The sequence below is a fragment of the Macrosteles quadrilineatus genome, unplaced genomic scaffold (assembly GCF_028750875.1).
Source record: "Macrosteles quadrilineatus isolate MER2022 unplaced genomic scaffold, UCM_ALF_1.0 Scaffold_9__3_contigs__length_116548681, whole genome shotgun sequence".
Classification (NCBI taxonomy): domain Eukaryota; kingdom Metazoa; phylum Arthropoda; class Insecta; order Hemiptera; family Cicadellidae; genus Macrosteles; species Macrosteles quadrilineatus.
In genome coordinates this window covers 89,142,902-89,287,080 of record NW_026542602.1, presented here as the reverse complement: position 1 = coordinate 89,287,080, position 144,179 = coordinate 89,142,902, and the positions used below count along the sequence as shown (strand labels likewise).

The following is a 144,179-nucleotide window of genomic DNA, read 5'->3' as shown; positions in this document are numbered from 1 at the left end:
GTATTTCAATGTATTGGGCCTATTATTGATTTATTTTTGTTTTAATATCTTCAAGTCTATGTAAAAAATATTATATCTGCAAATTATTGCTTGATCTCGTATATTGTGATGAAAGAGTAAAATATACATAGATAATCAGTACAGTAGAGAGAAACGTTTATTTGACATCAACGCAGTCTGAGTTTCGGACATCAAACAAACATCAAAACATGCTGCATATTTTACAACGGGTTAAAAGGTTTGCAGTATTTTAATGTCAATGCTCATATGAAAATCAGCTACTGAGGTATATTTGAACAGTTCAAAGTCGCAGTTCTAATTTTTGGTATTAATTATTGCCCAGAAAAAGTGTACAGAAAAAAATTATATAACACAATTTCTGTATTGAAAAAAGTAATAGCCTAGAATCAGAGAATAATCAAACTAAACTGTAATTCGAGATCACAACTCAATGGGTTGTTAATTAAACCTGAAATAGTTTACTTTATATTTAAAATAACACTTTTATTAGTATTTTACGTTTTGGGAATACATTATTGTGCACAGTGGCGTTGCTTGGTTAAATTCCAGGGGGGGGAGAAGCCTCAAATTTCCCAACTGCTTAACATAGATTTCCCAACTATTTTTTTTTTTAGAAATCAATTACCGTCGTACTGACTATTTTTAAAAATCTACAAATTATTATAATACCCTGCAGTAATATTCAATTCAGTATTTATAAACTTGCATTAACAAAACATAGCTAATTTACATACCATACAAAATTACTCAATTTCTAAAACTTCTACCAATTCATAATGAAATTTTATGACTTAAAAAGCTTGAACAAGTAATGTTTCAAATCCAAAAAACTTTACAAACCATTGTGGTAGCAGACGTAGCAGTGTAAAATTTTAGGGATATAAAATAGGCCTCAGAGTAGGTATACAAATTAGTATAGAAAAAAAATTCATTACAAAATAATGAAATTAAAATACTTTTAGAAGTTAAGATCAACATTATAACTTTCATAAAACTTACAACTAGGGTAGGCCTAAACAAGTTTGTAATGATGAAATATTAATATCAGTGTTGTGAATAACATTATTCTAGTCTAGAAAAGAATAAACCTAAAATAATACTCGTATAAAATAAAAATGTTCAACTTGGTTGATAATAAACTTATACATACAATAAAAATGTTAACATTCATCTTCATCAAACTAGAACTTAGACAAAAATCAAACTTAAGAGTGAAAGTCAAACATCAAATTTTAGGTTATGTTTTGTCCACGTAGATCTGTTTAAGAGTGATTAGTTGATTCATTTTTGTAAATCCTTAATAAGAATGATAAATAACTTGTGTCGATTTTTTTAAATATATTCAGAGAATAAAACTCCATTTAGGTTATTAAAAAATAAGAGTTTTAGAGGTAATACCGACACACAAACCCTATCTTTAATGTTATTTTAATCTGCTTATTACCAAGTATTCCGGTCAGTTAGCCTGCTCCAAATACCACAAAAAAAGGTATAAAATATATTTCATGTGACTGACGTGAACAATATTTTTGAATTTCTTGTAAACACTAACAAACAACATAAGTTTAATAGTTTTGAACAGAAGAGCTACATTGCTTGCACTTTCAAAATTCAAACTCGCAGACGAATCATTCAGAATCATCAACACAGGACAGGATCAAGGTAGCCAACATATGTCCAATAAGGAACAAAATTTCTCGTAAACAAAATTCCAACAAGCTATACCGCTAATTGATTATTGATTTCGGAATTTTCAAGAGTAAACATGACAACCGCATTGAAAGAGTTAAATTAAGGCGTGTTTCGCTTTTGGTTTAGCCTTGTTTAATCAAAGTTTAATGAAATCAAAGAACCGTCAAGTTTATTTGCCCAAGTCAAAGAAATTTTTATCTTCGATGGATTTTTGCAAATATATTTAAATTTTGTTTACTTTAAAAATATATTTTTCTTGTATCTGACTTCCCAACTGTCCCAACTCGTGGCAAGGAAATTCCCAACTTTTCTCTTTCCCAGATTCTAGGGGGGGGAGGCTCCCCCCCCTACCCCCCCCAAGACGACGCCCCTGATTGTGCAAATAAAAGATATTCGCTCTGAGAGGTAGCGTTAGATAATCTACCAGAGTAATGTAGTATTTTATTTTAAACACATGCTTTAAAATTTGTTATTAGTATTTTAGTTCAAAACGTTGATACTCAAAGAAGAGTGTATAATAATAAATAAATACATTTTCAAACTAGAGTAACACCCTACACACTAATTGAAAAACATAAAAATCAGTTCAGTGTTACGTAAAATATGAGAAGTTTGGTTCGGTTCGCAAATTGATTTCCCAAGTTCAGTTTATTGGTATCCCTCTCGCCCCATACGTAATGTCCGGCAGGGAGCTACTACTACCCTTGGTAAAGTTTATGGCCTCACAGGGGTAGGCCCAATTAGTACAGGGGTGGTAAATAGTGACGTATATATTACTTTCCATATAATATGTAAACATACAGTTTTATCACTGAAAGAATATTACTGTATTCGCGATTCAATTTTGTAAGTGTGTCATAAAATAATTTGGGTACAAAGAGGAAGAAGGGACACCCTTATTATTCATGTTGAGTAGGCTTCTAATCTGTGATTAATAATTGTTAACAACTTTCCTGAAGGGAAGTAACTATTGCCGTTGTCCTGGTAAGACCTAGGAAAGGGATGGGATTTGTCTATTGGTTGAAGTTATTATAAGCCAAAAACACAGATCCATCAAAATATTTTATACATTTTTGTATCTTTCTATAAGTGGTATCTTTTTGAAAACCCTACAGACAGTTTGACTAGGTAAGAAAAAATTAAATTAAAAGGGTTTTGTTTAATCTCATATCCTGTTTTTGGTACCTACGAATGTTAAATGTTTGCGGATAGTATACATGTTAAAAAATATGTTCTAAACTTTTTTGTACACCGTTTCTGGGAACTAAGAGCCATTATTAATTAAGAGATTTATCGAGTAGGCCTACACCGGACACAACGGCATACTGATCCAAAAGGCATTGATCCAAATTTCATTGATGCAAAAGGCATAACTTCGAAGGCCACTACTGCGAAAATGTGTTATAGTCATGCCCTTCGGACAAAATGCTTGTATTTCTAAGTGCAATTGCTGGGCTGATGTGTCTTTTAAGTTAAGCGAATAAGCTACTATAGATAGCATCAAATAGCTGAAACCTCACTTATTTGGTAAATTGTAACTATTGGTTGTACAAGTCATTTGATAACTCAATCTACATCGTGTTCGGAGTACTGCAATATTGCACACTTTGGTACATAAACATTCAAAATATTCGGAATCCTACACAAATATACCAGCGATGGAAACTGTGGGTGAGGGATTAATAAAATTCCACCAAGCATAAATCAGGTTAGCGTATATTAAACGGGGAGCTCCAATAGTCGTAAATTGGTGGGGGTCGGAAATAAAAATGTCACCTACACTTGCCCTTGTTGACTCTATATTACCCCTTCCAGCACACGCCGACCCTTCAGAACCGGAGGTTGAATATATCGCCGATTATAATATTTGTTCACGCAATTACGTCAGAATAAAAATTGTATGGAAAGTATAATTTAAATATGATATTAAAATTACGGTGGCTAATATATCGTTTTCGGATGGCTCAAAAAGTTGTTAGATTGTACTCTTTGGAAAATTCATTTATACTGGCTTTCGTTATTGTACGTAATATAGTTAGGTAATTTGTAAATTTTGGAATTCAATGGCATTCTAAACGAATGATTAATAAAACTCCAAATTCTTAGAAAGATTTAGATGTAGTTAAAGTTAAATTTGAGCAATATCGCAAACCCACTTAAATATAAAATCCTTATATATAATACGTGAAGGCGATTTCTACGAAACACTACTCCTGCGTTAATAATGGACGGACTTTTACAAACAATGTGTCAAAATTAAATATTTTTGTGTATACGCCCCCTTTCACCAATTCCTGTAATACAAGTCCTCGGGCTTTGCCCCACAGATCATACAAATCCCAATGTACTCGTATTTCTTATGAAGAAAAGATTTTGTTCATTTAACAGACGAATAATTTGTATTAATTACAGATGTTCATAGTAAACACATATGATACAAACAAAAGCTTTCGTTTTCAGAGTGAGCTCGTTTTCAATTTCGATAACTGGAGTGGAGTGAGCGTTAGTTTTCAGAGCGAGTTCGTTTTCAGTTTTGATAACTACTGTAGTGGAGTGATTGATTACATTATTTTTGAGTCGACTCTTTTAAGTAGGCCTAATCGGAAATTATGACTGTTATTCGTTTTGAAATAACGCCTGGAATACTTTGCAATTGCTCGAAATCGAGCAACAGGTGCACTAGTATTTTTTATTCTTTGTTGTAATTGTCATTAGCTAGTTGTTAGTTATAGATTGTGGGTGTTTTCGTTTTTTTAGGGATCGGGTACTTGTTACTCTCTAATGTCAATTATTTATTTGGATAGTGCCATTAATTAAATATGCCAATAACAAATTACTTCATTGTTCATAATGAGCCAAACATGGGATCGAACCATCAAAATTCCAAAGGTTATCATTATAAAATACATTTTTTAACCTAACAGACTTCTTTAATATAATAATAAACATAGAATTTTGTTTATTCTCATATATGTACACTTGATAGCAAATGAAACATTTCACATGCTATTAAATTTGTCCATTAATAAAATAACTTTAAATCCAGTCAAGCAAAATTCCAATTTCAAGCCAACACGACCTGCTTTGATTTGGAATTGCCAAAACCCTCCTTGATTGTTTTTTAAAGATGGGGTGCTGGAAATTTCCTTTTAAGAACCAATCCCATTTCTTTACACGTACCGCTCCCCAATGAGGGTTTGGGAGATAAGGACAGGATTATCTGCTTCTTTGGAAAGCCTTTATGAGCTTCTCTTTGCATTGAATTCCTTGCAAAAAAGAGACCAGATAAGATAAACAAACAACAATAAAATCATTGCAGATTCAAGTAGAGGGAAAATATTCATTATGTACTAACGATAAAACAGTATAACGTTAAAGTTACACAAGTTTGACTATAAATGTGTTGAAGTTAAATGAATAAAATATAATATACAACGCATACTTACCGGGGTATCGTATTTTTGAGGGAAGGATTAGAAAAGCGATGAATAAATTATATGACAGCTTTGCTATTGACAATCAATTGGTTCGTTAGCCAGGACCAATTATTAAATGGCTCAATGATTAAGGATAGTTGGGTCCAGTTTCAATCTATACAAATGTTTGACTTTTCAAAATTGATCGAACGACTATCATATTGCTAGGCGAGTACTATTACCACAGCTAGTAGTCTGTGATCATAGTTAATAGTTTGACGAGCCTTATCTTTATTTCCGAACAAGGATATGGTGCATTTGTTTGTGGACTACTGATGGGACGGGTTTAAAACTGGGACGGGTGGCGTCGTCCTGTAATCCAGCTACTAGGAGGTTACGAAATGTGGATATTTATAGCCATACACTGTGGATGCGACACTCCCTGGTGTGGATTAACGTCCGCACGAGTGAGTACTACCATGTACTACGACTATCCGCAGTACTATCCTGAAAATTAGACCAATTCGTATATACCAAGGCAAAAATGGTGGTTCGGATTCCACTATAAACTGTAGGTCCCTTAGTTGCCGTTAGCTGTATGGGCTATTAATTAACAGCTGTGTCTAAGGAATAAGTCGGCGTTAGTCACTAACAAGACTACAAGATCGCGCCACTCATCCTACACTCATCTCCATTCATACTTGGCTTAAAATACCTACTTTGTATGGTCGCAATTTCATTGAAAAGTATTAAAGACTATGAGTCGAGTACACGACGGGATTTAAGCCTCTTATCCATGGCAGGATGTCTGCACTCTAGGAAAATCCATGGGGGTCTACAGAATCTGATAGACAAGAAGGCATGACTAATTACGAGAGAAGCTTAAGTTGATGAGATGTAGTATTGTAGAACAAGACAGGATGCTGTGCTAGAGATGCCTAGTGTTAAGCTGAAGCTAGATAGAAAACGACTTGAGTATTTTGGCCAAAATAATTAATACTGCTTGTCAGAGAGCATGGGCAATCGGCAAGAGATAATAATTTTTTAAATGTATAAATAAGTTATCATTGTCAAAAGAAAGTTAGAGCTACTGATGTATTTTTTTTAAATTTTTACGGTAGTTATCTGTTTTTATGGCACTTTTTATTTGAGAAACTATGTATATAGGACATGAGTTGTTTTGCAAATCAACTTTATTGTTGAAACCCGTTTAAATAAAGACATTTATTTATATAATTTAAAGGAGTATACAAATTTATAATTGTGAATGGTTTTAGATTAAAAAAGCTAGCAAGCACTATTTCTACTGAGCTACCCGTTTATTGTATTATCAATTGAGGATTTTTTGCCACTTAAGTAATTTACCTTGCTACCTTCAAGCTAAAATTAAGCAGTTTATATTTGAAGAGCCTCTTTTAGGTAACATGTGTGGGCCATGAAGGCTGACAATTAGGCCCGAAGTACTTTCATCATCATATTGAAACTCCTGATCGTTTTAAATGGAATTAAACACGTTAACATACAAAACACCTAAGCTCAAATGTTTTCATTGGTTGAACTAAATATTACCTCATAATAGACTCATAAAATATTTTTCGCTAAACTAGTAATACGCTTATTCTGCGCGTAACGGGATGAGTGAACATGAGCGCAGCAATGAAAGAATCCACCCACACCTAGCCTACTTACCGGTGTCACTGGTAAACACAATGTTATTTGTATGGGCAAATCAACCAAATCTTAGTCAACAACAATCCTAACTTCTCGTCCATTAATTAACCAAAGTCATTGGTAATACAAGTAATGGATTTCCAACAGTTATCGATTGGAGGTAAATCCATCGTTCCTGTACAAAACGTCTTTTGATTAAATGAAGCCTATTTCCATATTTGTTATGAGACCTATCATAAACAAAACTAAGCCAAACTGAACTAATCCAACTTAACCTAATTGCCAAAGCACGGTGTAAGGAATCTCCTAAAAAATATCGTATGGCTTACAATGATGATTTAAAACAACGATATCGTAATTATATCATCTAAAAATGATTAAAAGTCCAATATATGTTTAATGAATCTAAATGCCATAAACGGTTCCCACACTCCGCATTGCTTGCCTTTACCACTTCCATCGCCACTACCTACGTCATGGACCTCGTTCCCTCCCTTCCCTCAGCATTTTATATTGAATGTACATTTAACTACCACAAACTCTTCCCACATTCAGAACTTCTCACCTTTGCCAAATCCTTCCCTACTTCCTATGACGTGGACCTGTTTTCCTCCCTTCCCATATCCTTTTGGTATATTGCAAATGCATTAATCTAACTGCCGCCAACGGCTCCCACACTCCGCACTGCTCGCCTTGACTACTTCCTTAACTACTTCCCACGTCGTGGACCTGTTTCCCACCATTTCCATAGCATTTTAGTATTGCAACTGTTTCATTGCAGATACATAAATCTCACTGTCACCAAAGGGTTCCCACACTCCGCACTTCTCGCCTTGACTACTTCCTTCACCACTTCCTACGTCGTGGACCTGTTTCCCTCCCTTCCTTTATTATTGCAATTTATTAGTGCATTTTATTATTGCAGATACATTAATCTAACTGTCACAAAGGGTTCCCACACTCCAGACTGCTCGCCTTGTCTACTTCCTTTACCACTTCCTACGTCGGGGACCTGTTTCCCTACCTTCCCATAGCATTTTAGAATTGCAGTTACATTAATCTAACTGTTGCAAAGGGTTCCCACACTTCGGACTGCTCGCATTGACTACTTCCTTCACCACTTCCGACGTCGGGGACCTGTTTCCCTCCCTTCCCATAGCATTTTAGAATTGCAGTTACATTAATCTAACTGTTACAAAGGGTTCCCACACTCCGGACTGCTCGCCTTTACTACTTCCTTCACCACTTCCGACGTCGGGGACCTGTTTCCCTCCCTTCCCATAGCATTTTAGAATTGCAGTTACATTAATCTAACTGTTGCAAAGGGTTCCCACACTCCGGACTGCTCGCCTTTACTACTTCCTTCACCACTTCCGACGTCGGGGACCTGTTTCCCTCCCTTCCCATAGCATTTTAGAATTGCAGTTACATTAATCTAACTGTTACAAAGGGTTCCCACACTCTTGACTGTTCACATTGACTACTTCCTTTACCACTTCCTACGTCGTGGACCTGTTTTCCTCCCTTCTCATAGCATTTTATTATTGCAGATACATTAATCTAAGCGTCACAAAGGATTCCCATACTCCGGACTCCTCGCCTTGACTACTTCCTTCACCACTTCCTACGTCCTGGACCTGTTTCCCTCCCTTCCCATAGCATTTTAGAATTACAGTTACATTAATCTAACTGTAACAAAGGGTTTCTACACTCCGGAATGCTCGCCTCAACTACTTCCAGCACCACTTCCTACGTCGTGGACATGTTTCCCTCCCTTCCCATAGCATTTTATAATTGCAGATACATTGATCTAACTGTCACAAAGGTTCCCCACACTCCGGACTGCTCACCTTGACTACTTCCTTTACTACTTCCTTCGTCGTGGACCTGTTTCTCTCCCTTCCTTTAGCATTTTATTATTGTAGATACATTAATCTAACTGTCACAAAGGGTTCCCACGCTCCGGAATGCTTGCCTTGACTACTTCCTACATCGTAGACCTGTTTCCCTCTCTTTCCATAGCATTTAAGTATTACAGATATATTAATCTAACTGTCACAAAGGGTTTCTACACTCCGGACTCCTCGCCTTGACTACTTCCTTCACCACTTCCTACGTCCTGGACCTGTTTCCCTCCCTTCCCATAGCATTTTAGAATTGCAGATACATTAATCTAACTGTCACAAAGGGTCGCCCCACTCCGGACTGCTCGCCTTGACTACTTCCTTCACTACTTCCTACGTCGTAGACCTGTTTCCCTCTCTTTCCATAGCATTTAAGTATTAGAGATATATTAATTTAACAGTCACAAAGGATTTCCACACTCCGCACTGCTCATCTTTCCGCTTCCTTTACCACTCTCTACGTCGTGGACCTGTTTCCCCCCCCCTCGCATAGCATTTTAGTATTACTAACATCTTTGAATATTTAATATTCAGTGCCAACATTAAATTGAATAATGGAAAAAGCTGCTTTGTTCTAAATATATACATAGGCCTATATATATTTTTTTAATTTAAAGGTGAATTTTAATACTGAACATAAACGGTATATAACTGCCGACTAATATTGTAAAGTTCAATTTATTATTCAGAAAGTTGTGAAATTGTACTTAAATAACATTATTCTGAAAGCTGTGAAATTATAATGATATATATTCATAGACGCCAAACTGTTTACTCCATGAATGAAAGAGCTTAGAGTAAATGTCGTTCTCTCTGTCTTAAGTAGACAACAAAATTGTTGGTCGCAAAACGTAAACAAATAAAAAGAAGAAGAAGGTAGCTCCTAATGTTATTCTTATGGGACAAATTCAAAAATGTTTTTTAAGGGTTTTATAATTACTACTGAGCGGAATCGTCTAGAATTTTAATGAGGTCTTCCCACTGGTGTCATAATTATTTGTGCAAAATTTGAACGCTATAAGTGCGACGGTTCTTGAGTTTTTGGTGCGAACACACACACAGATAGACAGACAGACAAGCGGACAACTTTTCTCCGACTCCGCTATACACGATACATAGATTCGTTCACTTCGTTCACTCATCTATTACCTCACCCTGCTACCTTTAAAAAGGAATTAAACAGTTTGTTTGAAGAGCCTCTTTAACCCATCTTAAACCAACATTTGGGAGCTATGAAGCCAGACAATTAGGCCCTAATTACTTCCACCATTACCAAGACACAGCTTGAAGTTAGTTGCACTATAAGGTTATAATAATCTCAAAGCATTAATGTTAATCAATCTATTGTATAGTCAAGTATTTTAAGCAATTGGTTGTATTATTTTCAGCACAGGCGAAATATTTGTTTCATAGAATAGAACCTATACAAATATAAAAACCCTAGGCTAACCACCTGGAATTTTATATTGCAAATAGGTGGTAAATGGCGAATTTATAAATTATCATGTTCTATATTTTATGGTGGTTGCCCGTGTTTTTAAAGATTTTTTCTTGAAAAATTAAACATCTATAACAACATGCATGAATACAATACGATTTTTCTCTGAAAAATCCTTTTTCAGGTACTTAAGTGATTTAAAATTGTTATTGTTACGAAAATCTAATGGAGAATAAGTAAACTGTTGTTTTTTGATTGTTTATGGAAAAGTTGTTATCAAATGGGAAAGTCTTTTAATTCTATAATAAGCTGTTAAATTTAACTAAAACCCATACTTTATTACCTTCCTTGTAGCGGAAACCCTAAGGCCTACTCGTAAAACCTAATGTTATTAAGATTTGTGTGTTTCCTGTTAGCGAATTTCCTATAGGGAATAAGCTATTACCGTAGGTCTCATGGTAAGACCTGGATCCGGGACAGATTTATTTTTATTTTTATTTATTTATTTATTTATTCGAACGTGTTCGCGAACCAGCATGATCCGACCATGGGAACGAGGGTTTATGGGGGTAAGAATGGGGGTTTTCCATTTCTGACCCTAAAAACAAAACGTAGCAGCAAACCTAAGCACTCGTTAAATCGAATGTTATTTAAATTGGGAATAAATATGTCTTATTTATGGAAATATTTGAGTAAAAATGTAGTTGAAATTCGCTTAGTCTGCAGGTTTGCTGTGGCGGGGGTATTTAGTCATGATATGGTTTAATTTGTTTGAAATAACTTAATATCTTAATAATAATGTTTGCTGATCCATAAGGATGATAAATCTATATAAGTCGACATATTTGACATATTTGGTGTGACAGAGACTTGGCTACACCCTGACACTCCCTCAGACAATTACAACATACCAGGCTACAGACTGCTACGCTGTGATCGCAACCTATCTGGTCACCTTCCTGACGAAGCCGATGAAATCGGTGGAGGGGTGGCCTTGTACATAAAGGACAGTATTATGTACGAACTTCACAATTTTTCTGATCATCAGCCTTCTGGTATTGAAACCCTTTCAATTGTTCTGAGAATGAAAAATCAGAGGCTGGGTTTGTGTGTATTTTACAGGCCACCTAATATTAGGTACACCTGCCTTGCTTCGATGTTTCACTCCTTGTTTGTTGACCTTGCGGTTGTAGTCGACTCTGTGATCTGTGTTGGTGACACTAACGTTGACTTAATGACAAAAACGAGTAGTGATTCCAAATATTTAAGCCGACTCTTGTGTGAAAATAATGCAGTACAATTGATAAAAGAGCCAACAAGGGTGACAGCAACTTCAGCCACCTTGATAGACCACATCATAGTGGACAGGTCAGCTGAAGTCAAGAGGACCGGCATTATCGATGCACCTTCCATTAAAGATCACAGAGGGAAGTCAATTACGGACCACAAGCTAATATACTGCGACTTGTTTTTATCTAATAAGAGGAAAAAGCCAAAGATGGTTAGATATAGAGATTTTTCTAATTTTAACGTTGACAAAGCAGTAAAAGAAATGTCTGAGATTGACTGGAATCAGATTAAAGAAATAACAGGAGTAAATAACATTGAGTCAGCCTTAACCAGTCATATTAAGAAAATATATGATAAAACAGCGCCGATAGTATGTAAAAGGGTAACAAAGAAAATGGCCCCTTGGAGAAATTATGAAATAAAGAAACTGACGAAGGAAAAAAATCAACTTAGAAACAGATATTGGAAATCGAGAAATGAATCTGATTGGAGTGATTACAAAGAGCTGAGAAACAGATTAAACTTAATGGTCTGGCGAGCAAAAAAAGAATTCTTTACAAATAAGCTTTCAACAACAAACAACAGTAAGAATTTTTGGAAATGTATTAAGCAGTGTGATATACATGGAAACAATAGGGTAGATGTCACTGATGGTTTTAATGTTAACGAAGTAAATAAATATTTTACAGATATGGGTTCTGGGACTCAGGTGGATGAGGAGACAAAGAGATTTTTTACGCTTAATAGGCAAGATGATACAATACAAGAATTCAGATTTAGTGCTGTCACTGAAGAAACTGTCAAAGCAGTAATGAATAATATTAAGTCTAAAGCAGTAGGCTGTGATGAAATCTCTATTGATATGGTTAGAGCTGTGAGTCCGTTTGCCATTGAAGCAATAACATATCTAGTGAATGAGTCATTAATTAATGGAGTATTCCCTCAAGCGTGGAAAAAAAGCATCGTCAGACCAGTTCCTAAAACGGTGTCTGTAGCTAGAATGGAAGACCTGAGGCCAATATCTCTAGTCCCGGCAATATCAAAAATCTTGGAGAAGATAGTTACTAATCAGCTAACGGATTTTATTAATGAGAATCATATATTACCTAAATTGCAGTCAGGGTTCAGAAAGAACCATAGCACCTGTACTGCGTTGACAAATCTCTTTAGTGATATGATCGATGCTAAAGATAAAGGTAGATACAGTTCACTGGTTATGCTTGACTACTCTAAGGCATTCGACTCAATGGATCATGACATGCTGATTGCTAAAATGCACTATTTTGGATTTAGCTATGAAATCACTACCTGGATTCGATCGTATCTCATCGACCGACTGCAGGTTACTAGACTTGGAAACGAGACATCAGAACCCCTCGTCAAACAACGGGGTGTTCCTCAAGGCAGCTGCTTGGGCCCTGTTCTCTACACACTTTACACAGCTGACTTCCCTAGCTGTGTAAAAAACTCTACGGCACATTTGTATGCAGACGATTCTCAGTTGCACTTGTCTTTTGAGCCTGTTTTCATGAAAGAAGCAATTGACAAACTCAACGCTGACCTGAAGCGTATCTCCAAGTGGTCATTTGCCAATGGGCTCAAACTGAACCCCGATAAGTGCACTGTCTTACATACAGCGCCTCTGGACCAAGTGCAGACCTTGAGAGATGCTGGAGTGTCTGTCTGTCTCGACGGCCGGAGTCTGGTAGTGTGTGAGAAGGCAAAGACTCTTGGCGTCGTGATTGACAGATGCCTGAATTTCTCCGATCATGTCACCTTTGTTTCCCAGCGAGCCTTAGGGAGACTAAGAGGTTTGTATAGGTTCAGAGGCTTGTTGCCTGAGGCTGCAAAACTTCAGCTCGTGCAGTCACTAATACTGTCAGTATTTTACTACTGCTTCCCTGCATATGGCAATAGCATTTCTCGGGAAGACATGTATCGGTTGCAACGTCTGCAAAACTCCACAATCCGGTTCATTTTCTGTTTGAACAAATTTGATCATGTCTCTCCCTTTCGAGAAGTAGCTAGTCTGCTTCCCGTTGAAGCCATGTGCAGGTTGTTGACGTGCTGCATGACCCACCGAGTGTTGTCACTTTGTGAGCCCGACTATTTACGCGAGAGGCTTTCTCTTCGCGATGAGGTTTCCCAGCGAAGGACACGTCATGGTGGGAGGCTTCACCTCCCAAGAGTTTCTCTAGAGCTTGGGAGGAAGAGCTTCTCATATTTTGGTCCCTCGTTGTACAATGGTCTACCCGACGGCCTGAAGGTTGTTGCATCTAGCAAAACATTTAAAGAAAAACTTAAAGATATCTTTTTAAAAAAGTTGTAATTATTGTCTAAGTGTATAACGACCACATTGATATGTTGAATTGTTTTGTAAAAAATTTCAAATTGTTATGTATAATTGATTGTTGAATAAGATGTTTAGCATAGTGACGAAAGTTGTTCTGAAAAGCTGGTGTACCAGAGAAACGCTGAATAAAGACATTTTTATTTATTTTATTTTTTATAAGTTAATGAGTTTATATGTAGTCGAGTCAATATAGGCACATGAGATAGAACAAATTCCAACAAATGGTTTTTCGACGGTTTTTGGTAGTAATAGGTGTAGAAAGTACCAGGAAAAAAGTCTACCAAAATCGGACAACCGGAAGTCGGGTTTTTTCAAGATGGCCGCCGTGAGGCCCTCAAATCGACTAGATGACTGCAAATTCGTCGATTCATAGTTCCAGGATTAGCCGATTTCCACGAAAATTGGCAAACACATGTAGAACTATATTTCCAACCTTAAATATGAAAACTAGGCAGACAAAGTCACCCAAAGATGAATTTTCAGGGTATTATGTGCTAAAAAATTAGATTTTTTACCTCAAATATATGTTTTTCTAATATTTTGTACAAAGTTTGTTATAATTTCAAATTTATTTTTTCACCATTAGATTCAACACAAAAAACCTAACAATTAAGTATATTGAATCTTTGTTCTGCTTCAATTTGTTACAGAGATATTGAAAGTAATAACTTTAGTATGTTTTCTTGCCGAGATAACTCAATGTTAATCTTATGGAGAATAAGCATAAATATTAATATTATTTTTCATGAAACCTATATAGATAAGACTTTTTGTTCTGCTTCATATTATCTGTTTTAATATTTTTTTTACTAAAAATTCCTTTTTTGGCAGTTACCATTGCAGCAAACCTACGTATTCGGTTCCTTAGTCTTAATCATAAAGAGAATAAGCAAAAATCAATCAAAATTAGTCCGAGAAATATAGAATATTACCAAAAATGCAAGAAAACGTTTTATGTTGAAGTGTTGGGTATGCAGAGTAACATAGTAAAAATTGCAAAAAATCGGTCTCCTGGAAAACCCCTAGAATCAAGATTTAATATGACGGATTTTCTCAACATGGGAAAAAAAAATCCACATGCATTTTCATTAATATTGACTTTAGACCATCACCGATATTTATTGGTTGGTCATTTCTTCATTTCGATAGGGAACGTGTTTTCGGCCGTCATTTTGGATCCCCCTTTTCGGGATAAATATTATTTTTAATGTAATGTTAGTGCCATTTCAATAGGGAACGTGTTTTTGGCCGTCATCTTGGATCGGCCATATTGGATATAAATAATTTTTTTAATGTAATGGCAATGTTGTGACACATTATTTTAAACTAGATTTTCACGCCCATTCCATTGCCAAAATGAGTTTTTAAATATCTTTTTTCGTTTTAAAGATATATTAAAACGAAAATTCTCTTGCATACATTTCTTAAGGACATTTCGTATTTTTAACATTTTTTAAGATTATTTTTTCTTATATCTCCAGTACATATTAACGCTGGCAGTTCGTTCTAGCCTTAAACATTAAGTGATGTAAGGGCTTTCATTTGAGCTATTGATCATTAAAATATGACGAGTTAGAGACTAGTTACCAACCCCAACAAAATATTAAATTTCACTTTTTAGAAATACATTTTTATTAAAATACTTATATCTCGGGTTCTTAATACGCCACCAAGTTCTTTCTGGTTTCATATTACTCAGTAAATGTTTGGGTTAATTTTTTTTTTCGAGATTTGTCTTTAGTTTAAGACATATACCCCCAAATCGAAAAATAACTCCCAACGCTCTTTATAATCTTAAAAGATTCATCAAAGTATTGACTTTTACTGTAGTTATGGATTATTTATTGGGAGTTATTAGAATTGGGGATACATGTACTTAACTAAAGACAAATTTCAAATGCAAATAATTTAATATTAAATTAAGGTGCATGACTCATTGTTTATTAATTAGTCAGATATTATTTAGTGACTAATAAAATAAAAAACCTAATTCTCTACTGAGTAATTTGAGACCAGAAAGAACTTGGTGACGTATTAAGAACCCGAGATATAAATCATTTAATAAAAACTGATTTATAAAAAGTTAAATTTTATATTTTGTTGGGATTGGTAGCTCGTCTCTAACTCGTCCAATTTTAATGATCAATAGCTCAAATGAAAGCTGAAAGCCCTTACATCATTAATTATTTAAGAATGAACTACTAACTGAAGATAAGGAAAATAATCTTTAAAAAATTTCAAAGTACAAAACGTTCAAAACAAAAAAAAAGTATTTAAAAACGGATTTCGGCAATGGAATATGCGTAAAAATCTAGTATATATAGTAGTAATATGTCACAACACTGTCGTTACAACAACAAAAAATTATATCCAATAAGGTGGATCCAAAATGGCGGCCAAAATACGTTTGCAATCGAAATGAAGTACTGACCACCCAATAAATATCGATGTTGGTCCCAAGTCAATATTTAGAAAATTGTGCATAGAAAATGCTTATGGTATCTTTTTTTCTAAATTTGTCCAATGTTGGGAAAATCCGACTCTGCACACCCAAAACTACAACATAAAACCATAAAACGTTTTCTTGTATTGTTTTTAAGGTTATATTCTATACTTCTCGGACTAATAAGAAATTGATTTTTGCTTATTCTCTTTATGATTAAAACTGAGGAACCGAATACGTAGGTTTGCTGCAATGGTAACTGTCAAAAAAGGAATTTTTAGTAAAAAAATATTAAAACAGATAATATGAAGCAGAACAAAAAGTCTTATCTATATAGGTTTCATGAAAAATAATATTAATATTTATGCTAATTCTCCATAAGATTAACATTGAGTTATCTCGGCAAGAAAACATACTAAAGTTATTACTTTCAATATCTCTGTAACAAATTGAAGCAGAACAAAGATTCAATATACTTAATTGTTAGGTTTTTTGTGTTGAATCTAATGGTGCAAAAAAAAAATTTGAAATTATAACAAACTTTGTACAAAATATTAGAAAAACATATATTTGAGGTAAAAAAATCTAATTTTTTAGCACATAATACCCTGAAAATTCATCTTTGGGTGACTTTGTCTGCCTAGTTTTCATATTTAAGGTTGGAAATATAGTTCTACATGTGTTTGCCAATTTTCGTGGAAATCGGCTAATCCTGGAACTATGAATCGACGAATTTGCAGTCATCTTGTCGATTTGAGGGCCTCACGGCGGCCATCTTGGAAAATCCCGACTTCCGGTTGCCCGATTTTGGTAGACTTTTTTCCTGGTACTTTCTACACCTATTACTACCAAAAACCGTCAAAAAACCATTTGTTGGAATTTGTTCTATCTTAGAGGCTTTTTTGGGCTAAATTGACTCGTCTAATGGCAAAGCCCATAACCACGCTGTAGTCTAAGGGGTGTAGTCGAAACGGGAGTCCCAAGAGTTATCAAAGTTTGACAATAGAGTCAAAGTCTGGTGCTTACCAGAGGGATCAAGTGTGGAAGTCATTGTTGAAACTCGCAAACTTGCAGCTCACTCTTAACTGAGCCTTATTTCACTGGAAACAATGCAACAATGTTAACAATGGAACAACGCAACAATGGAAATCATAGCGGCTGTAAGGATTTATTAAGCAGGAACCAAATGGATTGAACAATATACTACAAGATGATAAAATATCAAAATATAAGTCCCATTGCAGCAAACATGCAATCTAGGCAGATGAGTTAAACATTCATTTTTAGTTTCTTAAAACGAAAGACCAGTACAATAAGATCTGGCAAAAGGCTAAAAAAACCCAATGTCAAGAAGTGAGTGAGAGTCGAAAGACAATTTTTAATTGTTGCATTAAACTTTATTAACGGCGTAACATGGCTTCCATATTGTAAAGCTCTTATATGAACTAGCCAATGTTATCTAACTTGTATCATTTGCAATAATTTAGTGATTTTTTAATTAGTGACTCCTCTTATTGATATTAACTCCATCTTATTCATTTTCATCCATGTGATAAAAAATGATTACTTTAACCTCGATCATGTCTTCAGATCAGCTATTTTAAAAGTATGATAAAAGGCATATTTTAATTGCATTTCACTACACTTTAATAAATAATAATTTTGCCGGGTCTTTGCTGACTTTTCTCTGTTAATTAGGCACGCTCTAAAGCAAAGACAGCAAAGCCCGTATGTCCCGACCACAGACTACAACCCTTGACTATACAACCCTCATGCTGTATACGGCTTTGTGATGTCAAACTAGTTAACGTATGTAAGCTGGAGAAAAAATGTTAAAGACTATACACATTTTTGGTACAGACCTATATGATTATAGCTTATAGATAATAAGCAAATTGAATAAGAAAGGGCAGTTTGATTAGACTATAACATGTTTAACGACTTACAGCGCAATTGCAACAATTTGCATATTGAAAGGTAATAATATGTGGAGCATACAACAGATTTCTTAAGACTAATTTGGATTAATATGACAATTTAGCTGAAAGGAAATATTTCAAATATTAAATTTAAATTTAATATTATTGTTGTTTTTACCTTATCCTACTATACATAGTATGGAAAAATGTATTGTTTGGGTCTTTTTCAGAAGAAGGCCACCACTATTTAAACTGTGGAAAAGCCACAGCTTAGGTTAGGTGATTGTTTAGTTTTATGATTGTTTCTGTTTGTAAATTTAAGAAAATCTGTGAGTAAAGCTATAAACTAACCTAACCTAACATAACCCAACCTAAATGGTGGTTATTCCACAGTATAAAAAGTAGAGGCCCTCTTCTGAAAAAACCCTATTGTTTTTGTCAAAATTTTCGAGTTTAAGTTTTTGGGGTAAATATCCATTTTTGAAGTGGCTGGTGTGTGGATGTGTATAGAGCTACTTGTCCGATTTTATGATATTTTGTATGTAGGTACTAATCTAGGTATTAACAGGCGTAATTTTGGTTTTGATATGTTTACCTTTAACTGTGATGATTGTTACGAAACCCATCAAATAACAGAAAATTGACCATTTTCACAAAAATAGATCCAACGATAGTTCGCCATGTCATAGTCCTTTTAATATGAACAAAATAGCACAAGCCCAACACTGTGTAAATAACGGTTTAAAATTTATTAAATTTTAATTTTTCTATAAAACTCATACTTACCTCTCTCCGTTTTACCCACGACAACTTAATATAAAACCAATGAGAGAAAGTATGTGCCATTTTACATATATTATTTCATCCCAGCATTTGATTTAGAATAATCAAACTTCTATCAGTACATCGTTTAAAGGACAATATTTCAACACTCTCTAATCGCACCCAGTTCACTCAGAATAAAAAATACAAATCAATATTGCTTTTTTTTGTTTGCTGCAAAACTACCTCCTACTACCTTAGTATTGTACGGCATTGTACGATCAGCATGTGGGATCAGCAATACCTGGTTGCAGAATTTGTCGAATATTGTACACTCACCATGCGTCGACAGAATTGTTGGATTTCGCATCGACAAAGGGCGGATTATAGCCATGTTGAATCAGTATTGTTGGTTGGTATATAGCTGAAGATCAAAACTTAATATCACGTAAAAAACTTAGCTTTAACAATTAAAAACTGTTCTAAGCGACATAATTATAGATGTAGCGTGGTAAGTTTGTGCAATCGGTGCTAGTTATTTTTATCGTAGGTAATTCTTCAACAGATAGTTCTCGTTTGTTTTGACACATAACTTGTTATAGTTTTCTACATAAGTAAACTCTAAGCTTTAGGTAGGGTAGGAATCACCTGGTTGCATCATCGCATTGTTAAAAATATGCGATCGGACGGATTTGAACTCGGGCCTCGAAGATAGAAGTTCTGAGCTCCAACCAGGAGACCAGCGGCCCAACAACATTACAAGAAAAACATACTTGTTACAGAAAAGAAATTTTTTGATAGATATTTATAAACTTGAAACCTTGGATAAAATAAATAAGAAAATGCAACATTTAAGATTAGCAATTATTTAAATTGGGAAATTTTAATAGGGAAGATACACATACATAGGTACATTATTTATTTAAGTAGCTACGTGAATTGAAACATATGAAAATAAATTAAAAACTACTCGAGAATGTATGAAGAGAAAACCCACAGCTTCTGTATTCCATTTCCACATTCGAGAGAAGCCAGCTGAGGTAATCCCTTGATAGAAGGACTCAGGATACTATTTATTGTTCTCCTTTTATTGTTCTGCAGGAAAGCTTTGTTCTCCCCAGTTAATGTGTCTGCTTTATCTGTGGTGGTCACTGTTTTGTACAGTGCTTAATTAGGGTTATAAGTTGTTTGAACTTATAAATATACAAAAATGAACAATACTAATGAATGGGAATTCTAAATACAAATGTTATATATGTAAAAGTGCACATAAAAAAACACTGCAAGACCTTTTAAACAACGGAACTACCAATTGATAATATTTTTGTCACATTCGGGTCATTTTAGAGAATGCCTTGTAATAGTTGTTGTAATAGTATGTTGTACATCAAAAGAAACAACGCTAAAATAAAAACTGGAATAACAGTTGAATTTTAAAATAAAAACACACTTCAAGCAAACTATTTATTAACATATTTTAGGCTGTATATTACAATTTAGGTTTTAATTACGATGGACAAACAAACTTTTAGCAAAGTATTTAAATCCCAAATAAACTTGCGAAGGTAAAACAGCAAATAATTCAAAATAAAAATTCTGTGAAGGACTCCACGGATAGGTCAATTCAATCAAGAAGGGTAGATTGTCCTAAGGTGACAGGATTGTTTCTTCAGCGATCGGAATCAGGTCCAAATTAAATATTTCCCCGACGCCCAGGGGAGAGAGTGGTAAAGCGAAGATAGGGGAGGGTTAAGCTGCATAGGGATATTTTCTCTCTATCTCAGAACTGTCCTTGCACCTTACTTCGGCTTGCCGGAGAAAGTCTTGACATCGTCTTAAAAAGTCATTGTTGACTAATAAAAAGCTTGATGTCAACATTGACCAGAAGCAAAATCAATGCATCTAAGTTAAATTAGAATTCAATTTGACATTTTTAGATACAAATAAAGATTTGTATCCTAATATTTAACCTATATAGTCTGTGTTAGTGGTAAAAATTTGTGGTTAAATGTCAAGTAAAAGCTTCACTACACGTATTGACTTTACATTTTTCCTATTTTTGGTCAAGCTTCAGTGAACTCTTTATAATATTTCTCTGTACAAGCAATATATTTTCAATACATTGATGCTATAAATAACATGTAAATTTCTGTCAATACAATATGGGCCTTTCTCTTAGTTTACAGTACTGTAAGCCACGCAATAGTTATAGATTGTTTTATTTTGCTAATAAGTCTAAGACTGCTACATAAACGGAAACGAATATTGATATAATCTCCACTTTTAAGGATTAAGAATCTAGCAATTACATTTAAGACAAAAATTACCGTTCTTTGACGCTTTGAAGACAGTTATATGGAGTACTTCTCACGCCCTCTCGTCAGCTGTACGTCCATTTTATTGTTTTTCTCCCCTTTTATCGCCTAAAAGTGTAACTCTTACACCATAGACCACCTAAGTGTGTGACGGAATACTCATTTTGTTTAGGTTTATACTGCAGGTAGTAACTGACACTGTTGAAGAGGTTGGCGACCTCTTTTAACCTTTTACTTTCCAGTCTTCGTGTACTTCAAAGGCCTGCGCGTTGAACGTATCAAGCGAAACAAGGGGTAAGGTACAGGAATTAACTCTTCTAATATATTTTAAGAGACAATATCGTTATGTGAACCCATTATACCTTGGTTTCACAGATTCGCGTTACCGATTCACTATTGATAAAGTGTCATAATGTTGTATATTACCAACAAAAGGTCTGTACAGTGAGTAGTGAGATAAAAATGTGATGTTAACATGCTTGGTATGTAAACGCAAGAAATAATTTATCTGGCGTCAAATAATTGTTTACCACGGCACATATTAATAATGGAGGGCTCCGTTAAAAAAACATATCTTAAACGAGATCCTAAATAGGTTATTAACAACCTAGTTTATCGGTGGACCAAATCATAGAAGGGGTTGCCTAAATATTTTCGTTCAACGTTTTACAACCGCATAAATACTCCCTTAATTTTTGTTTTAAATTTTTTAAGACTGAACTAAATACAGCAGGAACATGGTAGGATTCAACAAATAAGATAATTTCATTAATAGCTATCCTTTACAATGATTTAAGTGAATAAATAATACGTCGTAAGTGAATTTCGCAAAAGCGTATAATATTTCAAAATAAATCAATAAATCCGGCAGTAGGACGAATAGACACCGATTTATTCTTGGTTACGTTTCAAACCTTGTTACAATAAAGAATACATGATTTGGTATATAGTTGAGTATACGCATGCATTTATTGTATCGCAATTGTTATGTGACAAATAAATACCCCTGCTGCAGCAAACCTGCAGACTAAGCGAATTTCCATTTGACTGATTGGATTTACACTGAAATGTCTACTTAAAAATATAACATTTATTCTTGATTTAAATAGAATTAGTTTAACAAGTACTTAGGTTTGCTGCAACAGGGAGGGTAAAAAAGTTGTTTTTAATGTAAAATGTTAAAGGTACTGTGGTTTAGTAAGAAATTAATGTATTTTCCAAATTAGATCAAAATATGTTCACAAACAAGCAAACTACAACAGTTTACTTATTCTCCATAAGAATAACATGGGAATTTTAAATTTACAATTTTTTGGAATTTTCTCCGTAACCATTAGGCGCATAATAACGCTTCAATATACTAAATTATTTGTTTTCTTAAGCTCTACAAAATGGTTTGGAAAGAAATTGCTAAATTTTATGTTTTTTGGATCAAAAATGGGAAAAACCTATTTTTACCCCATAAAACCCCCCGTAAACCCCTGTTCCCATGGTCCGATCATGCTGGATCGCGAACTCGTTCGAATAAACGTACGTTTACACGTTTGTACCAAATTTCATCAAAATCGGATCATTTTTGCTCAAGTTATTGTGCTGACGGACGGACACACACACACACACATACACGCCATCCCTATACTTGTGTGGACATGGGTTTTTAACCAAACTATGTGGACATCAAGGCACACGGCTGAAAAAAATATCCTAGGTTCTTTCTAACCTCAAACTGAAGATGAATAAAAGAACACTCCTTGTTTATTGGTCAAAATGTAGTAAAAAAAATCATGAAAATTGTGTGGACGTCCCCACAGTTAATGCAGGAGTCGGTCATGTCCCCACAGGTATTGCAAAAGCTAGTACACATGTCCACACAGATAATGCAAATGTTGACACAATCGAGTGTTTTTTCGCTTGAAGGTGTTAATGTCCACACAGTTTGGGAATTTCACTGATTGCATTTTGACAGTATATTTAGGTTATGGCTCCACTCTTCTTTATAAACAAATCGTTGTATATTAGTCACATCCGAAATGCTATGTAGCATATGAAATAACAATATTCATGTATTAATTCATTGTAAAAAATTTAATAAGTAAGAAATACAGTTTCTCGTCAGATTAAAATATCAGGCCAAAACACCAGCAATGTCTTCATAAAGATATTGCTTTAGAACTATCGATATTTTTCAGTGATACAATCGATTTGGTTCCATATTACTAATATAATTTAATATTATATATTAATATTGTATAATTTGATATGAATATTTTATAGTATTAATTTCATATTAATATTTTACAATATTGATTTATTAATTAATATTAATTGAATATTTTATAAAGCCTATTAATAATATATAAATTAAATACTTTGCTGTATTTGGTTTTGACTTAATCTATGACACCAACTGACTTTGTCTCTGAACAGAAAGCCCTTTCAGATGAGGTACTCAATTCAGTTTCAAATTTGACTATAGCTTGACTATGTTGAACTGTAGCTCTAGTTAGCGCCTATAATCGGCGATAGTGTAAATGTATTAATGCTGGTAGGAAAAAGATGATTCTGTAAAGTAATCAGCGACCGATAGTACAAAGAAATATTATCATAGAATCACGTCTCCCCCTTTATATATGATACATTACCTGTACTTGTAGTCAGTTAGCGTCCATAATCAACGGCAGTACAAAAGGTTTTATGAGAAGAAATAAAGCATATTCACGTATTAAAATTACTGACGGACGTAAGGAAAATGTATATATTTTAATTATAATGACTATACTGTCGGTACGGCACTTAAATTGCAACCTACAGTCAACCCAGCATTCGGTCATCTAGATGGTGGCGTTTTGTTGGGGTAGCATCTTGACGACAACCGCTTACGATTAGAGGAAAGTTAAACATTTTGTCTTCTCAATTTTGTAATTGTAATTCACTTTATTATTGAATTATTTCTATTTTTTTCAAATGAATTATGTCCGTACGAATGAATTTTAGGAAAACGGAATCTATCGGGAAAATGCAGCCGTTCGGTTCTAAAGAAACTGTTAGGATGATGTAATGTCGAAACGCTTTGTCAACCAGGGCCAACCCTAGGGTTGTTAGCACCCGGGAAAATTTAGTCGCGGTGCCCCCCCCCCCCAGTACTAGTCGCATTCGCATATGTAAGCTTCATACCACATTACGTTTACATTTTGATTACACCTATAGTGTTACAAATTATTGTTAACTACTGCCTCATTTTTCAGATTCGTATTTATTGACGCCATAATCTGATAACCTTTACAATTCATGCAAACCTACAATACCACAAACAAAATTTGCTGCGGCGCCCGGGTCAACTAGCCCCGGTGCCCCCCCCCCCCCTTCGGACGGCCCTGTGTCAAGCTGTGGTTCATAATTATTGTTGATTAAGCTCTTTTTTATGTCACAGGTGAGACAACAACGTTAGATACATTAAACCTTATAAATGTTAATTTAACAAGATTCACTGCCCATAAGGATTCAATTTTCATTAAATTTATTATATTTCTATTCTAGAATGTTTTATTCCACCTTCCCAATATTTATGTCGTGATATTATGTCGTGGCCCCTATTTCCACTATTTCCCTATTTCCACTATTGATCACCAGATTTTAGCGTGTGTAAATTTCTTTTGTGATGCGTTCTCAAACTTAGCATCTACACTCACAAACCCCGTACTTAAGGACGCAGTTAACCAGAAAGTAAAGACAATTAATGATGGCCATTTAATTAATGATGGGTTTTGTAATGGAAGAATGTAATAAGACAGGGATAAAAACTGTACTGACTAATTTTGTCACAACTGAAATTTAACTTAGTGCATTTAATCAATCATCTTAGTACGACCAGACAAAGACCTAAAACTCGTTCAGTCTCGGGGGTTCGTGCAAACTATCCTGTTGCGTTGTGCGGTTGTTTAGAATCTACTAGAAATGTTTGATGTTGATAAGTTTATCGAAAATGTTCACGGCCAGCTATCACTGTGGGACATACAGGCAATAATATTCTGATAGCATAGAATAGCATTCCTAAAATGCGTGTTTATTTTTGTTATCTGAGGCCTCATGATCTGAAGAAGCTCATCGAATGACTGGACTGGCATACGATAGTATAAAAAAAAAACGTTGTCTCATGTTTCCTGATGTTTTGTAAAACGTACGAAATAATAAATAAATAAAAATGTCTTTATTAGCAAGCGCTCCTCAGTACAAACTGTTTTACAGGATGACTCTTGTCAATTAACTAATCCTAACTTAAAACTAAAGACAAAACAAAATACTGATCCCCCTATTTACAAGATTTTAGCTATTTACAAAAATACATTTACGAAAACGTTCACGACAAAAAGGATGAATCCAATGACTTCTGTTATTTGTTCTTAGTAAACCACTTGCTTCCATTACACACACACAAGTTTTATTAATAATATATAAGGATTACCTCATCCAACCACAGTTGCTGGTATGACGACTAGTTTCGTTCCTTAGAACTTCGTCAAGTAATTATGCAACCATAATCAATGTATTAACATTGTGGTATGTCAAAAGATTCTTTAAAATACTGTCAAAATCACAATAGTCAAAAATAGTCATGTTGATCAAATTATAAAAAAAAGAATAAAAAGTGATAAAACTGTGAAGTCTGGCCAGCACTGTCTATTCACTTGCAAATTGTTGCAAATGGATCTTGCAAATTGTTTTTTTACTTACTAAATACTATATCGAATAATATATGTAACATTTAAATGTCATAATTATTTATTATATCACACACTCATTATATTTATTATGATGAATGAATTATATATTTATTCCAACAAAGTATTTACAAAATTGTACACAAATATTTAATGGAAAAGAAAAACATAAATGTGCAATGAACTGAATAAATTAAATTAACCTTTTGATCTAATTCTATTTGATCAAATAGAAAAAATAAATAAATGAAAGAAGATGGATGAAAATATGAGCTAAATGGAATCACAAGAACAAATAGTGAAATAAATAACTATGAAAAAATGTTAAGTGGCATAAAAAGTTAAAAAAATAATATTTATATAGATAAATAAATATATATAAATGATAATTATGCTATGTTTAACCAAACTGTAAGAATTATTTAAATAGTTGATTGGGTTATTCAGTATTCTATATCAGGAGATTGGGAAGCCAAACACTCAAGTCCCATTGCTAGTAGCCGCCAGCAGCCTTCCTTGTTCACCAAAAAGTCTGTAGGAGCGCCACTAGTCAGACATCACTAAGTCCACACAGTTAATGTATTTCCTGTGAAAATTGTGTGGACGTGTGTGATGTCCACATAAGCGACCAGGTCCACACAGTCTGGCCACATTCACACTCATGTCCCCATAGCTTATGCAGCACGAAAGCACACATATATATATATAAACACACACACACACACACACACATATATATATATATGCATTTGAACGGATGGTGTTTTTGGCCTCTAGGGACCTCAAAACGAAAAAAAAAATCGGTCCCGCGTCCAGGTCTTACCATGAGTACTACGGTAATAGCTTATTCCCTATATGGGAAATTCGCTAAAATGCAGTTAAGTCATTGAGTTTATATATTGAACAAATTAACTACTGTGTGTTTGTTATGTTAAAATACCGTGACAAGGAGATCCGAAGCGTTTCTTAAACTGTATTCCACAAGTCGTGTTTAGTGGTCGAGGTTCACAATTACTGATAAAGTTCTTCTTGTAAGATAATATATGATTTCAATTTTGAGATAAATAATTAAGTTAGCCCACAGTTTGAGAATTTGTTCTGCACCAAACTTCACACAAACCACCCTTGAATAATGCTTAATAATGCCTGAAAGTTTCATTACAATCTGTCGAGCGGTTTCAGAGTCCATAACGTTCAAATATATACTGTATATACAAACTCTCAAATTATATATATATAAAGATTAGCAGGATTTGAACCGAAGTCATTAAAGACAGATGTCCTTTCTAACCACCAGACGAACCCTCCTTATTATCTTAAGTGTAAACAAATCAATCTTTTAAATATAATCCAATACAAGTATGTTTAAATGCCTAATCACATCTATATCATGTAACCGATGCATGTAAACGATATCACACTTGTATTTACGATTCAACTTCCAGTTTACGATCAACGTGTGTCGTCGTATACATTTCGTGTAGGCAATTAAGCTGCAGCCCGAACCTCGTGGCTTAGTAGCTTGACAATATTCATTTTGATTAAGTTTTATATGCTAATAAACATACCTTTTATTTACTTTAAAATCTTACTCGCAATACTGAAATCAATAAGGACAATCTGTAACTGTATGTTCAAATATAACATTATAACAAACTATTCTTTTATATGCCATGAGATTATTTGAGTGCATTTGGTCCTTTAAATTGTCAAACCGTAATATGTTTAAAGAGGACAAAATGCTGAACTACATTAGGTTTTCTTTGCAGTTTTAAATTATTAAAAATTAGTGTGTAAGAAAAAAACTGGTGTATAACAGTTAGTAGCGCTGAATGAACTAATCAGTTTCTTAACTAACATACATAACTTTTCAAATGAAAAAAGGCTTTAACTTGAATGTGTAAGAATACGTATTGTTTATATAGTACAAGTATATTTTATTATTCAACGATTTAAGCACATAGTACACTCAAAAATAGAAAACGGATAACAATCGATTAAAAGTAGGGTCAATCTGGTGAAAGGAGGTCTCCGGATTGGTCAATTTAATCAAGGAGAGAGTATTGTCTTAAGGTGACAATATTGTTTTTCCACCGATAAGTGGAAAAGTTTCAAGCCCAAATTAAAAGTTTCCCCTTCACCCAGAAGAATTGTAAAAGTGTGTGGAATAAATGAAAGCTTTAAATACTAGCTAGCCTAAAATGTCAGGAATATAGAATTATGTTTAATTGGAAATAGTAAGAGAGGTGCTTATTTCACTAATATTGCCTCGTAAGTCATCTTGAAATACAAAATTATAAATAGATTTATTTATAGCTGAAGTATGACATTTAAGAAAACTGAGGTTGTATCAGAAAACCAGGGATGACAAAATCCGTAATGCGGTCTTACAAAAGAAAGTCTCCCCCTCCCCCTTCAAGTAGCAAATGAACCAACCGACCGGTAAATGGCGATTTGAATTGGGAGCTGGGGATAGAATGGGGGAATTTAGGAATCGGAGAATGATTTTATCTTATCTCCCAGGAAATTTTCTTTAAACCAGCTACTGTATGTGTGTTTCTAGGAAGTTTCAACTTATAATAACTTACTTCAACTCTAAGCTTTTGTACGTGACATTTTACTGTAGTCGATACACTAGTTATTTCTAGTAGACCCATACTTTATAACGGATAATGAACATGCAACTATATGAAATGATCCTCCAGGATGCTATAAAAAAGATATTATTACTAACAATGATTATAGAAACTTACTGTATAAAAATTTTAATAACATTCCCATTAAGTCTAACATATAAGTTATGTTGAAACGGTTGAAACATGCATGGTTTCTGTTTCTATAATCCTTAAGTTAAACTAATGTATTTACTGTTATCAAATATTCTACATTATTCGTCAGGTGATTGTGCTAGCATGAAAAAATAATTGAACAAATGTGAGGAAAGTGGATGTAAACATTGTAAACAATCAGTAAAACATCTAGCATTACTGGTAACAATGAACGGATTCGGAAATTTTTTGAGATAGAAACCATCCAATACCTGCGATGATATGAGTCTGTGGATAAAGTTCCGTGTACAAACGAAAGGATGAAACTACCACTCACCTTACTGGCAACACCACTCCATTATTTGGCTAATATTTTGATACATAATCTTCTCATAATGTTTTCAACTGTGTGTTTGTGATGAATAATTTGGCCGTGGGTTTGAAAATCACCTTTAGGATTGAGATCAGTGGCATTCTTACGAGAAAGAGGATCACTTGTAAGTATTATGAGTATTAAACCATTTATTTTCCATCCAAGAATAAAACTACTTTTTAAAGTTTCACGTTGATCGGGATTATCGTTTGGAAATGAATAAGAACATGCATATATAGACAATGTAGATATTGATCATACATTTATTTTATATTCATGGATTGTGACTACATCGACCTATTTGTGTTTTTAACTTAACTACATTGTTAATTTTCTATTGAGTAGTAATAGTTTTAAAGGGATACCTACATTTTCTGCTGACGTATTGATTTTGAGGGTGAGATCGTAATAATAAAAGTGTCTCTAAATTAGAGGGGCGAAATGCAATAAAAGCGATCACCTGCGTTTGTAACACGAAGCGTTGTTTTTACGATGGGAAATCGGAAAAATACTAATGAAAAACTTGACAAGTGGAAATATTAGAAGAGAAGATCAGCTGACTTTGTTGTACAAAAGTCCACTTGTATCAAACCTAAACAGCTCTAAGACAGTTAAAGTAAACATATTAATAGAAAGGGTGCATATCCAAAGTTAACATTTCCACTAACTACTCATTACGAAGAATTTGTATCAAAGAAAGACTTAAATCAACCTATAGATTATAATAGTTAAGCTAATTTCATTTTAAACTAATCCTAAAACAAGATAACTTAACAAGATAAGTTAAAGTATAAAAATGGATACTCATTTTACAGGTCTTTGGATTGTGTAAATCACTTTGGAATAATATATAGCCTATACTTAACGTTGGTAACTCATAAACATTTTATACAATACTTTTCATATGCAATAGGTCACTTTGTATATAATTAGTTGCAAATCCATCCAGTTTCTTTGGTTAGCTCTAGTAAGCTGCGTATTAAAAGTTGTTCGATGCTCGTTATGCATTTATGAAGATATATAATCTACAACTCCATGCCCTACTCATAAAGGTGATATTCTTACCACATTACGCTCATTAAGTTTGAAATGCTGTTAATAATATCGGTATTCTTCAAATTAAAAAATACTTGCATAACAAACTATGTTCATCTCAATAATTAATTACTTGTTAACTACGTCACAATTTTTCACATTTAAAATCATACAATTAGCTATGGCTTACACAAAGTACAATATAAGGATTTACAGTCAACGGTACAATCATGATTTCAGTAAGTAGAGGTAGAAGTGCGATCCCTAGATTTCTCCAAAGTTGAACAATAGAACACAAAGCGAGGGAGAACAGGGGAGCTCTAAACCATTGTTGTATGTAGGGAGACTTGAGGTAACGCCTATATAATTTAATTTTATAACAACCAAATGACAGCTTATAATTACGAATAATTGCTTAAAATATCACAGAGCTATTTTGTATGAATTGGAGAAAAACATACTCCAAGCTGGAATATGATGAAAGCATATATATGTTTCAGATTTTGGCGGGGGAGTCTAAAATGTTAATCCAAACAAATAAAAGATTAAGTTCATTAAAAATGATAGGCTAGAATTTTTTAATGTAAAATATCAATGGCAGACACACTAAAAAAACGTGTTTTAACTAAATTATTTACTTGTTTTCATATCATTGTGTTAATATCCTTAGACACTTCGTTGATAAGTATTTCTTCTTAGCCTTGATTATTCCTTATCATAAGCATAGCATTTAATATAAAGGCCGCATACCTAGTGAGAAATTATCTTACTAACCAATTCTACGATACTCACTTTTATTAAATATCGACCATAAAACTATCGGTAGTTAAATGTTCAGTTTATTTTCATCAGAGTTGGTTGATTGTAGGTTGTCTAGGCTAGGCATGAGTATGCACGCTAGGTTCGGTATGACACTACATAACACTTCAGGCATGTATTAAACTACTACATTGTAACTAGTAAAGTCTACGGAAAAGTAAACTTAACAAATAGAAAAGAAAATATATCAAATGAAAATGTCAAGGTTAGAAACTGAACATACTACTGATTTACGTTTTTGGGGAATGTATTTCTTATAGGTAACCATTGAATGGTGTTGTGGTATAGAAAGTCTTGATAAATTTCAAATTTGACAAAAACTACATGTACTCCCAAATAACCCTTGTAATTCATTATTTGATAACTAATATGTAATTTAAATTTATTCTTTGATAGGAGGGAGTTGAGACTGTTGATTTTGTTAGGTTGTGGCGAGATTTTCCAAGTTATTATAGTAAAGTATGTTTCTCTATTTAGAAGCTTAAAGATTATTAAGCCTAAGTTAGCAAGCACAATGTAATAAGTTGCTTGAATCATATTATAAGGAAAGCTAAAGCCCTTCTCACTATTCCATTTCCACATTCGAGAGAAGCCAGCTGAGGTAATCCCTGGATAGAAGGACTCAGGATACTATTTATTGTTCTCTTTTATTGTTCTGCAGGATAGCTTCGTTCTCCCAGGTTAATGTGTCTGCTTTATCTAGACGGGCCATTTTGTCTAAGAAATCCTTTTAAAATGGGAACTGGTGAGTATGCTATAACACACTTTCTATTTAGAATCAATGAGTGACCTTGCCAGGTGAGTAAACTTATTATATAGAATAATTTCGAGATTTTGAGTTATAATGGAAACATTATGTTGGTATTATTGGCCATTTAAAAGTTAACATCCTTACAAAATTAACTATATGGATAATTATTTCAAAATTTTCAGTAAGGTCAAACCAAGTAAATTTCGCATCTGCGTATAAAACAAACCGATTTGCAGTGTGAATATGACCATTTTATAACTTAACTGTTGGAAAATTTGTTTTAAGCTCATTTTTGGTGATGGTGGGTTTGTCGTGTTTGAGGGATTATGGAAGACATGTTGCATAAAACAAGTTTTCATGACGATTATGGGATCTACAATCTAATCCCGTCCTCGGGCAAGAAAATACTTAAAAACATAACTAGATAATTAAAAAACCCCTGTTTAAAATAGAAAGTAACATAGAATAACCACACAGAAAACTGTATTGTAGTCAGAACAACGTGAAAATAAACTGAAACAATACAATATGTTAGAACAAAGGTGGGTACGAAAACACTGTGGGTGTTGGAAAATGTGATGCGTTTATACAGTACTTCATGGCTGCAAGATTATGCTTAATATTTTATTAAAAACTGTTTGATTTATTAGCTTTAATACACTTGAGTTAAAAAAAAACTGGGTGAAGTGATTTACACTACAACTAGGTGATTTTTACAGATAATTTCTAAATATATATTGATATAAAATTAAGTAATTTATATCCAAACAAGACTATCATTTTGTCATTGACTATTGGAACAATAGTTTGAAACAGTTGGGCTCTTAGAAAAATATCATTTACTCTAGAAAATGTATGCTGATTTCAACCAAGTGTACATAATACAGTAGTAGCTTGTTTGTTTACTTCATATCTTGAATATTTTTTTGCCCAAAACACAAAACAGGAAGCGCTGGTATCTGCCTAATGCAATACCATTGTAAGTTAAGCAATTAAGCCACCGTAGCTAACATTAGCTAATCTTAAAGCGAGTTTCAAACTTGGGAAAACAGTAGTTTCCAATTGTTCAGACATTGTTCATAACTTCAGTTAGACTTGGGAGGTTACAACTGTTTTTGTTCTGCGTGAACCTAGACTATTTGTGTACATTGCACATGTACAACTATAGTACAACCTTACACTATAGAATAGATACTACGGCGAACTAAATATTTCAATCTTACGTTTAATATTGACTCAGGATACTACAGGTAAACTTCTCATCATATTGGGAATTTGAACCAAATTGTGTTAGAATTGTAAATTTAATGTTTGGTTAGGTTTGAAAGCATTCACGTAGACTTACATTTTATTATTTCAGGGTAGAAATCGGTCCTTAGGATTTTTATCTTCAGTTATAAAACCACAGAACAAGGAAAGCAAACTTATTTTTATTTGAAATTATATAAAGTATGTTCGTTGATGACAAACCAATAGGGAACAGAAAGTAATGTGTTTTCGTAATATGATTATTTAACTTTTTTTTTCAAAGAAAGAAACGGACTACAGTTGATCCATATGAGAAGTTAGAGTACTATTGGTAACTTCTACTGCAGTGTAGCCAACTTGTATACCCAACCAAAAGTATATCATCAAAATATTATTCAACGCAATAGTTTAAATTTACTGTAATTGAATATAGACAGCATTAAACATAAATAAATACCATTTCATTAAAAATAACCGCTAATGTATTTGTTGTTCAGTACACGTAATGCATACGTCAGTATCAAGTTGATCGTAAACTGGAAGTTAGCTCGTAAATACGATCGTGATATCGTTTACGATCTAGTCTCACACGTGTGATGTGGGTAATCTGAACCTAACGAAATTATATATTTTTCTATCGTAGACGTAAGGTTCAACTATAATATTCATTAAATGTGCTATTGAGGGGTGAAATAAGATTTTTTTATCGTCACCAACTAAAAGTTTTGATACAAGCATCAAACATTGTCATAGGCTAGAGGTCGATGACAGGACAAAACTATAACTTATAACTATAACTTATAGCTCCGAGTTCTTGCGGAAATTTTGATGAATATTTTATAAAGTTTGTCCAATTTCAAAACATTTAAGTCTTTTCTGGTTCAAAGGAGGGTATTTCAAATTGTATTTAATGAAAAAACTAATATTTTGTCTAACTTATTTTTATGAAAGAAATTAACGTTACCTAAGTAATAATTGGAAATATAGAAGGTCGGGGCTCCGTAACCTATATTCAATATTTAACTGGAATAAAACTTATAGGTTTGCTAAACATCATGGGACACACATATAAATATACAGATAATATGTTAAAAGATATCATGGTACTTTTTATTGCACTTACTTTTTACGGAATTTAACTGTTGTACAGTAATTACTTTTAAAAATATGAATATTAAATTCATGTATTTATTTTAATAGAAAGAAAACATATAGAGTTTATCTGTAAACAATATTCAATTATTAATTTTTAAAATGTAAAATGCAAAAAAATAATGGTTTTATTTTTGTAAAAAATAAATTTTAATTGCCTGTAAAACTGTGCAAGCGCGTATTGTTGCTCTATGAAATTAAGTTACATAATTAAGCAATTGTCCAATTAGTCTGGTACTAAGTTCAGGGATCAAATAAAACACACTAGATAAACCATTGCGAGAGGAAATTGGAAATTCTGGAGGAAATTAACGTTGCCTGAGTTTGCTTTCCTCAATTTACCAACTTCTTTCTAACATGAAGACCAATAAATTAATATCCAATATATTGATAATGTGACTTTACATTTTGATGGTATCCGTATTGCTGTTGAATTGTTTATAAAAGGATTTGAATTAAAAAAGCGTCAATAAGGATACAATCTTAAACTTATGATTTGATGACGAGCAGACTAATATATAAAAGAGTTTTAGTTTTAAAATTGATTTTAATTAGGACTATTTAATTTAATTTTGTTACGATCTATTGGGAAACAATCGAGACATAGAGTAATATGATAAAAACAATATTGAATAATCGGCACTGATAATAAGAAAAAAGTTAATAGAGCTAAATTAGCCGTTCAAAACGTGAACTATAGTCTGACAAGAAATTCCTTTAGTCTATACTTTTGAGTACCGGTATCAGGTTAAATCTATATCTATAAAAGAGGAACTATGTATGTGTGTGTGTGTGCATATACGTTATGGACTCCAAAACCGCTAGACAGATTGTAATGAAACTTTCAGGCATTATTAAGCATCTTTCAAGGATGGTTCGAGTGAAGTTTGGTACAGATCCGTCAAAATGGCTCTGCCCCAGAGGGTTTTAAGTGGGCCAATGTCATACTTTTTGATCTACAATGTTTACAAATAAATATAATTTAAAAGCAAATGTTTACTTTCACCAATTGTTTTGTACGTTTAAATAATTACAACATTCTGTATTAGCATTGGCCATGATTTGAAATAGTGCCACAGTGTTTCTACAGAATGCAGCACAGACAACTATTTTACTTTTGAATAAGTCCAAATGTATTAAACCCCAATCGCAGCACACCTGTGCACTTAACAACGTTTAAATTCTCCAATGTTAAATATTAAAACATAAAAACCTTTATCAAAGTATTATAAACAATAAAAGGGATGACTTTTTAAAATTTATGAAAACAGCTAATTTGCAACCAAAAGGTGAGTGAGCGTAGCGAATGAACATCAACCTGGAGGCGAGTGAGCGCAGCGAACGAGCTCCAACCTAAAGGTGAGTGAGCGTAGCGAACGAACTTTAACCGGGACGTGATTGAGCCATGTGAATACTTATGAAGTTAAACGGGGCAAAGCCCGTGGGTACAGCTAGTAACATCATAAAATTGTTATATTTTTTTTACGTTTTCTCTAAAAACAACTCATTTCTTAATGTGAGAGATAAGTCAGTTATTTCGTTATTCATAGTAACAACTTGTTTGTATTTGATTACTTTGACTAACTATTTATAATGATTAAAAACATATCGAATTTCGACAAATACAAACATTCTTAGTTAAGGGACAAAGGAGAACGCACTGTTAGACTTGCAGCTTAAAAAGAAAAGTTTTTTACTTAATAGTGCTTCTTAAGTCTAAAAATGCTTTGTTCCAAAGCGAAAGATCCAAAGCACCCTCTTCGTTAAGGAAACCAACCCTGCTGCATTTTAAAACACCGGCCACTTCAGCGGAAAGCAATTATGCAAATTTCCGTTTGATTCTATGCCGCAATGCACTCTGGGTACATACATTTTCTTCATGACTTGCATCTTATCTTTTTGTTTGTCAATTGGAAAATATTAAACGTTGTACAGTTTATTTTATATTTACAGTCCCAGTCTTCCTCTCTTAAATGACCATCGATCAAAATATGTCACCCAAATAACCTCTTCGGCCCATCGCCACCAACCTTCAGATTTTAAAATGAGCTGTATATCACTCGGCTACAAAGAAAATTAATTTCTATAAGCATAAAATAAATTAGTTTAGTACTTAGAAAATCGGAGATTCCAAGACTTTGAGCTCCATACAACTCTTGGTACTAATTTGATAAGAAGTCTCCAAAAGGAAACGAGTCCTTTGGTGACAGTTTGTTCTGTCAAAGGCCGAAGAAACTTGCTACTCTAGCAAACGTGACTTTTTATGTCTTTGAAAGAGTTTCTACCCTCGCGTAAAAAACTTTAAGTTCCCTCTGATCTTAAAGTCAGGAGACTTACAAGTAACAGACAAGGTTCTCGTTGAGCGTGAGGTTTCCTTTCTGATAAGACACTATCACAATTATTGAGCGTTCAATTAGGAAATTATATGGGGTAAATACGTTATTCTTTCACCATAACTTAGAATTACTTAAGTATTTAACGGACAATTTAATTATAAGTTATATGTCCTAGGACTCTAGGGCTAGTCTGGAAGCGTTTTTCACATTACTTCAGGCCAGGGGGTTGTGGCATTATCACTAAGATAAAATCCATCGGTGATTTGAAACCAGGACTGAAGTCCCTCGCTCTACCATTAGACCAGCTTGCTCCTCTTAATTAGAACATTAGCGTGGTTTAGTTTAGCTTTATCTTTATTTTTTCCCACTTAGAAATTAACTGTCTTACATGGAGGGTTGAATTTTGTACCTTCTCAGTTACTTTTGTTTTTTTTTGAATCGGCTTTTTATTAGCATTAAAGATAGCCTAAATAAATGCTGTAAATGGCTAGTACCTTTGATTTAGTTTACGAAAATAATAGAACTTACTTATTTTAAATCTATGATAGGACTGAATGGTTTATCAATAGGTCGCTCATATATTTAAAGAATTAGTTGTCATTTATAATTGCATCCACCAACTATTATTTATTATTTCTTTGTGGAACTTAAAAGAAAAGAAAATATCAAGCAAAACAGGGTGAACTCTGGGTAAAGTAAAAGAGAGTAAATTATGATAAATAATCCCTATAAATAAAGTTACATACACCTGAAGATGGAGCAAATTTGCGGTATGTCTAATTTAAGTAGATTTTTTTCACATATAGATCCACGCTACGTATAAATGAAATCGGTTAATTAAATGTCCAGGTTTGCTACCGCTAGGAAAGAGAATTCGTTGATTCTTCACATTGTTTAGGCTGAGGACATTTGCCAAATTTTTAAATGGTTTTCACACAAACAAGCAGTTTATACTATTTTTCTCCCCATAAATATAGAACCAGAGTCGACGTTTTGGGTTTAGCATTTTATAGCATTGGGAATATAGAGAAGTGGAATGAAAATGCAAAGATATAAATGGTTTGTTTTTCTGGCTGATTTAATTGATGTAAAACTTGTTTTAAAGCTTGTGCAAAAAAAAAAATATTGTTAGATAATTTTAGATTTTCAAGTGGACTACAAACTCTATTTGTCTAATTATACTTCTGATGGATTTTACTACTTTACAACTGTAAGGGTATGTAGAGGTTTATTAAATATAACTACTAAATCAAATCTTAATTGAAAATAAACCCCTAAAACGTAAATTAAACTTTTATTGCAACTAAAGTATACCAATAATTAATTACTTGTTATTATTGACTTAAATTGATTCTGTCATTTTTTATCTGTAATTAATTAGAAACAAAATTAAGAAGGTTTGGGGCTAATTTAGCTTTAAATAAAGCAAAAAAACTTTCAATGAAAAATACAACCCAGTATCATGTAATTTAGGATCAAAAGTGTTATTTACTTCATTTATTTATTTCATCGTAGTTATAATCAAATCCAAAAATCCAACGTGAAAATCAGCTTCTTGGAAGATTATTCTGAACCGAAGCAATTGTTAGCAAAAGCCAATTCAATGAATCGATAAAACGGAAATTTGGTAAGCCGAAGGAAATGAATGTTGTTTCTCGAGTTAGAAGTTTGACTTCTGCTCTCAACTTTGTTCAAACTTATGCTGTAATCTAAAACCAATCACAATAGGAAAGTTTTGTATTTGCCTTAAACTTATGGCGTTGAATGGTAAATTGGTGCGAAATCAATAATAGGAATGGTTTAGGTCTAGTGGTTTTAATACATTGTTTATTCCATATATAATACACCCTTATATATTGGATATTATATAATCCATATATAATATGGATTGAAAGAGGGAACCGTTTGAATAAATGTTGAAAACCTTGAGCGTGTTTTAAAATTATGTAGATATATCGTAATTTGCTCATACTAGCTATTATGTATATTCGATTAACCATTACCATTTCATTGTGTAAATATAACCTAAGTCACAGTGCTAGGTGTTAGAGCGCAGGACGTTTGTTCCAGAGGTCCCGGGTTCGTTTCCACCAATCACCAATCGCCATTGGAATAGTGTGGTAATGTTACGCTGCCGCTATGTTCACCAAGTTGTTTACAATCTTGGTATGGACATGAGCAGGTCCCTCAAACGGAGAATAACTCAACTATATTTGAGGACTTTGAAAATCATGCAATAATTCACTATCCTGATCAATGAAATGCTATGTTGTCAATGAATTAATTGTGTTCCGATAGCCAACTATTTGAACGATAACTTATTGATTAAAATAATGTTGGTCGTCAGAGATCAGAGGATTGCCGTTTAGATCCTGGGAAAAGATTGGTTTTTATTTTTCGAAATAAATGACCCTGTTTGAAAAATAATTCTTAGTTAGTAATAAAGCAGCATAAGCTGTATTATCCCTCCATTCGATTCATCCTTTCTATATTATCACCTTCCATTCATATTTAGCGAAATGCGTACACATAGTACGTTGCTGTCCATGATTTAGCTAGACGTTATCAATGAAGTAACCCATAAAATTAAAAAACCACATTCCCAATTCAAACAACAAAACTAAGAATATACTATTTCAAATCCAACACAAAACACAAACAAGTGTTTATGTATCTTTTTACTATTTTAAGTGTAGTTAGAATCATGCTAGGGTCTTTCTTACACATTTATTTAACCAGATAAACGAAATACAGTGTTTAAAAAACTATGTTTAGTCAAACTGACCGTGGTAATGGCCCCTCCTATAGATTATAAACACAACCCTTGTAGATATATCAACTAATGGACCAGCTGAAAATAATTGTTACGTTAGTACTGACTGGTCTACATAGAGATCGTGCAGAGTTTAGTATTTTTACATTATTTATCCAGTTCAACAAATTTACGGCATTATAACTAAAGAGTAAAAGCCATAGGGCACAGTTCTACCCTGAAATAAGAGATGAAACATTATTCAGTTGAGACTTCTTCCAAGAATAGAAATCCAGTAAATGTGCAAAGAACAACAAATCATTTTTTTAAAGAATGCATGATGGAATTTTAATTATAATTTATTCCTTCGTATTGAGAGGATAGTGATAAAAATCAAATAAAAATAAACAAAGAAATAAATAAAATTCAATTGCAATTGGAAACTGTATTTGCAAGTGTATCGTTATTGACTGGTCGCCAATGTTAACCGGAAGCCATTCGGCTGTCTCCGTCTTTGCCGAGTTTAGCCGAGTGTTACCGAACATTACCGACCCTAGCAGACGACTTGTGGCGTTGCTGTTTGTGTTTCTTCTGTCAGTAGCGCCCGTAAGTTTGTCAAAAGATGTTCGTTTGGTGGATTCCGTTTTAAGCGCGTCAAGACGGGAGAAGGGTGTTTGGATGTTTTAACCTTAAAGTAAGTTTGTTTTTCATGTAACTAAACAGCAAGTTTTTTAACACAACAACAAACAAGTTTTTTTTAAGAACTGATGACATATTGAATGAACGAACATAAACTATTTAGTCCAAACAAAACTTACATATATTTGTAAACTTTGTTAACTGTATGGTAATAATACATTTACTTACAAAGGTAAAATACCCCCGCCGCAGCAAACCTACACACCAAGCGAATTTCCGTTTGTATGATTTGATTTTTCGATTAAATCTATTTCATTAACACTACGTTTAACGTGTACCTAGGTTTGCTGCTACAGGGAGGTTAGTAAAGTGTGTTTTAGTTAAATATTAATAGCTTAGGATAAGATAAATTGCCAAGTTTCATCAAAATATATCCACATACAAGCATACTAGAACGTGTTACTTATTCGCCATAAGAATAATATAGGAATTTTAAATTTAAAATTAAACTCCGTTTTACAATTAAATTTACAACTTTCTCCAGAACCAAAAACCGTACAAAAACACTTCAATATACTAAAATATATATTTTTAAACTCTTCAAAATGGTTTGGAGAGAAATTTGGAAATTTAATTTTTTGAGGGTGAAAAATGAGAAATAAAATTTTTTACCCCATAAATGTCCTTATATAACCTCGTTTTCATGGTCCAATCATGCTGGTTCGCGAACAAGTTTGTACTTAATTTTTCAAAAACATATATATTACAAGTCAATTTGAACGGATTGTGTCCTTAAACAAGCCAACTACGACAGTTTACTTTTTCCCCATACGAATAAAAGTTGAATTTTACATGTTTATTGCTTGACATTTTCTCACCTTAAAGTGTACAACAACACCTCTGTGTAAAAACTGATTTTTTTTTGCCCACGCAATGGCTTTAATGAAACTCGGACATTTATATGCTATTTGGGTGAAAAATAAAAAAAATCAAACCCAAAACCCCATTACTACATTTTATTACCCGATATTACTCGTTCGCGAACCCATTTAAGTTTATTTAGCCCTACACTTTCATGCTAAATTTAATCAAAATAGAACGAAATATACTCGAGTTATCATTTTCACGGACGCCCGAACTAATAGTGATTTTGGCCTCTGGGGAAACCAAAATATAAAAAATCGGGCCTTGGTCTAGGTCTTGGCGCAATTACGGCTTACTGTGCCACCTACTAACAGTTACTTCGTTAGGATAGGATATTCGCTAAAACATTTATGGGAATACGTTTAATATACAGTGAAATTCTTACCTAAAATAGGGTTCCTCCCCCCTGCTAAATTAACTCATTTACCTGTATTGCTTCGCTGCAGTTAAAAAATAAACCAACAGGTCTTTCACAAAATAAACGTATCAGGGCCCAGATGATACGATAAAAAAGGCTATAGTCACACAGGACTAGTGAGCCGTTGTAGTGAAACTGTATATTTGCAGGTGAGGGGACAATTGGCCCGGGGAGGGGGGAGATTGGCAGGGGCGCCAATTTTATATTGGTACTTAACCCCTCCCCTTTCAATCCCAACGTGCAACAAGATTATCCCCGTAACTTTGAATAAGTGTATTACGTTTGTGAAGGGGTTGAACAATATGTTTAATAGATGGCAAAACTTTGATATAAAAATCTTTAATTCTGGAGTGTATGATTGGAATATGTGAGCTGATATATGAAGGTTATGATGTTAAGAATCAGTTAAGGGTGTTATAAAAACTCGATATTTTTAAGATTGGTTGTTTTGACTTTGAGTAGTTCACTGGACAGTACCGTAGATATTTCGGAGAAGGGATTTTTTGGGAGGTTTGTTCTAATGCCAACCGGAAAAGTATTCTAAACATTTCCTTGTTTAAAAATGCTAGCCTACACAACTTCTTTGGCTTAATTTAAAGAAGTTATCTTAATATATTATTAAAATTTAAATTCATTCGACAATTGAGCAACTGATATTTTTAAGTAATATATTTTTAAACTACGATACTGATAGGCTTAGGGATTCTTGAATTATTTATAATTGGGTTTTTGTGATTTTGCTATAGTGGGGTAATGCTTTTTCTTGATATTATTATTTAAAATATACCTAAATTTTGTAGTGTAAAATACATTTACATACAAATATTGAAGTTCATTCTATCTCCTATGAAAATTAAAGCATATAGAAGTCCTATAACTTTAAAAGTTAACCGAGCTTTCAGCAGTTACAAATGAGGATCCCCCATCGATGTTTTCCAGACAAAGTTTTGAGCATCGATTTTCATTTCTGTCACTTCAATGCATGACGAAGGGTGTTCCAGAACTTGATAGGGGGTGAAAACTTTGCCCTTTGACTTATCAACTGCATAACCTCCTCGGCGTCCTGTCAAACTTCTCCCTCATCAGGGCTCACCCTTCCATGGGGAATACTTTGATCGATAATACTTTGCAAAACTACTCAGTGTACATATTTGCGATCCACCAAACAATTTTCCCTTATAGGAATAAGGTATAAAGAGTGTCCCGAAAGGAACCAGCCAAACTCCGGGAAATGGTTCAATGCGTCAAATATGAATAAATTAAGAATGCATTTGTACTAAAACCAGAACAATTTTGTTATCAAATATACGCCATTTTGTAGTTTTTACATTTACATTTTTATCTTTGAAACGTTCCGACCGATCTTTTTATAGTCAGTATGCATTTTAAGTTAAAAGATAACCATGTAAAAAAATAGCTGTCCAATTTGAGATTTCACAATGGGGGCCATTTCAAATTTTACATCATAAAATATAATAATATGACAATTTCGTAAAAAATGCCCAGACCTCTTTTAATTAGTTTTTAAAATTTTCTATAAAACGAAACCAAGTTTCAAAAGGTCAAATAACAATGAGCTGAAAATCACCATTTTTAAGTAGTGTATGATATGCAAAATTAGGCCAAGCTGTCAGGGTTGATTTTCCAGCGAACAAGACAAAATTAAGATTTTTAGCTATTTAATCTTCTAACTTTTTAAACCAGATATAGACCATTTTAAACGCTAAATAAAAGAGCTCTTAGCATTTTGTTATAAGAATCCAGAATCCAGAAAAATGTGGATCATTCAGATAGGAATTTATATGTAGCCTATTAAAGATCTTCCTCTACTAAAAGCCAACATATAATCAAAAGATCACGATTCAATTAAACTGTGAACATTTTTCACTTTTTGCGTGTCTCAATTTCCAGCGAGGTGTTATTTCAAGAGAAAGAGATACGCTTTTAGTATCCGGTTTGTGATAATACAGGGTGGAGCCTAATTGAAATGAGACTGGTATCACGAATGAGCTGCTTGATTGAGTCGGTTCACTTACTAGAACAAGAAAAGTTAATTCTTTTCAATAAAATATAATATTGTCAACATATTTGATATGATTAAATACAAGGCTGCTAAGAGAAAAGTCCACATAAATTAAACTATTTAAATATACTTACTGGGTGTAAAATTCAAGGTAAGTTTTTCAGTCAAAGAATAATCGGTAAGTTTAGCCACGATTCGTCAGGCTAACACGGATTCTAAGGATTATATCTCAGTGTCAGTGCTTAATACGTTTAACTTAACTCTATCAAACTCCTGAAAGAAAATTTTCTAAGAAACACGCCCAAACGTGTTTTTACACTTAGAATAATTAGAAAAATTTATATCTTTAGGAAACACTGAAAGTTGCTCCTATTATTTTACTATCAGAAATCTAATTGTTAAAAGTTCCTTTTAAAGCAAGTATATATATTTTTTAAGTAAAACTCGATAGTCGATTGATCATTCAACTATTAAAACGTACAATATATTCTTGGGTTTCTAAAAAAAAATAATTATATATTGTTGCATCTATATGTTAACTAAAAAAATAGTTATTTCAAATGGATATGCCGTTCTTATGAAAAGAAATATTTTTACTTAGTTTCCCTATGCTAACATTAATTTTCTGCAAAAACCAGCATGGAGTATTGAAAACTCAGTATGTACAAATCGTCGTATTAGAGAAACAGCGCCTTCATTTTTCTACGTAGACATCATGAATGCAGTTTCAATATTGACGCTGTATCATTGAAGGCGACATCCGACGTAGACTAATTCTTTTATGAGGAAAACTACGATCTGTAACTCATACATCAGACTGTTGTTTGTTATTGTAAATGATTCTCCAAAACAACGATGAGTTTAATTTTAGTATCGCGTATTGACAAAAATTGGCATTGACTTTCGGTACTGCAGTACACTTCTCTTCGCATTGTTTAGGTCAAAGTGTTATATAATTAGTTACAGGAAATTTGAATAAAAGCGTTAAGTAAGAATACAATTATTTATGTCATAATATACTGTTTTTTACGAACTTCCCACGCAAATATTTAGTCCAGAAAACAGCTTTTTGCAACCAGCTTAATCAAATAGGGTGTCATTACCTACTGCTGTTCTGTAATGAGTTTTTATCGGACACCAGCCAGCTCATTACATTTGGCAATGAGTGGTTATAAACAAAAATATAACCTCTATTATGAGTAGTGATTGTTAGTCCTAAGTTGGTGGGAATACCCTACATAAGGATTTGTACAGATTTTTTATTGTTAGGTTAAAATAGAGTAGTATGGAGTAAAATATCGTACGTTACTCGTCCAAAATGTGTTTACCGGACTCGTATGTTAATCCCGTACTCAACTTCGTCTCGCACGGGAATGACCACTCTCGTCCGGTAAACACCTATTTTCAGGACTAATAACGTTTTATACTATTACGCTAAGGAAGTGTTTCAGCTCTGTAATAGAGGGGAAGCGAATAGGCATTGATTTCTTTTCCTCAGGTGTTATTCTTGGCGGAAGATTGTGTTGGTTAGAGCTTAATGGTAGAGGGTGCATTGATGGCTGTTTGAACCTTTCTGGTAATACGTTTTGACTGTGTATGGGAATTAAATTCGAGTTTATCATTGGAGGAATTGTACGTATGGCACAGTAGTGAGAGCCAAAGTTATAAAATTTGAAGCTTTTTCGAAACAGAAGGGCAATTAGGAGGAAGGAATCAAATAATTCAAATTGCGTCTAGTTTAGAGATGCACTTTTAGTGAATGAAAATGGTAATCAAAATGGCAGTTATTTTGAAATACCCCCTATTAACTATTTAACAGGTTATAGCAGGAAAACTAAACTCAGCATACCTTTATAAAAAAAGAGAATCCATCTTTAATGTTATGTTAATTGGGGGTGTCCAGACGTTGTCTTGCCTGCTCACCTTTAATAATTATAATGGCTGCCATTTAGATTAGGGATGCGATATTAACCTCTGGTTTGCGCCATTCAATTTCTCTTGATAAACCCTTTAAAATGTGGGGTCACATGATAGTTGTTTACATTTGAAAATTTGGGGCTGGGGCAAAGTTGTAACTTTGATGAAAAAGTGCGATTTCTTAATTTGCAAATATGGCCGAGTTTGGTTTTCCTACTGCAAGCGTTAAAAGGTTAACTGGGGGGTTCCAGACTTTTGCCCAACTCTGTATACGAGCACTGTTACCATTCGACGCCAAGCAATACATGAAGTTTTTCATTGCACCCTGGAGCACGAAAATGATCCTCAACAAATATTGCAGTGTTCATTCAAAAGCAAAACATTTTTCATCAATGTCAACCAAAAGGATGATTGAACCTCATCCAGATCAAAGACTATTGAGTAAACTTTCATTATTCATTGACACACATCAATGTTTCCGCTTGGTATCACTGTATCATTATTACACAAATATAACGAGAGTTTGGAAATTTTCGTAAAAATCGTCTGACAAACTGTAAAATATTTGTTGTCTTTCTTTTAATAAACGTGAATTTTGTGAATTTTCAAACCTCTGGATCGAACCCACAACCTTCTGATTACGAAGCAAGCACTTTTACCATTCTGCTATTCAGTTACTGTCATAAGATACATATATTACATGGTTGGCGACTGATTCCAGGATTGATATAAAATAGTAATAACCGTTAGGCTTGAGTTCCCTCTGACGTTTTAAAACCAACCCTATCCATCAAGAGGAAGTATACAACCCTTAGGGGAGGAAGTATTGTGTAATATTTTATTGTTTACCTTTTATTGGCCACAAACCCCTTATTACGCCTCCCCTAGCGATTCGTCTTGGCGTATGGAATGGATTCGGGCGCGCTTTTGACATCATAAATACGGATATTCAGAAATCTTTAACTTTATAATGTAAGGAAATCGCCTGTAGAACTAAGTGAAAGTAACACCACAAAATTTATGCCGTAAATTCAGGTTATGCACGGACCTGAATATTGAATCTTGCGTGTTCCTTCCAAATATAGTTTTACAATTGCTGAAATTTGATTAAGGAATATGGTTGAAAGTATTCCTAACAATAGTATGAGACTATATTACAGATACTAAATACAAATATGTCTAATTACACTCTTGAAACTTATATTTACACTTATGCTGTTAACTCGCAAAACGGTAAGTACACATTTAAAGATGGAAAGTGGTGATCGATTTCGAGTGCGTTGAGTACTGGTACTGGTTTCTGTCTAATACGCGAATATTTTAACCCAGCCAAACTAATGGGGCAAAGGCATTTTCAACTGCATAATCTTTTGTATCACACCAACAATCAAAGTAACAAAAACCAAGAGATAAAATAGAATGTTTCATTGTAGTATACTCTGTCATTGGTTCGTTCAACCAATTACTTATTTGTGGTAAAAATAGTTTATTGTTGCCCTTATATTAAAGATATCGACGGCGGTATCCAAAACTCAATAGAGAAAACACCAGTAGATTTATTTTTCCTTTTTGATACCAATGTTTATAGAAAACACATAAAATTCAATTATACTGGACATTTCGCAGTGTTACAAATAAATCAAATCATAGGTATACTCGATTGAAATGTGAAAAAGTACTGTACTTGCTCGTGTGTTAAACCACTACTCACTCAGATGTTTGGAAAATCAATCTCCACCTGGTAGACTCCCCCAGTCATAACCCTCTTCCCCCATAACACCATGGTGGTCCCATGGGGGGGAGGTAACCCACTGTGATTTCCCCATACACCAACAAATCGCTGTACGATAGCAAGAAACGTGATATGAAAAATTATTCCTCCTTTCACAAAGGTATCGGGATTTATAAGTTGGTCGAACGGAAAATAAGTTCAAGTTTATGCCAAGATTTCTCGACAGTGAAATAAATTTACAGGTTGTTTCTCGAAGGCTACTTTGTTTTAAAGTGCTTTTTTTGTTATTTTTTGTATGGAATGAGTCAGTTTACAGCTTTGTTACTTTCGATCAGCTGTTTTCTTAGTCAAAGTCATAATTTAAAAGCGCAACAATTAAAGACAGCTGATTCCAGACTAAAATCGTTAACAAATACTCCTCAGGATCGAACCGGTAACCATCGTAATTACTTAGTGAGGGCCTACCAACTCAACTACTCATCTACGTATAATAATTACCAGATTGAATCTTTTAAGCATTGTGTCTTTTTTACAATAGCAAAATATATATATTTTTTAATGTTTAAGATAATGGTTTAGTTACACTCTGATGATTCTAATTATTATCTATCTAAAGCCTAGTTACTGAAAAACGCCTCTGCATATTAAAATATAAATGTATAGTACATTAGTAAAATCAAATTTCCATGGAAATGCAATTGAATTTCCACAGGAAAGGCTAATATATCGTGAAAATATTCCACCTAACACGTAGGGGGCGCGAGGCTCACCATATATTTTATGATAACAAGCAGCACCGAGGGTAGTATATCAGTTTGACCGCTACATTAGGGCGAGAGGGCGAATGAGGGGATGGAAGGTCCCTCTCTCGAACTCGTTATAGCTTAATTTAGAACTTGCCGCAAGTAATTTCAGTTTAGCACAAACTGACCTTGGGTTTGAATAATTATTTGTTTACGATGTAAGGTAATAATGTGTTGAACTAATTCAGGGTCCAAATGTAATTTTAGAGTCAATGTACTAAAAACATCTGTAGTTTATCAAATGCAAGAGAGGGCTGAGATTTGATATTTTTATCCTACCGTTACCTGACAAAGTGGGCTTTCTTGCACTGATTATAGCATGCAAAGTAGCTAATTGCTGCATTTACTTACTTTTACCGCACTCATGTTTTGTGCCACACTCCAGTAATCCAACCAAACAATACACAACAGCGTGCTTTTATAAGGCACGTAATACGTGTACGCTTGAATATAAGTTGGAAAAACTAAAGATACTACGACTACGATCAGCTGATGCAGCGTTTCCCATTTCGTTCAAACTTTGGATTTAACCTAACCGAAAAACGTGTTTTACAGTGTTTGAAAGACTATGATATGCTTCATAGTAGCTTTGACTATTAATAGTCAATGATAGTAGCTGTAGGAAAAATATAATGAGTAACGCGAGTGCAAACTACCTTTTCTTTTGCTGCACTCGAGAAACTTTCCACACTGGTCTACGGCTCGTTCGTAAACATAAAATGGACAGCTTTGGAATTAAGACCTGAAAGCGAAGTCTTTTAGCAATTTAAACAAAATCCTCTAAAATGAAAGGAAAAATTTATGGAATTCAAAACCATTTCCTTCGACAGATAAAGTTAGGGTGTTAGCAATGGAAAATTTCCGTGTTACTTTTTAGGTAATCATTAAAAAATGATAATACAAACATACAGGAAACTCTTGAAACACCACCGCAATAAACAAACCTGTGTAGACTAAATTGTCCTTGTTCTATTTTCACTCGCACGTTTTATCAACTTACCTGTTGCTAGGGGATGCAATGTACCCTGAAACACATTTAGCCCAACAACGAGACACTAACACCATTAGCAGCGCGGCGGAGTGGTCTAATAATGTAATAAAAGGTTGTTGTCCGCCGGTGTGACTCTAAAGAAACTTCCCTACATAAAATAAAAATAAATTAAAATTGTAGGCCAGTTTAACGGTTTTAAGAGTTTTAGGGAATAATCGCAAGGTTTAACCTATAGGGGTAACTTTAAAGGAATAATTTAGTGGAATTCCAGCCAAGTAGATGGAAATTCGCTTAGTCTGCAGGTTTGCTGCGGTGGTGGTATTTATGGTTCCTGTAACCTTAAACAAGGATATTGTACCTTAATTTAAAGCTTGATACTAATATTTTAAGTACACGTAAAACTATACACATATTATACAAATATTTAGTAGAAATTTAAATTAAAACTCTAAACATTTTGAGGTAAGTAAACATATCTTCTCAACATTACGATTTAATCTAGGATTACAGTAAAGGAAGAGGTTTTAAATGGGATTAAATAACATGTTAATTATATTGTACCTGCAATTATTTATTTGTAATTCGCACAACATTATAAGAGGTAAACTATCTTAACCATTGTTATTTAAATTGGAAATAAATCTGACAATTTTTAGAGAATATTTTCGTAGAAATCCAGCCAGGTAAATAGAAATTCGCTAATAAACTCGACCAAGTGTAAAATAGTGACAATTTCCAAATTTTAAATTACTTTCTAACCACCAGAATCTTTGAACACTGCAACGCTTTCTAGTGAAGGGGAAAACACTCTTTTCCATTGCGTATGGAACCCTGATTTCAAGGGGGTTTTCATTCGGCAAATTTAAACTGCCATTTCCCGGTCGACTGGTTCATCTTCCATTTGATTTCTCCCCTTTTTATCCTTTGTCCGAACGACCCCTGTTTCCTCCCTTACCAGAGGAACGCTTTACATTGAATTGGAGCCAGCCTGTGATGAAAACAGATTTTTGTCATACACACTGTAAAAAATAAAGAAAAAAAAAATTAAAATTGAAGTTTGAGATTACTTGGAGTTCATGAACGTAATCTGTGGAGGAAGTTTTGAGTTCAGTTATCTCTTAACTAAGTAATTTACCAGGACAAGTGAATTGAGTTTCAAAATAATTTACAATAGAAACGTGGCAAATAAGGTTATATGTTAATTTCAGTAACAAAATCCCGAAGTAATATATATATATATATAAACAAAAAACAATCAAACTCCGTTAAAAAAATATATTTTAAAATGGCAACAAAAAAGTACAAAAACACTAAAAATAACATGTAAAAATAAAATATGCGACAGAGCTTTAGCACACAACTCTTAAATTGAAGATTGTAACAGTTAGTACTATCAAAGTTTATTTGAGTAAATATACTAAAGAATTTCTAAGTATTGAAAAAATGAAATAACTGTGAAATTCACTTTTCACTCTATTCACACTTTTCACTCACGCGAAAAAAAAACAAAACAAAACTTAACGTACTTTAGTTTTCCTATTTGGTTGAATGTTAAGTGTTTTTATGGCAGAAGTAAACAAGCAAACTTAAACCAAACTTCCACAACATTGCAAAATAAAAGTGTTTGAAGAAAGTCGGACTTACTTTTTTCAATTTGATAACTACTAATAAAATACTTTATACTTCTACTTAAAAACAAAATATAATAGGGATATTATCAAAGATCGTAGGCCTATTCTCTCGTAAGGTAACAAATAGTACTTTTAATGTATGCGATGTTTTACACATTTTTATGCGTTAACATGTTAGAAAATAATCAAATCTATTACCGGATTTATTTTTATCAAAGAACAAAATCTTTGACACTTTATGTTCAGTGAAACCATTCTCGAAATTGTACAGGATACGACTCCCTGTTGCAGGAACCGAATTGCCTTCTGGATTCAATTCCCTCCTCTTTGTCTTCTTATTCGTTCCTTTATCTCATCACGTATGATTTTTACGCCCGATTCTATTTATTTTTATATTTGGCCATATACCTGAAATTGTGCAACCCTCTTTTGGTTCTTTATTATAATTATTAGACAAAGGAGTTCATAATGATGTTATTTTGTAAGTGGAAGTATTTTGTACTGTAATAGTGTTACAAAGTGTTTTTTGATTTGGACAACTCATCTCACTCCATTGTTTGTCCTGGGTGACGTGCCAACTCAATTGATAATTACAATATTAATTAATGAATTAAGTACAGTTTACTACTCAGGTGTCACTAATCAGATACACGCGATTAAATGGCGTATTGAAGTGTACATTTTATGTTTTCGGCGTGAAAATATACTTGTGATACATTGTTTATTTGTCATCTTCAAAATATGATTAGCTTAAACCCTACAATTTCCCGTATTAAGTTTCCTTTATTTTTGAATTATTTCAACTATCGTATATTCTTTCGCTGAGTAAGGTATGAAACAAAGAGATAGTTCTCCTCATATTACAAAGTATATATTTTTCATAGGTGTATCTTAGGTGGTAGCTAAAGGTAAGATCTGAACCAGCGGGTAGTAACTTTATTACAATCCTAAAATCTGTTTACGATGGACTAGATTTGAACCCAGGAATCAAAGTCTGTGTTCTAACCAGTTTTTATGTCCCACCTTCACATAATAGAAGGCTAGGTTCTAGTCCGGACTTGTTTTAGTGAATTTCCCAATAGGGAAGTAACATATATATTTGTGTGAACGCGATAACTTGAGTAATTTTTGTTTGATTTTGATGAAACTCGGTTTGAAGGTGTAAGGCGGGATAAACTTGAATGAGTTCGTGAACCAGCATGATCGGACGATGGGAACGGGGTTTACGGCGGGTTTTATGGGGTAAAAATTGGGTTTTCTAATTTTAGACCCTCAAAAGACAAAATTTCCCAATCGCCCCCCCCCCCCCCGATGTTATACCAGTACCACAGACGCTCCTCAGGACCAACACAGAATAAAAATCAGTATGCTACTCTTTATTCTATTGCAACAATTAAAAATATAATTTTTGTGTAGGCCTAGTTTCAAATCACTTGACATTTAATTAATTATAATGAATAAGTTTAGTCGTAACAAGTCAGTTATATTGGAATATCACATGTAGATGATATTTATGTGCGTGTTTCCATTCAACCACCTGATTATTATCTCTTAATCAATAATGATTAGTTCCAATGTATCACAGGGGTTTCCAGTTAGAGATAAAATGATAACAAACACACAAAGTTGGAACTAAAACTAATAATATTTACCTATCCACCAACAACGATTATCGTACATTCTATTGTAATCATTTCGAATGTAATTATTTGATCGGAATCTGCAGAGATGCAGGTTGTGTTAACACAACATTATACTTGAGTGAATATTTCGGTTTGTGCATCCCTTCCCCCCCCCCTTTACTCACATTTACTTTCCCTTTCTCGAGTGTCAGGAAAGTGTCACAACAACGCGTGTTTCCTTTACCATCAATCTTGGAGAAACAACCACTCTGTTTATACCTTCAATACTGATTCAACATACAAATTTGCTGTTTCAGATTTATTACAATGAGAAATATTATGTATTACAGAAATTATTGTTTAAAATTCCGTGGAGGGGTGAATGTATCCCAGTTGCAATCATAATTTGACATACGTTTCCAAATTCTTCAGTAAGAAATAACCAAGGTTCTATGACTAAGTCTGGTGATGACACCCATGGTAGCGTAAAAACTTAATGAATCATATCCTTTATTTAAGGCTTGAAGTAAAAATACCCCAAGCTAAGTAAAAAGTAGATTTTAGTCAGCAAAACATGTACACAGGCAATATAATTGCATTTGTAGGAATTTTTAGAATATGATTCGAATTCAATTGCGTAAATAACGTGCGTCAGCATTTTACACATCCCAATAAAAAATAAACTCTCTTAATAAAGCACGTCCCTGGGGGTAGGAGCCTTACTTGAAAGAAATTATATAGTTTAAGATCAGTATATGCTTTTTGCTATTCATACAAATGCCCTTTAGTAATACATCTGTAAACTGTAAAAAACATTATACAGAAGTTGACTTGAAAATTTGTTTATGTGTTAGGAACTCACCTTCCATAAATAAACGGTGTAGATTTTGATAAAAATATTGTAATAATTTATTTGGGAAACAGTTATTTACTATTAGTAACTGTGCTAGTATTGACCTAAAAATCAAAAAATCCTACATAAAACATTATTTTGCAATAGCTCAGCACGAGAGTACGGAGAAAAGCTTATACCATTTTGAATGAAAAACCACCACTTACGACCTGTACAATGGATGTTTCCCCCAAATTGATTATTCACCCCGACAGCAGTTTATTTCACTAATAACGACTCAACCCCATGGAATACCGCCACTTGCCCACACGGGGGTTGTAGATTCAGTTTACCGATAGTTTACTGCGGCGCGTAATAGCTTGGATTTGCATAAGCCTTATCACACGCGTGTACTGTATTGACTGTTTGAAGTATTATTATAAACACTATGAAGTGCGCAAAATAACACTTTTTATACTACAGAAAACGTTGACGGAATACTTTTATGTATTAATTATGCTACGTTTCCATATTATTGTGGTTTTCTACCAATTCCACATTTTATAATAAAGTAAGATTATTCTTATATCACATAATAACAACTGTAGGCAAAATGTTTGGGCGATTCGTGTGCAAACTGTATTTTTAACTCGATCAAACTTTGGTTTCGGCTTTCGTTAAAAATATTCTACCTTTCTCACTAGTTGTACAACACTTCCTACACTATTTTCATAAAAAGGCATTTTCTGTAGGTTTATTTCTCTATGTCTGTTAAATGTGTGATTCGTTTTTTTAGCGAATTTCCCTATAGGGAAGTAGCTATTACCGTAGGTGGCACGGTAAGACCTAGACCCGAGACCGATTTACTTTTTCATTTTGATGTCCCCAGAGGCCAAAAACACTATTCGTTCAAATTTTTATATATGTATATATATATAGACTTATATATATATATATATATATACGTCCGTGAACGCGATAACTTGAGTAATTTTTGTCCGATTTTGATGAAATTTGGTTTAAAGGTGTAAAGCGGGATAAACTTGAATGAGTTCGCGAACCAGCACGATCGGACCATGGGAACGGGGCTTTACGGGGGGTTTTATGGGGTAAAAATTGGTTTTTCTCACTTTTATTTATTTCTCAAAATTTATTTATTTTGTACTAAGCTATCAATATTTTACTCAAAAACACACTTTATTAGTTTCCTTGTAGCAGCAAACCTAGGTACTCGTTAAACCTAATGTTATTAAAATATATTTAACTGAAAATCAATTCAGACAAATGGAAATTCGCTTAGTCGGCAGGTTTGCTGCGGCGGGGGTATTTTTCATTTGAAAAGAGGCGGTGAACTGAAATGCACGAATCAGCTATTTTGTGTATTATTATTTGTGCAAAAATAGCCAATTTGTTGGGTAACCCTAGGAAATGCTTTATACAGTTTACTGATAGTATGTAAATAGTAGGCCAATGCTTTCAGGTATGATAATATGGTTAACTTTACATGGCTTTATGGCTTTTAGTTTGTGGAAAATCCAGTTCATAGGTGGCTTTACTGTATATAAAAAATAAGTTTAATCAATGATGGCTTTTAGTTTGTAAAAATACAGTTCATTGGTGGTTTTTAGTTGTGCAAAAATACAGTTCACTGATGGCTTTTAGTTATGCAAAAATACAGTTCACTGATGGCTTTTAGTAATGTGAAAATACAGTTCACTGATGGATTTTAGTTATGTGAAAATCGTTAGATCGCAGGTTGAAATCCCATCTTGATTCCACTCTTTTAGCCCTCCTATTTAGAAGACAAAAATAGGATGTACCTCTCAAATACGACGGCAAATACTTTTACCTTTGCGTGAAGGTATGTGTAGTACAAGCTACACAGTGAGGTAGTTTATCACAGTATCTCTGTGGCTAGTGTGGGACTAGGGCTAACCATAATGTATACATCACCTGGATTATTCCTCAGAGTCATGTGTTTACCTACACCTACGTCCGTACAGCAAATAAATACAAATGTTCAAGTTGGATAAAATATTTAAAGTGTTACACTCTCAATAATGTATGTGAAATCTATCAGTGAAAGTTTGGTATCACTTAAGAATAATTATCAACCTAATGTGAAAATGTATTCCATTCTATGTCTGTGTACTTTTTGCATGGACCAAGCGTACAGTCGATCGCCATGAAATTTCGGAAATGGTATTAGAAGTCCCTTTTAAATGGTGACCTCAATCTTAAAAAGCTGCCGTATAGAACTTAAAAACAATTTTACTGAGGAGCAGGAGTACTGAGGAGTTTCCTCAATTTTTGAAATATTTTTTGTACACATGGAATAAAACACTTTATATAATCATGGACTATTGGATAGTCAAAGATATCTAAGTGGTATGTTTATTAATTCTGTTGTTGTCAATTATTTAACAAATATACATGTAACGCATTTACTCGTAGAAATCAAAGCATTAAAACCATTGCACTAGCTAGTAGATAAAGAGACATTTATATTTATGCTATGCCTCAATAAATGAAACCATGCACAGCTATCACACACTAATATCAAGTTAGTTTTCCATTATTCGGAATCAACAAAAAGTGAATAGAACACGTTCAAAATGAAAACATTGCTTGTAGTATTAAACATCATTTAGAGTCTAGTTAACCGTATTTATTTTTATCACAAGTTACATAATCTGTCTCGAAAATTGTATCTCTGGATTTAAGAATAAAACTTTATCTACATTTACTTTTCAATTTTGAGTTGATTTGTAATGTTAAATCTCATTCCCCTAGCTCGTCTGATTTTGTTGAACTCAAAACTAGCCAACAACAAAGTCAAGTTTAGTTAAACTGGGAGAGATCGAGACGTTGAATAGAATGAATTTAATCAAAGTTTCACTGAATTCGAAATCACAATGGAGTTGCAGCCAAGTTATAAAGATAATAAAGTAACTGAGTATTCAATTTAAGTTGTCTAGTGAATAAAATTAGTATATCTACGGTTTAAATTGTACAAAGCAATACGGAGTTTTGAATTTGGATAGAATATAATACTTAAAATTAATTAAAAACCAGTTATATTGTTTATGATAAAGTTTTAGGGTTGAATTTAGAGACAGCACTGAAGTATCAAGTTTAGTTTTAACTAGAATCAAATTTTCTTCTTTATTCCCTTGTAAATCGTAGAGGCAGATAATGTGTTTTCGTTTGATATACTTCCTTGAACATTCAAGCTATTGAAATTGGTAGATATAAACTATAAACAGTATAGAAAAAGTTATTCAATAGTGGTTTTAATTTTTTTTATTATCTCTGTATGAATTATTATAATAGCTAATTGTAAAATATAACTCCATTTGAACTGTTATAATAAGTCTTTTCGAAATAGTCTTTCGAAAATACAGACTATTACGATAGCTGTTCCAGTTTCCAAAAAATAATCCATAGCACAATAACCAATTTAAAGTTATAACTGCGATCCTTTTGAATGTATATTAGCTTGCAGCTTTTCGGTTATAAATTTGTTAAAGGGATATGTTATTTACATTGACCTGATAAAACAACAGTAAAATATTGTACCTTTGAGTCCTCTCTCCCCCCTCCAGCTCAAAGTCCGTGGGTCGGAACTTTTGGTACATATTCACCTCCTAAATACTCCAAAAAATGTTACAAAATAAGAAATTGTGGTCAAAACATTTACCTTTATATCTTTTTTGACCATTCGTCGTCTACTAGCTAGAACCGTAAAATCAATACTACAATCACTCCGACGACGTTAAGAGGTATTTAGATTTATAACACCTTATTTTACAAAAGTGTCAGGACAAGCTTCAGGTATTTTTATAAACACAATACCCACTCTGGTGTAATGGTTTGTAGCTTGTAGCTTGTAGTTTGAGCTTGTAGCTTGTACTATAGGTCAGACCACCACATCACTCTGGTCCTAGTTGTGGCTGGTTGCATAATCAAGTTTAAGTGACATCATGGTCCCCACTCATCCCTAGACTAACCCCGCAAAACCCGCCTATCCACCACTACTACTGATGGGATACATTATTTGTACAGATATAATTGGTGTGGTTGACAGCTGTAGATAGGCTGAACCTACCTAAAACCATTTTCTTTTTGACTGAAGTAAACCTCATCTTTATAGACCAGCGGTGGCCAATTTCTCATTTAAATAGAATCATTGACTTTTGTATCAATATAGTCAAACTAGTGGCTTGTAGGGACATAAGTCCCTAAAAAGCTCAATAATATAAAACAATGTATTCCAAAATTTAAACAAACAAAGAAATATATTATCACTGTGTCAGAATAGATATCCCTGTACGCCATATCTTTTGTGTACAAAACAGTTTGTTGTTTGTCTTTGTTTGCCTTTGATGATGTTATTTTCAATAAATCATTTGAATAAATATATAGCTTTTACCTCTGATAAAGACAGCAAACATACTGTATAATTGTTTTTGAATAAATGATGGTTTATTAAGGTAGCTTTGGTCTTGTGGTTGATTGTCATAAAAAAGACCTCCCTGATTGGAACTTAGGAAATTGTCTTCGTCAAATAAGAAAAGGCAAATAAAGGTGTTTTGAGGTAAGCTTAGTTCTTTGCCAAACCCGCTAAATTAGCATCCCTCCCCAGTTAATAATTCTAAGTTTATACTTCTTTTGTTTGGGTTTATTAGTGTAAAGGAAAGGCATCCCATTGACCAAACTTAACTCTAGATTTCTTCTGATCAACATAAAAAAACTACAATTCGTGAAAGTTTATGTGATGGTATTCCTCTTAAAGGTGCGATTGGCGTTACATACTGTATTCTATCAAATTAAGACTAATCATGGGCTGATTCTTAACTCTTTTGCGAGCAACAGACAGTGCCTGTTTAAAATCTCCAAGCATATTGTTTTTCCTCCCATTCGAACTTGTCATAGTACTTACTTAATTAACAAATATATATTTCCCGTACGAACCTATTCCATCTTTATTTCTAGGTTATTTTCTAAAGCCATTGAGGTTATTCATTCCACTTCATACAAAGTATTGATTAAACACTACAATAAATCTCAAATTTAAAAGAAAGAAAGTGTAGAATAAATCTAGAACATATGTTTTGAAATAAAAACAAAGCAGAAGTGTTCCATTTAATCTTGAATCGTTAATTATTTAGTCAATGTGGTTATTTAATGTTAAACGTTAAAAATACACAAATTTGAAAAGTTTCACAGTAAAATTATTTATTTCCCCATTCCATAACGTAACTAAAAAGTCTTAATTTTTACAGGTAACGTTATCCCTGGTTTTATATAGTACGTTGCAGAATTGACTGGCAATTAAGTAAACCAAATGTTAAAATTGCTTACTGGCTTGATGATAATTGATAAATCACGATCAGCTGTATTGAAGTAAACAAAAATCAGCAGTAAAATTGCTTCTAATGCTAATCTTATGGAAAACATTATACGTTATATCTCGTTTTCTGGCAACTTTATGGGAATTCTGCTATTTTTCCCGAGTCCCTGGGGTCAAGACCTTTAATTTAAGACACCTCCCACTTTTCTGCGACTTACCAGACGTCCACAATTTTCTGGTAAAAATTTGGTCTTACAGAATTATATATAAGGATACAATATACATAGTTGAATGATCACAATACAATTCAATTTTCTCTCCTTTTTCCAATATAATTGATATGGTTAAAGAAGGCTTAATGTACAGCGATTTTTGGGTTGGTTTGCTTAAAGTTCAACATTAATTACTAATTTACATCATTACACTCTGTCAGTTTTTAAATATTTATTTGTAACTAAAGTTCCACTTTCACATTCTAGGACTCTAGTTCTAGCCTGGAACAGTTTTACACATTACTTCAGACTAGTCCTAGAGGGTTGCGGCATCATCACATAGATAAAATCAATTGGTGATTGGCGGGATTTGAACCGGGGATCTCGGGCACACTCTGTCAGTGGCTGCTGTAATACTTGGAATTCTTATATATTGCTTTGACTTGAAAATGGAGTGTCAACCGCCGATGGACAAAGCTAAAACGCTTTTCTATAAGCCTTTATTCATTATTTCTTCTCTAAAGCAAAAAAGTTCCAGAACAGCTATGAACCTACTGAAACAACTCGAATAGTAAGTAAAATACATATATTGGCAAACAAACATTAAAATAAAACTTGTTTACTGTGGTCGTTATTAAAAATAATTTGGTTTATTCAATTTGACGTGATGCTAATTCATCCCAAGCACAAATAATGATTTGATGCTCCAGAAGTTCTAACCACAATTATTTTTTTGTAATTAAATATTTATTTATAATAATGGTCACCTAGTGCAAAAATCAATTCTGAAATTTAATTAAATGCATTACAAAATGTTAAATGTGTTTTATCAAAACAAATTCAAGAAACCACCATTATGGATGATCGCGAACGGTATAAGAATTACCTAAGTTGACGGAAAGATTGGAGATACCGCATAATAAGATTGAAGATTTGTGTAAAACAGGAAAACAGGGGAATAACAAGTTTAGGCTGATGAAACGCAGGGGCCATAATGGAGGATGAGCGCTGGTCTTATTTTTTAAAAAATTCCATTCTGTCAAGCAGAGGGAGGTACGGATAGTATAAAACGTTGCTTTTGATGTATCAAGCGTTATATAATCATCATTTGAAATTTAATAATAAATAACTTTCTCGGTCTTACTGTAAAAACGTCGCGTCGTCTTGTCTCTTGTATATTTTACTAATTGTTTGGAAATGTATTTTTGATCGGTGACGCTAACTATGTTGTCATTCCCCTTGTTTTATCTTCATTGTTTTGAAGTAAAGGAATTTTTAAGACAAAAATGTAGTCCCCCATTTACACTAACACGACTTTAAAAACTTTATGTTCCACATTTCTAGTTGTTTTATTTAATAGTAGTTTTTTATATATGCATATGAAGTTTTAAACTCATCTTTCTTTCTTGATTTAAAATCTGTTGTGTAAAATTAGTTATTATGCTGAATAAGTTATTTTTAAACACTTTTGTATATCGTAATGTAAAAGATGGGCCCAATGTTCAATTCCTTGTTTGAAGTTCATTGTTGGTGATGGTGAGTTAATGTTGTTCAAAGGTTTATTGCGGACATTTTCCATCACGATTGTAAGAAAACAATACACGTTTCGGGATCTGAACGTTGTGTATTGTTTTTTACAATCGTGATGGAAAATGCCCGCAATAAACCTTTGAACAACAATGTTAAATGTTTTATAGTTTCCTGTATGGAAACTACTATTTACCACCCCTACACTTCAACAACCTATATTTTCCTCAATTTGCTCCTTGAAATTACTTTGATCGATCTTTCAAACTTTAAAACATAAAAAATATGAAGCCTTTTTTTGTATTTGGATCTAGAACGGTATGTCACGTGTATACCTTGTTACGGTTTATGGCACTAATTGAAACAGCCAACCCTTACAGGGTGTCCCGTAATTGCTTATTCACCCCAGTGCAGTTTATTCCACTCATAAAATTCAGTCGTGTTGAGTTTTACTGTTTCTCAGCGCCTTTTGTATTTTGCCATGTGATCAACGACTAAGGTCCAAAAGGAGTTTGACTTGGATCTACCTTTAGATATAATGTTTCTATTCGGATAAATCAAATTAGAGTCTGAACTTGCATCATGATGTTGTCTTTTACCAGCTGTTATTGGCCAGTTAACCATTCTTTCAAGATTGAATGATCAAGAAGTGTCCAGTTTCGAATAATCGAAAAAGTACTTTTTTACCAGGTTCGAACCGGCAACACTTTGACTGTTAGGTGAGCTTCTAAAACAACCCCTTTGTATAATTTCCAGCTTTAACCATTCCTTCCTGTATCAGAAACATAAAGATATAAATAAATCAATATTTTACATAAAACCAATACATAACTCATAAAAAATAATTTGAAACTAAACTCAGGCCAGAGTGACGGAATAATTTTTCAGAACAAATGATTTGTGAAGCAAAAAACGCAAACTAACATATTCAGAGCTGCGAGGAGTGAGGCCTAATGGTTGCTGTTTCGAGGCGTTATATTTGAAATTTCCATTCCATTAGAGAGAGAAATGTCCGTACCATCAATTCCGTACCTGTTGTTTCACCTGGATTTATACGAAGCGAGCTTTCTATTTGATTTACACAAAAGGAGTACAAGATATTTTGTATATTTTTACAGCTAAGCTCATACAGTGGTTTATCAAATATCGTTAATTTTTAAAGGAACGATTCCTAACACTCTCCAACCATACCAAATGATTTAAGGTTCTTTAACAATAAAATCATCGTGTGAATTTGAAGGAAAATCATCGCTACAGTATAACAACTCAATGTGGTTTCCCAACCACTGGGGCGTGTCCTTATCACATACTGTACCTAATGGTTAGCGATTAGAGGGATTTGAGCGCAGAATTCCTAAGCTGTAACCACTACACCAGCCATGTGCCAACACCAATTGATGATAATTAAAAAGAGTAATTCAGAAATGGCAACTAATATCAGTCGATCGTTGATATTGCAATATCAGCATATGTAAACAGAGTGGATGATTAAAATTGAAAACGCTGAAACAATTAATGGGTGTTTGGACAATATTTATTGGGCGAGATCAAAGAACTTCATTATGATACACAGATATCGATTGTAAGCACTGTTTGACGCGCGATCTGGCAAAAAATGTTTTGAGAGTTTTATTGAAACAGTTTACGGTAAAGGAGTATTTATAAACAACTAGTGTACATGTTGCTCGAAATCGAGCAATTGCAAAGAAGTACATGAGTTATTTACAAACAAATTACTTGGTTGAAAACTTATAACAGTCATAATTTCTAATGATTTTAAAAGAGCAAAAGAGCCAACTAAAAGATTATCAACCATGGAAATACTTACAATTTACATAACAGTCCTTTTCCATTTTAAAGGGTGAATTTTTACCTAAGTTATCTAGCCAATTTGTAGACAATAAGGTGTAGGCTACTTTAAACTCTACAGGACAGAGTTAGGCAATAACTGGCAGAAATCTTAGTCATATGCCAAATCCTTAAAACTTAAAATAAAAATTTAATAACTAACTTATATCATTAAACACAAACCAACATCCAAAACTATACACATTTTTAATACAACTTCGATAATTTACACATTGACTGTTTACAACATATCTTTTTCTTCTCACTATTAATTTTTGCTTCGCAACGGGAAAAATTTGTTTCATAATTATTGAAATAGATTTACAATAATCTATCATATAGTTTAAGATTAAATAAACCTACCACATAGTTGTTTTATTTTTTTTATCAGCTGTCTAAAATTGTGAAATAGGCATTTGACAGTCCTGGTTGTTTACATTTAAATGTCAAAGCAAAAGTAAACATTGTGAATTTTCTCATGCTTCCATGGAGACCAATTATCAATATTTAATTTCTGACAACAGCTGGAGTTTCAAAACAATTTTTGTTTCCCATGTTAATCTTATGGAGATATACGAAACTTTAAAGGGCCCCAGGGCCTCACTCTCTAATTATTTCCCTAAAAAGAAAGTTTCCTGCACAACTTCACGTTATGCTCTTTCCAATGACACCAAAAACATGTCAATCGGTTCAGTAGTTTCGGAGAAGTAATTGTCACAAAATTCCTGCTTGCGTATTAAATAAGTATAGATATGTCTCATATTACTATAATTACTCTACGAAATTTATCATTATTTAATTTAACCAACCCAACATGTGCAACATTTATCATTCAGGAATAAACTAAGTGATAACATAGACTAACCAAGACAAGTAGACTTCCCATCCCATTGTAAATTTTGAAGCTCGTTTTTCGTGTCTAGTTCATGTCCGGGATCACTGGTGGCTAGTGTTGACGAAATTTTGGTTCTATTATTTTAGAGTTAATTTCACGATTTGTGCTTCACTGTTTGGTTATATAACTAGATGATGCGCTGTTGTTTATGGTTATATCGTTTTATTTGGCTAAACGGGGTTTTAAGTTATTGAAATAAGGAGATACAAATTGCAAACAAATCACGACCTCCACAGTGCACCGGACTGAACTAACGATAAAATTGGCTTTAGCTGTTCCATAAGGATATGTTATCCACTAAGGGAGTATTTTTTATACTCCCTGTTGGCGTCCCTGTTCGGGCGCCAGAGATGTGACGCAAAATTCTAGGGGGGGAATAAACTAGTATTCACCTAAGTCAGGCTAGGCCTACCCCTAGAACCAGCCACACTCAAATTTCTTCCCCGGAGTGCTCAGAAGGAGCCGAGAAAAATCCAGGGGTCGATACGAAGTTGTCACGGCTTTGACTGATCAATTTATTTAAAATTTAATCGAAGGCTCAGAGCTCTAGAAGCGCTCAGGAAATCCTGCAGACGCCCAGTTGGAGCTATATCATCCCAGCCTTCGTAAAAGTGTTTTGGAGAATTTTGCCTAACTTTTGAATGACTCTGTAGGGCCAACGAGTATTCAATCTTAAGCCAATATGATTCAATTACTCGTAATGAACTTTAAAATAATTAGCTAAAGGCCTAGGTAAATAATATAGAATCGAATATAATGTAAAACCCAATCCCTACAGAGTCGTCGGGGCCTAATTAGTATAATTGGACGGATAATTTAACGTGAGTGGTTTAAAATAAATTTAATACTGATTTTTGTAGCTGATTATTCAACTCAGCCTGCTCCCAAGACTTGGTTCTTTCACCCGCCAAAGACGGGGTTTAGAACGTAGACGACAAGTCTCGGGGTATTAAAACGTCGAATCGACTGGAGTAACTTAAGTAATAATTTAATCGTGAAACGAACTGAATTAACGTAATTTAATAGCCAATTGGTTTAAAAGAGCCGAAAAATATCCACCGCTAGTCACTGGCAGGCAGGAACTGGCGGGTTTTGTACGAGTCGGCGAGAACTAAGTTAATAAAATTTAGAAAATTATAATCGAACGTAAACGGATAAAATAAATGGCAGACGAATATGCGTATGTTAGAAAAAGAATATTTAAAAGAAAGTAGGAAAGTCCCGACTTCGTTTAACCGCAGGGGGCTCACGCTTGCGTGGGTTCGTGGCCTGGGCGACCACGCGGACCCTAGCTCTCCCAGAGGGGAGGTAACTGCCCGGTGTCAGACCCGGCACTTCAGGTAGACCACAGTTATGGACGACTGGTAAGCGCCAGCCCCTTAGGGGGAGCCTCCAGTGACATTCCCTCCATTCAGGGTGGGGGGGGTGTTTAGCTCTCAGTGACGCTGTTAATTCCGCCTCTCCTCATCTACCTGTAACTGTGGTTGTGACTGAGTCCTACCTGTTGTGTTCGACTGACATTTTGTGAGGCATATCCTCGACTTTGGAAGTAGCCTCGTCCTGGGAGGTGAAATACCTAGCCCCCAGAGGGGAGGTAAATGCTCCGTGTTGGTATCGGCATTTTCAAGTTGGCCACAGACATGGACGACTGGGCATCGGGTCCCAGTGACATTCCTTTATCCAGGATGGAGGGGTGTTTAGCTCTAGGAGAGATGGAAGTACATCATAATCTCTAACCTACCTGTGTCTGTGGTTCTTTGGGCTTCGGCCTGCTTGTTGTGTGCGACCAGCATTCAGTGGGCAAATCCTCGACTTTGGAAGTAACCTTTCCTGGAGGTGAAAACGGGCAAGTACCCGCAGCTCACGGGGACACTCAAGGGCAACGTAACTTTCCGCAGTGTGAGGGCAACGGTTTGTAGGTACTTATGCAAACCAATCCCTGTCTCTGAGCACGGACGGTATGGTTATCTTGAGTGTGGGGGGTTCTTCCCGGAACCTCAATTGAGTCAAGGGTGTCGCCACCTCTGGTGGATAGGTTCATCCGGGTGGGTCCCACTTCTATACCTGCCTCCTTTTGGGAAACCCTGATGGCCTGGCAGTGATGTTGGGTCTGACGGGCAAACGAAGTAGATCGGGTGCTGGGTCCGAGCCCGCCAGGGGTATCTGGGGATCTATCGCTCTGGTTATCTCTGGTTTCCCAGCAATGGGTAAGGCCTCGATCGGGCAGCGGTGTAAATGGGAGGTTGGGGTTCCCCCCGTCAGCGTGCTGATGGTCCCCTTCCTCCTGGCTATCGATGGCGGGTTCTGCCTGTCAGGGATTAGATAGGTCCCGAGTGTTGCTTGCACTAAATGCGTCGGGGCGCTCTACTATGGACCTCTAGGTTCCGACCTAGTGGAACCCAGGTGGAGTGACGCTTAAACAAGCAGCCGGAATCCCTGGTTAGGATTGAGGGGCAACCCTCTTTCCGAAGGGTCTGCTTCGGGAGCCGGCGAGCCTGATGACCTTAAGTCATCCGCCCATGATGTGCTAAAGGTTGATGCGTAAGCTTCGGCCTACATCATGGGGCCCGGGTATGTCCTGAAGGATAGGTACCGGGTATGCAGTCAGGGGGCTTCGGCTCTCATGACAACAAATATAATAATAATAATGCGGCTATCGTGGACTTCGGCGAGCGTTGGCTGTCCGTCAACGTCGGGCGTCGCCTCAAACGTTTTCCCTCGGACAGCTTTCGGGACTCTTAGTTCGCGGCCTAACGTTAGCATCGCCGGCGTGTAACCCGTCGAATCGTGGACGGCGGTGTTTATGGCGAACTGGAGCTCGGCGATATGGGCGTCCCATGACCTATGATTTTCTTTCACAAACTGAGAAATCATGGTCTTCACAACGCGGTTGACTCGTTCCACCGGGTTCGATTGCGGACTGTAGGGAGCTGTGTTCGTGAAAGTTATGTCCCAATCCGTCGCCAGGTCTCTAAAGAGGTTCGAAACGAACTGAGTCCCGTTGTCGGTGATTATGGACTCAGGTGCTCCGTATCGAAGGAGCATCTCTTTAGTTTTGCTGACAACGTTCTTGGCCGTTGCTGACCCGATAGGACATAACTCAACCCACTTGCTGTACGTGTCCTGGATCACCAGCAGAAAGCGGTGGCCCTTTCCCGACCTGGGTAGTGGACCCACTAGATCGGCGGACACCGTGTACCACGGACCTTTTGGAGCCCGGAAGTACATCTTCCCTGCCGGTTTCGTCTGCGCCACCTTGTACTTTTGGCAGGCATCACAGGATCTCACGTAGGCTTTCGTCTCCCGACGCCATCCAGGCCAAAAATATTCGGGCCCTACACGGCAAAGTGTTTTCTTGACACCAAGGTGTCCTGCCGTAGTGTCATCGTGGTTCTGTCGTAGTACCGCCTCTACTTGCCCTGGAGGAACGCACATTCTCCAGGACAGCTTACCACCACTCCCATGGCGTTGGGAGGTTCGGTAAAGGCGGTTCTCCACGATTTGATATCGCGGATAGCGTCGAGGGTTTGCGGTCACAGCTGCGTACAACCGGTCGTACCAATCAGTCGGAGGAACGTCGTTGGCTTCGTTGGGGCGTGCGTCGGATTGCGTCGCGTCACTCGGTTGGTCTCCCGGTCTCGTCGATTCCCTGCGTCTGGTCGTGCGTCGCTCGCGAGGCGCGTCTGTCACCTCCGATGTGAGGTGACTCACCGCGACCAGGCCCGATTGGCCCTCGTTGGTCACGGGATGCCTCGACAATACGTCGGCGACACGGTTCAGGGTTCCCTTCCGGTACTTGATCTCGAAGGTGTACTGCTGAAGTTCCATCACCCACCGCGCTAGACGTCCGCTAGGCTCGTGTAGTCTCATTAGCCATTTCAGCGCGACATGGTCAGTTATGGCGACGAACTTGTAACCCTCGAGGTACGGCTTGAATTTCCGGGTCGCCCAAACCAGAGCAAGACACTCTAACTTTGTCGTTGTATAGTTCTTCTCTTGGTCCGTAAGCAGTCGGCTGGCGTACGCGATTACGACCTCGCCGGATTCTTGGTTCTGCGTGAGAGCGGCTCCAAGACCGATGGTCGACGCGTCGGTCTGGAGGACAAACGGGACCGAGAAGTCGGGACAGGCCAGGACAGGAGCAGAGGTGAGGCGTCGTTTTAGTTCTTCGAACGATTCCTCCTGTTCAGGGCCCCACAGCCACCGAGCGTTCTTCTTCAACAGTTGTCGCATCGGGGCGGTTACTTGGGCAAACCTGTCCACGAAACGACGGTACCAGGACGCGAGACCGAGAAAGCTCCGAAGGGTTTTGCCGTTCGTAGGTCGTGGGAACTCGGCGATAGCACGGACCTTCTCTGGGTCGGTCGATATCCCCTCGTTGTTGACGACGTGTCCGAGATATCTGAGCTCCTTTTTGCAGAAGTTACACTTCTCTGGGTTTAAACGTAGGCCAGCCTTTCTAAGGCGTTCGAAGACCACCCGGAGGATCTGCAAGTGCTCAGTAAACGTGGCGGACACCACAACGAGGTCGTCGAGGTAGGCGAACACCTTCGGCTCAAGCTCCGGACCGATGACCTTGTCCAGGAGGCGTTGAAAGGTCGCTCCGGCGGAATGGAGTCCGAAGGGCATTACCGTAAACTGGAATAGGCCTAACCCGGGTACGGTGAACGCGGTAATCGGTCGGCTTTCCTTCGCTAACGGCACCTGCCAATAGCCTTGTTTTAGGTCCAGTGTACTGATGTATCTCGCCGGCCGTAGTTTCTCCAGAATCGCGTTGATTCTGGGCAGCGGATACGCGTCGGGGACAGAGCACTCGTTAACTTTGCGCATATCGATGCAGAAACGAAATTTGCCGTTGCTCTTCCTCGTCAGCACGACTGGCGAACTCCAAGGACTATCCGATGGTTCGATAACACCATCGCGGAGCATCGTCGCCACCTCTTCGTCGATGATTGCTTGCATCGCGGGATTCCTGGGATAATACCGTTGCTTGACGGGAGCGGCGTTTTCTTTGAGCCGTATCGTGTGCTCAGCCAACGCCGTCTTCCCCGAAACGTCGTCAAACAGTGGTAGTTCGCGTTCCAGGAATTCCGCGAGTCGCGTGTCTTCGTCGGAGGTCAATGTCTGAATAGCGTTGACCGGACAGGACGGGGGAACGTCGTCGTTGCGGAGGTTCTGTACGGCGGTGTGTACACTGACAAGAGCGAGGTCAGTAATACACCGAATGCCAAGTACCACCTCCACGCTCAGGTTCGGGACATACAGGGCATCCCACGAGTACGCCTGGCCCACGATTTCACCGTCCACTCTGTACCGATCCGAGACACGGCAACTCGCTCCGTTGGCCATACGTAGGTTGACGTCAGCCTGGTCGGGTACGATGCCTTACGTCCGAAGGTGACGTACGGCGCGATCTCTAATCAGACTGACCGACGAGCCGGTATCGACGAGGGCGCTGAACGTCTCACCTGAGATGACCACGTCGACGAAGGGTCGGTCATCTCTGGGGGCGCGTTCGCGGCTGACGGTTCCCGTGAATTCCGTTATGAAGCCGAGCCAGCGATTCCACTCCTCGGAGGTCGTGCGACGTTTCGTTCTACGGGGCTCAGGCGACCTCCCGCAGACTGAACCCGATGTCCGTTTCCCGAGCCGCAGTTGCAACGACGCGTCGAGATGCCTACTCTTTTGCAGTGGTAGCAACGCAGGACCTTGGGCTTCGTACACTCACGGAATAGGTGTCCGGTTTCTTCGCAGTTCCAGCACACGAATCGCCGTGAGTTTGCCGACCGTTGGTCTGCCGTGCCGGGTAATCTGGTCCTCGTAGGGTCGGGCGTCCGCCTTCGCCAGAGCGGCGTTTGGGTGTAAGGTACCAAATTTTAAGGGGGGTAAAAACGTACTACGAATAAATGAACATCAGAACTTACCCGATTTTTAACCACAATAGCCTACTCCTAGGCCTATGTGTTGGCCATAGCTTGGGCTATGGGCCAAAGAACGTAGGCCTTTTTTTATTCACAGTGAAGTACACAAACACATCCACAACTACATATTTTTTCGTAATAGCACTTCGTTTCACATAATTAAGTTAAACCGGCCGATTTTACAGGTATTTAACGCCGACGACGACATAACCCCAAACTGGTGTTTATTTGTTGACCAACGACAGACGACAACTAGACCGGCTCAATAGGTGAATTTCCGATCAGCTGTTGGCTAGTTCTCAAACTCACCACCAGAGCGATTAAGCCTCGACCGAGGAAATCATGATTTGAGTCGGACAAGATTATTCGCTGTTTGACCGCCGACCAGCTCGCACAAATTACGAATACGACCCTACGATCCTATTACGAAGGTTAGCTAACACACTAGTTAGGCCCTTTTTTTACGTTTTACGTTATTTCTGTTTTATCTTACGCATACTGTACTTAACTTATTATCCTTTTCGTTTTCTTAAATTCCCGATTCGACTTATCTAAATTAGTTTTCGCCGACTTGCATACAACCCGCCAGTTCCTGCCTGCCAGTGACTAGCGGTGGATACCTTTCGGCTCGTTTAAATCAATTGGCTACGAAATTACATTTGTTCCGTTCGCTTAAAGAATTATTACGTACGTTTATTTTAGTTAATTCGTCGTTTAATACCCCGAGACTTGTCGTCTTAGTTCTAAACCCCGTCTTTGGCGGGTGAAAGAATCAAGTCTTGGGAGCAGCTGATTTGAACAATCAAACAGCTACGAATATTAATGTTAAATCTATTTTAAATCATCCCACGATAAATTCTCCATTCGAGTATATTAATTAGGCCCGACGACTCTGCAGGAATTGCTTTTTACATTATATTCGATTTTATATTCTTTACCCACGTCTTCAGAAATTAGTTTAAAGTTTAATACGAGTATTTATATCACATTGGCTTAAGATTGAATACTCGTCGGCCCTACAGAGTCATTCCAAAGGTTAGGCAAAATTTAACAAAACACTTTAACAAAGGTAAGGATGATATATAGCTCCAACTGAGCGTCTGCAGGATTTCCTGAACGTTTCCTGAGCTCTGAGCCTTCGATTAAATTTTAAATAAATTGATCAGTCAAAGCCGTGACAACTTCGTATCGACCCCTGGATTTTTCTCGGCTCCTTCTGAGCACTCCGGGGAAGAAATTTGAGTGTGGCCGGTTCTAGGGTAGGCCTAGCCTGACTTAGGTGAATATTAGTTTATTCCCCCCCTAGAATTTTGCGTCACATCTCTGCCCCTTACCAACTTCACAAAAAAAGAGAAAAAAAGATTTCAAACGTAGGGGGGATGGTCCAAAGGTCTCGTAGAAGGGGTAGCTGAAGAAACGGCATCGTGAAGAAGAGGTCGTGTACGAGAGGGAAAAGGAAACGAAAAAAATAAGATCTTCTTGAAAACAAAATAAAAAGGACTTCTCAAACGAAAATAAAAACCAACTGGTATAAAAACACCTCTTGTAAAATCGGAAAAAAGGATGAACGATAAAACAAAAAAAAATACTTCTGAATCATTGAACGTAGGGAAATGATTCTTCGGCCCTCAACGTTGGTGGTAGGGCTTCAGGTCCTTCACGTGAACTACGTGCGACGCCCCCGTGCGCATATGTTGCGCATATGCGCTCACCACGTACATGTTGGCCCCACGCCGCTCCTCAACCTCGCAGGGCCCGTCGAACTTGGGCGCGAGCTTCCCGACCACGGCGTCGGCCGCGGAAGACAGCGTGTGAATTCGCCGCAACACGCGATCGCCGTTATGGTACTTCACCTCCCGTCGGCGGAGGTTGTAGTACCTCGCCTGCTGCTCGTAGGCGGTCTTGAGGTTGGCGTGGACCTTCTCGTAGATGCGTCCGAATTCTTGCGTTCGTCTGTCGTGGACTTCGGCGAGCGTTGGCTGTCCGTCAACGTCGGGTGTCGCCTCCAACGTTTTCCCTCGGACAGCTCTCGGGACTCTGAGTTCGAGGCCTAACGTTAGCATCGCCGGCGTGTAACCCGTCGAATCGTGGACGGCGGTGTTTATGGCGAACTGAAGCTCGGCGATATGGGCGTCCCATGACCTATGATTTTCTTTCACAAACTGGGAAATCATAGTCTTCACAACGCGGTTGACTCGTTCCACCGGGTTCGATTGCGGACTGTAGGGAGCTGTGTTCGTGAAAGTTTTGTCCCAATCCGTCGCCAGGTCTCTAAAGAGGTTCGAAACGAACTGAGTCCCGTTGTCGGTGATAATGGACTCAGGTGCTCCGTATCGAAGGAGCATCTCTTTAGTTTTGCTGACAACGTTCTTGGCCGTTGCTGACCCGATAGGACATAACTCAACCCACTTGCTGTACGTGTCCTGGATCACCAGCAGGAAGCGGTGGCCCTTGCCCGACCTGGGTAGCGGACCCACTAGGTCGGCGGACACCGTGTACCACGGACCTTTTGGAGCCCGGAAGTACATCTTCCCTGCCGGTTTCGTCTGCGCCACCTTGTACTTTTGGCAGGCATCACAGGATCTCACGTAGGCTTTCGTCTCCCGGCGCCATCCAGGCCAAAAATATTCGGGCCCTACACGGCGAAGTGTTTTCTTGACACCAAGGTGTCCTGCCGTAGCGTCATCGTGGTTCTGTCGTAGTACCGCCTCTACTTGCCCTGGAGGAACGCACATTCTCCAGGACAGCTTACCACCACTCCCATGGCGTTGGGAGGGCCGGTAAAGGCGGTTCTCCACGATTTGATATCGCGGATAGCGTCGTGGGTTGGCGGTCACAGCTGCGTACAACCGGTCGTACCAATCAGTCGGAGGGACGTCGTTGGCTTCGTCGGGGCGTGCGTCGGATTCCGTCGCGTCACTAGGTTGGTCTCCCGGTCTCGTCGATTCCCTGCGTCTGGTCGTGCGTCGCTCGCGAGGCGCGTCTGTCACCTCCGATGTGAGATGACTCACCGCGACCAGGCCCAATTGGCCCTCGTTGGTCACGGGTTGCCTCGACAATACGTCGGCGACGCGGTTCAGGGTTCCCTTCCGGTACTTGATCTCGAAGGTGTACTGCTGAAGTTCCATCACCCACCGCGCCAGACCTCCGCTAGGCTCGTGTAGCCTCATTAGCCATTTCAGCGCGACGTGGTCGGTTATTGCGATGAACTCGTAACCCTCGAGGTACGGCTTAAATTTCCGGGTCGCCCAAACCAGAGCAAGACACTCTAACTCCGTCGTCGTATAATTCTTCTCTTGGTCCGTAAGCAGTCGGCTAGCGTAAGCGATTACGACTTCGCCGGATTCTTGGTTCTGCGTAAGAGCGGCTCCAAGACCGATGGTCGACGCGTCGGTCTGGAGGACAAACGGGACCGAGAAGTCGGGACAGGCCAGGACAGGAGCGGAGGTGAGGCGTCGTTTTAGTTCCTCGAACGATTCTTCCTGTTCAGGGCCCCACAGCCACCGAGCGTTCTTCTTCAACAGTTGTCGCATCGGGGCGGTTACTTGGGCAAACCTGTCCACGAAACGACGGTACCAAGATGCGAGACCGAGAAAGCTCCGAAGGGTTTTGCCGTTCGTAGGTCGCGGGAACTCGGCGATAGCGCGGACCTTCTCTGGGTCGGTCGATATCCCCTCGTTGTTGACGACGTGTCCGAGATATCTGAGCTCCTTTTTGCAGAAGTTACACTTCTCTGGGTTTAAACGTAGGCCAGCCTTTCTAAGGCATTCGAAGACCACCCGGAGGATCTGCAAGTGCTCAGTAAACGTGGCGGACACCACAACGAGGTCGTCGAGGTAGGCGAACACCTTCGGCTCAAGCTCCGGACCGATGACCTTGTCCAGGAGGCGTTGAAAGGTCGCTCCGGCGGAATGGAGTCCGAAGGGCATTACCGTAAACTGGAATAGGCCTAACCCGGGTACGGTGAACGCGGTGATCGGTCGGCTTTCCTTCGCTAACGTCACCTGCCAATAGCCTTGTTTTAGGTCCAGTGTACTGATGTATCTCGCCGGCCGTAGTTTCTCCAGAATCGCTTTGATTCTGGGCAGCGGATACGCGTCGGGGACAGAACATTCGTTGACTTTGCGCATATCGATGCAAAACCGAAACTTTCCGTTGCTCTTCCTCGTCAGCACGACTGGCGAACTCCAAGGGCTATCCGATGGTTCTATAACACCATCGCGGAGCATCGTCGCCACCTCTTCGTCGATGATAGCTTGCATCGCGGGATTCCTGGGATAATACCGTTGCTTGACGGGAGCGGCGTTTTCTTTGAGCCGTATCGTGTGCTCAGCCAACGCCGTCTTCCCCGAAACGTCGTCAAACAGTGGTAGTTCGCGTTCCAGGAATTCCGCGAGTCGCGTGTCTTCGTCGGAGGTCAATGTCTGAATAGCGTTATATATAACGCTAATATAACATTATATAACATAATATAACATTATATATAACGTTATATATAACGTTATATATAACACTAAGGGAGTATTTTTTATACTAGCTTAGTGGATAACATATCCTTATGGAACAGCTAAAGCCAATTTTATCGTTAGTTCAGTCCGGTGCACTGTGGAGGTCGTGATTTGTTTGCAATTTGTATCTCCTTATTTCAATAACTTAAAACCCCGTTTAGCCAAATAAAACCTATGATGCTAATTTGTTCACATAATTGTATATAAACAAATCGTTTTAACATTCAATCATAGTCTAACCAACATTATGTTTTATCTATGCAACACACACACGCCTTGACACACACATGCCCACAAGAGTATTGTAGTAAATAAGGTACTAGGGTGATTTATTAATTATGAGAATACGGTTATACAACCACGGTGTCGAATCCCGTTATTGTATTTTTCCCCCCATGATCTCACCAAATTAACAGAGGTTTGTTAGGCAAGGTGGAAAGTTTTTTGTACCTGAGACAGATCTTTCTCGAAAAGTCAAAAAATAATTCAAATTATGTAAAAGGATGTGTTGTCTTTGAATACATCCATGAAGTCAACTTTTGTTATGGCTTTAGGGGAGAGGACTAGTACGGTCAGTAATAAAACATGCGGTGGAAGGTTATGGTGGAATAACCGGATTGTCAAAGCAGTCATGCGTTACCAGATATGCGCTCCAAGTTTTAGTTTATGTCACATTTAGTATCCATTATTTAAACATGGATTTAACATCATCCCCTGTAGATTTGTCATCGTTCTACTGTGGTTAAATAACATTGATTATTCTAAGGTATTTTTAATTATCAGTTCATATCAACTTTTCAATCCATGAGGTTCGATTTACTAATTTAAAAATTAATACGTCTCGATATAATAATGATTGTAGTTTTATTTAAAAAAAACGTGTATTTTTAGGTTGGTTAAACATTAAACTACATTTGCAGAACAAAAGTCTTTCTTGGATAATGAAGAGAAAGTAAGACACTCCTTTGTTTCCATTCCTTGTATGTAGAATGCGTTTTTATAGTAGCTATAGTTAAAATTCCTAGTTATTTGACCATATTTAAAACTGTTTTATGTCAATCAGTATCAAAACGCTGTACTATTGAAATATTGATTGTTTTGGTGTTGTAACCATAGAACAAAGCGCTGTATACTTTACCTTAAAATACGGGAGATATGTTTAGTTTTCATCAACGCTCTCAAGGGCTGCAAACATGAAACATTCAACAAAAAATCTTGGATTTTTTTCAGCGTGAGATAAGTCTACTCGCATTAGTCACAATATCCAAAGTCAACAGTTTTAACTCACATGTCTAAGCATACTGACGGTAAAAAGAAAGTGAGTGTTAAACAGTTATTTCCAACCAACCTGTGGATATTTCAAGAACCTTCCAACATTATAAAACGAACGATGTATGAACTTATTTTTTTCCCGATTTAAACAATGTCTAGTTTTAGTTTACGCTACGATTGCGTAAAGATAGTGTCGTTAAAACTATTTGTGCGAGTTGCGTACATTACTTTACCTACGACAGTGTTTTAATTAATTACTAAAAATCACTACTCATAACTTCTATAACCTCTCATTGCCACTGACAGTGATGCAACGAAACATTGTACCAAACACTAATTAATTGCACCACTCAACAATTAAGTTGGCCTGAACAGCTGATTAGTTGAGGTTAAAATCATTACAATTTTGATTTTTCTCTCTGAATCCTTGAACCTCATTGGTCCGTTACCTGTGTTGGTATGAGTAAAACAATGCTGTTATGAAAACAAACAATGCTGTTAAGTGAAACTTTTAAATTCTAAGAACTGAACTGAAATGGCTACTTTAAAAAACAGTCGTAAGTAAAATCTTTAAACACTCTAAAACTAAAGCCTTTACCTTAAAACAAAACTCATTTTTTAGACAATAAAGAGCAGAACCATATAGCTAACAGAGAATGACACAACAAATGATACGTTATATTTAGATCGTCGTTCACCGCATGTTTCCTGGAAGTAAACAGTTTTCCCGAGAGAATGTTCTTGACGGGCTTCATATTAATTTTCAGCCGACTCAACGTCTTACATGGGCTTGACATGTAGCTTATAACAGCCAGTTTACTTATACAGTTTCTCTTCATGATCGCGAATTACGAAAAAATCACAGTATTACATGAGACATACATAAATGTTAAATACAAAATGAAAATGTTCCTTTTTCATTATGGGTTGAAGTATTCTGCATAACTTGCGCATTTCCAGAGGTTTCTTTTTTAGTTTAATTTTAGTTAAAAACATTGTTTACGTTGTTAACATTGTTTAAAAAATAAGTAATACGTATAGATTCATGTCCAGTGAGTATACCCTAATCAAGAACTAAATATGAGTTTTGGGGGAACTGGTGAAGATACTATCCGACGTTTTGGATGTGAACAGGAATTCTTTTTGGGGATAGCTACAATATAACCTAGTACAGTTCGCGTTTTAAACTGTTGACATTATATTAGAGACAGCATTATAATTTTTTGTCTGAGGCTGGTAAATTGAACTGTACATAATACAAGAAATCAAAGCTTTTAAGTGTTTATGACATGGAGATTCTTAAAAATTGCCTTGAGTTAAAAATTGCTACAGGGCTAATCGATTTATTGGGATAATAGGAAATTGTATATGTTTATACAGAAGTAGTTACACCATTATGATCAAAAAGATTTTTCATGGGCCAAAAACGGATCTCATGAATTTGAAAAAAAAAAACGTATAAAAATGTTTAAATAGTGTTTAACATTGTTTTTAAACTTTCAGTAGAAAATATACTAGCAATCAATAAAAATCGATCAGTACAAGAAAGAAAATAAATCGACAACTAATACAATGAGAATAAATCAAAATGTATATTGTAAATACAATGTTTGGCCTAATAAGATTATCTTATTTTACAGTTATTGGTTTTACTTAGTTTCGGTATATCTTTCGGCATCCCCTTAAATTAGCCACCATTTACAGGAGACACACTAGAATCTACCTCATGGTAGGGGTGTTAATTGTAATAAACACTCTCTGTGTGAATAAGCCACCCCAAAGTTGTGGTTTGAGACACACAACTTTGTAAACCGATTCAGCCATTTTGTTCTGATACTAAGTCATGCAAGAGATCATTGCGTATATTCAACCAGTTGGAAATAATCCCGTTATGGTCGAGGAATAACGTAGGCGAAATGCCCGAATATGTATTCAAATGTACTGTGTTTGATGTTCTATACAATGTAAATTTATGTAGAGGGTCACGGCTTAAAATGGTTCACAAAGTGGTTAAAGGTTAGATCCTGTGTTGTGGGAGACTTGGTTCAAACCCCATCTATTGCCAATGGATATGTATAAAAAATATAGTTTTAGATAAGATACAATAATGCTGTTACGCGGAGGTTAGGTAAGTTAAGCTGAAGGTTCGCGTATTTAAAAATTCTCTGAAATGAGAATATATTTCTCTATATTAGGAAACACACTTGAATAATACTCGTTAGTTACTTTACATTGATCAATCCTTCTAAAACGATATAATAAAATATTTTATATGGGAATCCAAAGCAAAATTTAGTAATTTTGAATTTAAAATTGCATAGTATACTGTCGTTGAGTCGTGAGCTATTTTTTATGAATGGTTTAATTTCATGGTCTCACTGAGGTCCTAAAGGCTAATACTGTATATCTAAACTGTATTTGGGACTTTCCTATTATACCAATGCATAACCACACCGACAAATCGACTTCCAAATAAGATTTTAATTAGTTTAAATAACAAAATCTTCCTAATCCAACATAAGGGTTTATTTTACCAATTTATATGTGGTCGGTATAATGCGAAAATACCTTGTATTTAACAGTATTGTTTGCAGTAGACCGTTAGGGCGGAAATCAATACTGCACCAGGAATATCTTATATTACAACATGAAATACGGAGTGACTAAATTATATAACAAAAGTTACTGCAACAATCATTATGTAGGAAAGGTTAAAAGTAAATCATGTTTAAGTAAAAAACCCATTAAGTTTCTGGAACCGAAACACGTTAGATCCGCTTTGTACAAGTATTGTCAATAAAGTTTACAAGGTAAATTAAGTATTTTCAAAAAATTACACTATAAACAACAGTTGATGGTGATAGGCTATACGAAAATACCACATGATATAATAGTATCTCAACACCCGTATAAAACTTTCCCTCCATTTTCCAACCCCTAACTTTGTTGCCGCCAGGTTCACCCGGAGCTCGTAATTTCCATTTTGCCTCTTGGTAATTGGTGGAAATTATTAAGTCAGAAAACTTAGGTAATTAGTTTTACCGTTCACGCCTCATTGTTTAGGTCTAACGTTTTGTTTTGTTATCTACGTTAACGTTCATTAAGCAAGTTTTGAACTAAACAAAGATATTGGAGCTTCCTGATGTATAGACGATAAAGTAGTTATTGAATGGTCATGTTTGTAAGTTTAGCAAGGATTAAATGTGGGCTCATTAGATGTGAGTGGTTAATCAGCGATTTTAAATTTGTAGATAAATAAGTAAGATAAATAAATAACCAAGCTATATAAGTAACACAGCAGAATAAGAGAAAATGCATTCATTATCCGTTTAGTTAAATAAAGCAAAAAGTACAAAAAAATCATGTTTATATATTTAAAAAAATCCCTGTTGATTACTTTGATTAAATTTACAAAAATGTGCAACTATGGAATAGTGCAAGTCGAATTCTTTTCATATTGCAAATTCTGAAGGTTGTTTTGATGTGTTTTGCGGGGACGTGTAGCTGATCCACCAAAAATATGTGACGTCCCCATCTCATAGACAATTATAATCCTAATCCAGGATCATAAATATATAAAATAGAATGTTTCACATATGATGCAACGGCTACAGAACTACGAATGGCTATTCATTTGATGTTTACATAGTAACAAATACAACACCCCACCAGAGTATACATGTCTGCTAGTTCTGACCCTAGGGGAAGCTGGACCCGTCCCTCGTGTTGCAAGTTTGCAAACTTGAAGATTAAAGTTAGGGTTGCAAAACGTGACTGGTAGTGTCCTAAGATCTGTGTTGCTAGGGTCTGGAAACTTCTGTAGGAAAGTTAGCTAAATCCCTTAAATAAAGAACAAATATATTTTGTTCTTGTGTATGTTCACGTTGTACGTGGGTAATTTATGGAAAATAAAATTGTTTTAACACACTTTTATTAAGTTTGCAACTCATATCTTGAATCGCACGAACCGTGTAAAAAAATAAAAGACTTAAAACTAAATATCAAATATGGTACATTTATAACGACAACACCCGTGTTTATAAATTTAAAACTTGTATTTCGAAACATCTACACTTAATAACCCGTGTGTCAGATGTATATAGTGACTAACACCCAAGATGGAAAATAAACTATGACTTAAAGCAGAAACCTTACGTAACACATATTTTTAAAATCTTTAAATTACAAATGATATATTTCGTCACTGTGCTAAAGTGTCTCTTTTCACCCCCAGTTTAAGCTTAACGACTGAAGCTGGGGCAAGAACAGTGAACAAGTGACGAAAGAAACTTTTGACCAGTGTAATGAAATGTTTTCCATAATACTGCACCTTTATTGCGCCATTGCATGAAATAAACGGACAGTTTTTACCGTTTTATTCAACACTTTAATGATCCCCCACTTATTTCCCACATCATTTATCTTGTCAGTTTCAGTTAAACAAATTACTTTCAGCTGTTAACAATGCAACAATGAACTACAATCGATAACTATTCTCGATACATTCGATCATTTTACAAGTAAAAAAGGTACCTATGGCCTTGATTCTATCTTACCACATATACGAGTATATACAATTAATGGGAAATATATAATTTATATAGGCTAGACTACTAGACTATATTGCTATATATAATTCTTACGCTTGTAACCAAAACAGTAGTTGTTGCTGTAGTATGAGTGGAATATGTTAAACTACTACAGTATTGTTGATAAAAAAAACTCAACGGAAGCTTTGCTGTTTGCCAGACGGTTGTTACGAGTTTCCCCAATACCTTGTTATATTTGTGCGTTATAACGATGCGGCAATATTAAACGGAAACATTTTGATGTCAGTCAATGAATGCGGAAAGGTTCGCTCAATAACCCTTTGATCTGAATGAGTTCCAATCGTCCTTTTCGTTGACATTGATGCAAAATGTTTCCGACTGAAAAAAGTAATACTCGTATTAAAGACTATCGTATTTTGATAATCGTATACGTTTGTAATTTAACTTTCAAAAGGTACTGAGGTACAAAATCCCTAAAAGTTGTCCTTTTGGTAAACAACAGTGAAATCGAAGGTTTGAAAACGTGCCGAGTTGGTCTGGTAGGGCAAGGGGAATCAGCATTTACGGTCACGGGTTCATATCTTGCCAGACACTAAAGGATTTTACCCATGTGGTAATTTCAAGATAATACAGTAATTTATTTATTATGCGTGTTTTTTACTCCAATGGCATTACGTATTGACAGGGGACGGTTTAAACCGCGGTCTTTTTACTATCTATCGTCGAGTGTTTTGTTATGTTTTGGAAACTATAATATAGCATCATAAATGATACGTGAGTCTGGAAACGATCTCGCATGGTATCGTTCCAACGATTTTCAGATTTAAAGACGAGTGCTAAATCCACTCGGCTACCCAGACAAGCGTAATTACAATATTACGTATTATGACTTAACCCAGCCTGAAGTAATGTGTAAAACTGTTTCAAACTAAAACATAGTGTCTAAGAATATAAAAGTAGAGCATTACAAAATATAAGAGTTGAGAAGAAACAAAATTATTGACTTGTTGTTTTTAGGTTTGGTATAAAGTATTTTTTTATTAGACTTTTCAACTCCGTAAAGTATTTTTTTTATCAGACTTTTCACCTCCGTAATATAATTTGGTGTGTATATGCTTGTGATATTATTCAACCCTTAGATCTGTGTTCAGTATTTTTGTATATCATTTCTTTAAAACTCAAAATCACTTCAAGCACTCCTTCCCTAGTTTAGTAAGTTTTCAAATTGATTTAAAATCTTGCTAAATGAAAATGTAAATTTATGTAAAAACGTAAAAACGCGCTTGTAGCATCATCATTCACACAGATGGGAAGGGTCGGTAATGGATTGTCCTTCGTTCGTTATTTTACATTTTAATCTGCGCAGTTTTATACTGGACAAGACTAATCTTTCAGTAAAATAAAAATAATAAAATAAAGAACCATCAGAATATATGTTGAGTTTTTATTTTCATTGAGTAAAAGGTTTTACGTTAGTAATATAATTTAATCGCGTTAATAAATCTGGGGTTTATTTACACGTAAACGTCTGTTTAATCTTTTAATTTTAAAAACCCAAGTTGTTTCAATTAAATATGAAATCTCATTGAAAAAAAATAAATTTGTTCGACGTGTTATTTTAAATTTGAAAATTTTGTACTCTGTTATGCAAAAGAATAGATATAAAAAAATCACTATGATAATTGTAATGAACTGTAACAGTTGTTTTCGATAAAGTATCTTGGCGTACCAATCATACTAATTACAAGAAGATGTAAAACTAACCTAGCTGGTGATTTTAAATTAAACTGTAATTTATAAATTGCCTGTAATTTATGATTAATCGTTTGATGTTTGTTAAGTTTCTACAATAATAAAGTTTATAAAGTTATTAATGTTTGAGGTGTAGAAATTTTTAAGTTGACTTGTAGTTGTTATATTATACGTTTTTTTAATTATGTGATCAGCTTAGAAACTTTGTTCACAGGTGAAGGATGTGTTCCTGTACACCGAGTTTCCCGTGAAATGTTTCGCAAAGTTTTCTCCGTTCTGAAGCTTTGGATATGTCTCTCTGCGATTCATGGTGAGTGATAGTAATATTTTCATTACTTTATATCCAATGGCATATTTTTTTATCAATTATCATTTTATGAAGACTAACCGGTTTCTACATGTGTAACTTATATGTGTTTAGATTTCCCCATTAAATAAAACATTTAAAATTTCTAATTATGCTAGTATCTATCCCCTGTGTGCAATCCTTTCCAAAACAAGGGGGCGCTAAACGGAAGAAGATGGATGACATTTTCAAGTAGCGAAACCCTCCTACACGCACAGACGTGTCAAACGTGCGTTTCGTGTCCATCACTCTTCCGCAAACAACACTTTCGTTTCCAACTCATCCATAACACAAAGTAGCAATCTTTAATATATGTAAGGTTAAGGTAATATTTTAAGTTAATGTACTTAAGTTAAACTATGTTAATAAAACGTAATTTAAATAAGTAATATCAATACATCAATCTTGTATTGACAAATAATTCCTTTAAATAGGTTGGTTTAAATTTTCCGTGATTTTAAGTCAAATATATTTGGGGAGCGGACTAGTGTAATGGTGCGGTTCGGGTCTTCGGTTCCTGAGAGCCCTAGTTTGAATCCCAATCACCTTTAGATTTTCATAGCAGGACTATAGTTTGTCGGCATTTTTTATTGAAATTTGTGAAAGAGGGATCTTACATTTTGTTATGACAAATCTACGTAAATATGCTACTGAAGGTTTTGAAAGCTTGAATTAGCCTATATCTATTGACCGACAAAAAAGCTTGAAATAAATATTTACCTACAATTAAAAACTGTGACGCATCCGTGTTCTTTTTCCTTTAAACAGATGAGTAATCTCTATGCAATTTACCATTAAAAACCACAAAACTGTTATACCTTATATATCCAACCTCAACATACATTATGCATTTACAATCCTCCGGTGAGCAAGCAGCATTATTCCACACGACAACGTCGTTATAAGTGAAATAAACTGTCGTTGGGGTGAATAATCAAACGTGGAAAATATGCTGCATCTTATAGTAGAAAGGGGTTTCACATTATTTTATTAAATTTATATAAACTGTTTAAACGTTTTGTTAATCGTAATTGTTTCAAAATGTGGTTTTAACTTTTCAAATGAATATAAGCAAGTTTTTGAAAAGACTGTAATGTGGGATTCATTATATTTTATGGTAGAGAATGTATGTTTTTAAAATCTTATTTAAAACACGTTCAACTAAAAGATTTAATTAGTGTTTATTTGGTAATTCAAACAATGTATTTGAGTTGAATTGTGAAGGTCAGAAAATAGGCAAGTAAAGTTTACGTGGTGTAAGTTATAGGCTATGATCACTGACTTCAGAGGCAAAATAACATTTATTTAGAAAATCATTAAACTTCTTAAAAATTAGATGGAATAGATCTCAATAAACGCAATGTCAGTAGAACCAAACGGTAATATTTGCAAAAATTAAAAATATTACTCGTTCCAAAATACAATTTAGTGAAACAGAAAACAATCAGACGAGTAATTATTATTACATACAAGTTTTTTTGTAAGTTGATTAGATTATGTCATTTGTTTTACGTCGTATCACTAAATAGTTTCATTACTTAGGGGAAATTCACTGACAATAACAACGTTCCCATAAACGGGACCAAAGTTTATTTTTAATATTTTTTAAAGAAACTGAAAGAACGTTTCGAACCGTCATAAAACCAAGTAAATCATGTGTTTGTGATCTACGCACTCAACTAGACACGAAACACAAAACGTTAAGTTTTTCAAATTCCAAAATTGGATTATAAGTCTATTTAGAATCCAACGTAAATGGTAACGATTAATATGAATATAAGGTTTTGTATTAGAAGAGTTACTATGGCAAATACACAAATAGTTTGATTAATCAATAAGTTGACCTCACCACAGTACGATAACATTGAAAATTACTACTTGTAACATTTCAATCAGTGCATCAAGCAACTTTGTACCAGATAATGTTAGATAATTCGCAATCGCACATTAGGAGTTGACCTTGCTGCAGTGATAATACTGTTAACTTTAAACAGTATATTTCTTTCGTCAAACTGTATTTTACATCTTAAAAACTAAATTGTTGCAGATTTAAGTGTTTTAAAACTTTTGTGTTGATTAATATTTTTCTACTAACAATTTTCCAACGTATAATTTTTGCTTAAAATAATAATTTATTTTGAAATGCTAAACCAACTCAAATAATCCAAGCAACTGAAAAGTTTAAAATTATCAACGTATGCCAATTACTGTATTACTTTCAAAAAAGGGAGAACAGTCCCTACATTGATATTCAGAAGTATGCCGTTCAGGGTATACCTAAATCGAAGGGTTCCACCGAATTTTATGACAGGTAAAAATTGTTTATCCCAGTTGTTTATAAATAGGCCTACATTACATTTTCGTTCACTTGGAAATATCATGAAATACAAACCCATTCAAACTTTTAAGAATATAAGCTTAAGTTATAAAACAATAGAAGTCCTTTCATGAAAAAAAAAACAAAACACAACATGTTTTGGAGAAAGCATTGTTGAAATAAGAACATTTACTAATAAAATGTTAATTCATACATAACGAACAATGTCTAACTTGTGTCTAATCTGCTGAATAGTATTTTATAAACGCTAAAACAACTAAAAATTTCAAATTTATTTACCCTTAGTTTCTAACACACTCGTTTAGAATTTGAAAAAAAGGCTAGCTCGTTTACATCACACTTTGTACAGCATTTGCATCAATTTTAAAACAGTAGTTTTTGACAACCAACATTTATGAGTCTTCACTTAGTTCATATACAAACTCACACCAAGCAAAGCGTGGTAGGTACAAAGTAGCCTACTTGTAATTGTAGAGTGACATTTCGCAACACCTAAGTGATAATGAGCAGTGATGCAGACCGAGGGAAAATTTCCCAGCGAAGGTAAAATTATTCCTACCTAGTTGTAACAATGAATTAAACCTTTACCTGGGATACTTAAGTATACATTTCAGATTTCTTAACTAGTATAACTAGTTAAATTATTGATGTACTGTTAAATTAGTTTTTGATAATAGATAAGTATGATTGATTGAATATATCAAATCTGTGTAAACGATTCATAGATACTAATTGTAATGTGGGCTTGGTGATCATATCCAATAACACATGACTGCTTTGACAATCCGATTACTCCAACTCCACCATAACTCTCCGACGTTTGATCTATTACTAACCATCATTGGTACTAAATCTCCATCGCACAACCTATTTTGTATAAGAACAAACGGGGAGCGAGCTAGTGTAGTGGTTAGAGCGCGGGACTTCGGTCCCTGAGTTCCCGGGTTCAAATCCCACCAAATCACCAATGGATTTGATCTAAGTGATAATGCCGCAACCCATAGGTCTAGCCTGAAGTATTGTGAAAAACAATCCCGGGCTCGTACCTAGCGCCCTTGGACAAAACACCCTATTTTGTATAAAATGTTCTCGAGTTGAATTTTTGTTACCATTTAAGGCGTACGTATTTTAACAGAAATTTGAGGGACGGATATGTGTAGAATCATAGACAAAAATAATTAAATATAGACCGCCAGCCGTGTTGTGGTTACCATAGGTTCAGGCGCACACCGCTGGGAGCGCCATGAAGTTACGGCGTAAACGCTTCGCAACTACACGACGCTCCCAGCGGTGTGCGCCGGAGCCTACCATGGTAACAGCAGCACGGCTGACAGTCTATATTTAGTTTTTTTGTCTATAGTAGAATGCAGTAAAAAGTGTTGTGTAGGCCACGTTGTTACTGACTAACATAGACAGTAATATTATACTTAAAATACTGTTTCCATAACCAAAGCAATTTATTAACAGCCCAATAATCAAGGACAGTATTTATTAAAGTATTTAATTAATCAAAAATAACGATAAAAGAAGAAACATTTTTCACATAATATTTTAATTGGTATGGAAATGTTGACATTGAATTTGGTTAATAAATTAAACCTATTATCTCCTTCAAGTTATTTTTATTAATTGATAACGATTCTTCTAACTTATTGTGCATGTCCATGCTTCTATTACGCTAAAGGCTGAATTACATCCCCCATTTTTTACCCTTGAAGAGGGAGGGTGCAACATTTTTATTTTTTGAAAAGATATAATGATATTTTGAAAATGCAAAATAATTGTATCTTACGCAGTTTAATTTATTTTTGGGTGTGTTAAGACTTTTTCAACACCCTGTATATGTTTTAAAGAGGCATTTAAATATCAAACATCCGATGTCTGCCATGCTTTAAAATATATTTTTGTTAATACGGTATAGCGAAATGTGCCATCCAACAGCTCGATCCATAATATAAATGTACTCTTTAAACATTTATATAACTAAATTGTAAAGATACTAAATATTTAACAGTGACAACCGATAAGTATCATCAGACTCAATCAAAAACTGTATTGTAAAATCCCAACTTATTATAAAAACCAGTATTGATGGAGTTGTGGCATAAATTAACATGGGAAGGCGATTTCAACATCCCGGAAGTGTATGCATAATCATAGGTTGTCCTAATTAATTACTCCTAATTAAATCAATATTGAAAATAATAAACACTGTTAATAAGGAAAGTAAGACGAAGTATTTCAAAGTTAATAACTAGAATAACGTGTGCTCAATTTCCAAAATGACAATAATTTTTTATATAATCTATTCATAGAGCGTTCAATGGTGGATTAAAGGGCTTAACGTATTTTAAAACGGAGTTATAAAAGGAGCTCCCAAATAGCTTCAAAGAGCTTTCCTTTAGGTCATTAGCCACGTTGGGCAATCTTAAATATGTTAACAATTTTATGCTTGGTGACGTTTTTTTAGTGTTTTTAAGCACCGTGTTATCTAACGAATAACAAAAGTAATTCTTCAAATTAGGAAAAACTATAAATAAATTAATTTTCAATTTGTTTACTTTATAAATGCACAATGTAGTGTTAAAAATAATGACGGACTAATTAGTTTCTTTCTACCAATACGAACTATTCTTATTATGTTCACGTTTTTATTTTCTGCCAAGTTAAAAAAAAATAAAATTATTGTTTTCCACATAATAGCCAAATCAAAACTTATGTATTCAAACGATGGTAAACACCTCACTTTGTTTACAACTGTGGGAAATTTCACGCGGGGAAATCCCACTGCCAAGGCCGTCTGGCAGTGTTAGTGTTAGTGTTCAGTAGTGTAGTGCCAGCGACAGTGCAGCAACGATCTCCTAGACAACGAACATGGGTGTACAACCTCCAGATAAGGGAGACCTTGCAGACGAACCGAGGACCCCATCCGAAGACGACCTCTACTCCGACTCCGTGAAGACAACGACCACGACGAACTCTGTGTTCAACTTCGACCACGACTTTCGAAACATCCTCCCGGTAATTCCTGCCAAAGGGATCTTCGAGGACTTTCTGGGAGCAAACTACTGGGACGCACCGAACGAGAAGAAATACTGCGGAAAATGTTACGAGGATGTGAAAAAAGACTTGAAGAAACTAGCTGAAGTGGTGGAGGGTTTCAAAAATGAACGGGATGTGGCGAGGAACGAAACAGAAGCGTTGAGGAAAGAAGTGGAAGAGTTGAAGAAACTTGTGAAGAATGTTGATAAAGGTTGTGTGAAGATTAATATCGCCGATGGGAAGGAGAATGTTGATGTGATTGTGCGGAATAATGTTTGTGAGGAAAATTGTTTGGATAACGTTGAGAAGACCAAGGTAAGAAAGGTTGGAATCGTATCTTTATCCATTTCTCTTCCTAATGCTAATTTAGAAAAATCAGTAACCAATGCTACTTCTGAAGTTAACACTAAAAAGACAATTGCTGATCTCAGAAGAGAGTTCTTCGCAAGAGAGTTAGGAGATGAACAGCAAACATTCACTACCCAAAACTACATAGAGATAAAACCTGAAGAAAAACAAGAGAAAAAAGAAACATTCAGAAGCAAACTTAATATCAGAGTTAAACCTAGGAGGAAAATCTCTGAGATTATTTCAAAATTGACGTCTAAATTTGGGTCTCCAAAAGTTATTCCGGAATCAGCTCCGATTTGTATGTTCCAGCGTTTTGAGAAGACCAAAACTGTGTGGGTCAATGAAGCTGAAGAAGTTTCCATGTAAACTCCCAAAGTATAAGCAATCCACAGCTGGATTTGCACTACATTTTGTTGTGACATACTTGAAGCTGTTGTGACGGTTTAGCATGAATGATGAAGTGATTGTCATGTTAAATGTGAAGTGTTGTTTATCTCAGTGTTCTACTAATACTTTGAGTAAGTAGTTTGTCGTTTTAGGGAAAGCCTATTTGAATGGTTGTTTACTGAATCAATTAACTAACCAATAACTAAAATACTACCTATGAAATTAGAAATACTGTAGGTCATCACACAATTTGAATCTATTTAAAACTTGAAAGTTAAAATTACTATTATTGTATTAAGAAATACATATTTTACTGTTACATTTTCTAACGGTAGAACCAGTATACGGTGTCATATACTGCATTATTAAACTCATAACTATCATATTTGTCGGAAAAAATTTTAAAGAGGATAATAATAAAGACTTTTGTTTACAAAAACAATTTTAAAACTAAATCGACTACCTTAGAAACATGTGATTAGTAGTTAAATAAAAATAATAATTATGATAAAGGGGAAAATGTTGATTGGATGTTAAATCAAATAATAACCACACTTTCATGTTGAAAGACAAACATTGTACAAGTAGGTTGTGTAGCATACACATCTCAAGTTAATGTAAACTTGGGAAAAGTGTTGTATGTTATTTAAGTTCACATAAAATTGAATACATTTTTATTTTCGTAATTCATAACCAAAAGATAACCAGATTTTCTGAAATTAGGAAAAATTGCATAAGTAAAGTAGATGGGTGATTCTCATTCTTGTTTGATAATAAACTAAAGCATTTCCAGTTTTTGTGTTTTCGAAAAATGCTTAAATACCTTACAGGTTGTCAAAAATAGTTCAAATAAAGTAACTGATTGGATGTTAACTGAATAGTTACATAAGTACTAAACTGAAATTGTAAAATTGTTAAGTCAGAATTGCTGAAAACTGTAAGATTTATTTATAGAAACAACTAAAAATACTTCCTTACGATATAAACAACTTCTGTGGTAATATTTTTATCAAAACATATTTTACATTTAAAATAAGGCCTAGCATATTTTCAGTGCATCCGTTTATGCATACAAAACATTTTAAACTAAATATATTTCAGATATGATTGGTCAATATACTGTATGAGAATTATTTGGGAAATTATTTGTATTAGGGAAATTATTAGGGAAACAACAAACTATACTATTCAAGGTTTGTGGGATATGTGTCGTACATTTTGGACTGTAAAGTAAAAATTCTAGTTACTCTTAAAATCATGTTTGTTGGTGGTTTATATCTAGTGACTTAAGGATTGTTTTCAGAACGTTTTGTTCACACCCTGTACATAATTTAAATACAATAAATCACATTATAATACCACAATCAATTTAAGTAAGAAAACCCACATTATAAAACATCAAAGTTCACATTTCAAAACTATGGACTCATTTTATTCAGCTGAATCAATAGAATTTCCCGCAAGTCGATGACACCTATATTTACACAGCTGAGATGTTGACGCGTTTGCTAAGAGGTCGATGATAACTCGCGTACAGCTGATCGGTGCCCAGCTGATAATGTAACACTTGTTTTTTGCTACTTACGAGTTACGTCACTATGTCGTAATAAGCCGCTCCTAGTTGCTTCATAATCACCGAGCCATATCTCATTTACACATGCCTCGCCTAGACATACAACAGAGGCCTACAGACGTTGTTAATTTTGTAAACATTTACATTAGAGCTTGCTTATGAAATTAAGCAAGCTTTGGAAACTGTACACTGTACAGATGCAGATTTTAATAGTTTTACACATTGTTGAGTAGGATTTAGGAACATATTTTAACCTAAAGTAAACCCTCATTAATCCGAACCCCGTTAATACGGACTATGCTAAATCCGGAATATAAATTGCGAACTCTTATGTTAGGAATGCGTTTCTAACTACCGAGATACCGAATAAAAACTTTTGCTTATAACCACGGTTTGTATTTTAAAATCACAATTTACTTTAAAATCACTTATTTAAAATTACTTGTTTCTGTAAGAGGAGTTTCATTACATTCATACAACGGGTACCTAAATGGTTTAGAAGTAGTGATGGGTTTTTTAATATTGTTTTTTGACATTTAGTCCTGACTTTCATAACTCCGGAAGAGCTAAGATTCCAAATATTCCGTATCAATGAGGGTTTACTGTACGTACTATTCCTATCATTGTATACAATTTAATGTACTTTTCACTTTGAAGGTGACATAAATTGGCACACGTTTACAACAGTTTATTTAACATTTAATTGAAATAAAATCTTAGTTCAAATCCACATCTAGAAGTTTAATTTTAAGGGCTTGAACCATAACTTTAAAAAGACTACTAACCGTTTCAAAAAACTAGCATGATTTAAGTCAGTGCTCTTCACTACAAGTTTGACACCCACACGTAAAAAATTGTTTTATTAACTAAAAAAATTACATTCAAAAAGTTGGTTTGAATTACAAACGTTATTGAGCTTCAAACACTAAAATGCGTGCTACCAATGTAATCCGAGAGTTTTGTGATGTTTTGGCTACATGGCAAATCCATATTTAAACATAAACGATATTTTCATACAGCTTACAAAATATGTATAATGCTAAAAAACCATACAACTACTTAAGTTGCACAAACCAATGATTTAAAAATTAAAAATGGAATTTCTAAACTATTCAAACAATCTGAGACAATTTATCAAATTACACATTGTTATAAAAATAAATGTAATCAAACAAAAATGTTTTTATTGAAACATGTTTTATGGAAAAATGTTATATTATACTACCAGAGCAAAGTAAAAGTCCCTTATAATGTATCATATTTCTACTCTTAGCTAGTATAATTTTCTATTTTCTGGTGTCCACGTTACTCAACAATACAATTTCGATGACAAATGACAAACGACAATTCTTTATTGCACATAACATCTGTTAAAGTTATTACAAATGTAATACACAGACAGGTACATTGTCAAGGTTTCTAATAAATAAGGAAATAATCTAAATAGGTATATAAAAAACCTAGGATTTAGCCAGTAAGTTACCCCTACAAAGCTACAGCATGGTGGAACTGTTTATGTTAGGAGAGGTTGATGAGAGATTGGGTGTCTGTTACCAGGAGTCGTTGAAAAATTCCTCAAGAGTGTAATATGCCTTTTCTACTAAAACTGTTTTGATTTTGTCTGTGAATTTTGCTAAGTTTAATTGCTTTAAGGAGTTTGGAATTTTATTGTAAATTTTTAAAACCATATAGAGAGGACTTGTTTCATATTTTTTTAAATTATAGATCGATAGACAAAAGTTATCTTTAAAATCGTTCTAACCTTGAATGCGGAAGGATGATTAATTATTACTCCTGCAGGATTTCTGCGTGGAACCAGTGAGCAGATCGAATAGAATCCGATTTTGACCAGGGGATTGGATTTCCCAGCCTAAGCTGATATAACTTTTAATCTCTTAATGGCTCTTAAAGCCCTACCAGCTCCCCCCTCCACCCCTGTCCTTTTCGCTTTTCTTCCTTATGGGTATTAGGTTTAATCATGTTAGTGTATTTAATGCATTTTCAAATTAACTTGGAAATGATTTGTTTCGCCCTGAAAAGCTCGTTTTAAGATCGTTAGAGGAATATTTACTTTGTTTTAGTTTAAAATTAAATATGAAACGCTGTGCTGTATTTAATGATTCTATTGTATACATCATAAATGATAGTTTTTAATTCTTAAACATTAGTGCAGTGTAGTTTTCTTATTTTGATAATCTCTACATTATAACTGAGACCTCCCATTTTAATTCTAAATCCAAGCCACTGATTCATTACAATTTAGGTTTGCTTGTACTATGAAGACAAAACAGTGGACCAGGAAAAGCCATCAAATGGCAATCATTTACAATTAAGTTAATAGTGTTCCACTTGAATATGTATAACTAATTTGATTTAGATCTATCTGAATTAATTGACACTAGACTAGTACTGTTAAATCCCTAAAAATCATCTTGCATTAGCTTAAAATAACAGTTGAATAACAATGGTACTGTGAAGAAGTTTAACTTGGTTTTACAGTCAGAATTTTTTATTTTGATGTGATTTTTATGGTACTTGTTATACATACACTTCCACAAAATGTGCAGTAATAAAATTCATTGTTAATATTAAAAATATTATAATGCTGTGAAATAATATTATATTTAACTATTAAAGAGATAATTTTATGTTATCTATGTTTTAATTACACCAAATAAGCTAATGTTTTAAATAAAATAACAAAAGAAACACTTTTCAACATCTCTTCATCGGCTTTACTCTTTTAAATCGCTTTACAATATGTTTAAAATAGTATAGTTAAAGTGTTAAATACACGTTATCTTCCACGATAATAACGTTAATGAGATTACTGTTTATTTATGGTTCAATTTTCAAATAATCTTTCAATATCCTTTATTTTAAATTAATTAATGAGCAAAAATGTATGAACCATTACAGTGGCAAATTTAATTACTACCCATTTATTCTTTTGTGATATGTGTGTAAAGGAATGATTAAACTACATTACTGTTAGTTACTACATCTGCTAGAATTAAAATTCCCCTAAAGCCCCTGAGGTTTGATATAGCTTGAGTAAATCAAATTTTACTTAAAATTTGATAATAGTTTCAGAGTGAGGAGGAAATATCAGTAAATAAAGATATTGTATGGTTATAGTTATGATTGTAGCCACAGTTATTACTATTATTTTTTATTGTACACTCTCGCTGCATACAATTTCATGTACATCATATTGATTGAAGCTGTGGTCTACCATAATCACAAAACAGACACAACATACATGGGTGGAATCTTATACGAGTTGTCAGAAACATTCATGTTGCCTAAACATTTGTCTGTGCTCTCTAGTGATTCCTGCAGTTGAATGTGAAGCAGATTTGTGTCACTTTCACACCAGAATAGCTCACCATGAAATGGGAAATCCTATTATGTTAGACACGGATTGTAACAGTACAATATCCGTTGGTGACAGACTCGTCATAATATGTGGCTTTGTACTTCCAACCAGGTAACTGTTTATGCTATTCTTCTCTCCTTGCCAATTCGTGAAAAGGTCACCGGTTCCAGTAGAGTTGTTCAGAATTGAATCCAGCTTTTCTTGATCATTAGGCTTTTGATAAGTTAAAGTTAACAATAAGAAGTTTGTATTTCTTCCTTGACAATATACTTCATAAACAAAATATATAGTTAATTTTTCAAAACAAGTTCATAGTTTGTCCAATGAAAAAAAATAATAATTTTATTATTTTTCAATGTCAAACAGGGTATGAATAGTCCTACAGTATCTAACTTTATCAACTAATCACATTTTTCCTTTTCGCCAGCTTTACCTCGTATATAATTCACTAAATTGTTTGAAAATGAAATAATCGTTTGGGACAAGAAGGAGTTATAAATGTGCAATCGTATGTATGAATTTTCATAATATTTACATTAAACATCTGTTTGATAATGAAAAGAGACCTATAGCCTTCATAGGTGCACACTGGGTAGCTAGTTCAACAATGTCATAGAATTAACTAACCACAGCTGTTCAACAGTTAGATTGTTTGGATGTCAATTATATAAATTTACAATACCTATAAAACGTTACTGCTACCATAATCCTGCATAGTGCCTGTCCTACAATGTTAAATACGTGAAAATCTTAGGCAAATAGTTCAGGGTATAAAGGATTTAAAGAATAATAATCTTTGTTTGCACTGAGAACCTTTGATAAGATTACAGCCTAAGAAGATTAAGAAGTGGAGTTGTGAGGCACTTAATTAGTTTGTCAAACATGGAGTACATTGCCCTATTAAGCAATAAATGTAATGTACCGGTAAGCCATCTAAATTTCTTGTATCATTTGATTACAACTTACAACACACGTAAAAAAATTATTATTTGTATGACAATAAGTCTGAAAATTAATTTCACCCGATCTGTTGCTTTGTTTAATATTTGGTAACTATTTAGACTAACCAATATTTTGCTCGGGAATAAAAAAAAAGATTTTCTCTTAAAATAATTTATCAACGTATTAAACTCTTTCAAAATTTTATTAGTAAAGAGACTTAAAAATAAAGAGATTAAAATCCTCGTACAGTGGAAAACAGAAACATAAATGTACATAGTGCATTTCAGAAACAATTCAACATTATTTTCCCAAACCGTCTTGCTATGTAATATGTGTACCTTCTTGTAGCGGCGTTTTTTTATGGTGAGATACTTCCATTATACAATATACAGGGTGTCCCGTAAGTAAACTCTAGTAATTTCATGGGTAAAATAAAACGAAATTTAAGTAAAATTTTTTCCCAAAACACCTTATTTGCGAGATATTCTCTATTTGTTTTTTTAGTACAGTATTTAAAATTGATATCTCTAAAAATATTGAAATATTGAATCTCTTAATACGGTATACGATTTGATGTAGGTTAACAATAAACTGTCTTTGAAATAAATGAAAAATATTTTGTTTGAAAGTGACCATTTTAATTTGTATGGATAAATTCCAAGACAATGGCTAATTTTATAAAATCAGTTACATTTTCATTTAGCATTTCAAATTCCCTATCAAATGACTCAATAAGAGTTCAATAATATCAAATCAAATAGGTAATACACGATACAACGATTTTTTGTCTAAAATAGGTTCAATGAGGAGCAACCAGACTACCTTAGCCTTATTTTGAAAATATGGCCTGGAATTTACTTTGCTTATTTTGATAGTATATAGTGTGTGTTCATTATTGATTCATTCCAAAGCTCTGCAGGACAGAACAGGTGGGGCATTTAATTATTAAGTAAAATAATATTTAATGATAAATAATTGTTCATTCAACATATTACTGAAATGCTGACTTAAAATACTACAATTCATAACATTAAAATTAAACTAAACAAATAATTGATATAAACACATCTTTTTCAGCCAAGATTAATGCAAGTATATTTCGTATCAAATGAACTAACAAATTAAATAAATTGGTTTCTTATTAATAATCCGATAAATATCTTGTGGTTAACATTTGCATATTCAACTGTATTTATAGGATTCATTTTAATCGTACTCATTAAAACATCGGGCTGCGATTCCTCATGCTTCAGGGCCCGTGTATTACCCCAGATCCCCGGAAGTACCAGGCCATTTCCGGCCACGCTGGGGGCTGCAATATCATGCTAATGTCCTTGCTTGGGGCAATAATGTATTTTTATAACACCCCATTTTGGGAGATTTCCATCCCAGTGGCCATCTTGGCTAAAGGGACAGTATTAATTTTGGTCGATTTAATGGGGTTGATATTTTGTTTAGAGAGAAATGATTTAAAAGAGAATAAAAATATCAGAAAATGTTTGAGTTAGTTTGGTAAAAAGCATTACTGTAAAATATTTCCATTAGTATTGCTAAACCTAATCAAACATGTTAAAGCGCTTTTCATATATATGAACAAACTGACAAGGATATAATTTAATTTGTGTGAGGTGGCTGCACTGCCAACACGTGACATCAGCGGCCCCTGCTCAAGTCTCATAATCGCAGTCTACTATGATCTGTTCGGTAAGACATACCTTAAGTCTAAGTTTGCATATTTCCCCATGTTACAGTACTAAAACAGTTGCTTGGTTTTCTATACTCAGGTCATCTTGTACTCCACACTATGCAGCGACATTGGCTATACGGATAGTAATGATTATGGTTAATTTCATGTTATTTGTCATTCATCCACAATAAAGAGATAAAATAAATAATATAGGTATAGTTTATTGAGTTAACTTGTTAAAAAATATTGTAGCCCATAGGCTTAATTTATTTGTCACTAAACATGGACAGATATGGTAATAATCGATAAAAAACTATTTTTAAATATACCATCTGTATTAAAGTTTACTACAATCCTGTAACCATATTGGGTATACGTAAAGTATTATATTTTTTTAATTTCATGTGAGTGATCTTTCGTCTAAAATCAAACAGTAAAATACTTCAGGAATGTTAAAGGTAACTTGGTCAAAAAAGTATTAACGTAGGTTTGACTTTTTAGAAACATAAGGGTAAGTAACTACTGTAATCAAGAAACACTGTCATAGTATTTGTGAATTCCCATCAACTAAAGCCACACGGCAACTACAGTAACTATATTATCTGAATTCAACGTTTATACTGTTTTGGTGAACGTGTTTTAATAACACTTGGTCTAAAAGAAGAGCATGGTTTATATCTGACTAAGCCAGGCGTTGCTTTGTTACAGACTTTACAAGCAGTGAATTTGAATACAATCAAAACAGGCATGTCACATTTGTATGCATATTGTGTTATATTCGCTGTCTTTTTTGTGGCAAAAACGTCCACACTTTTAATGTTTTCAATGTAATATGCTGCTCACAAAAATAGGCTTTGCAAATTATACATGGTGTTAACATTTTTTAGAATTTTCTGTTTTTTAGTTTATTATACTCAACTGCAATGTAAATATATTTAATATGCGTCATTAGTATTGCCAGTGGAAAATATACATAAACAAACATAATTACAATCCACATTCAGAAAATGTAAGGCATTGAATCCAAGCCATCCAAATCCAAATTGCGCCGCAATTACCATTATGTATCATTGTACCGGAAGCAACCGCCATATCCTGCGGGGGACCAACATCGCGTGGGCATTAGCATACTGATGAAGCCTTCTTGGTAACTCGATGATATTACATAGCCTGATGTTACCAAAACATTGGTTACATATTCCTTGGATTTGACTAAAATGAATACGACATATTCCTGGGTTGCAAACACGTTCAACGACACAAAAAGATAGATTAAGCATACTCCTTTGTATACTTACCATCCTCATGAATGTACTAAAGATAATTGAGGTTAATGTCGTTTGTGTTTAAAGTGTGTTTATCTATGAATCAATTCAAAAGTACCCATGAAACTTTATTTCCAATTATTTTGACCTACAAACATGGCAGATTCATTGCAATTGTTCAGCCATTAACAGCTAGGATAATTAAATAAAGATTTTCTTCAAAAAGCACAGAAAAATGCAGTGTATTTTTACAACCGATATTAAATTTAAATTGCTTTGATTATCAAAGCAATTGAAACATTTATAGCGTATGCTTGAGCATAACCAATTTGTGTAAAAATATAGAAATAAGGGGCAAACTATTGCTCTCTTTTTATACCTCAGCTTGACTTCAGTTCAAAATTAATATTAATTTGTATCACTAAGGGGCGGTTCACGAGCTCGGGACTTCGTAGTCCGCGACCAGACGCTGGTCCCGGACTATATAAGCGACGACCAAAAAATGGGTTCACGAGTCAGAGCCTAATGATGTGAAAGCCGGGGCCCATTGTAGGTCGAGACCAAATCCGTAGCGGAGCCTAATGACAGGGATTCGCAGGGAATTTCTGTTGAGACGTTGGTAACAACCAGTAACAACAGTCTGGAAACACATGTGAAGCCACTGCTGCTGACATACGCACTTCCATACAAAAGGATGATCGTGAAAAAAGGCTGAACCAAAACGTCCAAAACGATTATTTTTCCCGTATTTCATTGTCCCAATGCTCGCCTATGATAATCTATCTAAGTTTAATGATTTATAAACACAACAATCCACGTTTGTATGAAATCAGAAAATGGAAGTCTTTAGTGAAATATATTTTTCTGTGTGCATTATTATAATTCAATTCAGATGCATGACATAAAATAACCGGGTAGGCCTATTTATAACCGGATGAATGCCTATTTTGCATAAATGCCCGATAATTAGGGATGGTGATTTTTGGATAGGATAATTTTAACTAAACTTATTTAAATGGTAGGCCTACAATTATTGAAACTAAAATGTATTTAGAGGTACTGATTATTAGATATAAAAATCGTATGTGTGTGCTGGATTTAGTCGTGGCTGTAAACAAAGAATATTCTTTCCGTTATTCTTCCACTCTATAATAATCTAACTGTAAAATGTCGAAAATAATATTCTGCAATTAGCTCGTAATATTATTTATGTTAACAGCTATGGTTTTTAATTTACATTTTGTGTTGTTGCGATTTTTAAAATCAGTTTCATTACAATGCGTTTATATTTACTAGGTAGGAAGGATTTACTAGTATTTTATTATATTTACTAGTAGGAAAACATAGTTTTTTTTCTTTGGGCATAGTTTCGAACTGAAAATTTGATTTGTTCTGCTTTCATTACCAAACAAATAGCTACCATCCAAACTTTACTAACATCCAATAAATCACCAGTTTCTCAATGAAAAGTGCCATCAGCCAAAAATAATAGTGCAACTGACATTTTTTTTCAATTTAGAACACTGTAATGGATTTTGCTGTCGAGAAATCCGTGCCTTGGAGTGAACGCCTCAAATGACGCATTGACGGTATCTTTGGAACATTTTAATCTATTTTTAAATTCATCAAGTCATAAAAGGATTTTAGTCACGATAACGAGCTGGTCTTATGCGAGGAAGTGGAGTGATTGTACATAATTGTTAACATAATACAGTATAGATATTTCATAGTCATATTCAATACACACGGCGACCAGTGAGTACAACACAAGACAGTGATATCACCGCGAACCGTACCTACTCAACGACTGACGGTTTGATTGATGTTTCCCACGGCAAAAACTATTTCTGATAATTATGTTGGAACTGTGGCTGATTAGTTATATTTATATTCTATGCATAATTTTGTCGTTAAAATTGTAATAACCGGTTGGAATATGGGGTTTATCAGTAAAATATCTTTGTTATGATACTACTTTGTTACGTGCATAATTTATCTGTCGTTTTAAGTTGTTTGATGATTTTTTTCATGTTTTATGAGCCTTTTTACCATTTTTACATATTTTTTAAATATGGTGTTGTGGGTAATGAAACTGTTCGGAATTTAATGAGGAACCATATTTAAACATTAGTGTTTAACAAATAATAAAAATAAAGGAGCTAATTAGATAAAACCGGCATCATGTCACGTTAAACCTGCCTCCTACCAGGTCTGAGTTGGAGACCAAACACCATTGTTCTTTTGGGCCCGAACCATCTCATTTGGGCTCGGACTTGACTCGTGAACCCACCGGGACTAATGATCAGAGCCGGGACTATCTGTAATTGGACTCGTGAACCCAACTTTTAAAACCGGGTTTTATCCCTGCACTAATTGTGTGCCGCCTATCAGTTTGGTCCGCGGCTTATATAGTCTCGAGCTCGTGAACCCGATTTTTTAAGTCGCAGCCCAAATACCGGTTATTTCCGGATTCTGGGCTCGGACTACGATAGTCCCGAGCTCGTGAACCGCCCCTAAATGGAACTCTATATGTGCAATATGTAGGGAAAATCTCCAAGGAATAGAAAATATTGTTTTTCTTTAAATATTAAACATAGACTTTCAATAATTTGGATGCAAACAAAACCAAGTAACTCTCTTTGTGAAAATCGTTGTTCATTTAGAATCGTTGCACTCATATTTAAATTTAGAAATTCATTTACCAGGCTGTTTCCGAATTCAGAGAGAGTATTCTAGTTTACAACTGGCCGTTAGTGCACGATGGCTATTCTAATTAGTATGTAAATGTGGACGTGACATGAAAACCACATGTTACTGGTCCGAACCACAGTCCAAAGTGAGCTAAGTGGCCACAGTCGTGTGGACGGAATAAGTAAACAATGCTATGAGGCAGGTGTTTGTTATTGATTAATAGGTGTTGCGTATTTTTTTAACCATAAGCGATTAATTTTTTTTAGATTTAGAGTTGGATAAAAGGATAGAGTTAGGAAAATAGGATAAACTTCGATTATTGTAAAACAGTTTGTGGACTATATACCACATTGCATTGTTTTATCACATTTCACACACTACTATGAAACAAATCATATATTTTCTACTGTCACTTGACTTCTATTATAAGCTTTTAAAACCACTTAAAGTAGAAACTGTATTGTTCTAACGATAAAGAGAATTTATAGAGCTGCGAGACACAAAAGGTGGGATTGAGAAAAATTTATTTGTGGGGGAAACAGAATAATAAAAGCCGACGAACATTCACAAATCCCCGGAGAGAAAGGACAGGCAGCCTTTCATAACTGTGAACATTGGGCCTGGCTGGATTTAGATGACAATGGGTTGTATTTGGATTGTGGTTCGATAAAAAATATGGTATTTTTCTGTTATAGGTCCCGACCACACCTTTTTTGGTTCATGGTTAGGTTAGGTTAGTTAGTTTATTTGTGTACATAAACAAATACAAATAAACCTAACCTAACCTAAGATACCGAAATCAATGTAAGGTTGGTATAGCAGGGAAGTAGCAAAAATCTTTTTTAAAATACATAGATAACCACAAAAGTATAGTAAGTTATTTCAAGACTGATCATAGATATCCTTCATCAGGGACACCAAAATAATAATTTAGTTCAACACCTAAACTACAGGTGGAGTTCTCATTATGGCAAAATCTGCAGCTTATTTTAACTTGGGTTTAATGTCCTACATTAATGCGCTGAGGTTGATTCAATTTCTCTTCTATTTCTAAATGAACTAGTGGGCTATTATGTTTGCCGCATGTGTTGTGTATGTTTTCCTATTATTAGGCTATTAAACTGGAGGACATGCAGCGGTTAACAAATAGGTCTTGCTATTTAGTCGTAATAGTTTTTAAACTGGAAACATAGGTGTATACAGTAAGATTGTGAATAAACAAAAATCTCTAACACAGCGTTTTACAGTTCTCCAAAAAAACTTCTTTATTAACAGTTCTCACCAGAAATACCTATACGGGTTTGTCTTCTAAATACATCGATCTACACATGGGCTCTGACCCCTAGTGTAAGGAATTCTCACATAATTATCATTGGACATGATCCAATGATAATTATCGTTATTGGTTATTGTGCTCGCCTTCAAATCTAAAGGTTGCTGGTTCGCTTCAGGTCAAAGTCTATTCATTGGTGTTATTTGTCATATAGCCATAATTCTTTGCGGTAATGTACCGAAAAGTTGACTTTTTGATTAGACTAGGGATTGTACAGTTCTCAAAAGAATGGTCAAGATTTTATTTCTAGAGATGTTGTAACTTCTCTGATGCTAAAAGAAGCCATACTACACACATTGAAGCATAAATTTACCTTACTACATGCACTGCGATGCGCTCGTGTTCTAGAATGCAATACCTGTCGTGTAGCTAGCTGCATTAACATGTTAATGTGTCTGGCCTGAGTAAATTAACATGTTAGAACTCCTCTGGTGTCTCCTTAACGTTAATTGCGAGTGTAACGTATTATGCAGGAAGTGACCGGACTATGAATATGGCGTGATTAAAACTTAAACAATTTGTGTGGAAGACACGTTTTAATTAAAGATACAAAATTCTCAGGTTAAATTAGTTTGATATTATTACCTTTAATAATTGTTAGCACCTTTAATATATTAAATTAAAGGTAATATGAATGAAAAAATATCCTGCTACAAATGAGGTTTATTATTACTACTAGTAGGTTATCAAAATGAATTCATAATTAGTAGTGTGAAAGCGATTTATTTCTATGGTATTACTATTAGATTTCCAATCTTGGTTTGTGATCCTGGGCAGCTGAGTTTTTATAACGATCACATAATAATCAGAGGTCACCGGGTCGATCCTATGAACAGTCAGCATTTTAGCATGGATAAAAATATACTCCCTTGTTTATGACTGTACTCTCTTACTTTGTTTATACTCAGCTTAAGGTTCACACAGTTCGTCGCTATCTAAACGAAGTGGTTAAGGATTAACCATGTTGAACCTACAATTAATTTGTACATAGAGACAATAAGCAACACTTTGACAATAGATTAGTTTTACGTATTCAAAAATGAAATATGATCGACAAGTGATTGATTAATTAAATGTAATGAACGAGCTATGTTACTCCCTGAGATGTGATCGTTGTTAGATGAGCTGTTAATAACCGAAATAAGTCATTCTAGCTTCAGAGCCAAGACCATTGTTCCAATGTCCAAGGATAGCTTCAACCAGTTAAGAATTATTAGAAAGTTACTTTATTGTCCGATGATCGAACCGTCATACATGAAGTTGACGCACCAGGATGAGTAGTGTCGAAGAACAGTGAAGGACGAATATTGAAAAATGTATACAATAAATTTCATTTTGCTGAGTATTTTGAACAGAATTATGTATTGCAAGCCAAATATCAAGGGGAACTGGATATAACATTAGACAAAACGCTAACGTTATCATAACACTGCTGAATATTAGGACAGCAATGTAACAAAAAATCACTCACCTTTCCAGCTAATGGTTGCTGAGCTACAGATTTTAAACCATACATAGATGAAACTTCCACAGAATTAAAACTTCAATTAACTCAAATTGGGTCTTATGTTTTTAAAACAGTTTTACTTAAATTTCTTCAAGACTTCCCATTAGATCGAATAGACTGAATAGTCTGTTCATCACAGGCAAATATTTCATTGCAGTCGGTGATTCCAAATTCGTACATTGCAAATTTCAAACACTTGATCTACAAAAAGTAAACTGTTCTGTAAAAAATACAACTTGGAAGGTTAATATTAGTTCTAAAGGTGCAGCACAGCGCTGGTAACAGCAGGTGGAGTGTTATTTATTGTTGGACTCAGCAGTTAATCAAACAGTAATGGTGCTTCCCGGCCTCTTCGCAGCCTTAATAGCAAACACTCCTTCTAATCTAATGTAAATTGTACATTTTGAAACCAATTTATAGAAATTGTCAGTTCATCGTCATTTTAAAAATGATTTTGTTAATTTAAACACAGTGATAACATCCAAAACTTTGTAACAAAAGGTTTTTATCTTTACTATAATGAAAATTAAAGGACAAATAATTGTGTGATTGTCAGTCAATAGTTGTCTGATAATAACTCTGGATAAACAATAGTTTAAATTGCATAAATTATTGAATATGGCGACCCACATTTAGCCATAATAGACTTTGAATGTGGCAAGTAGACTTCATCATCTTCTCGATAGTAAGACCTAAACTCTGTTTAAAGTGTTAAACTTATGTAAAGCTTAAAATGTGCTGATGTAGACTAAATGATGATACTAAGACCTCATAGGCCTATTCTGAAGTAATGTTTAAAACAGTTTCGGGCTAGAGCCTTACACGATGTGGAGAGAGAGCATATATAAAATCATTGCCTTTTGTTTATGAGTAGATTTTCGATAATTTGTTTACGGTATGGTTATAATAACAGGGAAAAAGGTATTGTGTGTATGTTCTTTTATGAGGTTCATTTCATTTGGTGAAATATTTTTGAAATTATAAAAGAAACAATTGTAAACAACAAACCCTTCCTCTACTGAACCGGACGGAGATTACTCTAAAATTGTCTTCAGCTTTTCACAAGGATGAAACAGTTATATGGCAGTATGTTTAATATATGATTTTTGATCTAATTCAACATTAAACAGAAACATTAACAAATCCATACTCAAAACCTAGTTATAAATGTCTATAACTGTTTACCCGCACCGCGGTGAGCTGACTACATTGGCGGGAGTTGATTTTCATGTTTGGCGGTAATCCCTAATCCCCATATTCCCACGGGAGTCATCCCCCCTCTCCAACTACAAACCTCCACCATCAACAGGGGATTGTTGATTTCCCCGCTGAACAAGTAGACAAGCGATTACTTCAAGCCCAAAATCAATAAGTTGTGTCTAAACTGTTTGAATCAGAAATAAATTTACTCCCGTACATTTTAGTTGATAATCAATTCAGCTACTAGTAAATTATCTTTATGGTCAAATATGTTCACGAATTTCAAAATAAGAAAAAGATTATCACTAAATTATTTGATTAAGTAGAGACCTAAACCGGATGAAAGTGAACCTAAAATTTACTTCAGCGAATCCACGAAGATGGTAAATCTATAAGAGAGTAGCCAAACTTTAGAATGTAAAATCAAACCGTTTGATTGAGGTTTAAAACGTTCTGCTACTAAGAAATACAGTTTTCTTACTCACACACAAATTGTCAATGTTGAAAAATTGAAAGGGGGATTTGTAGAATCTTTTACTTTAACAAGACCTAATTAAAGAAAGTAAATACAAATTCAATTCCAACAAACTTTATTAGAGGCTTATTTAAATGTTTCATTATTGGGAAAGCCCTGACTCTACCTGGTTCATAAATAAATGGATGTATAGACGGCTACTTCAATAAACTATGTTTTTATTACAATAACAATAATTTTGTTAGATGGCTTGGAAAAAAGATAAAATATTTTCTTAAATTCAAAATAAAGTTGTAGTAAATGAAAGCCCTTAATTTGTATTGAAATCGCATCAATCCATTTAGCCCACCAAATATTCATTTATAAGTTTGAAACCTCTACAAATGCTAAACAAGTTTTAGTTTTAGGGTGAATTCACCAATAAATTACGTGAGTTCTCATTAGAATCTTAGTGGAAAGAGACGGTATTGTAGTATATTCAAAGAACAACATTCAACGAATGTTTGTACCGGAAACACAATTATTTTTTACTGCATTACACTGTCGGTGGTTCAATTACTTAGTCTTTTAATGTAAAAACGAACTCCCTCCATTTTTATAGGGGCCATCTGGAATCTATCGGCTGTTAGTGTGCATCATAGTTTTGCATTACTTTAAATTTTGGAGTCCATTGCTCACGATTGCAAGTAACAGGACTGTTAAACTATTTCATCCTCTTTGATATAGGAAAAGTATGGTTCTTAGTGTTGGCAGAAGAAATCATTTATAAAATAACAGAAACCTTTAAACTCCCTGTTAATAATGTTATTCACTCATTGGAAAATGTTTGGTAATTTTTTATGATATTAATGAGTGGGTTAATACAATAATAAAATTATAAACGTAAGTTACGTAGTGACGTTAGTAACGTAATGTATAAACGTAGTGATTCTTTGAAGAAAAGAAGAATTCGTTTAATTAGTTTAGTTTTATCATAAGAAACTATTGACGCTATTAATGAGGCGAGGTCCATAGGTCTTTTAAATGCCCATAAGCTAAATATTAATGCATGGCTGTGTAGCTTTGTTACTAAACTTAGCGGTTTATTTAGTAAGAACCATTTATTGATGATCAAGACAGCTGGAATTTCAAACTATCAAAAATCCACTGACTTTATCAGGATCGAACTGACGACTTATAGGTTATAAAAATCAGCGAAAACCTTCAGTTTTTCAGCTTAAAAATATTGTAGCCGAAAACACAAATCCAATTGTAAACGTTCTGCAACAAATCTTAAAATTAAAAAAATTATTATTTGAAACGCCTAATTTTTATGAATTAAGGTCTGTCAATACTTAATTTTTCTGTATAGAAAATGTATATTAATTCAGAAAACTCAACCACTAACAATATATGAAGGCAAACAGTTATACAAGTAGGGAATCATATTAAGCTATGATATATTGCCCGGTTAACCAAATGTACAAATCCTCCCCTTTTGTGTACTATGTAATGTAAAATGAATCGCAAGATACACATGGGGGAGACCACATTAGTAGTACCAGATCTACCCGCACATTTACATGTTAATTTCGTCTGTTCGTGTGAATTAACATGTTATTGTGATTACAGTTACACTGTGCATTCAACCCCTATTGTTGTATTGCATGTGTAAATGTTTCAACTGTATTAGTAAGGGTTGGGTTTAAGTAGTTAAGCTGCGTTCAATGAGGGTACGTGTATTGTGTTTTACTTTTTTTACACACAAATCTAGATTAAACATTATTTCTCAGAAATGAATTTCTTCAAAACATAGTGGGTAATGATTTGCTAGGTAGGACTTTTGGAGTTTATGGAAACTGTTTCAACGAATTATTTGTCTATTGGGGGATTTCCATTTTTTCACGCTCAAAACATAAAACTACCCATGTTTAAAAACCTATTGTAGAGCTTAAAAACACAAATGATGCTCTATATTGAAGCGGGTTTTTTTATACTTAATAGCTACGGAGAAGACTCCAAAACACCCAAATTTTAACATCGTTGTTTTATTCTTGTGGATAATGAGTAAACCGTTGTATTTTGCTAGTTTGTGGATATATTTTAATCGAGTTTGGAAATGTTTTTATTTCCAACTTGGCCATTAAAATGTTACCAAAGATTACATATGCTACATGTAATCTTTGATGTTACTAAAACCCCTCTTTATTACCTTCCTAGCACTGAGTGCTCGACTCTAGTGTTATTTGAAAATGGAATAATTATGAAATTATTAAGGATAATCGTTATTAAAAATCCAATTAGGCAAATCGGAGTCGCTTATCCTTCAGGTTTGTGGTGGAGGTATTTTTTGTCATAAACGCCATTATTGTGGAACTATCGCCACTACTGACTGATTCATTGTAGTTACACAGCTACTAATTGGTGAGGTGGCGTAAACTATCAACTGAATTCTTTAAAAAAACCTTTTAAAACACACATTGGAGATGCAGTGTCGTCGGGGAAAGTAGCGCTTAAGTATTTACAAGCCAGATGTCTGTCGAGTGTTTAAAAGTGTGTTTTCTATCAGGACGACGCAACTGCTTTCCTCAGCAAACTTTGTCCTCAAGCATTGTAACGTGAAAATACTCAACACAGAAGTAAATCTTAAGTTTATAAAATCTACTTAAGAAATTCCTAGCAAAAAGTTGTGTTGTATATTATCAATAAACAAACATCTTATAGCAAAAAGGTTCTCCCATGCAGAAGAAGTTCTACTCACATTAGTAATTTATTCTTTTTAGTTTGCAAGATAGGTGTTAAGCTATGTGCGGTAGTTTTTTTGCACGTTTTGGAAATTAAACTCTTGGAAATTGTATTTAAATTTGTCAGGTTGTATCTGGGATGATGGGTGTTTGAGTTTTTAATTTAATCGAAAGGCAATTTTTTTCTTCATACATATTCAAATTGGCTATTCTTTTTTCTTTTTCGCATGGCTTTTTATAGCTTAAGTTGTCCAAAATACAAGACGTTTTTTGTATAGTCCTTCAGTTTAGGCTGCATTAAACTACCAGATTTATCAAATACTGAAAAGAAATAAGACAAGACGTAATTAGCTGAATTTTAACCCATAGCCTCCAAAACAAGACTCTCTAACAACTAAAGTAGCCAATATTTTCCATAATTATTTTTATTTCAAGATGATCGAAACAACTGTTTATTGTGTTTTAGAATTACCCGATCATGTCATTAATGCAAAGCCAATTTTCTTTGGTGATTGGTGAGATTCTAACTCGGTACTCTATGTAAACAATTCTATACTCCTATACCATTACACCGCAAAAACCCTCTGTATATTTATTCTCTATGAAATTGTATTACGTTGTAACTTTTAAACTTTTGTAATTTGAAGTAATTGAGATAATTTTTTTTATATAAAACTCTTAAGGCTCAAAATACACTTTTTGCGTCAAAAGTGTTACATTTCAAAACAGAATCAATGTCAGTAATATCCAGTGGCGCCACGTTTTCTTGACAACAATACAGTAATAAAGAGCACAATTTGTCTGCTTTATTAAATTCTCGACCATAACTTGAAATATTGTGTGTGTAATTCTTTGGAAAATATCCCCAAGATATTATGAACATTTTTGAGCAAGACTGGTGTAGTGTTTAGAGTGTGAGACTTCATTCTAGGAGGCACGGTTTCAAATAACGCCGATCAAAAACACTTTGCTATGTGATTTGATGGTTGGAGATCCCATTTCAGTTTATGGATCGCCCTATTAAGAAAACAGTAGAGAACCTTTATTTTAGCTTCACTAGAATCCATACGATTGAATAGACATTATATCCACAAATTAAACCAAATATTTTGGAACTTTACGAATAGGTACTAGTTATTTGTGTGTGTACGAGCGTGTGTGTGTGTGTGTAGATTTGTAATATCTGCGATCGGATTTTTATGAAATTTGGTATTTAGTTAATCCATTGTATCTCCAGAATTTTTTAATTTTTGTTAAATTTTGGCTTTCAATGGTGATTTCCCCCATAAAACCCGTAACAATTACAACGACTAAGCTCTAACAATTATAGGTACCTAAAAGTCTTATGTTTAATCATCTAATAACCCTGAAAATTGCACCACCCTAACGCTGTAAAGATTACGGTTTATACGTTATTGCGATTGTCTCCGTAAAACTCCAGAATTTCTCCCTCCGTTCTCCCGGGGTAGCGTATTTCTACCCCGGATATTTACCCCCATGAAAAAACGCCTACGTCATTTTGACGTCACGAGGGGCGGGGCCTTTACACGGTCGAGAAACAGCCCGCGACTGGAAATCTACCCCCGGACATCTACCCCCGGACATCTACCCCCAGGCACCCCCGGAAATCTACCCACGTGGTCAGCTACGCGACGTATCGGCCAAGATGCATTGTTGTAATTGATTTTATTAATTGGTTTATGTAAATCAACGGCTCTTCGGTTATTCATTAGCTTCTAATATCCAGTATAAAGCATGCAATATGTCGTTGTCATGTTTAACATTATCTATCTTCCTAATTCTATAAGCTGTAACAGTCCTTTTTCACCCGACCTACTTCGTCGATATTTACGATTGAGGTGTCATTTTAAAGCTTAAGACCCATTGTAGCACATTCTCATATTCAGAGAATGTATAACGCTTAATAAGTCCTAACTTAATTGGAAAGTTATGCCTTAAAACAAAACTTGTCAACTTATGTCCATAAATAAGTGTTTAAAATATTCATTCTTAATAATAACATATAGGAAGTGAATATGCAGGTTTCCTGTCAATGAAATGTTAAAATGAAGCTGGGGGTAGATCTCCGGGGGTAGATGTCTGGGGGTAGATGTCCGGGGGTAGATATCCGGGGGTAAATTTCCAGTCGCGGGCTGTTTCTCGACCGTGTATAGGCCCCGCCCCTCGTGACGTCAAAATGACGAAGGCGTTTTTTTTATTATCAAACTACTAGTATGTTTAATTTTATTGTCAAGATAATGGAAGAAATTATGTGTAAGTTTGGTGTATACCGTTATGATGTTTATTATTTCCTCTGTTCCAGGCTCCCTGGTCCGCAGTCTTCGCATCACAGAGCACCCCTCTGACCGAGTGGTCCCCAGGAACGACCCCGTCACTCTGGAATGTCACGCAGAGGGGGATCCTCCCCCTTCGATCACGTGGTACAAGGATGGTCGTCCCCTGGGGTCGGAGGCTCGCCACCGCACCGTGTTGCCCGCTGGAGGTCTACTCTTCTTGAGGGTGCTCCACGGCAAGCGGGAGTCTGACGGCGGAGTGTACTGGTGCGAGGCTAGCAACCCCTCGGGCACAGTGAGGAGCAGAAACGCCACCTTGAGTGTAGCGGGTGAGAGCATTGATTATGTACTATAATAAATGTAAGTCATGATGTGGTAATCTTTGAACAGCTGTTCAATCGGCAAAGATTGAGTACTGATGATGGTAGCCGGGTCCACCCTAGAGTTTATTGCATGAACTACTTTTAGTCATCACTTTTCTTGTGTACTGAGCTTTAAATATTTCCTTGAACTTTAAAAGCTAGAATTTGTTACTCTGGGTTTTGTTTTTAGAAGATTTATTTTAAAACTAGTAGCTTTACCCGTGCTTTGCTGCGGTGTAAAACTTATGTTTTTAAAATGGTCTGTAAATGTTTGTACCAAATTAAATTGAAAAACTTAAATATAGTGCGATTAATTAAATAAAAATATCAGACCTACGATTACTATGTAGGGTTTTTTTTTATTTTTGCCGTCGTTGTCAATGAATAACGTAAACATTTGAGTGGCAGTAGCATAAAGAATCTGTCTCCCAACAGCTTTGATACGTTACGCATGAAACTAAACTTAAAATGTCTCCAATATCGTACAATACTAATGTTTTAACTTTCGTTGTCTTATTAACAAATACTTTGGTTAGGAGTTAATAGCAAAAGGCATTCTCTAAGGAATAAATACCGGAAAATAAGTTTAATGTCGATAGCTTTCGCTAGATTTTCTAGTTTTCCTGGAAGGCAGTGTATATTTCCTTCCAGAAGCATCACTGTTAGAACCACAGATAATAATTTGAGATTAACTTGTTTTTTGGCATTCTTAGATTATACGACATTAAAATTACTAACAATTCAATAATCATACGCAAGGAAGAAACTAATTTAATTTTCCATATAGATTACAACACTCAATAGAATGAAAAAAAACTCCATAGAAATACTAGTGTTTAGAAATTTCCTCTGTGCGACATCATAAAATAATAAAATCCCCACGTCTTGTCCGGGGATCTCAAGAGGAGCTTTCCCTTCGATTGTATTTTCAGGTTGAGCAGGTTCTGGAAATCCCCACGTTCCCGTAAGTGCCGAGACGGCGTGCCTCTTATCAAAATTTATACTCCTGTAACCCCCCCCCCCCTCAGTACAGACTTTATAGATGGCAGTAAAGTATTCGAATCCCATCCAGGTCCGTAGTAAAACCCAGCTTAGTGAGCAGAAATACAACGTAAAACGGGGCAATTTTGAGATACAGACAGAACGCAACTTCAATTTGTATGAGAGTCTGAGACGAAAATCATTTAAGAAATTTCTGTTCAAAATGAGAGTTTTCAAATGGCTTTATTTCGTTTTTCAATTTTGTGTAGACTTTAGTATGCGTTGATGGTGAAAACATAGATAAACATGTCCCTGCTCATTATTTATATGTTTAACCAGACAATAACGTAAAGGGGTTTTCCGCCACACTACACTGTTTTAAAGAACTTCCCACGCAAGGATTTAGTCCAGAAAACAGCTGTTTGCCACCAGCTTAATCAAATGGGGTTTCATTACGTAATACTGTACTGTAATGAGTGTTAACCGCACACCCTTTAGCTGATTATATATGAGTGGTTATAAAAAAATACATAACCTCTCTTAGAGGTTACGATTATTGATTGTTAGTCTTTTAGTCGGTGGTAATATAGGACTTGTACGGATTCTTTTTGTGTTAAGTTAGCTTGATGGCGTAAAATATCCTACGTCACTCGTCAAAAATTTGCTTACCAGACTCGTATGGTAATCCCGCACTCAACTCCGTCTCCCACGGGAACGACCACACTCGTCCGGTAAACACCTATTTTAGGACTAGTAACGTATTATACTATTTGCTATACCTGCTGATCAGCTGGTGTTTTATTTTCTAATGTTTGTTTATGTTTGTAATTTACAGTTTAGTTTTCTGTTTACACCTTTAATAAAATGAGTTACTTAAATTATTAGAATCTATTCTTTTATTTAAACACAACACTATTACACTAAGTAATACTTATAAGTTTCTTCATATTTGTATTGAACCCCGGTAAACTACTTAATATTGAACAACATTAATAATTTGTCCTATTTTGGTTTTCCATATTTACTTTTTATGAGACTTCTGCTTTACGTGCATTCAAAATCCTTAGATCTTGTTCATCTTTTAGCAATCCCATAGAAGCCAATCATTATAATCAAAAATCATTCAAGCATTATAATTAAGTATTATATTCAAAGCAAATATAACAATTAAATATTTTTGTATTTCGTACAAAAACCTTCTTCCACGTCCTTTTAAAATTACCGAATCCAAATACTATTAATTACTGTCGTGACAGAAAATATCTAAGTACTTAATTCTCAGTGATTGATGAAAATGAGACAAAGAAACGTTGAAAAATGGAACTGAACACAATTGATTGAATCACATTGTCATCGAATGTCCATTGTTGGATTTATCTCCGTTGAAACAGACACAGAGCCTTTCAGTTTCAACACGACTCTTAATTGATTTGCTTCTAAATGTGGATTAGTAAAAACAGTTCTTTCTTGTAGATTTATTATTGTTATAGATCAGCTGAAGGAATCTTTTCATGCCTTTATTTCCGGTTTATGTAAAAGGTGTTTGGTTAGTATATGTTTTTTTTTTTTTTTTTTAATTAATTTGTTGCAAACTGTTGGTTGTTGTAACCAAAGATTAGAGAAAAATTAAAATCCACGCTAAAATAAGAAATGGAAATTAAGATGGATACTGCGCACTTAACTATTACTAAAATTAAACCTACTGAATCCTTCATACTTTACAATGGGACAAAAAGTCTACTCGCACTGTTCAATGTCAATAGCGGGTTTAATAGGATCTAGGATGTACTACAGACAATTTTAAACTTAAATTCTCAAAATTAATTCTAACTATTAACTAGTAAATAAAACTACACACGATGTTAATGTTGATGAGGCTCTTAAGAAGGATGAGTTAGAATAACACAATACTTAAATGCTCTGCGAAAATAAAGTGTTTCTAGTCTATGTAATTTTAAGAGAGAATATCTTGTAAATACTTGATAAAACTCATTATTTGAGCCAAAACAGCCCTAATTCATTGCTAGGAACCCCACTTTCCTTTCATTGTACGCTGGTATGCTATTGAAAAGCTTCCAAGGATATTATAAACTTTGTTCTCGTACAGTTTACGATAAACTGGCAGATTCTTGTGGTCGCTCAGTATCAAACGACCAATGAATCTGTTCGTGCTATGAGGGTCGTTTAGCAGAATTCCTATAATTCCACTTCAACAATAGTTACGATGGGCTGCATATAAATATTATAATTATCATCCATATTATGTTATTATTATGAAATAGAATAATTATATACGTACATTGCATCTATCTAGTCTTTTTAACGTGAAAACAGGGCATATTAATATTTGTGTATTTTCTAGATGTGTATGAGTTTTTTTTGTAATTGTGTAAAAAGTGTTAACACAAATATACGTCCTATCTATTACGTACTGTGGCAGACTTTGGCGCATTCTGACGGAGCTTAGCATTGACAATGACACTTTTTAATCTAAAATGGGCTTTAACATGGGAATGACATATCTATTAATGGTAGGTAGTAGTCTTTGGAGAATTTAACGTTTAACCTAATTTAAATAGATTACTCATAAGTTGTAGGCTATACATTTTTCTCTTATTTTATCATAGAGAGTAAGAAAGGAATAGATAATAAAATAATTAGTACCTTTTCATTTCCTGACACGTGTATGAATATTGTTAATCAAAAGGAATTGATTACCCAATATTATGATGCTTAGTAAACGATTTAAGGTGTTGTGTTGCCTACTAAAACATTTATGTTGCTAAATAAATGGTGAAGTTTATTCAATTCAAAACGCAAAAACCTTTTACAATTTTGAATCGGAAGATGTCAAAAGTTGAATTCTGGCTAAAATGTTTACGACGGAGTTAAGAGTACCCACTACCTTACCACCTATACAGGGTGAATAAAAAGTCAAGACCCCCCCCCCAACTAATATTTTTTCCAAGTAGATATACAGAGATATCCTTTTGGTGGTCGTGAAATCTTAGCAGGAAGTTTCATTTTATGATTTTGAAATTTTTGAGTGTCCCCCCAAAAAGGGGGATTTTGGGGGCAACTTAAACATTTTAATTGTAATTCCCCTTCAAGTGACACCTCATTTTGAAGGGTTTACAAAATCTTAAAGAATGGTGAAAACTAGAGGTCGCTATCTTTTTTCTATCCAAAATGGTAGCCCGTCAAATGTTGTGGAAAATCAATAGTAAAATTGGTTCGTAATGGTAATATTGGCTACCATTTTGGATAGAGAAAAAATAGCGACCTCTAGTTTTCACCATTCTTTAAGTTTTTGTAAACCCTTCAAAATGAGGTGTCACTTGCAGGGGGTTTACATTAAAAATATGTGAGTTGCCCCCCAAATCCCCCCTTTTGGGGGGACACTCAAAAATTTCAAAATCATAAAATGAAACTTCCTGCTGAGATTGTCCGACCACCAAAAGGATATCTCTGTATATTTACTTGGAAAAATATTAGATGGGGGGGGTCTTGACTTTTTATTCACCCTGTATATCTGGATACAAGTTAAAGTACATATTATGTTCAGTGGCACTCCCATATTGCTAAGGGTATAATCCGACCTAAGCGTATGATGATGTGAGATTAGGTTTAACCAGGTTAGCTTTAGATTAGGTACCTGTAATTCTTGTATTGCAACTACTCTCAACTACTGAAATTTCATCAAATATTATTATTTGTAAAATGACAGGAAACTAATATAATTGCCAATCGTAAACATACATAGAGTGGATATTTCAACTCCAAACGTTCCTCACCGGTTGTAGAAGATTCCTTTGATCATTTAGGCCCTTGAGGTACACCTACGTTGTCCTGGACCTCCAATAAGAGCTTGTTACTGAAAGGGGGCTGTGTACATGTGTAGCCTGGAGGAACACCCCCCCTCCATCTGATTATTTGGAAGAACCCCCTTTACACAACTAATTTACTATATTACAAATATAAAGATGAAACTATACCAGTCTCCAACATTTAATTACTTCTATTAGCGACAGGAGTTGTGTATTAATATTAGGTGTATTAAAACCTAAATTTTTATTTTATTTGAAAAACTCCTTTTACAAGTGATTTATTATTTCCACCCGTTGCTGATGGAAGTTTGCGTAGCCAATACCCGGATTTATTTTAAAGGATTCCATTTGATGTATTTTCTTACAAGTCCTTGTGGAGCTTCTATAATCCTTTTATGGCCCTTTATAACACGTTTTTTTTCCATTTGATTAGAGTATGGTTAGTTTTGGTAACCTACTGAATCTGATATAACCCAACCAGACTCAACCCAACAAAATACTTAATCAAATTTTTGTCTAGTACGATTCCGTTGAATAGGAGGATTACAATTAAGCTGAACAAAATATATTCAAAAGAGGTGATAAATTGATTCCTCAAACCCTGTTTAATGTCTTGTAAAGAACATTTATCACCTTTTCAACAGATAAGCCTCCCAATGGATGACAACAATTGGATCTGTTACCATCCATTCCATTACTCACCGTCTACATTATCAATATTCAATCAATCACAACGCTTTGAGAATATTTTAATTTATTAAACAGATTTTACGATTTTGTATTTGACTCTTGAGAGTTGAATAAAATGGGGTGGTAATTAAGAAATATCTCATTAATGAGATAGGGGAGGACCGGGGAGCGTTGTTTAAAGATCGTTATTTACAGATGATTAATTGAGGGTAGGACTTATCAGTTAGGGATGAACGTTGCATTGTATTATCAAATTTAGGATTTATAAATTAAACTGTTGTATTTGTTTCCACATTTTTTATCTTGGGGTATAAAGTCAATGGTTTTACCTTATTTCTAGATTAAACTAACTTTAATAGTTCAAATAAAATATAGATAATTGAAACTAATGATTTTTTTCTTTCAGGGGTTGTCGAGAATCATTATGTGAACAATTATATATGAGTTCAACCGATCGAATGTTTTCTCTCCTCAATAATTGAAAATTGAATTGCGGTGTAAACAGAAATCATGTTTAGGCATACACTTTTTATTATTTTTACAGTTAAATCTATTGGACCTATTGGAAAAGGGTGAAATATAGTAGACATATTTTAAATCCAAAACCAAACCATCTAAAATTAAAATGTTACAACAATTGGGGCCCCATAAAACAGTAATACATTTTTCAGAGAAAAGAATATACTGTATGATCAATTATACAGTAAAACAAATAAAAGAATTAAATTGCACTGGTTAAATGAATGTAAGCTATTCTAAGTATAAGACATTTTAGCGAATTTCCCTTTAGGGGCGAAGCAATTGTGGTGGCACGAAACCAGGCCCGAGTCCGGAGTCCGATTTACGTTTTTCATTTTGATGCCCCAGAGGCCAAGAACATTATTCATTCATATTAGTATGTATGTTCGTGAACACGATAACTAGAGTAATTTTGGCTCGATTATAATGCAATTTAGCATTAATGTGTAGAGCTAATTGAGTTCGTGAACCAACAAGATCGGGTAACAGAAATGGGGTGATATGGGGGTTTGAAATTACTGTATTAAAAAATTGGGGTTTCAAATTTTTACCCTTAAAACAAGGAAATCTTCATGTTATTATTGAGAAAAATATAACAGTTTTGTTTTCTTTTTTTGATACATTTTAATACAATTTGACAAATTTATTTATTTCGTTTTATGCTGTTAACATTTCCTCGAAAACACTTTTCCCCTTTCCCTTAGCATCAAACCTAAGTACTCGTTACTAAAGTTATTAAAATGAGGAATAATATTACTTGTGTGTGGAAATATTTTTGTAAAAATCGAATAAGACAAATTGCAATTCACCTAGTCTGCAGGTTTGTTGCGGTGGGAGTATTATTTTTGTTACCAATTCTAAAGTAAAATTTGTTATTCAACTAAAATAAACTTCCTTTGGGAGAGAGAAGAAGTAGAAAAGACGATTATAAAAGCTACGTTGTAAAAGTGCGAGATGACGTTTTCTACGTTTAACCGCATTAACTCATTCATATTCACCCTTGACGTATGAATGTGTCATTGTTTTACATAGAGATTCAATAGTGAGATTTCATGAATATTCTAGACGTCCCTCTTTTTTCTGGAGGTTACGACAATCGATCTTCTAACTCAAGAACAAATTTTCATTTTAAAAATCGATTTCCTAATGTTTTATTTATATATTTCTTTGATATGATAAGGTGTTTGTTTAAAAGAAGTTGGCGAATATTGACTTCGTGCCTAACACAAACTTACTGAGTAAATTTGCAGCCTAGAAAAATTATAATTAAATGATTGTCTTGATTAAATAAATTAAGTTAAACTATGTAAGATTAGCTATAATGATTTTGGATGATACAAGTCCATCCAAATTGCATCCTGATTTAAAATCCAAAAAGTATATGTTGAAATAATTTAATGAGCGGTAACGTTTGAGAATGATTTTACATTAAATAAAATCCAAAATGTATAATAAATCGAATACAAAATAAATTGATATACACGAAACCTGAGGTTGACGCTTTGCTGATGTGTCTGTGATTTCTGACAATAAGACCGAACATTTGCTGGACACTAAAGCAATTTTACTGTTGTTTTTATGGGTATAGCGAAATAAAAAGTAAAGTTTACTCCAAAGGCCTCTGATCCGGTTTATGTTGCGTCATAAAATCAGTGTATGTTTGCGTTGGATCAACATTTTACTAAATTCATATCGTAGCCTTTGCTTGTATTGTTACAGAAATACACCATTGACATAATGCCTTATAGAAAATAACCTTATACAAAAATTATAAAACGTAGGGGAATGCCAATTTGCTAGAGAAACACACAAAAAAAGAAAACACATAAAATATAAACATTCAGGGCATGCACAATCAACTTAAAACATGCAATTTATAAGAGAACAGTCGTATACACAAATTGGACTCTATTAGAACTCTGGAAAACTTTTCTCGTTTAAAAGACAGGGATGATGAGAAGTAAAGTTGAGAGCCCAAGGGCATGATCAAAGCCTGCTTGTTGGAGGTGCACACGGCAGTTCAAAGGCCTTATTAACTTGAGTCTAACTCACCTTCACATCGCTGACGAGCTCATGTAAACATAATATCTGGCTTGTGCAAACATAGAGTTATAAATTGTTACAGAAACATAACAAATCCTTGATGGCACAGAGAATAAAATGTGTACTGTAAGTTAACAGTATACGGATCCTCAGTCTACTAATGCTGTGAAATGTTTACTATTTTGTTGAATAATTTCATTTATTTGCCGTATTATCTGTACAATAAAGGTCCCTGTAAGATCTGTTTTCGATTCGTCATACTCAACCGATAATTAAGATCGAGGTGTTATTTTAAAGTTTACGATTTTGCAGTTTACGATTTTTTTTTTAGCTATTATAAACAGAAAAGTAAACGCGAATACTAAACATCCTTCTTGGTTAATCCATGGTAAAAGAGCATTATTCGTTTTGCCTGTGTTTTGAGCCCTATTGAAATGTAACTTTGCGCACCTCCCATTGTCTTTCTTTATTTTTACAAACATAAATATCATTCACCTGAAAGTTATTGCTGGGTTGTAACATTTACTGCCGTGTTATAGACCTTTATTTTTGGGTTACGAAAATTATTGTTGCTTATGAACCCCATTGCGTGTACATGTTATGAACTTTATTATTGGCGTGTTGTGGACATTTATAGAGGGTTTGAACTTTCGTACTTAAAAGTTTATTTGCTAGGGAATTCTTTTCGACGGTACATTTCTTTGCGATTCGTGTTTGTAGCTCTTTGTGAATGTTTCCTGCAATTGAATGATTAATATAATGATTTTTTTTGTAAATTTCACGCAGGGATGAAAATTAAACACTTTTCTTGTAAGTATGGGCATTCATCTTCACAAACATCGGGAATAACGAGGCATTGTAATCCTTGTTTATTACATACTCCCTTAACCATCCTTTCGGACTATACGAAATAATTTTAGGGCGTCATTGTGCATTGTAATGCTCGAGAGCTTTAACATCTTCGTGCGTTTCTTTAATACAATTGGATAAATATATTGAAGGCGTATATTCAACTAAATATAATTTATAGTTATGCATTATCTTGAATGAAGTCCAAGGTGGTGTTTTGTTTCCGAGAACTGTTGTGAACAGAGGCAAAGCAGGTGCTGATGAACATAAACCCTCTGCGAGTTCAGGCGTGTTATGGAACTTTCCTTTGATCATCTGAGCCCCAGCGTTTCCTTAAATCTTGTATAGGCTCCAAGCTTGGCAGTGAGTTGATCGTCCTTCACAGATGGATAGTTGATCTTAGGTGATGCGCTTATATTGAACGTTTGATGTAAATTGTACATTAATTGTTCTATTAATAACACTTGTAGGATTACAAGTTTGGAGGATCTGTATCAGCTATTAGTTACTAAGATTGCTAGCTAAATACAGCAATTTACTTTTAACTACTATTTCTCCTCTGGTGTTACTTACTGTGCAGCAAAAGAGTACACATCGCAAAATTTACCTGAAAACAAAAGACAATTTAAGTAGAATCAGTACACCCAAGCGTAACCAACATACAACACAAATCTAAACCGGATTCAGATAATTGACTTTTAAGAGTTTAGGAGTTCCCTCCTTACTGTAAAATCTGGACCCTGTTTTTTGATATGTTTCGTGTTGGTGTTTCTTTCTCACTGAAGTCAATTAAATGTTTCCCCTTAATTTAAGGTAGATTATTTCGACATCTGATTTAGGCCTACACTTTGACTATTGTTTAATACGGAAAACAGTTGTTACAATTAGGCGTGAATAATATTTAGCAAATCAGGTTAAAAATGAAATTGTTATACAGGGTGACACAAAGGAACCGGACGTTTTTTAAATAGCTGTTCCATTGTTGTTGCACATGGTAGGAAGGTTGAAGTTATGTCATTACCTTCAGTGAGGCTTGCCATTTTTGTTGAAATGGCTCAGTGGACACTAGACCATCGCGTTTTCGCATACAATAGTTTAGTCCGAAATGGTAAATCTGTCGTCAAATCAAGCGGGAATTTAGTCGACATTTTAATATTGAACGCCATGGAACGGTTCCAAGCCAAAATACGCTATAAAGATGGGTTTCAGGGTTCCAAACTACTTGGGAATATAACAAGAAAGCAACCACCAGGCCTTGTTAGAACTTCGAGAACACCCGAAAACATCGCCAGAGTGAGAGCAGTATTGAAAGAATGTTTCCTAACAAGGTGATTTCTCGCTTTGGTGACATGCCGTGGCCGCCAAGATCATCTGGCTTGTCCACTAGTGATTATATCCTTTGGGGGTTTCTTAAGGAGCGTGTTCATGCTCACAAACCACGCACTCTAGAGGATTTGAAGTTTGCAATCACAGAAGATATCAATGGCATTGAACCTCCTGACCCGAGTTTCAGAAGATTTTCAGACCAGAATGAACATTTGTAGATAAGTACATGGCCGCCGTATGCATGACGTCATTTTCAAAAAATGACTGTTTTGTAACAAATGGCAAATGTTTACCTCACTATGTACAGTATTAAAACCAGTTTATTCCTTTTAACTACTGTGTACTTCTTATTTAAAAAACGTCCGGTTCCTTTGTGTCACCCTGTATATAACAAGAAACAAATAGTCAATAAAACGTCCCCTACAGTTCAGTACCTGGCCTTAATGGGCTTTAGTTGAACAATAAAGATAATAATTGATAGATGTTTAAATTACATTGTTGCTAATTTTTTGAAGTTATGACAGTAACTAGGTAATTTAACCCTCTCGTTGATTCAGAGCACCCTTAGGACAATACGTCACGAAAAAGACGATAATTCTATTAAGAGTGTGTTTAATCTATTATTCTACTTTACAAACTGAAGTCACCTGAACTGTTTAGTAAAAGCTACATATCAGTAGGAGCCCTAACCACACACAAAATACATTTTTAATCTGACAGATGAATGTTTGCCTAAAGCCTAAGCCCCAAACAAGCGCCAATGTTAGTTGTTTGCTCAGTCAACATAACCGATGTTATCCACCCCAACATAGGCCTAGGTTGGCCAGTGGCTGTTTTCATCGTGTGTAACGCAAATGGACAGTTGTGTTTGTTCCATCACCAAACACAAACTTTGGGAGAAGGCTACAAACATACAAAAAGCTGAAATTATGATTAAAGTAAAATATTCAGTCACTTGACACCCTATTGATGAAATATACTTAGAACCTCTTAGCTCGACATTTTGTGGTCTTAGGAGATATCGAACTATTAAATCTATCTATAGGTATATTGGATTGGACATTTCCACACAGAGAGTATTTAAACCACCAGATATGGCAAACAAATTAAATAAATAGTATAAAACTTTACAAAAATAAACAAACATTTCAGCTAACATCTTTACCGTACATTCTTTGGCTCCTTGTTTCTTAATATATTTTAATAAAAAATAAAAAATGGCAAATTGATACTGTTTAAAATAGTGTGTAGGCCCTAATATTCAATTGCTTTTCACAAAAATGAAAATTAAGAGGATTGCTAAAATATTGTGTTTTTGCGTGCATGAAAACAATTAATAAGAAAACTCGTTTTTTACCTTAATCGGCGGCTGCCAACATGTCACGTCATCAGGGGGAACGTACTATCAAGGTTTTACTATAATAGGATTGTACATCCACAGTGAGAAGGAAACTAAAAAAAAATAATACTTCCCAATAAAACCCAAACTGGAAATTACTCCGAAACAATAGCTGAAAATAAAACATTTTTTAGCAGACCATTGCAAACAACAAAGGTAATATTCATGAATATTTTCTACTATTGATCATTAAACCCAAGGACCTAAGCAGATTAATAAAGCAAATCTGAATGTTTGTTAAACTAATGAGTAAATAGCTAACCATCTTTGGAAATCACCCCCATTTTTACTTCAGGTGCAGTTTTACCCTCCTACATTGTTTACCGATAAGGTAAACTTCTCTTTTATTAATCACCTGTAAAGAATGAGGCTCAAACAAAGCTCCTGTCTACCCTCCCCCCTCATACCTCCTCCCTCCCCCTTATCTGTTGTAATGAGATATTTCTTAATTGCCTTCCCTGCCTCCTGCATCTTGTAACTTTTCTTTTGTTCAGACACAATTAAATGTTAAGTTTTATCTTAGATTAAAGACCACAAACCGCACTTTCATTCGGGAAAATTTGGAACTCCCTTTTGTATTGTGGTTACTGGTGAATATACAACTTGAATTAGGGTAAATGTCAGAACAATTGTTGTTTATGGAATACATTTATGAAAAAGAAAATAGGTTCAATAAGGGTGTTATAAAATCTTGGTGGCTAGTGTCCCCGAATTCTATATTATGGGAACTGCATTGATCAACAGCATATCAAAAAATATTAGTTGAGTAAAATTTATCCAAAAATAAGAGAGAAACATTTATTTGTCTTCAGCTCAATCAAGCATTTAACTAGTTGTGAAAAACATACCCAATGAACTTTCGAAGTTACAATTGAATGAAAAAGACTACGCTTACAAACTAATGGTATTATTGGTATTCAAAGTTAATAATTTAAATACAGACCCTCCATTATGCTTTATCCTATCATTATAAAAGTCTAATGTCGAAAAGGCCTACACGGTAAAGTATTAACATTGACTAAGTCAAAGATATTAAGTTATTTTTCTTCTTTAATTTTGTAGGTACTTTTATAAGCAATTTGTTGATATTTGCTCAAGCATCTTATTATATTAAAAAATTTGTGTTTATTTTCCAAGTTCGTTTAGCTCTTCTACCAAACCGATTTTCGTGATTGAGGTATCAAATTGAAGGTATGAACGCACAGATTTCACATCAAGGATCAGCATATATATTATTTATGTATTAGACTCAAATAATCAGTAAATTATAGGCTTTAATTTGAGCTATTGATTGTCTGAACCAGTTAAGTTCAAGATACTGTATTCCTCAATAAAAAATCATAAATTTTGATTATTTCTCGAATATGATATTTATTTAAACGGTGCGGAGCAGTATGGGTCATCTAGTTTAATTTTTAAAAGTTCTTTGAATCTGTTCAGATTCTAAAACTCATGCTGTATTTTGTCACACTTTAAATTGGATTTAAATTAAACGGAGACACATTAGAATGCATACAGAAGCAAAATAAAAGCACAATTGTTGAGCTATAAGTTAGTTAATAAAATTTGTATTTGTTTACATTCTTTTTGGAAAAAATAAAAAAGTAAAATATGATCAAATTCAAATTGACCTATACAGTTTGAGTTTGGATACCTCAGTTTAATCCATGAGATGTGAGAAATGTACTCTAATTAATTATAAGCCACAATTGGTCACAGAAATTGTGTTTATTCTGTACCTGTGGTCCACCTAGAGTCATAGTACTATAAGGATCATTTCATGTTGCAGTACTGAAGGATGAGTTCCGACAGGAGCCCCAGGACACTAGGGTGGCTGCAGGAGAGACGGCGCTCCTAGAGTGTGGTCCACCTAGAGTCATAGTACTATAAGGATCATTTCATGTTGCAGTACTGAAGGATGAGTTCCGACAGGAGCCCCAGGACACTAGGGTGGCTGCAGGAGAGACGGCGCTCCTAGAGTGTGGTCCACCTAGAGTCATAGTACTATAAGGATCATTTCATGTTGCAGTACTGAAGGATGAGTCCGACAGGAGCCCCAGGACACTAGGGTGGCTGCAGGAGAGACGGCGCTGCTAGAGTGTGGTCCACCTAGAGTCATAGTACTATAAGGATCATTTCATGTTGCAGTACTGAAGGATGAGTTCCGACAGGAGCCCCAGGACACTAGGGTGGCTGCAAGAGAGATGGCGCTGCTAGAGTGTGGTCCACCTAGAGTCATAGTAATATAAGGAACATGTCATGTTGCAGTACTGAAGGTTGAGTTCCGACAGGAGCCCCAGGACACTAGGGTGGCTGCAGGAGAGACGGCGCTGCTAGAGTGTGGTCCACCTAGAGTCATAGTAATATAAGGAACATGTCATGTTGCAGTACTGAAGGTTGAGTTCCGACAGGAGCCCCAGGACACTAGGGTGGCTGCAGGAGAGACGGCGCTGCTAGAGTGTGGTTCACCTAGAGTCATAGTAATATAAGGAACATGTCATGTTGCAGTACTGAAGGTTGAGTTCCGACAGGAGCCCCAGGACACTAGGGTGGCTGCAGGAGAGACGGCGGTGCTAGAGTGTGGTCCACCTAGAGTCATAGTAATATAAGGAACATGTCATGTTGCAGTACTGAAGGTTGAGTTCCGACAGGAGCCCCAGGACACTAGGGTGGCTGCAGGAGAGACGGCGGTGCTAGAGTGTGGTCCACCTAGAGTCATAGTAATATAAGGAACATGTCATGTTGCAGTACTGAAGGTTGAGTTCCGACAGGAGCCCCAGGACACTAGGGTGGCTGCAGGAGAGACGGCGGTGCTAGAGTGTGGTCCACCTAGAGTCATAGTAATATAAGGAACATGTCATGTTGCAGTACTGAAGGTTGAGTTCCGACAGGAGCCCCAGGACACTAGGGTGGCTGCAGGAGAGACGGCGGTGCTAGAGTGTGGTCCACCTAGAGTCATAGTAATATAAGGAACATGTCATGTTGCAGTACTGAAGGTTGAGTTCCGACAGGAGCCCCAGGACACTAGGGTGGCTGCAGGAGAGACGGCGCTGCTAGAGTGTGGTCCACCTAGAGTCATAGTACTATAAGGATCATTTAATGTTGCAGTACTGAAGGATGAGTTCCGACAGGAGCCCCAGGACACTAGGGTGGCTGCAGGAGAGACGGCGGTGCTAGAGTGTGGTCCACCTAGAGTCATAGTACTATAAGGATCATTTCATGTTTCAGTACTGAAGGATGAGTTCCGACAGGAGCCCCAGGACACTAGGGTGGCTGCAGGAGAGATGGCGCTGCTAGAGTGTGGTCCACCTAGAGTCATAGTACTATAAGGATCATTTCATGTTGCAGTACTGAAGGATGAGTTCCGACAAGAGCCCCAGGACACCAGGGTGGCTGCGGGAGAGACGGCACTGTTAGAGTGTGGTCCACCTAGAGTCATAGTACTATAAGGATCATTTCATGTTGCAGTTCTGAAGGATGAGTTCCGACAAGAGCCCCAGGACACCAGGGTGGCTGCAGGAGAGACGGCACTGTTAGAGTGTGGTCCACCTAGAGTCATAGTACTATAAGGATCATTTCATGTTGCAGTACTGAAGGATGAGTTCCGACAAGAGCCCCAGGACACCAGGGTGGCTGCGGGAGAGACGGCACTGTTAGAGTGTGGTCCACCTAGAGTCATAGTACTATAAGGATCATTTCATGTTGCAGTACTGAAGGATGAGTTCCGACAAGAGCCCCAGGACACCAGGGTGGCTGCGGGAGAGACGGCACTGTTAGAGTGTGGTCCACCCAGAGGTCATCCGGAGCCATCCCTACACTGGCGTAAGGACGGACAAGTTGTCGACCTGCAAGCTTCTACCAGGTACATGGGTGGACAAAATAATCTTAAAAACCTATACACTTTAATATTGATTTTAGTGTAATAATTTTGGTACTTACGTATTATACGGAGGCCACTTATTTTACAGCGCGCTGCGGCGGTTAGGTTAGGTTGGGTTATCATAAGTTTTTATGACTCATCTCGTATAGTTCGATTCATAACGAAACTAGGAAAGTTCTACAAACATATTTGTGATAACCCAACTTAACCCAACCGCCGCAGCGTGCTGTAAAATAAGTGGCCTCCGTATAATACGTAAGTACCATAATTTTAACTGAATTGGAGACCTTACAAAGGTAGTTATTTTAAGACAAATATGTTTGGAGATGAGTGTAGGAGAAGTGGCGTGATCTTATGGTCTTGTTACTGACTAAGGCCAACATGTTTCTTAGACAGGACTGGTAATTAATATATTTCAGCCTATACAGCCAATGGCAATTGAGGTATCTATAGGTTATAGGCACTTATCTATAGGTTTATAGTGGAAAACCCTGTAACCTCAGGAACATTTTGAATACCTGAAGTGCTAAGACCCTTTGGATACACAGCAAAGGGGGTCCTTGCCTAAGGTTTCCCCAACCGAGCGAAAAAATAACGTAAAAATTTTGGAGGGATTGGAATTGTAAAACTGTTTTATACTTAAAACAGGTATTATGCAAAACATTATTTTATGTGTTCCTGCGTTTGTTGTTAGTGCATTGTCTAGCTGTTGCTGGTGAGTGAAAAGCAAAAAAAGTCATGCCAAGTCCAATATTTTGGTTATGTATTCTATCAATGAAAAATGTCAATAAAACACTTTGTGTTCACTCTTTGAACCTAATGAGCCACTGACTCGACTCACCATTTACTTGATGATCGCTTAGTGGCTCAGTTTGTTGAATGACAAAAACTGCAAAACAAAGACAGCGGAATTTTGGTTCTCCCTACGGTGCTGCCACTTTTTATCAGTCTTGCTCATTTTTGTACTGTGTCAACTCACCCCTCCATCCTTTTCTTGGTACGTACTACGAACAGGCATCTGAACCACATGTGGCCTTGCAAAAGCAGGGTTGGAAGAAGCTGTCAACCTCCTTTTACAAATGTATTTGTTCTAAATTTATTTTCTTCGTAGGTTCCGCATAGTGGAGGGAGGCAACTTGATGATATCCGATGTGAGACAGGTGGACGCAGGAGACTATCAGTGTGTTGTTCAGAACCTCGTGGGGCTGCGGGAAAGCGGACCTGCTTCACTGACAGTTCATGGTAATTTAGTGAGTCTAGGTGACAAAAAGTAAAATCTGTAGTTGCATGTTGAAATAACGCTAAGGGAACTTAATGACTCTCTAGTTATTTTTAATTTGAAAATAAAAGACATAGAGCTTAGGTCTGTTTTAATATTAAGTCGGACTAGATTTTTAATATAGAAAAGGCTCTATTGAAATGATTGGAAACTACCGTCTTCTTTTCCTGTTAAAAATTTCCAAAATACTGTTTCAGTCAAACCATTCATCACAACCGCTCCACGAGATGTAACAGTTTCACCAAACGGAACTGCCAAATTATCCTGTGAAGCTGGAGGGGAACCTGCTCCAACTATAAGATGGCACCGTTCCTTTGGAGCTGTAACTTCTGGAAGGGTTTCTGGAACTGTTACTTTGCCACCTCGTGCTGTTCTCACAGAAAACTCTCTTACCATTCATCCTGTACATCCATCTGATCAAGGACGTTATATTTGTGAAGCTTTCAACGTTGCAGGAACTGTTACTACTTCTGCAACTGTTACTGTTCACGGTTAGTGACATACATTTTCTGGAAATAGACGTTGGTGTGTTTATTGTAATTCAAAAGGAAGAGTTAGAAATCATAGACCATTTTGTAGAACGAGATATTGTAGAGTGTGACAATACACTCACTTCTATTTATTTATTCAACAAATACCTACTACATTTTACATTTATCCTTAATTATAACTAAAAGGTACATTGTAGTAGGTACACTTCTATTTATTTATTCAAGAAATACCTACTACATTTTACATTTATCCTTAATTATAACTCAAAGGTACATTATTTAACCCTTTTGAATCACTTATGGATTATTTAAGGTAACTTTTTAATTATGAACGTTGTTATCATGTTTTTGTTCCATCATGAGAAAACAACTCAAATATAAATTATTTCAAAACAGGTTCTCATTCCATTGGGCACATATGAAAAACAAGCGGATAAGTATAATATTTGACTGATGGATTCTGTATATTATCCAAAAGTCAAAGGAAACACTGTCAAAATGCTTGATCGGAGGTGTAATTAACACACAACTATCTTGTCAAGTTCCTATTGAGCTATGGGACTCTCCCTCAAATCTCTACCACATATAGAGGTGAACTTCTCATGAGCTGCTCATCAAATCTAACATAGTCTCCTCTAATAAAAGGCCGTGGCGAGACAAAATTGACAAATCTGCTGTCCCGTCAAACTGAAACAGCTGTTGCTGGACAGTATGGACAGTATAGGAAATGTTTATGTTTACACGCATGACGTCTTGAAGTTACCACACACCAACGCCTCGGTCTTGTGTTCGAGGAGGCTATGAAAAAGTGTCTCCTGATCAGAGTGACAGCCTGAAACTACTCGGCCATTGTTCAAGCCTACCATCTGTTTACTGCGCTAACAATACTGTACCATAGCTGTTATAAACTTTACTCCCAAGCTGCAGTTGCAGTATATGTCAAGTAAAGCTTACAGCCATTTTGGTAGAGTTCACTTGCTTTTACTTCCAAGTAAAAGAATGGTTTTGTTGCTCTTGTGTTCAATATACTTTCGAGTTCAAAATTTTAAGTGGTTAGGAAGTCAGGTAGTAGATGGATGATTGTTAAATGGATGATTTGATATTCTTTTTACTTAACATTTTTATCAAGTAGGCTTTCTAGAAGGACTAACCTCAGCTAAAACTGACTATTTAGATGCTACACAGAAATAAATAAATAAATAACGTTTGGAAAAAGTTAAACTACCCAAAAGTATACCAAACAGAAACAAATTATTCCATTTATATTTTCAGCTCCTCCCTACTTCACAGTGCGTCCGTCAGATGTATCAATGAGTTCCGATGGTCCTACGTCTCTTCGTTGTCGAGCCGAGGGCTACCCCCCTCCACTGGTGTTTTGGGCTATGGAAGGCTCCCAGCAGCTGATGTTACCCGGGTATAAGACTGACAAACTATCAGTAACAGCTGACAACACACTGACCTTGACAGGGATTGAAGGTCATTTGATGTGCTGCGCTATCAGTGAGGCAGGAGCAAACATCGCTTTGGTGCAAGTCAAGGTATTGGTTTAATTCTTGAGTATCCTTAAACATTTATTTTGACCAATTCTACAGGTCTTCGGGGATAGGTTTCCATTACTATAAAGTGGGGAATTGACTAATGACGTCTTTTAATTTGACGCACCAGATCAACTTCATATGTCAACTGTGACGAAGTCAAGTCTTCCTATCACACTCTACACTGAGACTGAAACATTTGGTGAATATAGTGCTTCATCTGTAATGACACAGTTGTCAAGTAAATGCCACTTACCCTTTCTACCGGTGTTTCACTGGTGTTATAAATACAAGAGTACAACAAATGTTTAAAAGTGAGAAAGTTGGTAGAAGAATGTTCTTTGCTTGTCTCACTCAATGGAATCATGCTCTTTCCTTTAGACAGATGGAGCGTCTGTAACACCAGAACATTCTTTAAATGTGGATCATAAAGCGGCATCATTGACTGTGATGGATACAGAAGTATACATCTTATTTTATGAAGCTCCAGTTGCCGTATAGCTAGTTTATTGAAAGTGATACTGTAAAAACTCTACTTGCTTTTTTAGGTGTTGATACTTGCATAATGATGTGGCATAATTAATGCTACAGTTTACAGTAAGTTTGGCTTAGTTAAAAAGTTGGTCTATATGACAGAAATCAGTAATAGACTTCACCCCACTATTTATGAGTGGCTTTAGTTCAACTTTGTTCAATGTCATTCTAAAACTAGCAAAAGCATCAGGTTGGGAAGTCTACTACTCTCTATGGTGAAAACATAATGTCAATGGTTAAATTCAAATATGTTCTTTTACATGTTGAAACTGTACTTCAACAACTCCACAAAAAAGCTAATTATTGTGTATGCACTTTGTGGGTAATTTCTTCGATTGGTACATATCTCTTATAATTACAGTATTTAAAAAACTACAGCTACCAGACTTTGTCACAGAATGTCAAACTTGTTCTTGGGGAAATGACTTCATCTGAGAATTTGTCTTAAATCAAGGGCAGGGATGTAGTGGGGTTGTAACGCATGGGAACGGCATTCCCACTCTGTTTTTTTCAAAAATCCTATATATTAACCCCTGGTTTTTCCGAGATGATGGTGAGCATTCCCTAAGAAATCTATACATTGTGCACAATATTATTCTCCCCCCTATTGCGACAAATAGGGTATATTTAAATTTTTGCATCCATACTCAAAGATGTTTTGTCAGCCGAACACTCGTTCAATATTGTGTGGTAATCATTATTAATAAAAACATCAAAATATCCTTGGTTTCCAGACTGATACAACAGAAAAGATTCCTTCTCCACCAGTCATGAAGGGAACAACCAACTTGAAGCCTAGAGTTGTTAACGTAACCCGAGACAGTGTGACGTTAACATGGCCGGCAACAACGTCGCCGTGTAGCTACAATGTTCTGTATTTCTGTGTACAATGTATTGGAGAGTGGATGACAGCGGCTAGAGAAGTCTCAGCATCCACTGTGATGGTAAATATCTAAACCCTCTGACAAGTTTTTGCCATTGCATTTTGGATACTGCAGTAGACATCGGTATGGACCAATGTTTCAATCCAATGAACATAGCTGAACGAGCCACACAAGTGTGATACAATTAAAAATTCTATTATTTCTCCCTTAGTTTTAGTTACCGGTATTGTAAATTCTGATTTCAGGTAAAATATATTATCGTAATAAGCTGCTATTTTAATTTGGCTTGGTTAAAAGTTTAGGTATATGACATAAATGAGTAAATAACATCAACCAACTCTGATAATGGGACAATTCAACAATTTTTAGTTTGATTCCATAACTGTAACTACACATTTCCCATGGGGATGGAATGTTTACTTATACAGGGTGAGTCAGTGAAACGGGCCATTTTTCGGTAAGTATTAAAAACAGGTCAAACATCATAAGATCGATTTATTCATTAAAAAACGTAGTAAATGAGTGGAAGTTTGTGTTGAACCAACAAAACAAGCATCAAGTCTTGAAAATAATATCAGAGTCAACTCCTTAAATTTTTATTCAAGCCACACAAAAAAACAGGAGCTGAGGTTAGAGGATCAAGGGGACCAAGCAATATCCCCATTTCATGTCAAGGGAAGAAACGGCACACCAAACCGTAGCTTTATTAGAGTGAACAGGCCATTCATGAAGTGCTTGAGGACCGACCAATATCAAAAATTTGCTTATTGACATCCCGTTAAGTGGAAATGAGCCTCATCGCTCATCCATAGGCTCTGGGCCATCTTGCATATTTTGCTTAAGCATATGCTCACAAAAAGTAATGCAAGATCAAAAATCACCCATATTCTAGGCATGCACAACCTGAATTTTGTACGGATGCATGTTGAGATCTTAATGCAAAATTCGCCTCACTGTTGGCGCGGAAAGTCCAAGTGCTTTGCTAAGCCGTTGGCCAGATCCACAGGGACTTCTGGCAATCGTTTAACTGATTCAAATGTTTTGGGTGTCCGTACAGTTCTGGTACTCCCACCTCTTCTTTTTGTGGTTTGTCCCGTTTCTTCCAAGTTTCAGCCCTGAATTGCATGTCTCGATGGGACTTGAGGGGGCAGACCGAAATTAATGCGCAAGGCCCGATGTGGTGTACGCAAGAACTTTCACTGTTTTGATAAAATGCCTTGACGGTAAAACCCCCCTGTGGTCCGGTCCAAAGCTAAAGCTGTATGGCAACTAAACTTCCAGAGGTTGGGAACGCAGGGTAACTTACTCGGCCCCTTTCCTTCTTCCCCTCTACTCACTAACGTTATAAGAAAATAGCCCGTTTCACTGACTCACCCTGTATCAATAGTCAAAAGTTTTCATAAAATCACCCTTTGGTGATGTGGCAGGATTATAACTGGGGCCTCAGGAACCAAAGTCTAACACTCTACCACTAGACCAGCTCGCTCCCCTGGAAAAAAACAATTATGTTTAATATCCGACTGTTTCATAGATTTATTTAAACCAAACTAAGCTACACTTAACACTTATCACTTAACATCGATAGTTTTCAACATTCTCGTTCTATTTCAGATAACAGATTTAAAGCCCTCCACAGACTATGTGTTTGTGGTCCAAGTGGAAGCTGGTTTAGACAATGTCCAGACAGGAGTGTCTGAAATTGTGAGAACATTGAATGTCAATGCTCGTAAAGTGTCTAGACAACAGTTGGACACTGCTCGCGACAGTTTGACAACAAACGTTCTGCAGCTAAAGCAACTGACACCAGTGTCTTCGACAGCAGCCAGAGTTACGTGGCAGGTGAGAAGAGTTCATTACTAGATTAGGATGGATTATATTACATTTTTTGTTGCTGACACACATGGGTGTTCTCAAAAATAAATTCTGATGCGTAAAGAAAAGTCAATGCATGAGTGTTACTATTAGTATCCAAAGAAATATATGTATTATTTTATCGCCTGCTTGCAGCGCAGTACACATTCGTCGCAACTCTTTTGAAGTCATGAATGTTGAACCTCATGAACTAAGTGGCTCTATTGTAATACTTGGTGTTTGCACATGGTACTGTATAAACTGATCAGATTGTGCGAGTTTTCTACTTACTATTCTTTAACTACTCCATTCCTTTTCACAGATACTGAATGCAGAGGAGTACGTTGAAGGGATATATCTACGTTTTCAAGCTCTTGATACATCCAACGCAGCCAATTTTGGAGACTACGAGTTGATCACGGTCTTAAACGCAGGCGCCACCAGTTACACTGTCACTGGCTTGCGGAGGTTCATGAAATACAATTTCTTCTTGGTGCCTTTCTACAAGACAGTCGAAGGAAGACCTTCCAACTCTAAAGTGGTGCAAACTCTGGAAGATGGTAAATATTTGCTTTCCTAATAATTGTTTTCTTAGCCTTTAAAATTTTTGTTTACTTTTACATACAGTAATTGATAGAAATTATCCCAGTTCATTGATTAAATACCCCCGCCGCAGCAAACCTGCAGACTAAGCGAATTTCCATTTGCCTGATTGGATTTACACTAAAATTTCTCCTTAAAAATATCACATTTATTCCCTATTTAAATCGAATCAGTTTAACACATACTTAGGTTAGGTTTGCTGCAAACAGGGAGGGTTAAAGTGTTTTTTTATGTAAAATGTTAATAAGTTAGTTAGTAAGAAATAAAAACATTTTCCAAATTTTTGCAAAATATGTTAATAAATAAGCAAACTACAACAGTTTACTTATCCTCCATAAGAATAACATGGGAATTTTAAATTTACAATTCTTTTGAATTTTCTCCGTAACCATTAGGCGCATTATAACGCTTCAATATACTAAATTATTTGTTTTTTTAAGCTCTACAAAATAGTTTGGAAAGAAATTGCAAAAATTTAAGTTTTTTGGGTCAAAAATGGGAAAAACCCATTTCTACCCCATAAAAGCCCCCATAAGCCCCCGTTCCCATGGTCCGATCATGCTGGTTCGCGAACTCGTTCGAATAAACGTAGGTTTACACGTTTGTACCGAATTTCATCAAAATCGGATCATTTTTGCTCGAGTTATCGCGCTAACGGACACATATATATATATATATATATATGAATTTGAAGGGATGCTATTTTTGGCCTCTAGGGACCTCAAAACGAAAAAAAAATCGGTCCCGGGTCCAGGTCTTACCATGAGTACTACGGTAATAGCTTATTCCCTATATGGGAAATTCGCTAAAATTACAGCTTCTCTGAAAGGAATGGTCTTTGTTCAACCAGTGAGGCAACTGTTTAAAATTTAAGTCAGGGCAGGTCCTAAATCAGTTTTGTGACTTTTGAGGATGAAATTCAGAAAAATAATTTATGGAAAAGGGTTTGGTTCATTTCCTAAAAAAAAAATTTAAAAACTACAATAACATAAGATAAATACAAATAAGATGATGAATGATTGTCCTTTATATACATTACTGTACTAGGTGGGCTTACAGCTTCATTCCAATATCCAGATAATGCAGCACTGCCTTGGATTAGAAAGCTAGATAGTCTGTGCTAGAATGGTCTTGGATAAAGTATTACTTCATCATGGTTTTACATTGTAACGAAATACAAAACACAAATGGTTCCGAAAATCGTTTATTCATTTTATTATACTTTATTAAATCAACACCGGCACTTGGTCATAGGTAAGTTTCTGTAGTTGAGTGAAAATTTAAAAACGTACGTTTTCAGGAAAAGCACTTTGCAAATTTGTTTCCCCTTTTTTCAAAACTTTTATTATTCTTTTTATTTCATTAACATTTGAAGTTTCATAAAATGTCGATGGTAACGCAATATCTTTGGTAGTTTTTTTTAAAGAGCATCTTTAGTGGAAAAACACAAAATCCTGTCACGACCATAACGGACGTTTAAATGAATATTAAAAATAGTTAATATTATTTTTATAACTATGTTTTGCTATAAACTAATTTACTTTTATGACCATTATACAATAAAAAGGTCACTGAGCTTTTGGTATATTTGGTCTTTCTAGAAAAAAAGAAAAAACTCAAAAAATAGAAAAAAAGCCAATAAAATCTTTTTAAGTTTGTATAGCTCCGAAAAACACTTACCTGGGACCCGAAAAATCGTTATGTTTGTATAGAGGTGTGCTTCTTTTGTGTATAAAACATTGAAATATGACGATATTTTAATTTTTGAAATTTTTATGATAGAAATCATAAACGTGATGGTCAGGGACAAGCGGTACGGTGGTGAATTGTCTGGAATAATATAAATCTTTCTAAACAATCCTTCAATTATACTGTTAGTTATAATAAAACTATGTGTTTCAATTGAACTAAACTGTTCAATTTACAATTATATTAAAGTTATTGTCACGACCAAAACACACTATAATCCATAAGGCTGGATTGGTCGTGAAAAAACCCGCGATGGTCGTGAAACTTTGGTCGTGAAATTAAGTGTTATTTGGCTCTGTTCTGGCGGTAGCCCTGCACCTCATGTTCGAGGATACAAAGTGGACTTCTAGGTTAATCTAGCAATTGAAATATCTTATAAACAAAAATTAACACCATGTCTACTTCATCGAATGACTACGTACGGTCATGGACACACCAAAATTACAAAAAAAAAAACAATCTTTCCTTTATTAATCTTGTAATTCCTCCTTTCAACTTGAAACGACCGGAACTACAATCCTGACTTACACCCCGAACTAGTTTATAAAACCAACTGACTCCATCGACGCCAGGCTTGCCACTGTCGTGCTCCAAAGTTGAAAATTTTTCCCAAATGGTCGTGACACCAAATCGAGGGACAGACTTATTTTGTCATGGTAGTCAGTTTGCAATGACAATAAAATTATAATATGCTCCTTTTTTGTAAGTTTAATAACCATTGATGACATAAAAATATGGCTTTATATATTTCGGCATGAATAATTAGTCTAAAAACAGCGTGAAAGTTGGAAAATGTACCCTAGGGACACGTCATGGTAGTGAATTTCGAGACTTTAAAAATACGAAAAAAATACCTAGAACCTATTTAAAACAAAATAAATGTGTGTAACATATTGCCCCCGTCCCAAAAAATATCAAAACACATAAAAATAAACTACAAATCCAGTATCTACGAAGTAAAAGGCCAGGGACATGAAAACGTAAGTTTTTAAATTTTCACTCAGTTTCATGATTTTGAAGACAGTTATTGCACGAATTGTGTTACTGTATTTGTTTAAAAGAAAAGTTGAAAAGGGATAATTTTATTTTTCCCTCCACAGTGCCCTCAAAACCTCCACAAGGACTTCATGTTGGATGGTTCAATGAAACAACAGCCTTTGCTCAGTGGCAACCTCCTCTGAGAGGTGAAATCAACGGTCATCTTCTTGGCTACAAGGTAAGGAAAGTTGTTAAGCCAAATAGAAATTATAATTACAGACAAGTCATGTTGACAGACTATATGGAGAGTAATAAGCAAACTTTTGTTTTATGTCCCTGTTTTTCATGTATGTGTATGCGTATATTTGTTGTATACCTATTTGTATACCTATTTGTGTATATTTGTTGTATTTGTTGTCCTTTATTTGTTGTACAAACATTTGTATTTGTATGAAGATCTGGAGGTTAAAATGTTAGAAATAAATTGGCCTAATGTAAATATTGGTAAAAATAAAAACATTCAACAATTGTCTTTATCATGATTAACTGTCAACATTGCAGATACAAGTCAAAACGGGGTTGAAAATAGCAGCGACAATCACTGTAAACGCCTCCACCTCACAAGTGACACTACACAACGCCTCGCCTGACGTAGCGGTGCGTGTGTGTGCCGTATCAGGTGCAGGGGCTGGACCATACACTACCCCCATCACTTTGCGGACCCCACCTAGCCCCCCCGCCACCCAACCCACGACACCTGACTCCACAAATGCTCTGCTCACTCTCCTATTGGCCGCCTCACTTGTCGTGTCTGCTGTCGCTTTCTTCACGACGTTCTACCTCAAGAGACGTCAGGCATTCACTAAAGAGCTGGGCAATTGTGGTGAGTTTGATTCAACATATTTTGGTTCTATTTAATGTTTTCAATTAATATGTCAAAGTACGGTTTCATGCTTACAGAGGGCAAAGTAAAATAATCAAGTATTTTAAAACTGTGATAGTTGTAAATTCACATTTCGAAACATCTCTTTAAAAATAGGGTTTGAGGAAATTACTTACTGCTAAAGAAAGCAAAGCAGCTATTTAACCAGCTGCCAGAAACTCGTTATTTCGTTTATCTATTATCTCGTTTATCAATTGGCTATTTTTTATTATCTATGTTGAAATTTGTCTATTAAAATAGAATAGAAATATACAAGGAGCAATCGTGCCCCACAGATTTTCAATCAAAATTTAAAGATTAGGAATTGTAGAGGAACAGATAGAACCAACATCCTGTAGTAGCACAAGGACAATAATGCATAAAGACATTTTATCGTTATTTCAAAATCTGCATGTTTGAATAGGTGTTTAATTATGATTGCCTCCTGAACTGTTGTTTCAAGAATAATCTATGTTACCAACATTTTTGCCTCCACAATTCAATCAGTAGTCGTACTGACAAGGATGTGGATTAGCAAAGGCATTGGTTTACTAGTCTACATCCTCTTCGGTCGGAGATTATCGGCTGCTGCCACACAACCTCAATGTTCATTGGTCTTTGGTCTTGAAGTGCACTGATGTAACCCTTATTTCAGTGAACAACATGGGAGATCTTTCTCACCTGAGTTTGATGGGAGCTTGTAAAGACTCTCTGTGGATAGAGGGTGGCTGGGTCAGTCTGCAGGCATACCAACCTCAGGAGACAAATAACTCTACCAGTACAGCCAACCTAACAACATTTTACTCTGCCAAAAGGGAGGAGCCCACACCGTATGCAACTACATCTATAATTAATAACAAAGTGAGATACTTTTCCTCTTGAGTGTTCTGATTTGCTCTTTCTGTGTTAATCTATATTAATACTTTTAACATGGCTACAACTTATTACCAAAATCCTTCTTGAATATATAGATTCCTTATTACCAATGATGGAAAATATTTAAAGAAATATCTAAATAGATAAAGTTCATGAACCAATTTCATTCCTTTGTCAGTTTAACTGTACAGTGGTTTTTTGGGATTGTTAATTGTATATGAAATGGGAAAGACTAAGACGTATCCAACATAATTACTCGTTTAATCTTTTCAGAAAGACAGTGGCATGAGAAATTTACTTTCAATATCCATAGTCAAAGATTATGTAACCATTGTAATAATAGAATCAAGCTTAACTGAACAAAGGCAGTAATTTTCATTAATTTATTTTCACAGTTTCACTACCAGCCGTTGTTTTCCAACAAAATCCAACTCTTCTTACCAAACACAAGTGCCTTTTTAGTCCTGGCTAACTATACAAATCATATACCTCAAACTAAAAGTATTTTTTTTGTAGGAGTCCAGAGGAGAAATCGTGCCTGTCAGTACAAGATCATCAATGATAGAAACAAAGACTCTCCCAACAAGTGAGTCTTGGTCGAGTCCTCTTCAAAAATCTACACATTGCACAACCTTGCCCAATAATGGTAAGTTTATACAACACACAAAACCCTCATGTTTCATACAGATTGTGTCAACTGATTTCACAAATCCTGTGAAGTGTGAAGTTTGTTGAGTCATTGGCTCAGTTGGGAGCACGAGGGGTCAAATCCATGGCAGCAACTTTGTTGGTTCAGTTCCCTGTGTCTGCCACTACATTTCATCAGTCCGGTTCAACTCACTCTTATCAATGACAGATCCAACCAGGGGGGCTCACCCCTTGTTTTGCTGGATACCCATTTCGCGGACAGGTTAGACTCCTATGTCAACCGGCAAATGAAAGGTTATGAGGGATGGCCAACCTCTAAAAAAAGTAGATTTTATGCTATTTGAATTATGATTTTTACTTTATACATTTTTTAATTATTTTTTATTTTGACGGGGGTATAGTAGAAAGTACAATAATGGTAAAAAAACATAAGGAAATAGTAAAAGGTTTTTTATTGGGGTCCTGATGTTTTAGGATGGCTATACTGTCACTGAAACAATTGAAAGACATGGCTAAGACACTCCATACTGCAACGTGAACATGGAATGGAGATTATTATGGGGTGTGGCTGATATAGTTAGAAAGTGGGATTGTGTTTTAATGGCTTATGTATTAAAGCACATAAAACATACTACTATAACCCAGAATGCCAACTGCATGGTAAAAAGCATTAAGTACTTTGAGAGAGCTTTGCCTGTCAATTCGTAGGCTTAAATATGCCGCTGAGTGCATAGCAACGCTGGTGGCGCTGCCTACGAATTGACAGGCAAAGCTCTCTCAAAGTACTTAACGCTTTTTACCATGCAGTTGGCATTCTGGGTTATAGTAGTATGTTTTCTGTGATTAAAGCCTGCCAATCATCAATAACTTCAGCCATTAGATAATGCTTTGATGTGACCTAACAGTTTGAAGATTACCTACAATTATAGGACTACCTTTCTAGAAAAAACAAATAAAAAAACTAGAGGTCTTCACCTGAAGTTGACTACACTGGACACATTTTCTTGTGCAGCCTGAGGGCACTAATTGGATGCCAAAACTAGTTGTTTGGTGTCTTTTCAATTATTACTGATGAAATTACAATATGTATTTAATTTTTTCAGGGGGAAAACTGAGTCTGTTCACTACCCAAGTTCCCCCCTTGTGTGCCAGAAGTGTTTCACAGGTAATATAACATTTTTTAATCTTATGAATTTCCTTAGCTTAAAATACACTTCATACTATTTAATTTGAGTAGGTTAAGGATGGGATGTGTGTGGATATACCCATGTAGCACAGATGGTTGGGCCAACGTTGGTAAATTGTGGAGCCACACAGTTGGCCAACGGTAGAAATGTCACCTCTTTAAACTGTTTTCCAGCCAACCTTTGTCCAACAATGGCCCAACCAAAATTATTTCACTCAAAATAATAAAGATTTAGTACGAAAAGCATAATTATTAGTTGAGTAAATTGATTAAATAGTTCATAAAAACAAATTTTGAAAAAAAGCTGGAACAAAATTTTTTGGCCCAGACGGGTCTCGAACCCGGGTCCTTCGACTTATGAGCCTCTTACCTTACCACTGAGCTATCTGTGATTGTTGATATAGAGAGTTTTCAAGTGGTGAAAGAGTAGCCGACAGTTGCAATGGTCGCAATACTTCAAACATTTTTGATACTACACAGTATAATATGATTCTTTTAATCTGTTAAGGCATCATAAGTAGTTATTTTTTTTTTTGGAGTTAGAGAGGATACTGGTATTTGAATATAGATTAATTAAATACCGTTAGATTATTAATGCTATTATAATTGACTGTTATATGATTAATTACTCTTTCCCCTTAAATTGTTGCAAATAAGTTAAAGAATATTAATTTAAAAAATATTTGCATTATTATAATTATTAAAATTCATTGTTGTAGCCCCGGAACTGTAATATGTAAAATATCTGGTTTTACAATACCTTTATCAGTTCCAAAAACTTTTGGAAACTTTTGGAACTGATAAAGGTATTGTAAAACCAGATATTTTATTATAATTATGTTGTGAAAGCTAGACCCAGAGAATGAAAGTCGTGTAAACTCAACTATGGACCATCGTTGGTCCAACAAAAGTATCTTTTGTTGGTCCAACGGAGTGAAAAACGGTTGGACAACGGTTGGCTTGATGTATGATACCCAACAATGCATATTAATGTATTTCATTAACAATGAACCGATGTTGGTCCACAGTTGTAAATATTGGTTGGCCCAACTACGAGATATACAGTTGGACAACGGTTGGTTGGTTGTGGAAGCTCCAACCAACCATCGACCAACTGTCCCACAGTTGGCCAACGTTGGCCCAACCATCTGTGCTACATGGGTAAAAAGTATAGTACTATAATACCCTTTTTGTGGTGAATATTCTTGTTATTGGAATTAAATATATTCACTTGTCACAGGTCTGCTTTATTCATTTTCAGAGTTTACTATTTAAATAGCATGTTTTTTTATGATCGCCAAAAATTGTATGAATAATTCTTTATTTCAAAAAAGTTTACTCATCTAGCCAAAGCATTTTAATTTTTTTTTATTTAGAAACAGCATAAATGATAGGACAGTCAAATTAAATAGTTTAACACAAGCGAAACTCAACACAAAAAGCAACTCCCAACTAACTGCACCAAACACCAAAACAGGACTGTTTTCAACACCCTTCCCAGACATGGAACACCAAAACTCATTTTACACTAGGATAAGTAGTCCATATGGGATTTCCAAGGTTAATATCTTTTACTCTTTGCTGATTAGGTAAACCCCACCAAAGTATTTTGAAATCAAAATACTGTACACATTGACAAACTATCTAAAAAGCCACTCCCGCCACAGACAATTTATCATTCTCTAAAATTATATTGCAGATCAACAGAAGATCTTCCAGTCCTCCATCGTTTAGACAGCTTCCCAGTGTCCACTACGAGCCTCTCAGTCACAGTGTTACCAACTGTATTCCGCTTGCCGCAAGTGTTCAAAACAACGTGTCTGATGTTCCTAAGGTTGGCAGCCATGCTGGGTTTTCCATAAGGGCTGCTCCACCATACCAGCCACCTCCAGTAAGTGATATTATGAACAGCATAGAGTCAGAGTCTATTACCCAGCCTGAACTGGTAGTGGATATATTAATTAGATAAGCATAAAAGTCAGAAAACATACGAGTGCAGGTTCGGATTCGCGAATGAATCCGTAGTTCGCTTGTACCCCGCAACGAGGCTCATCACCATTAACTGGCATCATTTGTGAACAGAATTACACAAATTTTTTTAGCTCTGTAGCTGTCATGTACACTTCATATGTGTAAAAAAAATGTACAATCAAATCTTCTGCCACGCCCGAGGTAAGGTAAGGGATACGTTTTTTGTTGACACAAAACATATCCGATGCCGACATTCATCGCCAAATGACTAGCACACATTTAGTACAGGGCGGTGAGAGAAAATTTCCACCACTTTAACACTTTTCCTTACTCTGAATACATACAGTTAGTTTTAAAAGTAGCTCCTTATTTATAGAACATTACAAAATAACAAAAGTAAAGTTGATGGGGAAAGGGTCCGCCAATGTATGATTTGACTGTTACTTTTTATAGAAGGTTAGAATTATGATGGTGAATAAAAAAAAACTTGTAATTATTCTTTCTATTCCCACAGATTCCAGAGCAATGTCAACACAGTACTCAGTCCATATCTGGCCAATCCAAGTGCTTCTGATAGATAGATAGATAGATAGATAACAGTGCTTTATTTTTCTGAATCGTTTACAAATTTACAGATTGTATTATTTTTATGCAATCCAAGTGCTTCTGTAACTGTTCTGAGCAGAGTTGCCAGCCTAGGATGAGGTAAATGTTATGCTGGGTATGCTATATACGAATTTCTCTAAATTAATTGTTTTCTCAAAGCCCAGATTTTGAAGTATCATAAGAGAAATGTCTTGAAGTAAATAAAGTCTTTTGAGTCTTTCAAAATGGTCTTTTAGTTTAGTGGACTACTTCTCTGGTTATTTGTTGTCTTTATGAGACAAGAATATAAGTTGTGATTTTTGTTCACCATTTACAAGATTATGTGCATACTTCCATACTTGTGTCTATTGGAAGTTGTTACGCTAAATTTCACAAAGCATTTTTTTCAAGATTCCTAAAATAGTAAATGTGTGAGCTTTCCATTGAAGTTTTGGCAAAAATTTTATTTAGATCACAAACACAGTGTAGGTAATGTTTTTTGTGTAAAGTTTAAATTCTAACCATTCTATAGTACTTAGGTGTCCATCAAATGGGTCACAGTATACAAGCCAGTAGGCCTATATAGTCAATGCCTATACGGTCTGGGATTGTTGCCTAGGTCGGATCCCATAAAAATGTAGTTTTTTTTTCTGAAGCACTTATACCAGAATGCACTTATACTATTCTACTCAAATAGTTTTTAAAGACCTGCTTAAGTCCTTCGAGGGGTTACTTTAAACAGAATACCATGTTTATAGTTTTTCCTTGACCTACCACAATTTTGACATCCACAATTTCAAACTGCATTTTTTACATCAGTGTATTTACCCTCTCAAATTTTTCGCAGATCAATAGAAACTTACGGCAATGTTCCTGGGACTGAAGCTTCTACTATGTACTCACATTTGCCACCAGGTGTGTAGACATTTTTTTTTTTTAAATACAGGTTTGAATAGAAAGGGATTATTGCCTGAGAATAAGGGAGACAAAGGATAGGATAAGCAGGCTTACCTTAAGAAATGTATGCATCCCACTTCACTACAGTAACACAGATGAAAACAAGAGGGGCCAGTGGCCTTGAAATATCCAATTTATCTTGTGTTTTTTTTATTTGTTATCGAAATTTGTTTAGGATTGTTTCATCATTATGTTGTCCAAATTGAGTGCCTTGTAGTAGTGCATGTGGTTTAATTTCTAAAAGGGTTCTGTTTGTGATACCAATGAACCAATATGATACCAATGTGATACCAAAGAGTTTACCAATGAACAACTAATAGCTAGAAAACTTGGAAAAAGTACAGCTTGAACAAAAATTTCTAAAAGTAGCTAGGTCTATGTTTTATTGTCTTAGTATGGTAAATTTAAATCGGCAGCAATACAAATCTGATAAGGCAATTTTTTCTATTTAATCCCCTAAAGTGTGGAATGTATCACCATCAAAAGAAGTCAAAGGGTTTGTCTGCTCATGCCCTGTAAATTGTGTTAACTCATCCTCTTTCCTCTTGTTTTTGGCAAGAATTAATAGAATAGAAAAAACTGTAGTAAAGTAAATTCAATTAAAAATCAATATTCATGTTGAATACAGAATGCCTCATAGCCTTTATTAACCGAACAGAATCATAGATCAAAGGTTTAAAATATGTATCAGACAGGTCTGGATTTTACTTTCTTAAGAAGATAAAAGAAGAACTGATTAGGAGTTCACCTGTCTGAAAAAGAGTCGAGGAAAGAGCACTTAAACTAAACATAGAGGATGGCCTGATTAAATATTGATAGGATGAGATGATTCTATAATAGACTAATAGCACAAGTACATTTCTCATTCCTTTGTATAATCTGAACCTTTGGTTTTTATGTGCAGCTCATGTTGACTAAGCCCCTAATGTAAGCAACATTTTTTCTAGGTCAATTTTATGATTTCTTATTAATTATTTGTTTGTAAAACCAGAAGATAAGCTACTGTTTATAGCTGGATAGGTTTTTTGGTGAAACTAGTTTTGAAATAACAGAAACTAATTATAAACAAGAACACGCCCCAGCATGAACCCGATAGAGCTAACATTAAAATTATCTTCAGCTGATTTATAAGGGTGGCAAATTCATAAGTATTGTTGGGGCCACGTAAGTTTGCAGTTGGTTGCAGCCAATCACAAGTCAAGGCTAGTGCGACGTTGCCACATCGCCCGTTGACAACACTAATTAAAATATACTAAGCAATATTTTCAAATCAGCTGGTATTATTAGATTTGGCAACACCGCACGGTTCTCATTGGGTCATTCAAAACCATATGGTATTTAGGCTCCTCCCTCAACCGCAAACTTACGCGGTCCCGACAATAGTGTGTGTAATTTATGATTCTATTTAAAAGTTGTACCTCAAATATGGATCCTATCTTTGTGAGTGTGTTCACAAAAAACTATACAATTTTTTTATTGATAAAGGAGAGAAAACAAGGTGAAAATAGGCATCAATGAACCTTGGTTTTAAAGGCTGATACTCAATCTCTCTGATTTTATTGTTGTTCTGCAGAAGTCTGCAGTTGTTCCGGCAGCTGGGACGACAGTTGTTCCTGCAGCGGTTCTTCTTGTTCCTACGCTCAAGTCAAGCACAGTCAACAGAAGTAAACAGTATTATATGCATTGTGTTCAAAATGTTTGTGATAAATTTGATATTTTAATGTGTATATTCAGTGAATGCTTGGTTTTGAAGGTTCGGTATCATGTAAACAGAAAACCTAGTGTTTGTGAAAAATGGAAGAAGTTTTGAAGAATAGAAAGTAAAATTAAAATATAAGATTCAATACAACTTTTAGTTTAAAAGTTATGGTGCAGTTGACTAAAAAAAATAAAAGAAATGAGTTTAATAATATATGTGTACTTGTTAATTTTTTAATGAACAAGTTTGGAAAAAATAAATGAAGGTTTGAAGAATCCAAAACTAAGTAAGTTAAAAAATATAATATTCAATACAACACTATGATCTTTTAGTTAAATAGTTTAAAGATCAATAATAGTGATCTAAAGTTTAAGTGATGCCTTGTTTCAAATATTTGTAAAAGTAATCAGAGTTGGGAAAATTAGTATGTGTTATCAAAATGAAAAATAACAACCAAAAATTATCAACGATTCTGCATTTATTGGATCAGATCCAAACTATATTTGTATTAAACTCATACCTGGTTTGTAAATTTGAGTTATCATGAGTACAGAAGTAAACATTAAAAGAACTGTTAAATCATTAAAGTTTTATATTAAAATGAATATTTTTCCTTTTTAATGATTCAAAATTGTCCTTGTAGGCCTACTTGGAATCAGCCTATTCTAAATTCAATTTAGTTGTTTTTTGGTACTTAATTATAGCTTATGATCACTTAACATTAAACATTAAACCTAACAATATAAATAGTCTACGGATTACAATTCATCCATGGTATGGTATTTTATACCAAAAATACCTAAGTTATTAAACATAATTTTTATAAAAATTTTAATTTAAAAAGTACAGTGGTAATAATGTTTTTTTTTTAATTCAGGATTTTGCTAAATATTTTGCTACTTAAAAGAGTAATTTGCATCCTTTCCAAATAACAAGCATTGTTTTCGTTACTATTTATTTTATTTGAATCTAAACAGTAAGCTTAAGAAAAAATATGTGTTCATATTTACTCAACCAAAGTCTGTAGTTTTGTAAGTATATGTAGAAGCGGCACAATCATGTTATAAGTAGTTATGAAACTTTCAGACTGAAGAAATAAAATAATCTAGTCTGTTTTGTGATATTTAGATTTAGGAACATGTAGGGAAAATAGATTGTAGATTATAAACCTGTGTTTAATGTATGTATCGTAAAATATAGATAGCTGTATTGATTCATTGATTTACTGTAAACACGTCATTAAAAGTTGAAATTTGAGAAGTATGTATAACTGAAGGCACAGTATTTTTCAATACTAGCATTTTTTACCATTGCTTATGACTGTGGGTTTTACCTTTGGCTATTGACACAGTTTTAAGAAATATAAATTCCATCCTCATTTCCCAAGTCAATGTTGTACCCAGGATTAAAAAGAATAGAACATTGAACCTCCAACAGAGTTGTCCTGTTAATGTTTTATTTGTTTTAAATTATTAA

The 144,179-nt window shown here is 35.2% G+C and overlaps 1 protein-coding gene across 1 annotated transcript; it reads left to right on the top strand.

Annotated features, from left to right (window-relative positions):
* Window positions 1–39,777: 39,777 nt before the first annotated feature.
* LOC129003624 (protein sax-3-like) lies at window positions 39,778–140,036 on the top strand. The gene is made up of 17 exons (XM_054431922.1): window positions 39,778–39,870; window positions 80,761–80,856; window positions 108,109–108,408; window positions 123,784–123,937; window positions 125,067–125,197; window positions 125,432–125,725; window positions 126,998–127,263; window positions 128,529–128,738; window positions 130,290–130,517; window positions 130,852–131,089; window positions 133,982–134,097; window positions 134,421–134,742; window positions 135,437–135,642; window positions 136,174–136,303; window positions 137,409–137,470; window positions 139,191–139,436; window positions 139,977–140,036. The coding sequence occupies exons 2-17, from the start codon at window positions 80,799–80,801 to the stop codon at window positions 140,034–140,036; spliced, it is 3,021 nt and encodes a 1,006-aa protein (XP_054287897.1). The 5' UTR covers window positions 39,778–39,870; window positions 80,761–80,798.
* Window positions 140,037–144,179: the final 4,143 nt, after the last annotated feature.

What these genes read in the sequence shown, in the direction of transcription:
- LOC129003624 (XM_054431922.1), top strand. Translation starts at nt 80,799, where the DNA reads ATGTTTCGCAAAGTTTTCTCCGTTCTGAAGCTTTGGATATGTCTCTCT. An exon ending in GTGCCAGAAGTGTTTCACAG is followed by an intron (nt 137,471 to 139,190) that starts GTAATATAACAT and finishes ATTATATTGCAG; the next exon opens with ATCAACAGAAGATCTTCCAG. An exon ending in CTATTACCCAGCCTGAACTG is followed by an intron (nt 139,437 to 139,976) that starts GTAGTGGATATA and finishes CTATTCCCACAG; the next exon opens with ATTCCAGAGCAATGTCAACA.